Source organism: Triticum urartu, chromosome 4A (genome assembly GCF_056163025.1).
Source record: "Triticum urartu cultivar PI428250 chromosome 4A, HENAU_Tu73, whole genome shotgun sequence".
Lineage (NCBI taxonomy): Eukaryota > Viridiplantae > Streptophyta > Magnoliopsida > Poales > Poaceae > Triticum > Triticum urartu.
Window position 1 is genome coordinate 594,984,507 of NC_141876.1, and position 142,878 is coordinate 595,127,384.

General features: G+C 45.4%; 11 protein-coding genes and 1 pseudogene across 11 annotated transcripts; 10 read left to right on the forward strand and 2 right to left on the reverse strand.

Moving 5' to 3' along the window:
- Positions 1–25,719: 25,719 nt before the first annotated feature.
- LOC125553089 (DPP6 N-terminal domain-like protein) lies at positions 25,720–28,247 on the forward strand. The gene has a single exon (XM_048716847.2). The coding sequence runs from the start codon at positions 25,880–25,882 to the stop codon at positions 27,986–27,988; it is 2,109 nt and encodes a 702-aa protein (XP_048572804.1). The 5' UTR covers positions 25,720–25,879; the 3' UTR covers positions 27,989–28,247.
- A 49-nt stretch (positions 28,248–28,296) lies between these two features.
- Positions 28,297–31,305, reverse strand: LOC125553090 (PRLI-interacting factor). Its single transcript, XM_048716848.2, has 2 exons — positions 30,464–31,305; positions 28,297–29,345 (listed from the first exon to the last, which is right to left on the reverse strand). Exons 1-2 carry the CDS (start codon positions 31,166–31,168, stop codon positions 28,437–28,439), a joined length of 1,614 nt encoding a protein of 537 aa, XP_048572805.2. The 5' UTR covers positions 31,169–31,305; the 3' UTR covers positions 28,297–28,436.
- A 36,273-nt stretch (positions 31,306–67,578) lies between these two features.
- LOC147976989 (uncharacterized) lies at positions 67,579–68,520 on the forward strand. Its single transcript, XM_087521048.1, has one exon. It carries the CDS (start codon positions 67,579–67,581, stop codon positions 68,518–68,520), a length of 942 nt encoding a protein of 313 aa, XP_087377174.1.
- An 851-nt stretch (positions 68,521–69,371) lies between these two features.
- On the forward strand, positions 69,372–70,715 carry LOC147976990 (serine/threonine-protein phosphatase 7 long form homolog; annotated as a pseudogene).
- A 4,496-nt stretch (positions 70,716–75,211) lies between these two features.
- On the forward strand, positions 75,212–76,996 carry LOC147976991 (uncharacterized). The gene is made up of 4 exons (XM_087519128.1): positions 75,212–75,541; positions 76,105–76,219; positions 76,456–76,651; positions 76,850–76,996. Exons 1-4 carry the CDS (start codon positions 75,227–75,229, stop codon positions 76,860–76,862), a joined length of 639 nt encoding a protein of 212 aa, XP_087375254.1. The 5' UTR covers positions 75,212–75,226; the 3' UTR covers positions 76,863–76,996.
- A 133-nt stretch (positions 76,997–77,129) lies between these two features.
- LOC147976992 (ATP-dependent zinc metalloprotease FTSH 4, mitochondrial-like) lies at positions 77,130–79,333 on the forward strand. Its single transcript, XM_087519130.1, has 4 exons — positions 77,130–77,266; positions 77,368–77,493; positions 77,599–78,075; positions 78,168–79,333. The coding sequence occupies exons 1-4, from the start codon at positions 77,195–77,197 to the stop codon at positions 78,927–78,929; spliced, it is 1,437 nt and encodes a 478-aa protein (XP_087375256.1). The 5' UTR covers positions 77,130–77,194; the 3' UTR covers positions 78,930–79,333.
- Positions 79,334–81,193: 1,860 nt separating this feature from the next.
- On the forward strand, positions 81,194–84,351 carry LOC125554948 (ATP-dependent zinc metalloprotease FTSH 5, mitochondrial). The gene is made up of 5 exons (XM_087519125.1): positions 81,194–81,916; positions 82,132–82,284; positions 82,414–82,706; positions 82,803–83,279; positions 83,363–84,351. Exons 1-5 carry the CDS (start codon positions 81,802–81,804, stop codon positions 84,143–84,145), a joined length of 1,821 nt encoding a protein of 606 aa, XP_087375251.1. The 5' UTR covers positions 81,194–81,801; the 3' UTR covers positions 84,146–84,351.
- A 3,455-nt stretch (positions 84,352–87,806) lies between these two features.
- LOC125553088 (ATP-dependent zinc metalloprotease FTSH 5, mitochondrial) lies at positions 87,807–92,115 on the forward strand. The gene is made up of 6 exons (XM_048716846.2): positions 87,807–88,047; positions 88,861–88,945; positions 89,180–89,335; positions 89,460–89,767; positions 89,865–90,341; positions 90,422–92,115. Exons 1-6 carry the CDS (start codon positions 87,829–87,831, stop codon positions 91,703–91,705), a joined length of 2,529 nt encoding a protein of 842 aa, XP_048572803.2. The 5' UTR covers positions 87,807–87,828; the 3' UTR covers positions 91,706–92,115.
- Positions 92,116–92,599: 484 nt separating this feature from the next.
- On the reverse strand, positions 92,600–93,175 carry LOC147976993 (uncharacterized). Its single transcript, XM_087521049.1, has one exon. It carries the CDS (start codon positions 93,173–93,175, stop codon positions 92,600–92,602), a length of 576 nt encoding a protein of 191 aa, XP_087377175.1.
- Positions 93,176–104,548: 11,373 nt separating this feature from the next.
- Positions 104,549–113,930, forward strand: LOC125554949 (ATP-dependent zinc metalloprotease FTSH 5, mitochondrial-like). The gene is made up of 6 exons (XM_087519129.1): positions 104,549–104,590; positions 104,858–104,951; positions 105,138–105,332; positions 105,465–105,805; positions 105,903–106,379; positions 112,915–113,930. Exons 1-6 carry the CDS (start codon positions 104,564–104,566, stop codon positions 113,659–113,661), a joined length of 1,881 nt encoding a protein of 626 aa, XP_087375255.1. The 5' UTR covers positions 104,549–104,563; the 3' UTR covers positions 113,662–113,930.
- A 16,804-nt stretch (positions 113,931–130,734) lies between these two features.
- On the forward strand, positions 130,735–134,391 carry LOC125553099 (ATP-dependent zinc metalloprotease FTSH 5, mitochondrial). Its single transcript, XM_048716863.2, has 7 exons — positions 130,735–130,959; positions 131,077–131,382; positions 131,633–131,720; positions 131,903–132,055; positions 132,139–132,482; positions 132,580–133,056; positions 133,128–134,391. Exons 2-7 carry the CDS (start codon positions 131,350–131,352, stop codon positions 134,064–134,066), a joined length of 2,034 nt encoding a protein of 677 aa, XP_048572820.2. The 5' UTR covers positions 130,735–130,959; positions 131,077–131,349; the 3' UTR covers positions 134,067–134,391.
- Positions 134,392–139,156: 4,765 nt separating this feature from the next.
- On the forward strand, positions 139,157–142,760 carry LOC125554953 (ATP-dependent zinc metalloprotease FTSH 5, mitochondrial-like). The gene is made up of 5 exons (XM_087519124.1): positions 139,157–139,277; positions 140,207–140,381; positions 140,500–140,837; positions 140,943–141,419; positions 141,489–142,760. Exons 2-5 carry the CDS (start codon positions 140,351–140,353, stop codon positions 142,578–142,580), a joined length of 1,938 nt encoding a protein of 645 aa, XP_087375250.1. The 5' UTR covers positions 139,157–139,277; positions 140,207–140,350; the 3' UTR covers positions 142,581–142,760.
- The last annotated feature ends 118 nt before the right edge of the window (positions 142,761–142,878 follow it).

The following is a 142,878-nucleotide window of genomic DNA, read 5'->3' on the forward strand; positions in this document are numbered from 1 at the left end:
TAACACAGGCAAGAATCCTTTCTTTGCTTGATCCATTTTGAACTTCTTCAAAATTTTGTCAAGGTATGTGCTTTGTGAAAGTCCAATTAAGCGTCTTGATCTATCTCGATAGATCTTAATGCCTAATATGTAAGCAGCTTCACCGAGGTCTTTCATTGAAAAACTCTTATTCAAGTATCCCTTTATGCTATCCAGAAATTCTATATCATTTCCGATTAGTAATATCTCATCTACATATAATATCAGAAATGCTACAGAGCTCCCACTCACTTTCTTGTAAATACAGGCTTCTCCAAAAGTCTATACAAAACCAAATGCTTTGATCACACTATCAAAGCATTTATTCCAACTCCGAGAGGCTTGCACCAGTCCATAAATGGATCGCTGGAGCTTGCACACTTTGTTAGCTCCCTTTGGATCGACAAAACCTTCCGGTTGCATCATATACAACTCTACTGCCAGAAATCCATTCAGGAATGCAGTTTTGACATCCATCTGCCAAATTTCATAATCATAAAATGCGGCAATTGCTAACATGATTCGGACAGACTTAAGCATCGCTACGGGTGAGAAGGTCTCATCGTAGTCAATCCCTTGAACTTGTAGAAAACCTTTTGTGACAAGTCGAGCTTTGTAGACAGTAATATTACCGTCAGCGTCAGTCTTCTTCTTGAAGATCCATTTATTCTCAATTGCTTGCTGATCATTGGGCAAGTCAACCAAAGTCCACACTTTGTTCTCATACATGGATCCCATCTCAGATTTCATGGCTTCAAGCCATTTTGCGGAATCTGGGCTCACCATCGCTTCTTCATAGTTCGTAGGTTCATCATGATCTAGTAGCATGACTTCCAGAACAGGATTACCATACCACTCTGGTGCGGATCTTACTCTAGTTGATCTACGAGGTTCGGGAGTAACTTGTTCTGAAGTTTCATGATCATTATCATTAGCTTCCTCACTAATTGGTGTAGGTGTCACAGAAACCGGTTTCTGCGATGTACTACTTTCCAATAAGGGAGCAGGTACAGTTACCTCATCAAGTTCTACTTTCCTCCCACTCACTTCTTTCGAGAGAAACTCCTTCTCTAGAAAAGGATCCATTCTTAGCGACAAATGTCTTGCCTTCGGATCTGTGATAGAAGGTGTACCCAACAGTTTCCTTTGGGTATCCTATGAAGACACATTTCTCCGATTTGGGTTCGAGCTTATCAGGTTGAAGTTTTTTCACATAAGCATCGCAGCCCCCAACTTTCAGAAACGACAACTTTGGTTTCTTGCCAAACCACAGTTCATAAGGCGTCATCTCAACGGATTTGATGGTGCCATATTTAACGTGAATGCGGCCGTCTCTAAAGCATAACCCCAAAACGATAGCGGTAAATCTGTAAGAGACATCATAGATTGCACCATATCAAGTAAAGTACGATTACGACGTTCGGACACACCATTACGCTGTGGTGTTCCGGGTGGCGTGAGTTGCGAAACTATTCCGCATTGTTTCAAATGTAGACCAAACTCGTAACTCAAATATTCTCCTCCACGATTAGATCGTAGAAACTTTATTTTCTTGTTACGATGATTTTCAACTTCACTCTGAAATTCTTTGAACTTTTCAAATGTTTCAGACTTATGTTTCATTAAGTAGATATACCCATATCTACTTAAATCATCTATGAAGGTGAGAAAATAACGATATCCGCCACGAGCTTCAACATTCATTGGACCACATACATCTGTATGTATGATTTCCAACAAATCTGTTGATCTCTCCATAGTACCGGAGAACGGTGTTTTAGTCATCTTGCCCATGAGGCACGGTTCGCAAGTACCAAGTGATTCATAATCAAGTGATTCCAAAAGTCCATCAGTATGGAGTTTCTTCATGCGTTTTATACCGATATGACCTAAACGGCAGTGCCACAAATAAGTTGCACTATCATTATCAACTCTACATCTTTTGGTTTCAACATTATGAATATGTGTATCACTACTATCGAGATTCATCAAAAATAGACCATTCTTCAAGGGTGCATGACCATAAAAGATATTACTCGTATAAATAGAACAACCATTATTCTCTGATTTAAATGAATAACCGTCTCGCATTAAACAAGATCCAGATATAATGTTCATGCTCAACGCTGGCACCAAATAACAATTATTTAGGTCTAATACTAATCCCGATGGTAGATGTAGAGGTAGCGTGCCGACCGCGATCACATCGACTTTGGAACCATTTCCCACGCGCATCGTCACCTCGTCCTTCGCTAGTGTTCGCTTAATCCGTAGTCCCTATTTCGAGTTGCAAATATTAGCAACAGAACCAGTATCAAATACCCAGGTGCTACTGCGAGCTCTAGTAAGGTACACATCAATAACATGTATATCACATATACCTTTGTTCACCTTGCCATCCTTCTTATCCGCCAATTACTTCGGGCAGTTCCGCTTCCAGTGACCAGTCTACTTGCAGTGGAAGCACTCAGTTTCAGGCTTAGGTCCAGATTTGGGTTTCTTTTCTTGAGCAGCAACTTGCTTGCTGTTCTTCTTGAAGTTCCCCTTCTTCTTCCCTTTGCCCTTTTTCTTGAAACCAGTGGTCCTGTTGACCATCAACACTTGATGCTCCTTCTTGATTTCTACCTCTGCAGCTTTCAGCATTGCGAAGAGCTCGGGAATAGTCTTATTCATCCCTTGCATATTATAGTTCATCACGAAGCTCTTGTAGCTAGGTGGCAGTGATTGGAGAATTATGTCAATGATGCAATCATCTGGAAGATTAACTCCCAATTGAATCAAGTGATTATTATACCCAGACATTTTGAGTATATGCTCACTGACAGAACTGTTCTCCTCCATCTTGCAGCTATAGAACTTATTGGAGACTTCATATCTCTCAATCCGGGCATTTGCTTGAAATATTAACTTCAACTCCTGGAACATCTCATATGCTCCATGACGTTCAAAACGTCGTTGAAGTCCCGATTCTAAGCCGTAAAGCATGGCACACTGAACTATCGAGTAGTCATCAGCTTTGCTCTGCCAGACGTTCATAACATCTGGTGTTGCTCCAGCAGCAGGCCTGGCACCCAGCGGTGCTTCCAGGACGTAATTCTTCTATGCAGCAATGAGGATAATCCTCAAGTTATGGACCCAGTCCGTGTAATTGCTGCCATCATCTTTCAACTTTGCTTTCTCAAGGAACGCATTAAAATTCAACGGAACAACAGCACGGGCCATCTATCTTCAATCAAACATAAACAAGCAAGATACTATCAGGTACTAAGTTCATGATAAATTTAAGTTCAGTTAATCATATTACTTAAGAACTCCCACTTAGAAAGACATCCCTCTAATCTTCTAAGTGATTACGTGATCCAAATCAACTAAACCATAACCGATCATCACGTGAAATGGAGTAGTTTTCAATGGTGAACATTGCTATGTTGATCATATCTACTATATGATTCACGCTCGACCTTTCAGTCTCAGTGTTTCGAGGCCATATCTGCATATGCTAGGCTCGTCAAGTTTAACCTGAGTATTCTGCGTGTGCAAAGACTGGCTTGCACCCGTTGTAGATGGACGTAGAGCTTATCACACCCGATCATCACTTGGTGTCTGGGCACGACGAACTTTGGCAACGGTGCATACTCAAGGAGAACACTTCTTGATAATTAGTGAGAGATCATCTTATAATGCTACCGTCAATCAAAGCAAGATAAGATGCATAAAAGATAAGCATCACATGCAATCAATATAAGTGATATGATATGGCCATCATCTTCTTGTACTTGTGATCTCCATCTCCAAAGTACCGTCATGATCACCATCGTCACCGGCATGACACCTTGATCACCATCGTAGCATCGTTGTCGTCTCGCCAATCTTATGCTTCCACGACTATCGCTACCGCTTAGTGATAAAGTAAAGCATTACAGCGCGATTGCATTGCATACAATAAAGCGACAACCATATGGCTCCTGCCAGTTGCCGATAACTCAGTTACAAAACATGATCATCTCATACAATAAAATTTAGCATCATGTCTTGACCATATCACATCACAACATGCCCTGCAAAAACAAGTTAGACGTCATCTACTTTGTTTGTTGCAAGTTTTACGTGGCTGCTACGGGCTTAAGCAAGAACCAATCTTACCTACGTATCAAAACCACAACGATAGTTTGTCAAGTTGGTGTTGTTTTAACCTTCGCAAGGACCGGGCGTAGCCACACTCGGTTCAACTAAAGTTGGAGAAACTGACACCCGCCAGCCACCTATGTGCAAAGCACGTCGGTAGAACCAGTCTCACGTAAGCGTACGCGTAATGTCGGTCCGGGCCGCTTCATCCAACAATACCGCCGAACCAAAGTATGACATGCTGGTAAGCAGTATGACTTATATCGCCCACAACTCACTTGTGTTCTACTCGTGCATATAACATCAACACATAAAACCTAGGCTTGAATGCCACTGTTGGGGAACGTAGTAATTTCAAAAAAAAATCCTACGCACACGCAAGATCATGGTGATGCATAGCAACGAGAGGGGAGAGTGTTGTCCACGTACCCTCATAGACCGAAAGCGGAAGCATTATAAAAACGCGGTTGATGTAGTAATACGCCTTCACGGCCCGACCGATCAAGCACCGAAACTACGGCACCTCCGAGTTCTAGCACACGTTCAGCTTGATGACGATCCCCGGACTCCGATCCAGCAAAGTGTCGGGGAAGAGTTCCGACAGCACGACGGCGTGGTGACGATCTTGATCTTCTACCATTGCAGGGCTTCGCCTAAGCACCGCTACAATATTATCGAGGATTATGGTGGAGGGGGGCACCGCACACGGCTAAGAGATCTCAAGGATCAATTGTTCTGTCTAGAGGTGCCCCCTTGCCCCCGTATATAAAGGAGCAAGGGGGAGGGGTGGCCGGCCATGATGAGGCACGCCAGGGAGGAGTCCTACTCCTACCGGGAGTAGGACTCCCTCCTTTTCCTTGTCCAAGTAGGAGAGGGGGAAGGAAGGGAGAGAGGAGAGGAAGGAAAGGGGGCGCCGCCCCTCGCTCCTTGTCCAATTCGGACTAGGGGGAGAGGGGGCGCGCGGCCTGCCCTGGCCGCCCCTCCTCTTCTCCACTTTAGGCCCATGAGGCCCATTAACCCCCCGGGGGGTTCCGGTAACCCCCAGTACTCCGGTTTTATCCGAAACTTCCCCGGAACACTTCCGGTGTTCGAATATAGCCGTCCAATATATCAATCTTTATGTCTCGACCATTTTGAGACTCCTCGTTATGTCCGTGATCACATCCGGGACTTCGAACTAACTTCGGTACATCAAAACTAATAAACTCATAATATAACTGTCATCGAAACCTTAAGCGTGCGGACCCTACTGGTTCGAGAACAATGTAGACATGACCGAGACACGTCTCCGCTCAGTAACCAATAGCGGAACCTGGATGCTCATATTGGCTCCCACATATTCTACGAAGATCTTTTATCGGTCAGACCGCATAATAACATATGTTGTTCCCTTTGTCATCGGTATGTTACTTGCCCGAGATTCAATCGTCGGTATCTCAATACCTAGTTCAATCTCGTTGCCGTCAAGTCTCTTTACTCGTTCTATAATACATCATCTCACAACTAACTCATTAGTTGCATTGCTTGCAAGGCTTAGGTGATGTGCATTACCGAGAGGGCCCAGAGATACCTCTCCGATAATCGGAGTGACAAATCCTAATCTCGAAATATGTCAACCCAACATGTACCTTTGGAGACACCTGTAGAGCACCTTTATAATCACCCAGTTACGTTGTGACGTTTGGTAGCACACAAAGTGTTCCTCTGGCAAATGGGAGTTGCATAATCTCATAGTCATAGGAACATGTATAAGTTATGAAGAAAGCAATAGCAACATACTAAACAATCGGGTGCTAAGCTAATGGAATGGGTCATGTCAATCACATCATTCTCCTAATAATGTGATCCCGTTAATCAAATGACAACACATGTCTATGGTTAGGAAACATAACCATCTTTGATTAATGAGCTAGTCAAGTAGAGGCATACTAGTGACGTTTAGTTTGTCTATGTATTCACACAAGTATTATGTTTCCGGATAATACAATTCTAGCATGAATAATAAACATTTATCATGATATAAGGAAATAAAATAATAACATTATTATTGCCTCTAGGGCATATTTCCTTCACACACGACTTTGATATTATTACCTCCATATCTCAAAACAATCATCAAGCATCAAATTTCTCTTAGTATTCAAAACACTCATAAGAAAATTTTACTAATCTTGAATACCTAGCATATTAGGATCATTTAAGAAATTTACCATGCTATTTAAGACTCTCAAAATAATCTAAGTGAAGCATGAGAGATCAATAGTTTCTACAAAACAAATCCACCACCGTGATCTAAAAGATATAAGTGAAGTACTAGAGCAAAACTATATAACTCAAAAGATATAAGTGAAGCATATAGAGTATTCTAACAAATTCCAAATCATGTATGGCTCTCTCAAAAGGTGTGTACATCAAGGATGATTGTGGTAAACTAAAAATCAAAGACTCAAATCATACAAGACGCTCCAAGCAAAACACATATCATGTGGTGAATAAAAATATAGCTCCAAGTAAAGTTACCGATAGAAGTAGACGAAAGAGAGGATGCCTTTCAGGGCATCCCCAAGCTTTGTCTTTTAGGTGTCCTTAGGTTATCTTTGGGGTGCCATGGGCATCCCCAAGCTTAGGCTCTCGCCACTCCTTGTTCCATAATCCATCAAATCTTTACCCAAAACTTGAAAACTTCACAACACAAAATTTAAAGTAGAAAATCTCGTGAGCTCTGTTAGCGAAAGAAAACAAAAGACTACTTCAAGATACTGTAATGAACTCATTCTTTATTTATATTGGTGTTAAAACTACTGTATTCCAACTTCTCTATGGTTTATAAACTATTTTACTAGCCATAGATTCATCAAAATAAGCAAACAACACATGAAAAACAGAATCTGTCAAAAACAGAACAGTCTGTAGTAATCTATAGCTAGCGCAAGATCTGGAACCCCAAAAATTCTAAAATAAATTTCTGGACGTTAGGAATTTATCTATTAATCATCTGCAAAAAGAATTAACTAAATAGCACTTTCCAAATAAAAATGGCAGCAATTCTCGTGAGCGCTAAAGTTTCTGTTTTTTACAGCAAGATATCAAGACTTTCCCCAAGTCTTCCCGACGGTTCTACTTGGCACAAACACTAATTAAACACAAAAAACACAACCAAAACAGATTCCAGGTAAATTATTTATTACTAAACAGGAGCAAAAATCAAGGAATAAAAATAAAATTGGGTTGCCTCCCAACAAGCGCTATCGTTTAACGCCCCTAGCTAGGCATAAAAAGCAAGGATAGATCTAAGTATTGCCATCTTTAGTAGGCAATCCATAAGTGGCTCTCATAATATATTCATAAGGTAATTTAATTTTCTTTCTAGGAAAGTGTTCCATGCCTTTCCTTAACGGAAATTGGAATCTAATATTTCCTTCCTTCATATCAATAATTGCACCAATCGTTCTAAGGAAAGGTCTACCAAGAATAATAGGACATGAAGGATTGCAATCTATGTCAAGAACAATAAAATATACGGGCACATAATTTCTATTTGCGACAATAAGAACATCATTGATTCTTCCCATTGGTTTCTTAATAGTGGAATTCGCAAGGGGCAAGTTTAAAGAGCAATCATCAAAATCACGGAAACCTAACAAATCATACAAAGTTTTTGGAATCGTGGAAACACTAGCACCCAAATCACATAAAGCATAGATCTTTAATCTTAATTTTAATAGTTGGTTCCCACTCATCATAAAGTTTTCTAGGGATAGAAACTTCCAACTCAAGTTTTTCTTCATAAGATTGCATCAAGGCATCAACGATATGTTTAGTAAACGCTTTATTTTGACTATAAGCATGAGGAGAATTTAGCACGGATTGCAACAAGGAAATACAATCAATTAAAGAGCAATTTTCATAATTAAATTCCTTGAAATCCAAAATAGTGGGTTTAGCAACATCTAGGGTTTTAATTTTTTTCAATCCCACTTTCATCAAATTTAGCATCAAGATCTAAAAACTCCGAATTTTTGGAACGCCTTCTAGGTAAAGGTGGATCATATTCAGTCCCATCATTATCAAAATTCATATTTCAAAACAAAGATTTTATAGGGGACACATCAATAACATTTAGATCATCATCTTTATTTTCATAGGAACTATAAGAACATGCTCTTATAAAGGCATCTTTCTTAGCACGCATCCTAGCGGTTCTTTTTTTTGCACTCATTAGTGGAAATTCTCATGACTTTGAGAGACTCATTGATATCATGCTTAGGAGGAATGGATCTAAGTTTCAAAGAATCAACATCAAGAGAATTGTAACGTTCCTAGCCAACTCATCAATCTTAAGCAATTTTTCTTCAATCAAAGCATTGAAATTCTTTTGTGAAGTAATAAATTCTTTAATATTAGATTCAAAATCACAGGGCATCTTATTATAATTTCCATAAGAATTTTTGTAGGAATTACCATAATTATTAGAGGGATTACTAGGATAAGGCCTAGGATTAAAATTTCCGCTATACGCGTTGTTACCAAAATTGTTCCTACCAACAAAATTCACATCCATAGATTCATTATTATTCTCAATCAAAGTAGACAAGGTCATATCATTAGGATCAGAAGAAACACTTTTACTAGCAAATAATTTCATAAGTTCATCCATCTTTCCACTCAAAACATTAATTTCTTCTATCGCATGCACCTTTTTATTAGTAGATCTTTCAGTATGCCATTGAGCATAATTAACCATAATATTATCTAGGAGTTTAGTAGCTTCTCCTAAAGTGATTTCCATAAAAGTGCCTCCCGTGGCCGAATCTAAAATATTTCTAGAAGCAAAATTCAATCCGGCATAATATTTTTGTATAATCATCCACAAATTCAAACCATGAGTAGGGCAATTACGTATCATTAATTTCATCCTCTCCCAAGCTTGTGCAACATGTTCATGATCAAGTTGCTTAAAATTCATAATATCGTTTCTAAGGGAGATGATTTTAGCGGGAGGAAAATACTTAGAGATAAAAGCATCTTTGCACTTGTTCCAAGAATCAATACTATTTTTAGGCAAAGACGAAAACCAAGCTTTAGCACGATCTCTAAGCGAAAAAGGAAATAGCTTCAGTTTAACAATATCATTATCCACATCTTTCTTCTTTTGCATATCACACAAATCAACGAAGCTATTTTGATGGGTAGCGGCATCATCACTAGGAAGGACGGAGAACGGATCTTTCATGACAAGATTCAGCAAAGCGGCATTAATTTCACAAGATTCAGCATCGGTAAGAGGAGCAATCGGAGTGCTAATAAAATCATTGTTGTTGGTATTGGTAAAGTCACACAATTTAGTTTTATATTGAGCCAAGACAAGCAAGCAATGCAACACACAAGCAAACAAAAAGCAAGCGGGCAAAAAGAGGCAAATAGAGAAAGAGAGGGAGGATAGAGAGAGGGCGAATAAAATGGCAAGGGTGAAGTGGGGGAGAGGAAAACGAGAGGCAAATGGCAAATAATGTAATGCGGGAGATAAGGGTTGTGATGGTTACTTGGTATGTTGACTTTTGCGTAGACTCCCCGGCAACGGCGCCAGAAATCTTCTTGCTACCTCTTGAGCACTGCGTTGGATTTCCTTCAAGAGGAAAGGATGATGCAGCAAAGTAGCATAAGTATTTCCCTCAGTTTTTGAGAACCAAGGTATCAGTCCAGTAGGAGGCTACGCACGAGTCCCTCGTACCTGCACAAAACAAATAACTCCTCACAACCAACGCGATAAGGGGTTGTCAATCCCTTCACGGTCACTTACGAGTGTGAGATCTGATAGATATGATAAGATAATATGTTTGGTATTTTTATGATAAAGATGCAAAGTAAAATAAAAGCAAAGTAAAAAAGCAAAGGAAATAACTAAGTATTGGAAGATCAATATGATGAATATAGACCCGGGGGCCATAGGTTTCACTAGTGGCTTCTCTCAAGATCATAAGTATTTTACGGTGGGTGAACGAATTATTGTTGAGCAATTGACAGAATTGAGCATAGTTATGAGAATATCTAGGTATGATCATGTTCGGTTATGTTCCCGAAGGTTTCATTCCGTTTGGACTCTGTTTGATATTCCTTTTCTTCGAAACCCTAAAATAGGCAAAAAAACAGCAATTCTGGGCTGGGCCTCCGGTTAATAGGTTAGTCCCAAAAATAATATAAAAGTGGATAATAAAGCCCAATAATGTCCAAAACAGTAGATAATATAGCATGGAGCAATCAAAAATTATAGATACGTTGGAGACGTATCAGTGTCCTTTCCCAGTAATAGTAGGGGCAACAAGGCACGTATTGTATCATTGCCATCAGATACGTTGGAGACGTATCAAGCATCCCCAAGCTTAATTCCTGCTCGTCCTCGAGTAGGTAAATGATAAAAATAGAATTTTTGATGTGGAATGCTACTATGCATAATTTCAATGTAATTCTTCTTAATTGTGGCATGAATATTCAGATCCGAAAGATTCAAGATAAAAGTTTAATATTGACATAGAAATAATAATACTTCAAGCATACTAACTAAGCAATTATGTCTTTTCAAAATAACATGGCCAAAGAAAGTTCATCCCTACAAAATCATATAGTTTAGTCATGCTCCATTTTCGTCACACAAGAATGCTCTCATCATGCACAACCCCGATGGCAAGCCAAGCAATTGTTTCATACTTTAGTAATCTCAAACTTTATAAACCTTCACGCAATACATGAGCGTGAGCCATGGATATAGCACTATGGGTGGAATAGAGTATAATGATGGGGATTATGTGGGGAAGACAAAAAAAGGAGAAAGTCTCACATAAACGAGGCTAATCAATGAGCTATGGAGATGCCCATTGATTGATGTCAATGCAAGGAGTAGGGATTGCCATGCAACGGATGCACTAGAGCTATAAATGTATGAAAGCTCAACAAAAGAAACTAGTGGGTGTGCATCCAACTTGCTTGCTCACGAAGACCTAGGGCACTTGAGGAGGCCCATTGTTGGAATATACAAGCCAAGTTCTATAATGAAAAATTCCCACTAGTATATGAAAGTGACAAAACAAGAGACTCTCTATCACGAAGATCATGTTGCTACTTTGAAGCACAAGTGTGGAAAAAAGGATAGTAGCATTGTCCCTTTTCATTTCTTTTTTTGGGGACAATGCTATATTAAATGATGATCATCACACTTCTATTTATTTACAACTCAACGATTACAACTCGATACTAGAACAAGATATGACTCTATATGAATGCCTCTGGCGGTGTACCGGGATATGCAATGAACCAAGAGTGACATGTATGAAAGAATTATGAATGGTGGCTTTGCCACAAATACTATGTCAACTACATGATCATGCTAAACAATATGACAATGATGAACGTGTCATGATAAACGGGATGGTGGAAAGTTGCATGGCAATATATCTCGGAATGGCTATGGAAATGCCATAATAGGTAGGTATGGTGGCTGTTTTGAGGAAGATATAAGGAGGTTTATGTGTGAAAGAGCGTATCATATCACGGGGTTTGGATGCACCCGCGAAGTTTGCACCAACTCTCAATGTGAGAAAGGGCAATGCACGGTACCGAAGAGGCTAGCAATGATGGAAAGGTGAGAGTGCGTATAATCCATGGACTCAACATTAGTCATAAAGAACTCACATACTTATTGCAAAAATCTACAAGTCGTCAAAAACCAAGCACTACGCGCATGCTCCTAGGGGGATAGATTGGTAGGAAAAGACCATCGCTCGTCCCCGACCGCCACTCATAAGGAGGACACTCAAAGAACACCTCATGTTTCAAATTTGTTACATAACGTTTACCATACGTGCATGCTACGGGACTTGCAAACTTCAACACAAGTATTTCTCAAATTCACAACTACTCAACTAGCACAACTTTTAATATCACTACCTCCATATCTCAAAAAAAATCATCAAGCATCAAACTTCTCTTAGTATTCAAAACACTCATAAGAAAGTTTTTACTAATCTTGAATACCTAGCATATTAGGATTATTTAAGCAAATTACCATGCTATTTAAGAATCTCAAAATAATCTAAGTGAAGCATGAGAGATCAATAGTTTCTATAAAACAAATCCACCACCGTGCTCTAAAAGATATAAGTGAAGTACTAGAGCAAAACTATATAACTCAAAAGATATAAGTGAAGCACATAGAGTATTCTAATAATTTCCGAATCATGTGTGTCTCTCTCAAAAGGTGTGTACAGAAAATATGTTTGTGGTAAACTAAAAAGCAAATACTCAAATCATACAAGACGCTCCAAGCAAAACACATATCATGTGGTGAATAAAAATATAGCTCCAAGTAAAAGTTACCGATGGAAGTAGACGAAAGAGGGGATGCCTTCCGGGGCATCCCCAAGCTTTGGCTTTTTGGTGTCCTTAGATTATCTTGGGGGTGACATGGGAATCCCCAATCTTAGGCTGTTGCCACTCCTTGTCCCATAATCCATCAAATCCTTACCCAAAACATGAAAACTTCACAACACAAAACTTAAAGTAGAAAATCTTGTGAGCTTCGTTAGCGAAAGAAAACAAAACACCACTTCAAGGTACTATAATGAACTCATTATTTATTTATATTGGTGTTAAACCTACTATATTCCAACTTCTCTATGGTTTATAAACTATTTTACTAGCCATAGATTCATCAAAATAAGCAAACAACACACGAAAAACAGAATCTGTCGAAAACAGAACAGTCTGTAGTAATCTGTAGCTAGCGCAAGATCTGGAAGCCCAAAAATTCTAAAATAAATTTCTGGACGTGAGGAACTTATCTATTAATCATCTACAAAAATAATTAACTAAATAGTACTTCCCAAATAAAAATGGCAGCAGTTCTCGTGAGCGCTAAAGTTTGTGTTTTTTACAGCAAGATTAACAAGACTTTCCCCAAGTCTTCCCAACGGTTCTACTTGGCAAAAACACTAATTAAACACAAAAAACACAACCAAAACAGAGGATAGATAAAATATTTATTACTAAACAGGAGCAAAAAGCAAGGAATAAAAATAAAATTGGGTTGCCTCCCAACAAGCGCTATCATTTAACGCCCCTAGCTAGGCATAAAAAGCAAGGATAGATCTAGGTATTGCCATCTTTGGTAGGAAATCCATAAGTAACTCTCATAATAGATTCATAAGGTAATTTAATTTTCTTTCTAGGGAAGTGTTCCATGCCTTTCCTTAACGGAAATTGGAACCTAATATTTCCTTCCTTCATATCAATAATTGCACCAATCGTTCTAAGGAAAGGTCTACCAAGAATAATAGGACATGAAGGATTGCAATCTATGTCAAGAACAATAAAATCTACGGGCACATAGTTCCTATTTTCAACAATAAGAACATCATTAATTCTTACCATAGGTTTCTTAATAGTGGAATCCGCAAGGTGCAAGTTTAAAGAGCAATAATCAAAATCACGAAAACCTAACAAATCACACAAAGTCTTTGGAATCGTGGAAACACTAGCACCCAAATCACACAAAGCATAGCATCCATGATCTTTAATCTTAATTTTAATAGTTGGTTCCCACTCATCATAAAGTTTTCTTGGGATAGAAACTTCCAACTCAAGTTTTTCTTCATAAGATTGCATCAAAGCATCAACGATATGTTTGGTAAAAGCTTTATTTTGACTATAGGCATGGGGAGAATTTAGCACAGATTGCAACAAGGAAATACAATCTATCAAAATAGCAGCTATCATAATTAAATTCCTTGAAATCCAAAATAGTAGGTTCATTAACATCTAGAGTTTTGATCTGTTCAATACCACTTTTATCAAATTTAGCATCAAGATCTAAAAACTCCGAATTTTTGGAACGCCTTCTAGGTAAAGGTGGATCATATTCAGTCCCATCATTATCAAGATTCATATTGCAAAACAAAGATTTAATAGGGGACACATCAATAACTTTTAGATCTTCATCTTTATTTTCATTGTTTTCCGGCTTAGCGGCCATCTTATTAACTAAGGTAGCCTGCTTATCCAAAATTTCAGCTATTAACTTCTCAAGACAAGCAATTTGGGATCTCAAACCATCAAATTCTTTAGACATATCATCGAGCTCTTTATTCATATAACTCATAAAGCCTTTTTCTTCCTTAAGCTCGTTTCTAAAGAAATTATTATGCTCAAATTGTAAGACCATAAAACTCCTAACGTTGCTTTCAATTTCTTCTAACCTTTTAAGGTGAAGGTCACTAAATCGGGGAAGAGCTATCATGACAAGCAAGCAATCCAACACACAAGCAAACGAGGAACGGGCAAAAAAAGAGGCAAATAGGGAAAGAGGGGGAGGATAGAGTGAGAGGGCGAATAAGATGGAAAGGGTGAAGTGGGGAGAGGAAAATGAGAGGCAAATGGCAAATAATGTAATGCGGGAGATAAGGGTTGTGATGGGTACTTGGTATGTTGACTTTTGCGTAGACCTCCCCGGCAACGGCGCCAGAAATCCTTCTTGCTACCTCTTGAGCACTGCGTTGGTTTTCCCTTGAAGAGGAAAGGGTGATGCAGCAAAGTAGCGTAAGTATTTCCCTCAGTTTTTGAGAACCAACGTATCAATCCAGTAGGAGGCTACGCGCGAGTCCCTCGCACCTACACAAAACAAATAAATCCTCGCAACCAACGCGATAAGGGGTTGTCAATCCCTACAAGGTCACTTAAGAGAGTGAGATCTGATAGATATGATAAGATAATATTTTTGGTATTTTTATGATAAAGATGCAAAGTAAAATAAAAGGCAATGAAAATAACTAAGTGTTGGAAGATTAATATGATGGAAGATAGACCCGGGGGGGCATAGGTTTCACTAGTGGCTTCTCTCGAGAGCATAAGTATTCACGGCGGGTAAACAAATTACTGTTGAGCAATTGACAGAATTGAGCATAGTTATGAGAATATCTAGGTATGATCATGTATATAGGCATCACGTCTGAGACAAGTAGACCGACTCCTGCCTGCATCTACTACCATTACTCCACACATCGACCGCTATCCAGCATGCATCTAGAGTATTAAGTTCATAAGAACAGAGTAACGCTTTAAGCAAGATGACATGATGTAGAGGGATAAATTCATGCAATATGATAAAAATCCCATCTTGTTATCCTCGATGGCAACAATACAATACGTGCCTTGCTGCCCCTACTGTCACTGGGAAAGGACACCGCAAGATTGAACCCAAAGCTAAGCAATTCTCCCATTGCAAGAAAGATCAATCTAGTAGGCCAAACCAAACTGATAATTCGAAGAGACTTGCAAAGATAACCAATCATACATAAAAGAATTCACAGAAGATCCAAATATTGTTCATATATAAACTTGATCATAAACCCACAATTCATCGGTCTCAACAAACACACCGCAAAAGAAGATTACATCGAATAGATCTCCACGAGAGAGGGGGAGAACATTTTATTGAGATCCAAAAAGAGAGAAGAAGCCATCTAGCTAATAACTATGGACCCGAAGGTCTGAGGTAAACTACTCACACTTCATCGGAGAGGCTATGGTGTTGATGTAGAAGCCCTCCGTGATCGATGCCCCCTCCGGCGGAGCTCCGAAACAGGCCCCAAGATGGGATCTCGTGGATACAGAAAGTTACGGTGGTGGAATTAGGGTTTTGGCTCCGGCTTTGATCGTTTGGGGGCACGTAGGTATATATAGGAGGAAGGAGTACGTCGGTGGAGCAATAGGGGGCCCACGAGGGTGGAGGGCGCGCCTGGGGGGTAGGCGTGCCCCCTACCTCGTGGCTTCCCTGTTGGTTGCTTGACGTAGGGTCCAAGTCTCCTAGATCATGTTCGTTCCGAAAATCACGTTCCTGAAGGTTTCATTCCGTTTGGACTCCGTTTGATATTCTTTTTCTGCGAAACTCTGAAATAGGCGGAAAAAAACAGCAATTCTGGGCTGGGCCTCCGTTTAATAGGTTAGTCCCAAAAATGATATAAAAGTGAGTAATAAAGCCCAACGATGTCCAAAACAGAAGATAATATAGCATGGAGCAATCAAAAATTATAGATACGCTAGAGACGTATCATCATCGAGGATAAAAAGATGGGGTTTTCATCATATTCTTGAGTTAATTCCTCTACATCATGTCATCTTGCTTAAAGTGTTACTCCGTTCTTTATGAACTTAATACTCTAGATGCATGCTGGATAGAGGTCGACGTGTGGAGTAATAGTAGTAGATGCAGGCAGGAGTCGGTCTACTTGACACGGACGTGATGCCTATATTCATGATCATTGCCTTAGATATCATCATAACCTTGCGCTTTTCAATCAGTTGCTCGGCAGTAATTTGTTCACCCATCATAATATTTTCTATCTTGAGAGAAGCCTCTAGTGAAACCTATGGCCCCTAGGTCTATTTTCCATCATATAAGTTTCCGATCTACAATATTAGTTTCTGTTTTACTTCCTTTGCAATCTTTTACTTTCCGATCTATAAATGAAAAATACCAAAAATATTTACTTTACCGTTCATCTATCCCTATCAGATCTCACTTTTGCAAGTAACCATGCAGGGATTGACAACCCCTTTATCGCGTTGGGTGCAAGTTGTTGTTTGTTTGTGCAGGTATTCGATGACTTGTGCGTTGTCTCCTACTGGATTGATACCTTAGTTCTCAAACTGGGGGAAATACTTACTCTACTTTGTTGCATCACCCTTTCCTCTTCAAGGTGAAAACCAACGCAAGCTCAAGAAGTAGCAGGCGTCGACGATCTAATCCCCACGAACAGGTGGCTCAAGAGGGTGGACCTAGCCTACCTTGTTTAAGGGACGATCTCCGAGGACCGGCCACGAGGAGGGGGCCCGGGAGCCGCTGCGCTTCTACCAGCAGATCAAGGACAACGAGGACCTCGCCATGCTCGTCATCCTTCGCAAGTTCGTGGAGGTGATGAACGAGTGGCTGGTCATCAAGCGGCACCCGCGTGTGGTCAAGCTATCGGTGAACAAGCGGTGCGCGTTTTGGGTGCAGGTCCAGAACTTCCAGGGGCACATGGTGCTTGGCCAGGGCTGGAACTACTTCTGCCGCCGCCATCGGATCATCCCCGGCGACCTCGTCGTTGTGCGCATCTCAGGACTCGCCTTGAAGGTCCAAATCTACAACCACGACTCCTCGGTCATGTGCAGGTTTCGTTGCAGCAAGCACAGCTGCGTTGGTGACATTGAGCATGCAATGTAGTTAACTAAGGTGTTAGCGTTGAACTTGTTATGGTCTGTCGCTAGAACTTATGGTACTTGGTTCTGAACTTGTTAATATTTTGGCCAGGAGTAGCACCCTGGCGTGGAGCAGGGAAGGAGGATGCCCTTGCTGTTAATCTAAGTAGTTTGTTGTCATTTCTGGTGCTTGCTTTATTTGATCTCATTTGGTTGCTTGTTTTGTTTGTTGTCAGTGCTTGCCTCTTTGATCTGTTGTCAGTTGTTCTTGATGTTGTGCTGATCATGTGGTGGTAAGCCACCACATTTGAATGGGGTAAGCAGAACACAAACGTTGTTTGCAACCAAATAGCTGAAGTTTGCATCTGCTCACACCCTAAGCACAAAAACGGCAACCAAACAGCAGGGGGGTAAGTGCCCCTTCATCCAATGCAGGCAACCAAACAGGTTGCATCTGCTGCATATGAAGAACTAGGCTGGCTAGAGATGGACATGCAATGGGGGTACTGTAGCAAACTGCAACCAAACACGCCCTTGGCTAATACTCCTGCAATACCATGTCGCTTCACACAACGTTGTTGAATTGCACAGCTCCATGGCATCTCATCTTTCACACCGGCCATGTCGCATGGCCAGCTCGGCATCTTTCACACCGGCCACGTTGGCTCCAGGACGGATTCACACATCTCATATTGGACGTCGTTGAGGTAGAGAGAGGCCGGACTTTGTTTCAACATTTCATTGTCGCCACCACCTCATCAATGTTGTTGGCGAAACAAAAACCTAAGAAGAAAAAAGAAACAAATAGATGGGTCTCCACTCCTCGTGCCGCCAATGAGGCCGTCGGACGGGGAAGAGGGGGGAGGGGTTGCGATTCGGTGACGTGGGGGAGAGCTCTGGTGACGATAACTAGGGTTTACAAAAATCTACTTTGATGTGAATGATTGTACTCGACGATTCATGAGTCCTTCGTATGGCCTCGGTAGTGTCATGTAGGTAAATCTTATTTGCTGCTTATGCGCCAAAGAATAGATTTTTTTAGGGCCATGCGCAAAAGAGTAGCTTTTTTTTAGGTTTTCACCAAAGAGTAGCTATTTGGCATATAGCTCTCATGGCCTCATCCCGTGGTTCCTATGTGGGCTGGCCCATATAGGACTTTTATTTCACCGGTTCTACAAGGTTCTTTAGTTTTCTGGAATGGTTTCTCTGTGTGCTTTCTTTTCTTTACAAGCAGGTTTCCTGTAAGGTTTTCGGGGTTTTTACTTCTTATTTTTATATTTTCTCGTTTTTTGAAGATGAACTCTCTCATAATTTTTCGAACATTTCGTGTAAATTCCTGAACTTGTTTTCCAATTAATGTCCATTTTCTAAATCTGTGAACTTCTAGAAACTTCATGAACTTTTTAAAAAAAATTCAAATCCATGAACTATGTTGAAATTGATGAATATTTTTTAATCCAACAAAAAAAACAAATTCTGATCACTTTTTGGAAGTTCATGTACTTTTTCAAATTGATGAATATTTTCCAAATTTGTGAACGCTTTTCTTATTGAATTTTTTTACATGAATAATTGTGTTTGATGATTCATGAGTCCTTATGTATGGTGCCTGTAGCGTCATATAGGAAAATCTTTTCGGGCCCCGATCCTATTCCGCACCACGCAGGTTATTCACCAACCCGGTGTACACACCCCTCCGCCCTAAGCCCGTGGCCCATTTACTTTTTCTTTTAAAGTTCAAAACATTAGTGTGTACAACATAAGATTTGAAACCTCAGGTTTAGGCCCACCTACAATAACCAACCAGGAAAGTTTGCATGTTGTGCATACTTCTTTTTTCTTTCTTTGTTATGCGTCCCATGTAAGGCAGGTATCGGATTCTCAAAAAAAAGGCACATAGCGGCCAGTTTTTTTCTTTTTCCTTTTGATTTTTTCTTTACTGATTTTCCGTTCTGTTTTATTTGGCTTTGTCATTTATTTTTCTTGAAATGTGTGAACAATTTAATTTTTGATTTTTTTTGTTTCGAATTCATGAATGTTTCTCAAATTGTGAACTTTTTTCAACCTCGCATTTTTATTTTATTTTGAAATTTAGTTATTTTATTTCAAATCTGTGGACTTCTTCAATTATTCGCTGACTATTTTTAGTGAACTTTTATCAAACGCACGAACATTTTCATTTTTTGCTAACTTTATTAGTGAACATTTTTAAATTTCATGAACTTTTGTTAGATCCATGAATTTTCGGCTTTCCTAACTTTTTTAGTGCATTTTCAGTTTATGAACTTTTTCCAAATTTTGAACTTTTTTAAAATTCTAAAACCTTCTCCAATTTGTAAACTTTTTCAGCTATCGATTTTTTTTCTGAATTTCAGGACCTTCTTCAGTTTTTGCTAAAAAAATTCAAATTTCATGAACTTTTCATAATCTATGAACTTTTTAGGTTTTGCTAGATTTTTTAGTGAATTTTTTAAACTTTGAATTTGTTAAAATTTGGTAACCTTTCTAAAAAAATTAAACTTTTTTCTTTGAACTTTTCCATTTTTCAAAAAAAAAGGGTTCAACGGTCAAGGTAAATTGGTTGACCGATAGAGGGGATGATGGACGACCAATCAAAGCGAGCAACTACCGCGATCGCTACGGCCACAATCCTGTTAGGCATCGCACGTGAGCAGCAGATAATTGTTAGGGCGCTTAAAGCGCCCAACAGGAGCTCTTCTTATTTTCTGCTTATGTGCCAAATAGTAGCTATTTGGTACATAGCTTTGATAGCCTCATTCCATAGTTCCTACGTGGGCTCGCCCATATAGGACTTTTTTTTCTCACCTGTTCAAGAAGGTTCGTCGCTCTTCGGTCTGGTTTATCTGTGTGCTTTCTTTTGTTTTCGGGCAGGCTTCCTATAAGGTTTGTTTTGATTTATGTTTTTCATTTTTTGGTTTTTCTTGTCTGTTTTTTTAACATGAACTCTTTTACAAAACTTTCTATCATTTTTTTGCAAATTATTTAACATATTTTCAAATTTATATACTTTTGCCTAAATCCGTGAAATTTGAAAAAATTGTGAACATGTTTTCCAAATCATGAACTATTTAAAAAATCATAACAGTTTTTAAAATCTGCAAACATTTTTAAAAATTCATTAATACTTTTTGAAAATTCATGTTATTTTATTTATATTCATAAACAAAAATCGAGATTATTTTTAATTCATATTTGAACTAAAACCATGACACTTATTATGGATCAGAAGGAGTAACAGAAAACAAAGAGAAAACAAAACAACACCAATTCTACTGATCTGAGACACAACCATCAGGACCAGTAATTTATTACATTGCTATAATGCATCAACATGCTTGACACTAGAGTCCGGAGCACGACCGCACAAAAGGGGGGCTACAAAAATCACACTCAGTGACAAAAGTAGAAAGCACAACCGCAAAAAGTGTCAGGAGCACAACGGCAGGAAAAAGGGGGAGCTTGAAGGAATCGGCAGTATTTTGGCCAAAAAAGAAGCGAAAACAAACAGTAAGGGAACTACCTACGATAACTGAAAGGGGAGAAAATAAGGAACAAGGTAAAAAGTAATTTAGCTTTTCATAACTTATGCCACCTATCCTTCCTCTCTCATGCTTTTATAGTGAAAAATATTAAAATGCTTTAGAAATAGTGCCATATAGCTAATTACAACACTAAATGTGAAATTAACAATACCCCGGGACCATTTCCAGAACGTTTATAGCATCGTATGACCCAATACCAGCACATCACACAAGCAAATTCTATCGACCATGGCCGGACGAATTAGCATTGCACAAACTCCACAACCTAGTAAAATCACACTCAGTGATAAAAGTAGAAAGCACTTCTACTGCCTGATGCAGATACATGTGTGAAAATATAAGGCTCAATTCGCCCCACTTCCTCCTCTAAAAACAAAATAACAGATAAAACATCACCCACATGGGTGCATTGAACACAAAAAAAAAATCAAATCGGATAGCAAGCTTACAGAATTGATTTGAGATCAGCAAACCATGACCAAGCCACCTCAAATCATGTGCGGATAGGCACACAAAAAAACAGCAAGGAAAAATAGATGTTGAACCACAGCTTAAACAGAGGAGGCGTCGAGGTAGAAAATCACCCAATACTGCACCAGCCCCGTGACGACGAGCGCTGCCACCCCCCCCCCCCCCCCCACCCCCGACGGTTGCTAGTTGATGGCAAGCCGACGGGAGAGCTCCGCCGAACTCATGTCCATAACGTCCTCCCTCTGACCTCCCGTCATTGCCAGACAGAACGCCCCACCCCCCTCCTACTGTCACTATATCGCCCTCCCTCCGACCTCCCATCATTGCCGGTTAGAACGCTCCCCCCCCCCTCCTCCTACCGCCACTTCCCGTCGGCAGCTCGCCACATGCCATGGCCTATGGCCATAAACCCCTGTTGATTCATCGGCGAGATGCCACTTGCTCCACTCGTCTTCCAGTCCCCTCCTCGGCTAAGCAACAGACAAAGAAAGGGTCACCAAACCGCCGACTGAAAATTCGAAAAAAAAAAATCAAAAACCCACCTCACATGGGTCGAAGGGCAGAAAAATTCAAATGGGTGACCCGCAAAACGAAAAACAAAATCAATCACTCAAAAGCGCTGAACTCACGGACGCCACACAAAAACAGATTGAGCTGAATACCAAATGCTGAGATTGTTGCGAATTAGATGGCTACAAAAGGACTTGAAACAAACTAAAAAATAGACGGCCAAAAATTAGGAAAAGTGTATCTTTTAATGTTGTGCGTGAATGATGCAAATCAAATTTTTTCCCTTGATTGGACCTTGTTGCGGAGCTATCTTGCCTAGACATTTATTTTTATTCTTATTGCAAGGGACCTGGACATTTATTTAGACTAAACATTTTGGCTTATTTGTAAACATAGCTTACATGTTTGACACGATCTCAATAATACAGTTTTCCATTCAGTTTAGGAACCATGTAACGATACAACTAAATATTATGATATGATATTTTATTATATAATTTTAACATTGGTTTTGGTAAGTGCAATTTCACTAAATTTGAAATATATATTTATTTGTTAAACAAAGAAAATCTAGATCCGAGAGAGATAAAATGGAAAAATCATAGGTGTTCACAAATTAATTTTGTACCACTTTGATAACTATATATATATATATAGAGAGAGAGAGAGAGGGTGAAGAATAACTATTCCTCACCTAGGGTGACGAATAGCGCGATCCAGGGTGCAGAATAAGCTATTCTTCACCCGAGGTAATGTTACGATCATTTCATAATTAAATTATGTTTCGAATTCAAATAGTTACATTCCTATTGATTCACTACGTAAAATTTGACATAAGAAAATAAAAATATAGGTTGTAAGACAAGAAAATTTGCAGTTTATGTGTATTTTAGACTATATTTTTACGTTTGTAATTTTACATAACATAAAATATTTTTTACGGCGATTATATATTTTCTTACGGTCCCTTTTTGAGTCGGAAATAAGACAAAACTTACAGAACGTAAAATTATGGTGCATTGGTGGTAAAAAGAGAGGGGGGTGAAGAATAACTATTCCTCACCTAGGGTGACGAATAGCGCGACCCTATATATATAATGGTGTTTGCATCTATTACAGTTTTCCTAAATATCATGCCAAAGAGCTACAAAGTTGATCGAGGTTTCTTGAATGCATTCTTGCCTATTTTGTGTAAGTAAAGAAAAGGGATAATTATGTAAGCACCAAATAAAAAAATCAAGAATATGAAAAAAAAATGTCCAGAAACTGTTGCATTGGTGGTTTACTAGTTCTTCCATGGTCAAATTTATCTCCATGTTCTTGGCTTCACCCTCAGCTGGCACCCCGTGCAGACTTTGCACTCACCTGGTTTTTGACAAGTTGCCAAATTATTGAAAAGAGGTAAATAGTTGGTGTGTGAAACCGTGGTGGAGAACCACCATCTCCATTGGATTCATGAATTCAAGGCCAACACACAGGTGAATAAGCTAATGATTGCTGGTCAGACCTACAGAAACATTAATATGAAATTCATATGTACTTTTGTGTATGTGCGTGGGAAGATTGCAGATTTGTAATGACCCGCTTATGTTAAGACACAGTGCTCATTGATTCAACCTATTGGGTGATGTCCAGAGTATGCACCGCACAGTCTATAAAACACATGTCCACGAATAAATCCAAAGTAATTTGTTACCTCTTGAATTTCTGATTCTACAATAAAAGGACTATGTAATATTTTTGTGTGTGGATTTTTTTTCCGATAAATGGTGGATTGTATTGGCTCAAAATGGAGCATCAAGAAGATGAGCTCATTAGATTGCTTTTTTTTTGTGAGGATCATTAGATTGCTTTTGAATGGATAGATGACCCGTTGTAGAGAAAGATAAACATCCAAGGATAGACAGCTTTACCAACGATTTCATTTTATTTTTTTGCAATGCCATATTAATTAGCATTGTTTAGACTAAAACACACTCTGCTTTATTATTGGTACTTTTAACAATGTTAGGGGCGTAGCGAGCTAGCACACACCACAAAATGGAGTGCTCCCTCGCCAGTGCTCCTGCCTTTAGTATGGGCATGCATTTCGGGCTTTAGGACTGGAACTAGAACGGGCTTTTGCCTGCCTGGGGCTCTTACTGCCACAGGGCCTTTGTAGATAGTTTTTGTGTGGCTCTTTTTTGTAAGATGTTTTTTTTTCTAGTAAAAAATGTAGATACATCTAGGGATCGAGCATTCGCCAACTAAATCTTCCAAGCACACATTCACAAAAAAGAATCCGTGAGAGCAACTACTGAGCAGGTACCCCTTTGGGGGCGTACCCAGCGGACAGCGCTGCCACGTGTCTCGTGCTGGCGCACACCCGTGGATACATGTTTGGTTTTTCCTAGGTTTTCTAAAAAGAATGAATTGGTCAGTGAGATTTTGTACATGGTCCACTGATGAAGACTAGTTTTCTAATCTGCTAAATTATGAGACAAGAGAAGTAACCATGGTCAGTGAGGTTATGTATATGCAGACTTAAGTACTACCTCTGTTCCTAAATATAAGTCTTTTTAGACATTTTAAATAGACTACAACATACAGATGCATGTAGACATATTTTAAAGTGTAGATTCCTTTATTTTGCTTTGTATGTAGTCACTTGTTGAAATTTCTAAAAAGACTTATATTTGGAAACGGAAGGAGTAGATGATTTCATGAATGTAGATGCACAGATTAAAAGGATTTTCCCGAAAATATGAGCCAAAATGGCTTGGCAGCAGACTAATTGAATGAGATTGCACGTAGGAGCACATACATTTATAGAACTAATTCAAGTAGAAATATTTCCTGAAAACTTGCTCAAGTCTAATATTTGCTCTCGAGAGTTTTCTTTCTGAGCAGGAATATTCAGGAGATCATTCAAACATGGACCAGGGCAAAGATAAGCAGCTCGCTAGTCATATCAATACAGGAACCTACAGTGAAGAAATCTACCAACCATAGGAAATTCAAGAACAAGGTATTGTGTTCCTTGGTGCAGGATCAACATCTCACACAAGAATCATATACGTAAACCAAAACAACTATAACATGAGCAGCTTGACATCTCCACTCCAATGGGGCGACAGAGCACAAAGAACGTAGCTCCCGGAGGACACGAATCCAGACGCCATGGTACATCCGACCCATAATAAAAGTCTGACTCTTCGACAATGACCTAAGATTGGGACACAAAAGAGCAATGGAACTAGAAATGGTATCCCACCGGATCTTTAGAAATACACGGGGAGATGTTTCAAAAAAAAATACACGGGGAGATTGAGGGAGACGCAAAATGCAACAAGCAACCGCTGAGAACGAATCAAACGACGACATGGGAATATATTACTCCGGGTAAGGAATGTGAGGCAGCTCGGAAGGAATCACTATGGAAGAGCAAAGCCTCTCCTTCTGCCCTGCTCTCTCTTTCTCCGCTGCTACGGCCGCTCCTGGATGAAAAGGAGCAAAGCTGCTAGAGAGGGAGCTCGTAGTTGGGTGGTCTACGAGTCTCGATGTAATTTACATTACTTCTAGTACTACTGTTATTTATACTATCATTATGTTCGATGAATAGATCGAAAGTTTTTTTAAAAGAAAATTGGTTTGTCTTGAATAATCGCGCTCGACAATTTTGCTCCAGAAATATCTACGTTGGGTCGCTATCTTCTCCCGGTGAAAATTATCCTCAGGCTCAGCCAGAAAAAAGAAAATGTCGGGATCATCAGATCGCGCTGCCCACCCCAGACAGCATAGCACGTCTGCTTCATCACGCCGTCAGCCACAGCGGCGACACTTCTGGAAGTGGATGTGGATCTGATGCTCACGCAGCCACACGACCAAACCCAATTTTCTTCTATTATTTCCCGCTGTAAAATCCGCCGGGTTTATCCACTCCCCTTTCCCCGCACGCACGCAGCACCGGCGAGTAATCGCCCGCCATGGCTCGCCGCGCCGACCTCCACCTCGCCGCCCTCCTCCTACTCCTGCTAGCCGCCGCGCCCGCGCTCTCCTCCGCCGCGGCCGGCACCATCGTCTTCACCACGCTCGGCCGCAGCCGCTACGCCTTCGACATCTACGCCCTCCCGCTCGCCCCCTCCCTCTCCCTCCCCGCCTCCCCTTCGACAGAGCTCCGCCTCACCGACGGCGCCTCCGTCAACTACAACGGCAACTTCGCGCCCTCCTCCGACGCGCTGCTCTTCGTCTCCGAGCGCAACGGCTCCCTCAACATCTACCTCTCCCCCGCCCCTCCCTCCTCATCCCGCCGCGAGGCGCTCGAGGTCGGCGATGGGGACTCCTCTCCGCCTGCGGCCCCGACGCCGCTGCTGCCCTGGGACCCCGTCGCGCTGCGGGACCGCCCGGCCCTCACCCGCGACGGCTCCCGCCTCGTCTACGTCTCCACCGCCGTCCCCGCGGCCGCCCCGCGCCGGAGCTGGGCGGCCGTCTACGCCACCCACCTCCCCTCCGGCCGGGCCACCCGGCTCACCCCGCCCGGCCTCGCCGACTTCAGCCCCGCCGTCTCGCCCTCCGGGGACTGGACCGCCGCCGCCTCCCCCGGCGAGGCAGGCTGGGCCGGCGAGGTGCAGGACCTCCGCACCGACGTCTACGTCTTCCGGACCGACGACGGCTCCCGGCGCACGCTGCTCGTCAAAGACGGCGGCTGGCCCTGCTGGGCCGACGACGCCACGCTCTTCTTCCACCGCCGGGACAGCGACGGCTGGTACGGCGTGTACCGCGCCAAGGTCGAGGTCTCCGATGACGGGCTCCTGGCGGCGGCCTCGTCCGTGGAGCGGATCACCCCGCCGGGGTTCCACGCCTTCACGCCCGCCGCGTCGCCCGGGGCGCCGGGGCTCGTCGCGGTGGCCACCAGGCGGCCCGGCTCGGACTACCGGCACATCGAGGTGCTCGACCTGAACGCCGGCGCCGAGAACGCCGCCTACTTCGAGGTGACCAGGCCCGTGGCGCCGCGCGCGCACCACTTCAACCCGTTCGTCTCGCCGGACGGCGCGCGCGTCGGGTACCACCGGTGCCGGGGCAGCGGGAACGGGGACTCGCCGCTGCTGCTGGAGAGCCTCAAGAGCCCGGCGTCGGAATCGCTGTTCAGGATCGACGGGTCGTACCCTTCCTTCTCGCCGGACGGCAAGAGGATCGCCTTCGTCGGGCTGCCGGGGCTGTACGTGGTGAATTCCGACGGCTCCGGTGGTCGCCGTAAGATCCTCTCCGGGAACGCGTTCCCCACGTCGTGGGACTGGAAGAGGAAAGGGGTGATCTACACCAGCATCGGGCCGGACTTCGCGAGCGAGAGCACGGAGGTGGACGTGGTGGCCGTGTCCCTCGGCGATGAGCACGGCGGCGACGGCAGCATCTCTCAGGTTTCCATCAAGAAGCTCACAATCGGAGGCGAGAACAACGCGTTCCCGTCCCCGTCGCCGGACGGCAAGTGGCTGGTGTTCCGGTCGGGGAGGTCCGGGCACAAGAACCTCTACATCATGGACGCGGAGGACGGCGAGGCCGGCGGCATCCGGCGCCTGACGGACGGCCCATGGACCGACACCATGTGCAACTGGTCGCCGGACGGCGAGTGGATCGCCTTCGCCTCCGACCGGCACAACCCGGGGGGCGGCAGCTTCGCCATCCACATGGTGCACCCGAACGGCACCGGGCTGCGGCGGGTGGTGCACAGCGCCGACGGCGGCAGGACGAACCACCCCTGGTTCAGCCCGGACTCCAAGAGCATGGTGTTCACCTCAGACCTCGCCGCCGTGTCCGCGGAGCCCATTTCGAACCCGCACCACTACCAGCCCTACGGCGAGATCTTCACCATCAACATCGACGGCTCGGGGCTCCAGCGGCTCACGCACAACTCGTTTGAGGACGGCACGCCGTCGTGGACGCCGCACTTCCTCGAGCCCCGGGACGTCGGCGAGACGCTGCGAGCCTCCGGGAGCTGCGCATTCCAGGACTGCCACTGGCTCAGCATAGAGGATGATGCCCAGCCTGCAAGTGTTGCCCTTCGCTATGCCCATGGTAGCAACAAGATCGGCTGCTAGAAGGAAGCTGTGTCCTGATGATACCAAGGAGAGCATGTCTGTGCTGTATATATATGTTTGCCCTGCCTGCATTCTGCTTAATAACTACTGTGCCTGTATTTGGTCAGGAATAAGGCCATGAAAAGTGAGGCCATGTTCAGGCAAATATGAACCAAATTGCCATTGGGATATGTATGTACTATATGATGCTATGTCCACTTGTTAATTTGTAGCAAGAGAACTGTGGTTTGAAGCAATTCTACAACAATTCTATTGCTGACTCTGACTGTCAAGTAGCGCATACACTGGGAAGAACAGAGGCAAGATCATAAACAAAAATTCAACTCTACAGGCTAACAAGAATTCATCTTATCTTACAATCATACACACACTACAAACACCGATATAACTCACGCGGACCAAGCAATATCTCATAGGCTTCTGCTGCTCCAGGGGCTCTACCGACGATCTATCTAGCAAATGACCTTCGCCACCATACCTGGAAGGCTCGGCTAAGGTTCGGGCATTCCGCACCCCTAGACGCGAAGCACTGGAACCACTCCTCGAATAGGCTCTGCTGCTCCCGGAGTGGGAGGGTGAGAAGGGCTTGCCCCAGGCTATCCTCCAGCGCTCTCACATCCAGCCCTTTGGAGCACCTTTGAAGCCAGCCGAAATCGGTTAACATCGGCATGAACCATCCCCGGAACAGTTGGCTCCTCAGATCGCTGGGGCACTGCACTTTCCCTTGCCCGAGCGCGATGAACACGCCCGCTGATATCCGGCTCAGCTCGTACCTGAACATCGGTGACGCTTGCTCGTGCATCCTGATGAGATCGTCTTGCCCGGCCCACAGCACGACGAAATTCTCTGCCATATCATTGTTGACCAGGATCTCAAATAGCCAGCTGAGGTTCTCACTTTGCTTGCTCACTCTCTCAATCATGGGTTTATTGTGCCTAATTTTCAGTGCCTGGCCTGTGCCGCATTTCGGATCCAAGTCTTCCTTAAAAAGTTCTACCAGCAAGTTAAGACACGAACAGCAAATCTGGTAGAGGCTCCTTTTGTTTAATCCGGACAAATCCTTTTGATACACTGAGCTTTTGCTTAGAAGACCATTGATCAAAGACTGCATATCTTTTCTTGCACTGTTGTTTGTGCTGCTGGTGACAGATTGGATGAGCTGACCGGTCAGGTCTTCCGAGCTGCTAGACGGTTGTGTTTGCAATCTTGCCAGTACATCTTTTGATAACGCTTCATCGAAAGTGCATCTAGCAAAGAGGTGCTTTAGCTTCTCTTCCTCATTCTCATTCCACGGAACTGCTTCAATGTACTCCAAACATGATCTGATTCCTTTGTCAAACATAATCGAGGAAGCCACCTGTAATTCAAATTTAAAAAAACATTTATCAGACCCGTTGTGAGAAGCTACCAAAACTGTGCTACAACTGCAGACCCAATCCGTAATTGGTATCACTATGTAAAAATGGAGAACACTGGGCAATAGTGTGTTACAAGAGGTTCAATATAAACAGCATGCAGAATAATTAAAAGACCAACCAATGTGTCATGGAATAAAGGCAATTTGTCCAAAGTTAACATAATTTGTCATCATAATATATGCTGCAACCATTCTGTACCAATTTCAGTACCACCAAAATTAACTCTGCTGATGTTTCCATCTTGATCAGAGCCTTTATGTTGTCGTGCTGTCATACTACTATCAATGGGCTGACTTCAGATCCATGACCACACTACCCGCACACACATATTATTGATTTGTCCTCCCATAATTACACTGAATAGATAGGACCACGATAATGGCTGATTAGGTAGACAATGTTCCATGTAGAAGAATCAATTCTTCCATTTAATTCACTAGCCAAGAAGTGAAAGCACTAGCTAACTATGAATTACTTGTTGGTTGGTTTCACACTCCCATCTGTCCAAACCTAGCTTATCTGGATACATTTGTTTGGCGTTGTACGGTCACCACGCGACAACTGAAGCGCCTGCACAGCTAACTTGCGCCCATGGCCTTAAGGTGGCACTTGTATTTCTCAATAAGACATACTGGTCTATGCTTTATGGGCACTATAATCCCAAAGAAGTTGTATGGCTTGCACCAGCAAAATTGTCGGTATAACTCCAAGCATAACAAATGTGGCTTCGCACGAACCGCGTATGACGTAATATCGATGCAATTCCGGTGATTTCGACGCAGAAAGCGAGGTTCAGTTTCCACCGTTACGACAGGCTAAAATCCAATAACATGTGCATCTATCTAGTATAGTTACTAATAGAGTAGTTAAACATGACCATCAATCATCAAGCTCATAAAACTTCAAGGAGGCCAATAAATTTGCACTGTACTAAACCTGCAACGTGCTGTCACCCTCGCACAAACACCATCTGTGCAACCACACGGCCACCACGGTATACCTATCAGAACTGAACTGTACAGCAAATAGTAGGAAAGGATGCGCATCTCATTCTCACCTCGAGGACGGCGATGGCCCGCGAGACGCCGGCCCTGGCGAGCCAGCGCGGCGCGTCGGCCTGGAACATGAGCTCGACGGCGTCCCTGAAGGCGGCGACGTTGTCGACCCCGTCGACCTCGATCCTCCTGGCCCCGGCGGCGGCGTTGGGCTCGGGCGCCATGGCGGCGAAGAAGGCGCTGCTCCCGCAGAGCACGGCGGAGTCGAGGTCCATGACGACGACGCAGCCGCCGTCCCTGCCCCGGAGGCAGAGCCTCAGATCCAGCCCGTCCCCCTGGCCCTCCTCCTCCTCCTCCCGCACCGCGACGAACGGGGCCATCGGCTGCTGCGGCTCCGGGTTGTGTGGTTGCGGCTGTGGGTAGGGCTGGTCGGTGGGGGTGGGGGTCGGGATGGGCGGGTGGGCGTCGGGGTCGATGGGGGAGACGCGGCCCGGGGAGAGGATCCGGCGCGGGTAGTCGATGAGGCCCGCCAGCTTGGAGGAGGGCGAGCCGTGGAAGGAGGAGGGGGATTTCGGCGGCAGCTGCTTCCGCGGGCCCTCGCCGCCGGTGCACACAGATCCTGCTGCTGGTCCTTGCGGCGCGGCGGCGTGGGAGAGGGTGCGGTGGGGGAGGCGGTGGTCGGGGCTGGGCGGGACGCCGGCGAAGGAGCAGCACCAGCCGGCGACGGGGCCGCGGCGGCGGAGGTGGCGGGCGGCGTGCTCCGCCATGCGCAAACGAATGGGATGCGGCGCGGGGGATCTAGGGCTGGGGGGAGAGTGAGGGCGTGGCCACCATTGGGGGTGAGATCGGTATGGAGGTGGGGGAGCAAGGCAAGGCAAGTGTGGTGTGGTGGCCACCGCGGAGGTAGCGGAGGAGAATAATTGCTGCGGTGCGGCGGGGCCGATGGGATGGGATGAGATGGGCCGGGCTGGACTGGGGCCGGCGCCTCGGAATGAACACGAACCTACTACTCCGGCGGTGCGGCGCGGATCCGCTGCGGCCGATGGATGGATGGCCCTGTGGCTGTGGGTGTTGCCTCGCGCCGAGCGGAGGCGTGGCTGGCCTTGTGTGGCGGCGGGACCGGCTGGAGATGGGAGTGGAGTGGCTCTGTGCGTGCTTTCCCGTGCCGTGCGCTTAGCAGAGGGATTTGCCTGTTTTTAGCAGACCACAGGGTTTTTTTTTTACCGGGTAAGCAGAACAGAGGTTACCAACAGGAAAAACACTACAGAGGCCGCGAAAAGGAAAGGATAGTGAAAAGGAGAAAAATATACTGCTGGCCACGGAAGCTGTCCTCCAAGCACATTATGGTCACTCGGACTTCAAAATGCGCTCCTTGTTGGCATTGACGATGAAATAGGTTTATGGGGATGATGGCCTCGATGCACATAATGTAGACCTCACGGAAAAAGGCTTGAGGAAAAGATGGTGCAAATGAGCATAAACCTGATCAAACATGCTTGGAAAGAGATCATGTAGATGAATATAATGCGGCTAAGATTGAAAGCAAAGTGTGATGCGGATTGCACTTGTGGGCTTCTTCAATAATAGTAAAAAGGCTTTCACAATCAAAAGGGTATGTGGATGGGCACACTCGTAGCAACAAGTGCAAAGGTTAAGACATTCACAAATCCTTTCCTTGGCGCATAGATATTTCGAGAGATTGAGGGCGGGCAGACTAGGACATGAACCTCATGAACTTTTCAATGATTACTCAGAAAGAATGGCACATGATGACACCTGGAAGGATGAAAATTATAGAGGGAGGGCAAGATTGCTGACCATGAAAATAATTCATGGTGATGAAGAAGGGCAATACAACCACCTCCGGAATTATGTGAATGAGATCAGGAGGAGCAACCCTAGATCAACTTCTACGTGTTGCTTCATGAGGCAATGAAGTTTACCAAACTATACAGTGTGCCTTGATGCTTGCAAGAGTGGCTTTCTGTTGGGTTTCGTAGTAATTTCAAAAAAATTCCTACTCACACGCAAGATCATGGTGATGTATAGCAACGAGAGGGGGAGAGTGTGATCTACGTACCCTTGTAGATCGACAACGGAAGCGTTAACTTGGTTGATGTAGTCGTACGTCTCCACGGCCCGACCGATCAAGCACCGAAACTACGGCACCTCCGAGTTCTAGCACACGTTCAGCTCGATGACGATCCCCGGACTCCGATCCAGCAAAGTGTCAGGAAAGAGTTCCGTCAGCACGACGGCGTGGTGACGATCTTGATGTTCTACTGTCGCAGGGCTTCGCCTAAGCACCGCTACAATATTATCGAGGACTATGGTGGAAGGGGGCACCGCACACGGCTAAGAATATGATCACGTGGATCAACTTGTGTGTCTAGGGGTGCCCCCTGCCTCCGTATATAAAGGAGCAAGGGGAGGAGGCCGGCCGGCCCTATAGGCGCGCCAAGGAGGAGTCCTCCTCCTAGTAGGAGTAGGACTCCTACTAGGAGGGGGAAGGAAGTGGGGAAGGAGAAGGAAAGGGGGCGCCGCCCCCCCTCTCCTAGTCCAATTCGGACCAGGGGGAGGAGGCGCGCGGCCCACCCTGGTTGCCCTTCTCTTTCTCCACTAAGGCCCATATGGCCCATTACTTCTCCCGGGGGGGTTCCGGTAACCCTCCGGTACTCCGATTTTCTCTGAAATCACCCGGAACACTTCCGGTGTCCGAATATAGCCGTCCAATATATCAATCTTTATGTCTCGACCATTTCGAGACTCCTCGTTATGTCCGTGATCACATCCGGGACTCCGAACTAACTTTGGTACACCAGAACTCATAAACTCATAATATAACTGTCATCGAAACCTTAAGCGTGCGGACCCTACGGGTCCGAGAACAATGTAGACATGACCGAGACACGTCTCCGGTCAATAACCAATAGCGGAACCTGGATGCTCATATTGGCTCTTACATATTCTACGAAGATCTTTATCGGTCAGACCGCATAACAACATACGTTGTTCCCTTTGTCATCGGTATCTTACTTGCCCGAGATTCGATCGTCGGTATCCCATACCTAGTTCAATCTCGTTACCGGCAAGTCTCTTTACTCGTTCCGTAATACATCATCTCGCAACTAACTCATTAGTTGCAATGCTTGCAAGGCTTATGTGATGTGCATTACCGAGAGGGCCCAGAGATACCTCTCCGACAATCGGAGTGACAAATCCTAATCTCGAAATACGCCAACCCAACATGTACCTTTGGAGACACCTGTAGAGCACCTTTATAATCACCCATTTACGTTGTGACGTTTGGTAGCACACAAAGTGTTCCTCCGGCAAACGGGAGTTGCATAATCTCATAGTCATAGGAACATGTATAAGTCATGAAGAAAGCAATAGCAACATACTAAACGATCGGGTGCTAAGCTAATGGAATGGGTCATGTCAATCAGATCATTCACCTAATGATGTGATCCCGTTAATCAAATAACAACTCCTTGTTCATGGTTAGGAAACATAACCATCTTTGATTAACGAGCTAGTCAAGTAGAGGCATACTAGTGACACTCTGTTTGTCTATGTATTCACACATGTATTATGTTTCTGGTTAATACAATTCTAGCATGAATAATAAACATTTATCATGATATAAGGAAATAAATAATAACTTTATTATTGCCTCTAGGGCATATTTCCTTCAGTCTCCCACTTGCACTAGAGTCAATAATCTAGATTACACAGTAATGATTCTAACACCCATGGAGCCTTGGTGCTGATCATGTTTTGCTCGTGGAAGAGGCTTAGTCAACGGGTCTGCAACATTCAGATCCGTATGTATCTTGCAAATCTCTATGTCTCCCACCTGGACTAGATCCCGGATGGAATTGAAGCGTCTCTTGATGTGCTTGGTTCTCTTGTGAAATCTGGATTCCTTTGCCAAGGCAATTGCACCAGTATTGTCACAAAAGATTCTCATTGGACCCGATGCACTAGGTATGACACCTAGATCGGATATGAACTCCTTCATCCAGACTCCTTCATTTGCTGCTTCCGAAGCAGCTATGTACTTCGCTTCACATGTAGATCCCGCTACAACGCTTTGTTTAGAACTGCACCAACTGACAGCTCCACCGTTTAATGTAAACACGTATCCGGTTTGCGATTTAGAATCGTCCGGATCAGTGTCAAAGCTTGCATCAACGTAACCTTTTACGACGAGCTCTTTGTCACCTCCATATATGAGAAACATATCCTTAGTCCTTTTCAGGTATTTCAGGATGTTCTTGACCGCTGTCCAGTGATCCACTCCTGGATCACTTTGGTACCTCCCTGCTAGACATATAGCAAGGCACACGTCAGGTCTGGTACACAGCATTGCATAAATAATAGAGCCTATGGCTGAAGCATAGGGAACACCTTTCATTTTCTCTCCATCTTCTGCAGTGGTCGGGCATTGAGTCTTACTCAATTTCACACCTTGTAACACAGGCAAGAACCCTTTCTTTGCTTGATCCATTTTGAACTTCTTCAAAACTTTGTCAAGGTATGTGCTTTGTGAAAGTCCAATTAAGCGTCTTGATCTATCTCTATAGATCTTAATGCCTAATATGTAAGCAGCTTCACCGAGGTCTTTCATTGAAAAACTCTTATTCAAGTATCCCTTTATGCTATCCAGAAATTCTATATCATTTCCAATTAGTAATATGTCATCCACATATAATATCAGAAATGCTACAGAGCTCCCACTCACTTTCTTGTAAATACAGGCTTCTCCAAAAGTCTGTATAAAACCAAATGCTTTGATCACACTATCAAAGCGTTTATTCCAACTCCGAGAGGCTTGCACCAGTCCATAAATGGATCGCTGGAGCTTGCACACTTTGTTAGCTCCCTTTGGATCGACAAAACCTTCTGGTTGTATCATATACAACTCTTCTTCCAGAAATCCATTCAGGAATGCAGTTTTGACATCCATCTGCCAAATTTCATAATCATAAAATGCGGCAATTGCTAACATGATTCGGACAGACTTAAGCATCGCTACGGGTGAGAAGGTCTCATCGTAGTCAATCCCTTGAACTTGCCGAAAACCTTTTGCGACAAGTCAAGCTTTGTAGACAGTAATATTACCGTCAGCGTCAGTCTTCTTCTTGAAAATCCATTTATTCTCAATTGCTTGCCGATCATCGGGCAAGTCAACCAAAGTCCATACTTTGTTCTCATACATGGATCCCATCTCAGATTTCATGGCTTCAAGCCATTTTGCGCAATCTGGGCTCACCATCGCTTCTTCATAGTTCGTAGGTTCATCATGATCTAGTAGCATGACTTCCAGAACAGGATTACCGTACCACTCTGGCGCGGATCTCACTCTGGTTGATCTACGAGGTTCAGTAGTATCTTGTTCTGAAGTTTCATGATCATCATCATTAGCTTCCTCACTAACTGGTGCAGGTGTCACTGAAACAGTTTTCTGTGATGCACTACTTTCCAATAAGGGAGCAGGTACAGTTACCTCGTCAAGTTCTACTTTCCTCCCACTCACTTCTTTCGAGAGAAACTCCTTCTCCAGAAAGTTTCCGAATTTAGCAACAAAAGTCTTGCCTTCGGATCTGTGATAGAAGGTGTATCCAATAGTTTCCTTTGGATATCCTATGAAGACACATTTCTCCGATTTGGGTTCGAGCTTATCAGGTTGAAGCTTTTTCACATAAGCATCGCAGCCCCAAACTTTCAGAAACAACAACTTTGGTTTCTTGCCAAACCACAGTTCATAAGGCGTCGTCTCAACGGATTTTGATGGTGCCCTATTTAACGTGAATGCGGCCGTCTCTAGAGTGTATCCCCAAAACGATAGCGGTAAATCAGTAAGAGACATCATAGGTCGCACCATATCTAGTAAAGTACGATTACGACGTTCGGACACACCATTACGCTATGGTGTTCCGGGTGGCGTGAGTTGCGAAACTATTCCACAATTTTTCAAATGTACACCAAACTCGTAACTCAAATATTCTCCTCCACGATCAGATCGTAGGAATTTTATTTTCTTGTTACGATGATTTTCTACTTCACTCTGAAATTCTTTAAACTTTTCAAATGTTTCAGACTTGTGTTTCATTAAGTAGATATACCCATATCTGCTTAAGTCATCTGTGAAGGTGAGAAAATAATGATATCCGTCATGAGCCTCAATATTCATCGGACCACATACATCTGTATGTATGATTTTCAACAAATCTGTTGCTCTCTCCATAGTACCGGAGAACGGTGTTTTAGTCATCTTGCCCATGAGGCACGGTTCGCAAGTACCAAGTGATTCATAATCAAGTGGTTCCAAAAGTCCATCAGTATGGAGTTTCTTCATGCGCTTTACACCGATATGACCTAAACGGCAGTGCCACAAATAAGTTGGACTATCATTATCAACTCTGCATCTTTTGGCTTCAACACTATGAATATGTGTGTCACTACTATCGAGATTCAATAAAAATAGACCACTCTTTAAGGGTGCATGACCATAAAAGATATTACTCATATAAATAGAACAACCATTATTCTCAGATTTAAATGAATAACCGTCTCGCATCAAACAAGATCCAGATATAATGTTCATGCTTAACGCTGGCACCAAATAACAATTATTTAGGTCTAATATTAATCCTGAAGGTAGATGTAGAGGTAGCGTGCCGACTGCGATCATATCGACTTTGGAACCGTTTCCCACGCGCATCGCCACCTCGTCCTTAGCCAATATTCGCTTAATCCGTAGTCCCTGTTTCGAGTTGCAAATATTAGCAACAGAACCAGTATCAAATACCCAAGTGCTACTGCGAGCATTAGTAAGGTACACATCAATAACATGTATATCACATATACCTTTGTTCACCTTGCCATCCTTCTTATCCGCCAAATACTTGGGGCAGATCCGCTTCCAGTGACCAGTCTCCTTGCAGTAGAAGCACTCAGTTTCAGGCTTAGGTCCAGGTTTGGGTTTCTTCTCTTGAGTAGCAACTTTCTTGCTGTTCTTTTTGAAGTTCCCCTTCTTCTTCCCTTTGCCCTTTTTCTTGAAACTAGTGGTCTTGTTGACCATCAACACTTGATGCTCCTTCTTGATTTCTACCTCCGCAGCTTTCAGCATTGCGAAGAGCTCAGGAATAGTCTTATTCATCCCTTGCATATTATAGTTCATCACGAAGCTCTTGTAGCTTGGTGGCAGTGATTGGAGAATTCTGTCAATGACGCAATCATCTGGAAGATTAACTCCCAATTGAATCAAGTGATTATTATACCCAGACATTTTGAGTATATGCTCACTGACAGAACTGTTCTCCTCCATCTTGCAGCTATAGAACTTATTGGAGACTTCATATCTCTCAATCCGGGCATTTGCTTGAAATATTAACTTCAACTCCTGGAACATCTCATATGCTCCATGACGTTCAAAACGTCGTTGAAGTCCCGATTCTAAGCCGTAAAGCATGGCACACTGAACTATCGAGTAGTCATCAGCTTTACTCTGCCAGACGTTCATAACATCTGGTGTTGCTCCAGCAGCAGGCCTGGCACCCAGCGGTGCTTCCAGGACGTAATTCTTCTGTGCGGCAATGAGGATAATCCTCAAGTTACGGACCCAGTCCGTGTAATTGCTACCATCATCTTTCAACTTTGCTTTCTCAAGGAATGCATTAAAATTCAACGGAACAACAGCACGAGCCATCTATCTACAATCAAGCATAAATAAGCAAGATACTATCAGGTACTAAGTTTCATGATAAATTTAGGTTCAATTAATTTACTTAAAGAACTCCCACTTAGATAGACATCCCTCTAATCCTCTAAGTGATTACGTGATCCAAATCAACTAAACCATGTCCGATCATCACGTGAGATGGAGTAGTTTCATTGGTGAACATCACTATGTTGATCATATCTACTATATGATTCACGCTTGACCTTTCGGTCTCCGTGTTCCGAGGCCATATCTGTATATGCTTGGCTCATCAAGTATAACCTGAGTATTCCGCGTGTGCAACTGTTTTGCACCCGTTGTATTTGAACGTAGAGCCTATCACACCCGATCATCACGTGGTGTCTCAGCACGAAGAACTTTCGCAACGGTGCATACTCAGGGAGAACACTTCTTGATAATTAGTGAGAGATCATCTTATAATGCTACCGTCAATCAAAGCAAGATAAGATGCATAAAAGATAAACATCACATGCAATCAATATAAGTGATATGATATGGCCATCATCATCTTGTGCTTGTGATCTCCATCTTCGAAGCACCGTCGTGATCACCATCGTCACCGGCGCGACACCTTGATCTCCATCATAGCATCGTTGTCGTCTCGCCAATCTTATGCTTCCACGACTATCGCTACCGCTTAGTGATAAAGTAAAGCATTACAGCGCGATTGCATTGCATACAATAAAGCGACAACCATATGGCTCCTGCCAGTTGCCGATAACTCGGTTACAAAACATGATCATCTCATACAATAAAATTTAGCATCATGTCTTGACCATATCACATCACAACATGCCCTGCAAAAACAAGTTAGACGTCCTCTACTTTTTTGTTGCAAGTTTTACGTGGCTGCTACGGGCTTAAGCAAGAACCAATCTTACCTACGCATCAAAACCACAACGATAGTTTGTCAAGTTGGTGCTGTTTTAACCTTCGCAAGGACTGGGCATAGCCACACTCGGTTCAACTAAAGTTGGAGAAACTGTCACCCGCACGCCACCTATGTGCAAAGCACGTCGGGAGAACCGGTCTCGCGTAAGCGTACGCGTAATGTCGGTCCGGGCCGCTTCGTCCAACAATACCGCCGAACCAAAGTATGACATGCTAGTAAGCAGTATGACTTATATCGCCCACAACTCACTTGTGTTCTACTTGTGCATATAACATCAACATATAAAACCTAGGCTCGGATGCCACTGTAGGGTTTCGTAGTAATTTCAAAAAAAATCCTACTCACACGCAAGATCATGGTGATGTATAGCAACGAGAGGGGGAGAGTGTGATCTACGTACCCTTGTAGATCGACAGCAGAAGCGTTAACTTGGTTGATGTAGTCGTACGTCTCCACGGCCCGACCGATCAAGCACCGAAACTACGACACCTCCGAGTTCTAGCACACGTTCAGCTCGATGATGATCCCCGGACTCCGATCCAGCAAAGTGTCGGGGAAGAGTTCCGTCAGCACGACGACGTGGTGACGATCTTGATGTTCTACTGTCGCAGGGCTTCGCCTAAGCACCGCTACAATATTATCGAGGACTATGGTGGAAGGGGGCACCGCACACGGCTAAGAATATGATCACGTGGATCAACTTGTGTGTCTAGGGGTGCCCCCTGCCCCCGTATATAAAGGAGCAAGGGGAGGAGGCCGGCCGGCCCTATAGGCGCGCCAAGGAGGAGTCCTCCTCCTAGTAGGAGTAGGACTCCTACTAGGAGGGGGAAGGAAGTGGGGAAGGAGAAGGAAAGGGGGCGCCGCCCCCCCTCTCGTAGTCCAATTCGGACCAGGGGGGAGGAGGCGCGCGGCCCACCCTAGCTGCCCTTCTCTTTCTCCACTAAGGCCCATATGGCCCATTACTTCTCCCGGGGGGGTTCCGGTAACCCTCCGGTACTCCGGTTTTCTCTGAAATCACCCAGAACACTTCCGGTGTCCGAATATAGCCGTCCAATATATCAATCTTTATGTCTCGACCATTTCGAGACTCCTCGTTATGTCCGTGATCACATCCGGGACTCCGAACTAACTTCGGTACATCAAAACTCATAAACTTATAATATAACTGTCATCGAAACCTTAAGCGTGCGAACCCTACGGGTTCGAGAACAATGTAGACATGACCGAGACACGTCTCCGGTCAATAACCAATAGCGGAACCTGGATGCTCATATTGGCTCTTACATATTCTACGAAGATCTTTATCGGTCAGACCGCATAACAACATACGTTGTTCCCTTTGTCATCGGTATCTTACTTGCCTGAGATTCGATCGTCGGTATCCCATACCTAGTTCAATCTCGTTACCGGCAAGTCTCTTTACTCGTTCCGTAATACATCATCTCGCAACTAACTCATTAGTTGCAATGCTTGCAAGGCTTATGTGATGTGCATTACCGAGAGGGCCCAGAGATACCTCTCCGACAATCGGAGTGACAAATCCTAATCTCGAAATACGCCAACCCAACATGTACCTTTGGAGACACCTGTAGAGCACCTTTATAATCACCCATTTATGTTGTGACGTTTGGTAGCACACAAAGTGTTCCTCCGGCAAACGGGAGTTGCATAATCTCATAGTCATAGGAACATGTATAAGTCATGAAGAAAGCAATAGCAACATACTAAACGACCGGGTGCTAAGCTAATGGAATGGGTCATGTCAATCAGATCATTCACCTAATGATGTGATCCCGTTAATCAAATAACAACTCCTTGTTCATGGTTAGGAAACATAACCATCTTTGATTAACGAGCTAGTCAAGTAGAGGCATACTAGTGACACTCTGTTTGTCTATGTATTCACACATGTATTATGTTTTCGGTTAATACAATTCTAGCATGAATAATAAACATTTATCATGATATAAGGAAATAAATAATAACTTTATTATTGCCTCTAGGGCATATTTCCTTCACTTTCTTCATGGATGCACGCAAGTGGTCTTCCTAGGTGCTTGTCATATTAACACTACATACAGAGGACGGTTGCTTGCAGCTGTAGGTGTTGACTCAAATGAGTGCATCTTTACTATGGCCTTTGATGTTGTTGAAGTGGAGGACATACCAATTTGGAACTGGTTTCTGGATACACTGAAAAGAAATCTTGGTGTGGCATCATCAGCATGGCACCTTGGACTATAATGTCAGACAACCAAAAGGTAGTTTCGTGTTGTTAATCATGCTCTTGTTCGATGTTTTCATTGCCTAGTTAGTTGTTGTCCTAATTTTTTGTTTGTGTTGCATGTAATGTGCAAGGTCTCATTAATGCAATCAGTGAAGTGTTTCCTGAGTCAGAACAAATGTTCTAGGTCAGACGTGTATATATATGGCAAAACTTCCAACGGCATTTCCAAGGAGATATCAGTAAGAATCAACCATGATATATAGCAAGGAGTAGCACAATGAAGAAGTATGAGCAGAGAATGGAAGAAAATGAAGGGTATTAATGACAATGTTGTGATGCACACAAATGGCTACATGAATTGGACCCAAGCACTTGAGTAAGGGCATTTCAGAGTGATCTCCCAAATTGTGACATACTACTGAACAACATTTCAGAAGTTTTCAACGGGTAACATATTCTTGTCATCTTGTTTTCTACTTGTCGGTAGTTTGCTTGTATTCCAATTAGCTTTGCCGTATCAGTTTTGGTCATTTTGCTATCTTTCTTCAGTTTTGGTCATTTACAATGCCAAAATCCCAATATTTTTGGTCATTTTGCTTAGTACAACCAGTTTCATCATTTAAAATGCCAAAACTCCTACTTTTGTTAATGAAAAATTGAACTGGAATTGGGCCCACGCGTTTGGTTCTATATGATCATTTCTCACATGCAGAAACAGGTTCATGAAGGAAATATGCCCTAGAGGCAATAATAAAGTTATTATTTATTTCCTTATATCATGATAAATGTTTATTATTCATGCTAGAATTGTATTAACCGGAAACATAATACATGTGTGAATACATAGACAAACAGAGTGTCACTAGTATGCCTCTACTTGAATAGCTCGTTAATCAAAGATGGTTATGTTTCCTAACCATGGACAAAGAGTTGTTATTTGATTAACGGGATCACATCATTAGGTGAATGATCTGATTGACATGACCCATTCCATTAGCTTAGCACCCGATCGTTTAGTATGTTGCTATTGCTTTCTTCATGACTTATACATGTTCCTATGACTATGAGATTATGCAACTCCCGTTTGCCGGAGGAACACTTTGTGTGCTAGCAAACGTCACAACGTAACTGGGTGATAATAAAGGTGCTCTACAGGTGTCTCCAAAGGTACATGTTGGGTTGGCGTATTTCGAGATTAGGATTTGTCACTCCGATTGTCGGAGAGGTATCTCTGGGCCCTCTCGGTAATGCACATCACATAAAGCCTTGCAAGCATTGCAACTAATGAGTTAGTTGTGAGATGATGTATTACGGAACGAGTAAAGAGACTTGCCGGTAACAAGATTGAACTAGGTATTGAGATACCGACGATCGAATCTCGGGCAAGTAACATACCGATGACAAAGTGAAAGCACAAGTGCTCCCTAGGTGGTTTTGATAATTGATGACAACATATCTCTTGTTGGACTAACACTTCTATCTAGCATGTTTTAGATAAGTTCAACAATGGAGTGGCATGGACTAAAGGTTGTGGGAACTCCTTCAAGATGCTAAGGATAAAGGATTGGCTAAAGTTTCAAGCTCAAGACTCTTCATTTTACATTTTAGTGATCCAAGATCACATTGAGTCCATAGGAAAAGCCAATACTATCAAGGAGGGATGAGGTGTTGCTTAATGAGCCTCTTGCTTCATGTGCTTAATGATATGCTCCAAAATCCTCAGCTACTTTCCCACTTCCACATATGACCTAAACCCAAAGCCAAACTCGGACCTACCGATTATTCCTATCCGGCGCCACCGAGTTTCACTTGTCACAAGCCACTGCCAAACCCTAGCAATTCGGTTCTACCGATAGGGATCTCGGTCTCACCGAGATGGGATTGCAAACTCTCTGTTACCTATTGCAATATTTTCGGTCCCACCGAGATATGCAATCGGTCCCACCGAGATTGCAATGTAAATTCAGTATTTCCATTTTGTAACTTTTCGGTCTCACCGAAAGAGCAAATCGGTCCCACCGAGTTTGCCTGACCAACTCTCTGGTTAGCTAATTACCAAAATCGGTCTCACCGAGTTTGTGTAATCGGTCTCACCGAGATTACGTTATGCCCAAACCCTAACCATATCGGTCCTACCGAGTTGCATGTCAGTCCCACCGAAAATCTCTAACGGTCACTAGGTTTACCTTTTCGGTCTGACCGAGTTTGTTGATTCGGTCCCACCGAGATTGGAAAACTGTGTGTAACGGTTGGATTTTGTGTGGAGGCTATATATACCCCTCCACCTCCTCTTCATTCGTGGAGAAAGCCATCAGAACACATACACAATTCCAACTCATATGTTTTGAGAGAGAACCACCTACTCATGTGTTGATACCAAGATATTCCTTTCCTACCATATGAATCTTGATCTCTAGCCTTCCCCAAGTTGCTTTCCACTCAAATCTTCTTTCCACAAAATCCAAATCCTATGAGAGAGAGTTGAGTGTTGGGGAGACTATCATTTGAAGCACAAGAGCAAGGAGTTCATTACCTACACACCATTTGTTACTTCTTGGAGAGTGGTGTCTCCTAGATTGGCTAGGTGTTACTTGGGAGCCTCCGACAAGATTGTGGAGTTGAACCAAGGAGTTTGTAAGGGCAAGGAGATCGCCTACTTCGTGAAGATCTACCGCTAGTGAGGCAAGTCCTTCGTGGGCGATGGCCATGATGGGATAGACAAGGTTGCTTCTTCGTGGACCCTTCGTGGGTGGTTGCTTCTTCATGGACCCTTCGTGGGTGGTTGCTTCTTCGTGGACCCTTCTGTTGGGGAACGTAGCATAAATTCAAAATTTTCCTACGTGTCACTAAGATCAATCTATGGAGTCATCTAGCAACGAGGGAGGAGTGGATCTACATACCCTTGTAGATCGCGCGCGGAAGCGTTCAAGAGAATGGGGTTGATGGAGTCGTACTCGTCATGATCCAAATCACCGATAATCCTAGCGCCGAACGGACGGCACCTCCGCGTTCAACACACGTACAGCCCGGTGACGTCTCCCATGCCTTGATCCAGCAAGGAGAGAGGGAGAGGTTGAGGAAGACTCCATCCAGCAGCAGCACAACGGCGTGGTGGTGATGGAGGAGCGTGGCAATCCTGCAGGGCTTCGCCAAGCACCGCGAGATATGAGGAGAAAGATAGGGAGGGCTGCACCAACAGGCAGAGATCAGATCGCGTGTATTGGGCAGCCCCTAGGCCTCATATATATAGGGGAAGGGGAGGAGGGTGCGCCCCCTCTAGGGTTCCCACCCCTAGAGGGGCGGCAGCCCCAAACCCATCTATGGGTGGCGGCCACAAGGGGGGAGGAGAGGGAGGCGCAGGGAGTATGGGCCTTAGGGCCCATCTGCCCTTAGGGTTTGCCCCCTCTCCCCTTCTAGGCGCATGGGCCATGGTGGGAGGCGCCCTAGCCCACCTAGGGACTGGTGCCTTCTGACACTTGGCCCATGTATGCCTCTGGTGCCCATGCCCCCCCCGGTGGACCCCCGGACCCCTCCGGTGGTCCCGGTACATTACCAATAAACCCCGAAACTTTTCCGGTGACCAAAACAGGACTTCCCATATATAAATCTTTACCTCCGGACCATTCTGGAACTCCTCGTGACGTCCGGGATCTCATCCGGGACTCCGAACAACATTCGGTAACCACATACAAACTTCCTTTACAACCCTAGCGTCATCGAACCTTAAGTGTGTAGACCCTACGGGTTCGGGAACCATGCAGACATGACCGAGACGTTCTCCAGTCAATAACCAACAGCGGGATCTGGATACCCATGTTGGCTCCCACATGTTCCACGATGATCTCATCAGATGAACAACGATGTCAAGGACTTAATCAATCCCGTATACAATTCCCTTTGTCTAGCGGTACGATACTTGCCCGAGATTCGATCGTCGGTATCCCGATACCTTGTTCAATCTCATTACCGGCAAGTCTCTTTACTCGTTCCGTAACACATCATCCCGTGATCAACTCCTTGATCACATTGTGCACATTATGATGATGTCCTACCGAGTGGGCCCAGAGATACCTCTCCGTTTACACGGAGTGACAAATCCCAGTCTCGATTCGTGCCAACCCAACAGACACTTTCGGAGATACCTGTAGTGTACCTTTATAGCCACCCAGTTATGTTGTGACGTTTGGCACACCCAAAGCACTCCTACGGTATCCGGGAGTTGCACAATCTCATGGTCTAAGGAAATGATACTTGACATTAGAAAAGCTTTAGCATACGAACTACACGATCTAGTGCTATGCTTAGGATTGGGTCTTGTCCATCACATCATTCTCCTAATGATGTGATCCCGTTATCAATGACATCCAATGTCCATGGTCAGGAAACCGTAACCATCTATTGATCAACGAGCTAGTCAACTAGAGGCTTACTAGGGACATGGTGTTGTCTATGTATCCACACATGTATCTGAGTTTCCTATCAATACAATTCTAGCATGGATAATAAACGATTATCATGAACAAGGAAATATAATAATAACTAATTTATTATTGCCTCTAGGGCATATTTCCAACACCTTCGTGGGTGGAGCCCTTCGTGGACTCGCGCAACCATTACCCTTCGTGGGTGGAGCCCTCCGTGGACTCGCGCAAACATTACCCTTCGTGGGTGGAGCCCTCCGTGGACTCGCGCAACCGTTACCCTTCGTGGGTTGAAGTCTCCATCAACGTGGATGTAGGATAGCACCACCTATCCGAACCACGGGAAAAACATCCGTGTCTCCAATTGCGTTTGAATTCTCCAAACCCTTCCCCTTACATTCTTGCAAGTTGCATGCTTTACATTCCGCTGCTCATATACTCTTTGCATGCTTGCTTGATATGTATTGTGTATGTTGAAATTGTGCCTAAAACTCCACTCAAACCAAAAAGGCCTAAAAATTTGCAACTTTAGCACTAAGTGTCTAATCACCCCCCCCTCTAGACACATCTACTTCTAGATCCTACACAAAGGGAACAACGTATGTTGTTATGCGGTCTGACCGAAAAAGATCTTCGTAGAACATGTAGGAGCCAATATGGGCATCCAGGTCCCGCTATTGGTTATTGACCGGAGACGTGTCTCGGTCATGTCTACATTGTTCTCGAACCCGTAGGGTCCGCACGCTTAAGGTTTCGATGACAGTTATATTATGAGTTTATGAGTTTTGATGGACCGAAGGAGTTCGGAGTCCCGGATGAGATCGGGGACATGACGAGGAGTCTCGAAATGGTCGAGATGTAAAGATCGATATATTGGACGACTATATTCGGACATCGGAAAGGTTCCGAGTGATTCGGGTATTTTTCGGAGTACCGGGGAGTTACGGGAATACGGGGAAGAGTATTGGGCCTTAATGGGCTTTAGTGGGAAGGAGCCAGGAGGTGGCGCGCGCCCCTCCCAAGCCCAGTCCGAATTGGACAAGGTGTTTGGGGCGCGGCCCCCCTCTCCCGGTGGGAGTAGGACTCCCCTTGGCGCGCCCTCCTCCTAGGGCCGGCCTCCTCCTCCCTTGCTCCTTTATATACGGGGGCAGGGGGGCACCCTAGAGACACAAGTTGATCCACGTGATCATATTCTTAGCCGTGTGCGGTGCCCCCTTCCACCATAGTCCTCGATAATATTGTAGCGGTGCTTAGGCGAAGCCCTGCGATGGTAGTACATCAAGATCGTCACCACGCCGTCGTGCTGACGGAACTCTTCCCCGACACTTTGCTGGATCGGAGTCCGGGGATCGTCATCGAGCTGAACGTGTGCTAGAACTCGGAGGTGCTGTAGTTTCGGTGCTTGATCGGTCGGGCCGTGGTGACGTACGACTACATCAACCAAGTTAACGCTTCCGTTGTCGATTTACAAGGGTACGTAGATCACACTCTCCCCCTCTCGTTGCTATGCATCACCATGATCTTGCGTGTGCGTAGGAATTTTTTTGAAATTACTACGTAACCCAACAGTGGCATCCGAGCCCAGGTTTTATATGTTGATGTTATATGCACGAGTAGAACACAAGTGAGTTGTGGGCGATATAAGTCATACTGCTTACCAGCATGTCATACTTTGGTTCGGCGGTATTGTTGGACGAAGCGGCCCGGACCGACATTACGCGTACGCTTACGCGAGACCGGTTCTCCCGACGTGCTTTGCACATAGGTGGCTTGTGGGTGACAGTTTCTCCAACTTTAGTTGAACCGAGTGTGGCTACGCCCGGTCCTTGCGAAGGTTAAAACAACACCAACTTGACAAACTATCGTTGTGGTTTTGATGCGTAGGTAAGATTGGTTCTTGCTTAAGCCCGTAGCAGCCACGTAAAACTTGCAACAAAAAAGTAGAGGACGTCTAACTTGTTTTTGCAGGGCATGTTGTGATGTGATATGGTCAAGACATGATGCTAAATTTTATTGTATGAGATGATCATGTTTTGTAACCGAGTTATCGGCAACTGGCAGGAGCCATATGGTTGTCGCTTTATTGTATGCAATGCAATCGCGCTGTAATGCTTTACTTTATCACTAAGCGGTAGCGATAGTCGTGGAAGCATAAGATTGGCGAGACGACAACGATGCTACGATGGAGATCAAGGTGTCGCGCCGGTGACGATGGTGATCACGACGGTGCTTCGAAGATGGAGATCACAAGCACAAGATGATGATGGCCATATCATATCACTTATATTGATTGCATGTGATGTTTATCTTTTATGCATCTTATCTTGCTTAGATTGACGGTAGCATTATAAGATGATCTCTCACTAATTATCAGGAAGTGTTCTCCCTGAGTATGCACCGTTGCGAAAGTTCTTCGTGCTGAGACACCACGTGATGATCGGGTGTGATAGGCTCTACGTTCAAATACAACGGGTGCAAAACAGTTGCACACGCGGAATACTCAGGTTATACTTGACGAGCCAAGCATATACAGATATGGCCTCGGAACATGGAGACCGAAAGGTCGAGCGTGAATCATATAGTAGATATGATCAACATAGTGATGTTCACCAATGAAACTACTCCATCTCACGTGATGTTCGGACATGGTTTAGTTGATTTAGATCACGTAATCACTTAAAGGATTAGAGGGATGTCTATCTAAGTGGGAGTTCTTAAGTAATATGATTAATTGAACTTAAATTTATCATGAACTTAGTCCTGGTAGTATTTTGCAAATTATGTTGTAGATCAATAGCTCGCGTTGTTGCTTCCCTGTGTTTATTTTGATATGTTCCTAGAGAAAATTGTGTTGAAAGATGTTAGTAGCAATGATGCGGATTGGATCCGTGATCTGAGGTTTATCCTCATTGCTGCACAGAAGAATTATGTCCGTGATGCACCACTAGGTGATGGACCTATTGCAGGAGCAGATGCAGACGTTATGAATGTTTGGCTAGCTCAATATAATGACTACTTGATAGTTTAGTGCACCATGCTTAATGGCTTAGAATCGGGACTTCAAAGACGTTTTGAACGTCATGGAGCATATGAGATGTTCCAGGAGTTGAAGTTAATATTTCAAGCAAATACCCGAGTTGAGAGATATGAAGTCTCCAACAAGTTCTATAGCTAAAAGATGGAGGAGAATCGCTCAACTAGTGAGCATGTGCCCAGATTGTCTGAGTACTACAATCGCTTGAATCAAGTGGGAGTTAATCTTCCAGATAAGATAGTGATTGACAGAATTCTCTAGTCACCATCACCAAGTTAGTAGAACTTCGTGATGAACTATGATATGCAAGGGATAATGGAAACGATTCCCAAGCTCTTCGTAATGCGGAAATTGACGAAGGTAGAAATCGAGAAAAACATCAAGTGTTGATGGTAGACAAGACCACTAGTTTCAAGAAAAGGGCAGAGGGAAGAAGGGGAACTTCAAGAAGAACAGCAAGCAAGTTGCTGCTCAAGTGAAGAAGCCCAAGTCTGGTCCTAAGCCTGAGACTAAGTGTTTCTACTACAAAGGGACTGGTCACTGGAAGCGGAACTACCCCAAGTGATTGGCAGATAAGAAGGATGGCAAAGTGAACATAAGTATATTTGATATACATGTTATTGATGTGTACTTTACTAGTGTTTATAGCAACCCCTCAGTATTTGATACTAGTTCAGTTGCTAAGATTAGTAACTCGAAACGGGAGTTACAGAATAAACAGAGACTAGTTAAGGGTGAAGTGACGATGTGTGTTGGAAGTGGTTCCAAGATTGATATGATCATCATCGCACACTCCCTATAATTTCGGGATTAGTGTTGAACCTGAATAAGTGTTATTTGGTGTTTGCGTTAAGCATGAATATGATTTGATCATGTTTATTGTAATACAGTTATTCATTTAAGTAAGAGAATAAACTGTTGTTCTGTTTACATGAATAAAACCTTATATGGTTACACACCCAATGAAAATAGTTCGTTGGATCTCGATCGTAGTGATACACATAATCATAATATTGAAACCAAAAAGATGCAAAGTTAATAATGATAGTGCAACTTATTTGTAGCACTGCCGTTTAGGTCATATTGGTGTAAAGCGCATGAAGAAACTCCATGCTGATGGGATTTTAGAATCACTTGATTATGAATCACTTGATGCTTGCGAACCATGCCTCATGAGCAAGATGACTAAGACTCCGTTCTCCGGAGCGAGCAACTGACTTATTGGAAATAATACATACTGATGTATGCGGTCCGATGAGTGTTAAGGCTCACGGCAAGTATCGTTATTTTCTGAACTTCACAGATGATTTGAGCAGATATGGGTATATCTACTTGATGAAACATAAGTCTGAAACATTTGAAAAGTTCAAAAAATTTCAGAGTGAAGTAGAAAATCATCGTGACAAGAAAATAAAGTTTCTACGATCTGATCGCGGAGACAAATATTTGAGTTACGAGTTTGGTCTTCAATTAAAACAATGTGGAATAGTTTCACAAACTCATGCCACATGGAACACCACAGCATAATGGTGTGTCCGAACGTCATAACCGTGCTTTATTGGATATAGTGCAATCTATGATGTCTCTTACCGATCTACCACTATTGTTTTGGGGTTATGCATTAGAGACAGCTGCATTCACGTTAAAAGGGCAACATCTAAATCTGTTGAGACGACACTGTATGAACTGTGGTTTGGCAAGAAAACAAAGTTGTTGTTTCTTAAGGTTTGGGGTTGCAATGCTTATATGAAAAAGTTTCATCCTGATAAGCTCAAACCCAAATCGGAAAAGTGTGTCTTCATAGGATACCCAAAAAGTTACTGTTGGGTACACCTTCTATCACAGATCCAAAGGCAAGACATTCGTTGCTAAGAATGGATCCTTTCTAGAGAAGGAGGTTCTCTCGAAAGAAGTGAGTAGGAGGAAAGTAGAACTTGATAAGGTAATTGTACCTTCTCCCTTATTGAAAAGTAGTTCATCACAGAAATCTGTTCCTGTGACTACTACACCAATTAGTGAGGAAGCTAATGATGATGATCATGTAATTTCAGATCAAGTTACTACCGAATCTCGTAGGTAAACCAGAGTGAGATCCGCACCAGAGTGGTACGGTAATCCTGTTCTGGAGGTCATGCTACTTGACCATGACGAACCTACGAACTATGAAGAAGCGATGGTGAGCCCAGATTCCGCAAAATGGCTTGAGGCCATGAAATCTGAGATGGGATCCATGTATGAGAACAAAGTATGGACTTTGGTTGACTTACCCAATGATCGGCAAGCAATTGAGAATAAATGGATCTTCAAGAGGAAGACGGACGCTGATAGTAGTGTTACTATCTACAAAGCTAGAATTGTCGCAAAAGGTTTTCGACAAGTTCAAGGTGTTGACTACGATGAGAGTTTCTCACTCGTATCTATGCTTAAGTCTGTCCGAATCATGTTAGCAATTGCCGCATTTTATGAAATCTGGCAAATGGATAAACAAAACTGCATTCCTTAATAGATTTATTAAAGAAGAGTTGTATATGATACAACCAGAAGGTTTTGTCAATCCTAAAGGTGCTAACAAAATATGCAAGCTCCAGCGATCCATCTATGGGCTGGTGCAAGCATCTCGGAGTTGGAATATACGCTTTGATAAGTTGATCAAAGTATATAGTTTTATACAGACTTGCGATGAAGCCTGTATTTACAAGAAAGTGAGTGGGAGCACTACAACATTTCTGATAAGTATATGTGAATGACATATTGTTGATCGGAAATATTGTAGAATTATTCTGCAAAGCATAAAGGAGTGTTTGAAAGGAATTTTCCAAAGAAAGACCTCGGTGAAGCTGCTGACATATTGAACATCAAGATCTATAGAGATAGATCAAGACGCTTGATAAGTTTTTTTTCAATGAGTACATACCTTGACAAGATTTTGAAGTAGTTCAAAATAGAACAGTCAAAGAAAGAGTTCTTGTCTGTGTTACGAGGTGTGAAATTGAGTAAGACTCAAAACCCGACCACGACAGAAGATAGAGAGAGAATGAAAGTCATTCCCTATGCCTCAGCCATAGGTTCTATAAAGTATGCCATGCTATGTACTAGATCTATTGTATATCCTACACTGATTTTGGCAAGGTAGTACAATAGTGATCTAGGAGTAGATCACTAGACAGCAGTCAAAATTATCCTTAGTGGAATAAGGATATGTTTCTCGATTATGGAGGTGACAAAAAGGTTCGTCGTAAAGGGTTACGTCGATGCAAGTTTTGACACTAATCCAGATGACTCTAAGTCTCAATCTGGATACATATTGAAAGTGGGAGCAATTAGCTAGAGTAGCTCTGTGCAGACCATTGTTGACATAGAAATTTGCAAAATACATACGGATCTGAATGTGGCAGACCCGTTGACTAAACTTCTCTCACAAGCAAAACATGATCACACCTTAGTACTCTTTGGGTGTTAATCGTATAGCGATGTGAACTAGATTACTGAATCTAGTAAACCCTTTGGGTGTTGGTCACATGAAGATGTGAACTAATCACATAAAGATGTGAACTATTAGTGTTAAATCACATGGTGATGTGAACTAGATTATTGACTCTAGTGCAAGTGGGAGACTGAAGGAAATATGCCCTAGAGGCAATAATAAAGTTATTATTTATTTCCTTATATCATGATAAATGTTTATTATTCATGCTAGAATTGTATTAACCGGAAACACAATACATGTGTGAATACATAGACAAACAGAGTGTCACTAGTATGCCTCTACTTGACTAGCTCGTTAATCCAAGATGGTTATGTTTCCTAACCATGGACAAAGAGTTGTTATTTGATTAACGGGATCACATCATTAGGTGAATGATCTGACTGACATGACCCATTCCATTAGCTTAGCACCCGATCATTTAGTATGTTGCTATTGCTTTCTTCATGACTTATACATGTTCCTATGACTATGAGATTATGCAACTCCCGTTTGCCGGAGGAACACTTTATGTGCTACCAAACGTCACAATGTAACTGGGTGATTATAAAGGTGCTCTACAGGTGTCTCCAAAGGTACATGTTGGGTTGGCGTATTTCAAGATTAGGATTTGTCACTCCGATTGTCGGAGAGGTATCTCTGGGCCCTCTCGGTAATGCACATCACATAAAGCCTTGCAAGCATTGCAACTAATGAGTTAGTTGTGAGATGATGTATTACGGAACGAGTAAAGAGACTTGCCGGTAACGAGATTGAACTAGGTATTGAGATACTGACGATCGAATCTCGGGCAAGTAACATACCGATGACAAAGGGAACAACGTATGTTGTTATGCGGTCTGACCGATAAAGATCTTCGTAGAATATGTAGGAGCCAATATGGGCATCTAGGTCCCGCTATTGGTTATTGAACGGAGACGTGTCTCGGTCATGTCTACATTGTTCTCGAACCTGTAGGGTCCGCACGCTTAAAGTATCGATGACAGTTATATTATGAGTTTATGAGTTTTGATGTACCGAAGGAGCTCGGAGTCCCGGATGAGATCGGGGACATGACGTGGAGTCTCGAAATGGTCGAGACGTAAAGATCGATATATTGGACGACTATATTCGGACATCAGAAAGGTTCCGAGTGATTCGGATATTTTTCGGAGTACCGGGGAGTTACGGGAATACGGGGAAGAGTATTGGGCCTTAATGGGCTTTAGTGGGAAGGAGCCAGGAGGTGGTGCGCGCCCCTCCCAAGCCCAGTCCGATTTGGACAAGGGGTTTGGGGCGCGGCCCCCCTCTCCCTTCCTTCTCCACTTCCCTCCTTTCCCCCCTTCTCCTAGTTGGACTAAGAAAGAAGGAGTCCTACTCCCGGTGGGAGTAGGACTCCCCTTGGCGCGCCCTCCTCCTAGGGCCGGCCTCCTCCTCCCTTGCTCCTTTATATACGAGGGCAGGGGGGCACCCTAGAGACACAAGTTGATCCACGTGATCATATTCTTAGCCGTGTGCGGTGCCCCCTTCCACCATAGTCCTCGATAATATTGTAGCGGTGCTTAGGCGAAGCCCTACGACGGTAGTACATCAAGATCGTCACCACGCCGTCATGCTGAAGGAACTCTTCCCCGACACTTTGCTGGATCGGAGTCCGGGGATCCTCATCGAGCTGAACGTGTGCTAGAACTCGGAGGTGCCGTAGTTTCGGTGCTTGATCGGTCGGGCCGTGGTGACGTACGACTACATCAACCAAGTTAACGCTTTCGTTGTTGATTTACAAGGGTACGTAGATCACACTCTTGTTGGAAATATGCCCTAGAGGCAATAATAAATTAGTTATTATTATATTTCCTTGTTCATGATAATCGTTTATTATCCATGCTAGAATTGTATTGATAGGAAACTCAGATACATGTGTGGATACATAGACAACACCATGTCCCTAGTAAGCCTCTAGTTGACTAGCTCATTGATCAATAGATGGTTACGGTTTCCTGACCATGGACATTGGATGTCGTTGATAACGGGATCACATCATTAGGAGAATGATGTGATGGACAAGACCCAATCATAAGCATAGCACTAGATCGTGTAGTTCGTATGCTAAAGCTTTTCTAATGTCAAGTATCATTTCCTTAGACCATGAGATTGTGCAACTCCCGGATACCGTAGGAGTGCTTTGGGTGTGCCAAACGTCACAACGTAACTGGGTGGCTATAAAGGTACACTACGGGTATCTCCGAAAGTGTCTGTTGGGTTGGCACGAATCGAGACTGGGATTTGTCACTCCGTGTGACGGAGAGGTATCTCTGGGCCCACTCGGTAGGACATCATCATAATGTGCACAATGTGACCAAGGAGTTGATCACGGGATGATGTGTTACGGAACGAGTAAAGAGACTTGCCGGTAACGAGATTGAACAAGGTATCGGGATACCGACGATCGAATCTCGGGCAAGTATCGTACCGCTAGACAAAGGGAATTGTATACGGGATTGATCGAATCCTCGACATCGTGGTTCATCCGATGAGATCATCGTGGAACATGTGGGAACCAACATGGGTATCCAGATCCCGCTGTTGGTTATTGACCGGAGAACGTCTCGGTCATGTCTGCATGGTTCCCGAACCCGTAGGGTCTACACACTTAAGGTTCGATGACGCTAGGGTTATAAAGGAAGTTTGTATGTGGTTACCGAATGTTGTTCGGAGTCCCGGATGAGATCCCGGACGTCACGAGGAGTTTCAGAATGGTCCGGAGGTAAAGATTTATATATAGGAAGTCCTATTTCGGCCATCGGGACAAGTTTCGGGGTCATCGGTATTGTACCGGGACCACCGGAAGGGTCCCGGGGGTCCACCGGGTGGGGCCACCTATCCCGGAGGGCCCCATGGGCTGAAGTGGGAAGGGATCCAGCCCAAAGTGGGCTGGGGTGCCACTTTCCCCTAGGGCCCATGCGCCTAGTGTGGGGGAAACCCTAAAGGAAGAGTCCCAGAAGGGGAAGGCACCTCCTAGGTGCCTTGGGGAGGAGGGATTCCTCCCTTGGCCGCCGCCCCCCTAGGAGATTGGATCTCCTAGGGCCGGAGCCCCCCCCCCCTTGGCCCCCCTATATATAGTGGGGGAGATGGAGGACTTCTTACCTTTTGCCTTTGGTGCAGCCCTCCCCTCTCCCAAGTCCTTCTCCTCTCCCGTGGTGCTTGGCGAAGCCCTGCAGGATTGCCACGCTCCTCCACCACCACCACGCCGTTGTGCTGCTGCTGGATGGAGTCTTCCTCAACCTCTCCCTCTCTCCTTGCTGGATCAAGGCATGGGAGACGTCACCGGGCTGTATGTGTGTTGAACGCGGAGGTGCCGTGCGTTCGGCACTTGGTCATCGGTGATTTGGATCACGACGAGTACGACTCCATCAACCCCGTTCATTTGAACGCTTCCGCTTAGCGATCTACAAGGGTATGTAGATGCACTCTCCTTCCCCTCGTTGCTAGTTTCTCCATAGATAGATCTTGGTGACACGTAGGAAAATTTTGAATTTCTGCTACGTTCCCCAACAGTGCCATCATGAGCTAGGTCTATGCGTAGTTTCTATGCACGAGTAGAACACAAAGTAGTTGTGGGCGTTGATTTTGTTCAATATGCTTGCCGTTACTAGTCTTATCTTGATTCGGCGGCATCGTGGGATGAAGCGGCCCGGACCGACCTTACACGTACTCTTATGTGAGACTGATTCCACCGACTGACATGCACTAGTTGCATAAGGTGGCTAGCGGGTGTCTGTCTCTCCCACTTTAGTCGGATCGGATTCGATGAAAAGGGTCCTTATGAAGGGTAAATAGCAATTGGCATATCACGTTGTGGTTTTTTGCGTAGGTAAGAAACGTTCTTGCTAGAAACCCATAGCAGCCACGTAAAACATGCAAACAACAATTAGAGGACGTCTAACTTGTTTTTGCAGGGTATGCTATGTGATGTGATATGGCCAAAGGATGTGATGAATGATATATGTGATGTATGAGATTGATCATGTTCTTGTAATAGGAATCACGACTTGCATGTCGATGAGTATGACAACCGGAAGGAGCCATAGGAGTTGTCTTAATTTATTTATGACCTGCGTGTCAACATAAACGTCATGTAATTACTTTACTTTATTGCTAACCGTTAGCTGTAGTAGTAGAAGTAATAGATGACGTGACAACTTCATGGAGACACGATGATGGAGATCATGATGATGGAGATCATGGTGTCATGCCGGTGACAAGATGATCATGGAGCCCCAAGATGGAGATCAAAGGAGCTATATGATATTGGCCATATCATGTCACTATTATTTGATTGCATGTGATGTTTATCATGTTTATGCATCTTGTTTACTTAGAACGACGGTAGTAAATAAGATGATCCCTCATAATAATTTCAAGAAAGTGTTCCCCCTAACTGTGCACCGTTGCGACAGTTCGTTGTTTCGAAGCACCACGTGATGATCGGGTGTTAGATTCTAACGTTCACATACAACGGGTGTAAGACAGATTTACACACGCGAAACACTTAGGTTGACTTGACGAGCCTAGCATGTGTACAGACATGGCCTCAGAACACAGTAGACCGAAAGGTCGAGCATGATTCGTATGGTAGATACGATCAACATGAAGATGTTCACCAATGTTGACTAGTCCGTCTCACGTGATGATCGGACACGGCTTAGTTGACTCGGATCATGTAATCACTTAGATGACTAGAGGGATGTCTATCTGAGTGGGAGTTCATAAGATGAACTTAATTATCCTGAACATAGTCAAAAGATCTTTGCAAATCATGTCGTAGCTCGCGCTTCAGTTCTACTGTTTAGATATGTTCCTAGAGAAAATTTAGTTGAAAGTTGATAGTAGCAATTATGCGGATTAGGTCCGTAAACCGAGGATTGTCCTCATTGCTTCATAGAAGGCTTATGTCCTTAATGCACCGCTCAGTGTGCTGAACCTCGAACGTCGTCTGTGGATGTTGCGAACATCTGACATACACGTTTTGATAACTACGTGATAGTTCAGTTAAACGGTTTAGAGTTGAGGCACCGAAGACGGTTTTTGAAACGTCACGAAACATATGAGATGTTTCGAGGGCTGAAATTGGAATTTCAGGCTCGTGCCCACGTCAAGAGGTATAAGACCTCCGACGATTTTCTTAGCCTGCAAACTAAGGGAGAAAAGCTCAATTGTTGAGCTTGTGCTCAGATTGTCTGAGTACATCAATCATTTGAATCGAGTGGGAGTTGATCTTCCAGATGAGACAGTGATGTTTCTCCAAAGTCATTGCCACCAAGCTGCTAGAGCTTCGTGATGAACTATAATATATCAGGGACATATATGATGATCCTTGAGATATTCGCGATGTTTGACACCAAAGTAGAAATCAAGAAGGAGCATCAATTGTTGATGGTTGGTGAAACCACTAGTTTCAAGAAGGGCAAGGGAACAAAGGGATACTTCATGAAACGGCAATTCAGTTGCTGCTCTAGTGAAGAAACCCAAGGTTGAACCCAAACCCGAGACTGAGTGCTTCTGTAATAAGGGGAACAGCCACTGGAGCAGAATTACCCTAGATACCTGGTAGATGAGAAGGCTGGCAAGGTCGATAGAAGTATATTGGATATACATTATGTTAATGTGTACTTTACTAGTACTCCTAGTAGCACCAGGGTATTAGATACCGATTCGGTTGCTAAGTGTTAGTAACTCGAAACAAAAGGCTACGGAATAAACGGAGACTAGCTAAAGGTGAGCTGACGATATGTGTTGGAAGTGTTTCCAGGGTTGATATGATCAAGCATCGCACGCTCCCTCTACCATCGAGATTGGTATTAAAACCTAAATAATTGTTATTTGGTGTTTGCGTTGAGCATAGACATGATTGGATTATGTCTATCGCAATACGGTTATTCATTTAAGGAGAATAATGGTTACTCTGTTTATTTGAATAATACCTTCAATGGTCTTGCACCTAAAATGAATGGTTTATTGAATCTCGATCGTAGTGATACACATGTTCATGCCAAAAGATATAAGATAGTAATGATAGTACCACCTACTTGTGGCACTGCCACTTAAGTCATATCGGTATAAAACGCATGAAGAAGCTCCATGTTGATGGATCTTTGGGCTCACTCGTTTTGAAAAGTTTGAGACATGCGAACCATGTCTATTGGTGTATATGCATGAAGAAACTCCATGCAAATGGACCGCTTGGACTCACTTGATCTTGAATCACTTGAGACATGCAAATCATACCACATGGGCAAGATGACTGAAATCCTCGTTTTAGTAAGACGGAACAAGATAGCAACTCGTTGGAAGTAACACATTTTGATGTGTGCAGTCCAATGAGTGCTGAGGCGTATAGTGGATATCGTTATGTTCTTCACAGATGATTTGAGTAGATGTTGAGTATATTTACTTGATGAATCACGAGTCTGAATTATTGAAAGGTTCAAGTAATTTCAGGGTGAAGTTGAAAGATCGTCATGACAAGAGGATAAAATATCTATGATATGCTCATAGAGATGAATATCTGAATTACGAGTTTGGCACAGAATTAAGACATTGTGGAAATCGTTTCACAACTAATACAGCCTGGAAAACCATAGTGTGATGGTGTGTCCGTACATCATAACTGCACCCTATTGGATATGATGCATACCATGATGTCTCTTATCGAATTACCACGATAGTTCATGGGTTAGGCATTAGAGACAACCACATTCACTTTAAATAGGGCACCACGTAATTCCGATGAGATGACACCGTATGAACTATGGTTTAGAGAAACCTAAGCTGTCATTTCTTAAAAGTGTGGGGCTGCGACGCTTATGTGAAAAAGTTTCAGGCTGATAAGCTTGAACCCAAAGCGGATAAATGCATCTTCATAGGACACCCAAAACAGTTGGGTATACCTCCTATCTCAGATCCGAAAGCAATAAGGGATTGTTTCTAGAATCGGGTCCTTTCTCGAGAAAAAGTTTCTCTCGAAGGAATTGAGTGGGAGGATGGTGGAGACTTGATGAGGTTATTGAACCGTCACTTCAACTAGTGTATAGCAGGGCACACAGGAAGTTGTTCCTGTGGCACCTACAACAATTGAAGTGGAAGCTTATGATAGTGATCATGAAACTTCGGATCAAGTCACTCCCAAACCTCATAGGATGACAAGGATGCGTACTACTTCAGAGTGGTACGTAATCCTGTCTTGGAAGTCATGTTGCTAGACAACAATGAACCTACGAGCCATGGAGAAGCGATGGTGGGCCCGGATTCCGATAAATGGCTCGAGGCCATAAAATCCGAGAGAGGATCCATGTATGAAAACAAAGTGTAGACTTTGGCGGAATAGCTCGATGGTCGTAAGGCTGTTGAGTACAGATGGATTTTAAAAGGAAGACGGACAATGATGGTAAGTATCACCATTAAGAAAGCTCGACTTGTCGTTAAGATGTTTCCCGACAAGTTCAAGGAGTTGACTACGATGAGACTTTCTCACTCGTAGTGATGCTAAGAGTCTGTTGGAATTATATTAGCGATTACTGCATTATTTATGAAATCTTGCAGATAGGATGTCAAAACATTGTTTCCTCGAGGTTTTTTTTAGGAAAGGTTGTATGTGATACAAACCGGAAGGTTTTGTCAAATCCTGAAAGATGCTAATAAGTATGCAAAGCTCCAGCAATCCTTCTGGGGACTGGAGTAAGCATCTCGGAGTTGGAATGTATGCTTTTATGATGATCAAAGATTTTGGGTGTATACAAAGTTTATGAGAAACTTGTATTTCCGAAGAAGTGAGTGGGAGCACTATAGAATTTCTGATGAGTATATGTTGTTGACATATTGTTGATCAGAAATGACGTAGAATTTCTGGAAAGCATATAGGGTTATTTGGAAAGTGTTTTCAATGGAAAGCCTGGATTAAGCTGCTTGAGCATTGAGCATCAAGATCTATAAGGATAGATCAAAACGCTTAATGGAACTTTCAAATGAGCACATACCTTGACATGATCTTGAAGGTGTTCAAGATGGATCAGTCAAAGAAGGAGTTCTTGCCTGAGTTGTAAGGTATGAAGTTAAGACTTAAAGCTCGACCATGGCAGAATAGAGAGAAAGGACGAAGGTCGTCCCCTATGCTTAAGACGTAGGCTCTACAGTATGCTATGCTGTGTACCGCACTTGAAGTGTGCCTTGCCATGAGTCAGTCAAGGGGTACAAGAGTGATCCAAGAATGGATCACACGACAGCGGTCAAAGTTATCCTTAGTAACTAGTGGACTAAGGAATTTTCTCGATTATGGAGGTGGTAAAAGAGTTCGTCGTAAAGGGTTACACCGATGAAAACTTTGACACTAATCCAGATTATTCTGAGTAGTAAACTGGATTCGTATAGTAGAACAGTTATTTGGAATAGCTCCAAATAGAACGTGGTAGCTGCATCTAGGAGATGACATAGAGATTTGTAAAGCACACACGGATTTGAAAGGTTCAGACCCGTTGACTATAACCTCTCTCACAAGTATAACATGATCAAACCCAGAACTCATCGAGTGTTAATCACATGGTAAATGTGAACTAGATTATTGACTCTAGTAAACTCTTTGGGTGTTAGTCACATGGGGATGTGACCTTGAGTGTTAATCACATATCGATGTGAACTAGATTATTGACTCCAGTGCAAGTGGGAGACTGTTGGAAATATGCCCTAGAGGCAATAATAAATTAGTTATTATTATATTTCCTTGTTCATGATAATCGTTTATTATCCATGCTAGAATTGTATTGATAGGAAACTCAGATACATGTGTGGATACATAGACAACACCATGTCCCTAGTAAGCCTCTAGTTGACTAGCTCGTTGATCAATAGATGGTTACGGTTTCCTGACCATGGACATTGGATGTCGTTGATAACGGGATCACATCATTAGGAGAATGATGTGATGGACAAGACCCAATCCTAAGCATAGCACTAGATCGTGTAGTTCGTATGCTAAAGCTTTTCTAATGTCAAGTATCATTTCCTTAGACCATGAGATTGTGCAACTCCCGGATACCGTAGGAGTGCTTTGGGTGTGCCAAACGTCACAACGTAACTGGGTGGCTATAAAGGTACACTACGGGTATCTCTGAAAGTGTCTGTTGGGTTGGCACGAATCGAGACTGGGATTTGTCACTCCGTGTGACGGAGAGGTATCTCTGGGCCCACTCGGTAGGACATCATCATAATGTGCACAATGTGACCAATGAGTTGATCACGGGATGATGTGTTACGGAACGAGTAAAGAGACTTGCCGATAACGAGATTGAACAAGGTATCGGGATACCAACGATCGAATCTCGGGCAAGTATCGTACCGCTAGACAAAGGGAATTGTATACGGGATTGATCGAATCCTCGACATCGTGGTTCATCCGATGAGATCATCGTGGAACATGTGGGAACCAACATGGGTATCCAGATCCCGCTGTTGGTTATTGACCGGAGAACGTCTCGGTCATGTCTGCATGGTTCCCGAACCCGTAGGGTCTACACACTTAAGGTTCGATGACGCTAGGGTTATAAAGGAAGTTTGTATGTGGTTACCGAATGTTGTTCGGAGTCCCGGATGAGATCCCGGACGTCATGAGGAGTTCCGGAATGGTCCGGAGGTAAAGATTTATATATAGGAAGTCCTATTTCGGCCATCGGGACAAGTTTCGGGGTCATCGGTATTGTACCGGGACCACCGGAAGGGTCCCGGGGGTCCACCGGGTGGGGCCACCTATCCCGGAGGGCCCCATGGGCTGAAGTGGGAAGGGATCCAGCCCAAAGTGGGCTGGGGCGCCACTTTCCCCTAGGGCCCATGCGCCTAGTGTGGGGGAAACCCTAAAGGAAGAGTCCCAGAAGGGGAAGGCACCTCCTAGGTGCCTTGGGGAGGAGGGATTCCTCCCTTGGCCGCCGCCCCCCTAGGAGATTGGATCTCCTAGGGCCAGCGCCCCCCCCCCTTGGCCCCCCTATATATAGTGGGGGAGATGGAGGACTTCTTACCTTTTGCCTTTGGTGCAGCCCTCCCCTCTCCCAAGTCCTTCTCCTCTCCCGTGGTGCTTGGCGAAGCCCTGCAGGATTGCCACGCTCCTCCACCACCACCACGCCGTTGTGCTGCTGCTGGATGGAGTCTTCCTCAACCTCTCCCTCTCTCCTTGCTGGATCAAGGCATGGGAGATGTCACCGGGCTGTACGTGTGTTGAACGCGGAGGTGCCGTGCGTTCGGCACTTGGTCATCGGTGATTTGGATCACGACGAGTACGACTCCATCAACCCCGTTCATTTGAACGCTTCCGCTTAGCGATCTACAAGGGTATGTAGATGCACTCTCCTTCCCCTCGTTGCTAGTTTCTCCATAGATAGATCTTGGTGACACGTAGGAAAATTTTGAATTTCTGCTACGTTCCCCAACAACTCTCCCCCTCTCGTTGCTATGCATCACCATGATCTTGCGTGTGCGTAGGAATTTTTTTGAAATTACTACGTAACCCAACAGTTCAACCATACAACACTAGCATCAACATTAAATTGCCAAACATAACAGCAGGTTCATACATAGAAGATGCCAGAAACAAGTTCATACAAATAACATAATAGTAGATACAACTGCATTAACTTCAAACTTAACCTAAACAGCAGTACATTCAAAAATACATTATCATCATCAGTAAAATGAACCGATTATCATCCGGACACTCGCATCTAGCACCATCATGAAACTTGCATTACTTCTTCATCATGTAAAACACAACAAAACAACGCCCACGACAAGCACTTGGAACCTACATCTTCATCGTCACCACTAGCTCTCTCCATAGCTTCATGAGTGCAAAAGCTTGTTGCTTTTCCATGCCATTCCCACCTTGTTGATTCCACATGCCCAGCCTAGTACTGTTGCTGGAGACTGCATTCCTTGTGTTATGCTCATGTGCAATATGAAGTTACTCCCTTCTCACCTATGCAGCACCAAGTGCATCCACAACATCATCAGCACTGAGATAGTGCTTGTCAATAAGGTACTCAACATACTCCAATTCCTAGTGCCAGAAATCACAAGTCACATACCAAACAACATACGCAATGGAAAAAATGGCACCTTTCCGGTCTAAAATCACCAAAATCATGAAAATGCACGCTCCAAATCGATGACTAACCCCATGCTTGACGAGTTTATAGAAAATCCAGCCTTCATGCTTCTCCACCATCGACATGTACATCTTCACCTTTTTGCGCCAAACGGGGCACCACAACAGGGGCACCAGCACGGCCCTCTGGCGGACAATGGAGCGGGAGGAGCTAACGGCAGACATTGGCAACAAAAAAGGGAGGTGCTGCCGATGAGAGAATGGGGGTCGTGGATGGCTATTTGAGGGGGAGGGCCAGGGATTGGTTGTGGGCTAGGGATTTCGCTGTTTGTGGGATTTTGCCATTTTACAAATAACACCCCATGCAAAATTTGGTCAAATCGGTGCTGCATGCGTGGACGTCATGGACTAGTCAAACCGGTCTCATCTCAACCAGCTTGGAGGCAAGCGTGAAAGTTTAGTGATTGCCCTCCCTCCCCCTGTCAGTTATCGGGGAAGGTTTACAGGAAGGCCTTTTTGAGACCTCCTATTTGACACTCTTTGCGTCAAAAAAGGAGGGTTGTCGCACGGGACCGTCGTGGGTGGGCTGACTCATTGCACGAACATTGGAGTGGGAACTGTAGTGAACAGATGTATCGTGACTACTCTAGTGTTTTTGAGATGCTGACGTTTTTTGAAACGGTGAGCAATTTATAAAAAAAAATCAGAACAGTTTTGAAATTTTAGAAAAAACTGAAAGCACAAACATTTTTCGAAATTGTAAACACCTTTAAGTTGCGAACCATTTTTGAAAACACGAATGGTTTTTAGAAATTCATTTTTTTGCAATTTCTGAACATATTATTTGAAAAGGCGCAAACATTTTTTGAAAAATGCAGACGGTTTTTGAAAATGCGTTTTTTTAGTTTCCCAAACCTTTTGAGATCCATACATACAATTTTTTGAAAAATGCCAGAAATTTTAAAAATTGAATCGAAACAAATAAAAAGAAAGAACAAAAAACTGAAAAGATGGAGTCCCAGAGTACGTACATTGAATTTTTTGTCCAAAAGGACCCCCTGGCCAACAGAATTGACAAAAAAGACTACCCGTGAATATATTTGACAAAAAGGACCCCCTGGGCCGTGGCGGCAGGCGCGACAGGCGACACATGGCGCCTGCCGCCGCGCCAGGAGGCGGCGGGCCCGGCCGCCACGGCAGGAGGCGGCAGCGCGGGGTATAACGGACCAGCTACAGCGTCAGCAGGCGGGACGGAACGGGGCGGGCCAGGTGGGCCCAGCCGCCGCTGCGGGAGGCGGCCGGCGCTGCTCCTGTCGCCTGCAGGCCGACACAACCTGCTACTCGCGGGCCGAGCGGTGGGCCCGGCCGCCACCAATGCTGGCGGCAGCCTGCTACACGCGCTGATTTCCAGGCGCTGCTGACAGCGGTGATTCCCACGCGCGGGAAAATGCACGCTGATGTTTTCGTTTCTTTCGCCCGGGAATCAATCAGTCCTGCTTTAACTTCTTTATTCGCGATGATTCGCTGCTGTCCGTGAGCGGACGTGACGGCACTACGGGAATCACTCACCCAGCGCTGGCTGTTGCTACGCAATGACACTGCTGAAATACACTCACTCGCTGCGAGTATCCGAGGCTGCGGTAGGTGAGTTTATCATATTGTGTCGACACTACAGGGATCCTCTTCCTTTTATATATGCTTCTGCTCCGTGCGCAAACACACTCTCTGTGACCTCGTTCCTCTCCTTTGCTCTCTAAGTCTCTAAGTACATAGAGAAAGAAAAGCTGAGTAGGCATTTTCACTCGTGATTTAGGGTGATTTAGAGTTGGATTATGAAGATGGTGAAGTTGAAGAAAATTTAAATCAAGGTCAGGTGTATCCATTTTTGTTGGTTTCGTCCGCGTGCATGATGTTTTTGTTCTGCTTGATTAGTTCCTAAGTGTGTATTTTATGTAGTTTTAGGCAATATTTCAGCACTTGGAGGAGGACTCATTTAGAGCTTCAGGAGTAGGATTTGCGTAGCGAAGTGAAATACGAAGTTGAAGATCAAGGTATGAGCTTTGCAATACATGGATTTTTTTGTGCATGCATGATGGTAATTAGTTAGTCTTTTAGCCATTCATTAGCTATGCGATGTTAGTGCTTAGAGGTTAGAAATAATTTCAAACGACAGATACAACATTTATATTATTTTTTTGAGAAGAGTAGGTTGAAGATGTTGTATCAATGTTAGTTGCGTCCATTAGTATTGGCATGCGAGAAGCTCTTAATACGGTAATTAAGAAAAAAAATTGCACTGTAATTGTTCATTGCATGTGGTATGTTATTTCATGTGGTATGTTTATTAATAAGTCCATGGTTAGGAAACCGTAGGTCTACTTTGTTATGTTGCAGTAATCTAAATTTTCTATGTTAAGATTAGGTGCTAATGTACTTAATGATGTATGTAATTAGGTAAAATAATTCATCTTAGTAGCAAACAAGGAGGAGATGACGTGATTGAAGAAATTGTGTTTCCATCTTCGCTGTCCCTTTTGAGGTGATGACCACATAGATGCAAGTGCTATTTTCATACTTTTGATAGCAGAAAGAAAAATCCATGTATAATATTGATGTTCATGTGATAATAGGTTGACTCCGTTCATATAGTACTGGTGACGGAAATTTATTCGAACTATTTGGACTCTTAATTGCATTCGCAAGCACATCCATATTGGAGCTAAGGTATAAAATGACACCGTGATTTTGTTAATATTTTTTATATTGATGTACTGTTGCGAATAATGTGTGCATGCCGCTGCAAATATTATTATTTGTAAATAAATGATTGCTATCGTATGATATTTAAAAATTATATAAAGCCAGAAGAAATTAAATGTTTACTCATATGATATTAAAATGTTATTATCGTACTATTATGTTTAATGGTTGTTTGGATAGCGAGTAATTACCATCGGTTTTACTCTCGTAGACGAGTTTGAGAAAAAAAATATCAAAATTAGTTTTTAGTAATAGTCGTTTTTACTCTTGTAGACGAGTTTGAGAAAAAATATTATCAAAATTAGTTTTTAGTAATAGTCGTTTCTACTCTCGTAGAAGAGTTTGAGAAAAAATATATCTTTAAATACCCGTTAACCAAATATTTGTAAGCAAATGATTCTAGAAACAAACCGAATATTTGTAACAAAAATACGGTTATTATTTTAGTCGTATGATATGTAAATGTTGTCATCGTTACTAAATGTTCAGTTACTAATTATTTGAAATGTAAACGTGTATGTTGGTTAGGTACTATGGAAAATTTAGTAGTGTACTATGGGAACGTCTTACGCGACGGTCCATTCGAGGTGGATGTGTCCTTGTGCGAGTCAACTACAGTTGTGGTGAGAGACATGGTCAACGTGGGTTACGCAGCTGTTAGAAGGTGCATCCGAGCGGTGTTTGGCCCAGTGATGCAGGAAAAAAAATGACAATGGAGGCCTTCGTCGTTGACGGAGGAAATGATGGGACAATTGCCTGTTGGGGTTTGCGGCCTGTCACAGGTGATCGGTCGTGGGGGTCGTACATGAGGTTTGCAAGCAATCCCAATAACTCAATGTATGGTCAGCCGATGGTGTATGTGGAGTTCATTTCAGTCACTGATGTTGCCGGATGCAGTAGCAGGGGTGGTGAGGTCGAGTTGGCCATCACATCAGCCCCTAGCATCGGCCCATCGAAACCGACGGGCGGCCAGCCTGTGTATGACACAGGATATTGGTCGGCGGCCGTTGACATGAGCGAACACGTGGAGGGATTGCCGGAGGCGCTAGATGATGATGATCATTCTTCTGCGTCTTCGGAGTCAAGCGGAGAAGAAGATGTTCCTCCTCAGAGGGCGGTCGCGGCGGCACTGCAACCTGGGTTTTTACAGGATATGAGCATCACCAACGAATTTCACTCTGCTTCTGGCCTAGGAGCGGGAAGCCTGGAGGTTGGGCAAGTTTTCCTAGATAAGAAGTCTGCTTACCAGGCAATGGGTAGCTATGCAATCGGCATCCACCGCCAGCATAGAGTGAAGCAGTCTGATAAAAGAGTTGAAGGTCATATGCATCCACACCGCGAAAGGTTGCCGCGGAAGAGTTCTCGCTAGACTGAAGCCTGGTGTATGTCAGTCATGGCATATCACAAAAATAGTGGAGCATACCTGTGAGCAAACTGGGACTCTTTCAGATCACTGCAACGTGACAGCAAAATTTGTGGCACAGACGATGGAAACAATTGTGCAGGGAAGTCTCAACATTAGTGTTAGGGCTATGCAAAAAGATGCAGAGGATCTAATTGGATTCCCTGTTAGCTACAACAAGGCTAGGCGTGCGAAGGAAAATATATTCAAGAACTTGTATGGTACCTATGAGGAGGCATATTCTTATGCCCCTAGAATGCTTCATCAAATAGCAAGTGCTAATAGGGGGACTCAAGTTTGGCGGAGAGAACGTCCAAACCCAATGAACCCGGGTGAGCTAATCCTGGACCGCTTATTCTGGGCATTCGCCCAGACTATACAAGCCTTCAGGCACTGTCGCCCGGTATTATCTGTTGATGGTACCTTTCTCACTAGAAAGTATAAGGGCACACTATTGGTGGAGATTGCAGCGGATGCAAATAATCAGCTTCTTCCTATTGCATATGCATTGGTCGAGAGCGAGAACAAAGATAGCTGGTTGTGGTTCCTGAGCTGCATGAAGATTGGTGTCGTGAAAGAGCGTAAAGGTGTTTGCATCATTTCTGATCGCAACACTGGATTATTAAGCGCTCTTGAAATAATTAAGGCATCGGAAGAAGAGTGGGGTTGGCCCGATCTAGAGGGAAGGTGGTGCATGAGGCACTTGGCAGCAAACTTTTACTCCAAATTCAAAAACAAGGATTGGTTCAAGTTATTCAAGAGGATGTGCATGCAAAAAACTGAAGCCAAAATGAATGCAATATGGGCAGGTATCAATGGTGAGATCGACCGCGCGGCCTTGCCGCAGAGAGAAGACCGGAGGGGTCGTAGGACGGCCATAAATTTGAGCCAGTGGATCACCGAGAATTGCCCTCATTTGGAGAAGTGGGCGCAGGCTCACGACACCGGGGCTCGGTATGGAATAATGACCAGCAACATGTCAGAGGTGTTCTTAAAGGGGTGCGAGCACTGCCTATCACAGCCCTAATTGAAGAAACTTGGAACCGGACCCTATCATACTTTGCAGACAGGGTCACCGTCGCCAAAGCACAAGTTGAATTGAACAAGCCATGGTCCGAGAAGATGCAAAGACATCTGGACGAGAAAGCAAAGAAGTCCCAAAGTCATGGCTGCAGGAAAGTAGACGCACTTAGGAATAAGTGGGAGGTCAATGTGCGAGCCAAGTACGTTAAGGGTCACCACAGAGGATCAAAAAAGCAAGCTGTCACCCTTGGCTCAACCTCCTGTGAGTGCACTTGTAACAAGCCCAAGCTTGAGGGCTACCCTTGCAGCCATGTGCTCCGGGCGGCTGCTGTTCAAAAAATCAGCGTCGAGACATACATATCGACGTACTTCAACATGTACAATCTGTACAACACTTGGAACGGTGAGTTCTGCGCTTGGGGCATTGATATGAACTACAAAATGTTGTGGCCAGATGGGCCGAAATGGGTTCCGAACACCGACTTGATGAGAACCGCAAAGGGACGACGTCAGTCTAGGCGTCATCGCAATGACATGGACCATAGCCAGATGGGAGAACCAAGGCGATGCCGCGTTTGCAGGTGTCCTGGACATTCACGCAAAGACTGCCCGTATCGAGCCAACAACAACGCATGATGTTGATATATATGTACTCGCCATGTCTATTTATATTTCTACTCGTTATGTGTACTTATATTAAATTTAAATTGATTCTCTTTGTATTATTGTACTCTTGATGTTAACTTCAGATAATTAATGTAAATCGTATCTCTTTGTATTTTTTAAGTTAATTTTGATTTGCATTTGTATTTCTGTCTTCCTCGTAATTTATATTTGTATGTTTGTGTGCAGGTTATGGGTGAAGTGCCAGTGCTTTTGCAGGGGCCCCATGACGCCGGTCACCGTTGCCACCTATTTTTGAAACCAAATACTAAGCATGATTATCGGCCTTTCAGACTTCGAACCATAAAGAAAACATGGCCAATACACAATCAATTCCTTGCTCACCTTGACGCTTATGGACTATAAGGTTTTGCTAGGCTCACATCATGCCACGACCAAGTACGTTCGGACCCATCCCTTTTGACATCCCTCATTGACCGGTGGAGACCTGAAACCCACACCTTTCATTTTCGTTTTGGGGAGCTTGCACCTACACTAAAAGATGTTTCTATGATCACTGCTCTACCAATTAGAGGTGAGCCGGTAGTCTTTCCACGAGTGTCTCCATCTTGGGCATTAGGTATAGCAGCCCGTCTTGGGATGGAAATGCCAGAATCACAACGTTCTGGTAACCCTCGGGGCATCCCACTCGTCTGGCTTCGTGATAACTTTCTTAATTTTTCTAGCTTCGCTAATGAGGAGACGAGAAAAAGACATCTGTTTGCGTATTTGTTGTGGCTCCTCGGGAATCTATTTCCAAATTCACATGGGGACGTTGTTGTCCCTGGTCTCATCTACATTGCAGAGAATATGGTAGATGAACCTTTACCCGAGCAGCCAAAATACAGCTTCGGTTCTGCCATGCTATCTCACACATACAGAGGCTTGTGTGATGCCACGCAAAAAACCTCTTTCGCACAAAAAGCTCCATTACATTGTGTCGCCTATGAGTTTTTACAGTTGTGGTCCTGGGAATACCTCCCTGTAGGACGACCTCGTATAGTACAACCCATATACCCATACGACTTTAGCGAGGGTGCTTGCGCAACTATGGCCACCAGGTGGACAAAGGCACGGAAACGTTGGTCTCCAGATATTGCGAAAAATTGTTACCCTATGTACCACCAACAGTTTGAGATACTTGATGAGGCAGAAGTCACATGGAACCCGTGGACTCAGGACCAGCTAAAAATGGTCTTTGATGCTCGACACTTCACACCAGGCATGTTGACCGATAGTGCATTCTGGCTAACTCGCTGCAACTTATTGTTCCTGTGGTGTGTTGAGCCTTACAACCCAGAGCGTGTAATGAGACAATTCAGTCTCTATCAAGAAATTCCACCACCTTTTCCCAGACGTATCGACGAGGAAACACATAAGTAAGATGTGACATCCCTAAATAGTTAGTGTCCTTTTTAATTTACTAAACTCACACTTTGTTACATAATTTGCAGGCTAACCAATATGGGCAGGGGTTGGAGTTTATACGATTGGAGGGAAGAGAACATTGAATGGGTACACAAGTGGGAAAATGAAGCGCTAGCAGATATAGTGCATCAACTTAGGTATATTTTATGTACATTATTTTTTTACGATGATCATACGATGCGTGAAGATGCTTTGCTTTCATCACAACGGTTTATGTAATTATTTAATTTTGTAGACCGTACGATGGAAGTACAGATCAAGCGTACAAGCAGTGGTACTGCATGAACACACGTGCTAGCCTGGCCAGTCAGCCAGCTAATATACCAACACATCTCACACAAGAGGAGTAGGCGCGGAGACATGTTGAGCTGCATGCAGCTTACTATCGTGACCAGATGGTAATCACTTGTAACTTTTTTAGGTCCATCATTTCATAATCATTTGAACTAAATAACATCCAAATATTGTTCAGCTTGAAAATGTCGATGAAGTAGGGCAGATGGCTACGGATAGCATGCCGGCCCAGGGCCCATATCGCAAGACATTCCAGAAACTTTTGCAACAATTCGTGGCAAAGAAGTTCAGATGCGGTAGAGGTGACGACGTTGTCACTGGAGCATACATGCCGGTAGCGAGGTCAGCCAGACCGAGTGTGGCGCCGTCGTCCAGACCGAGCGAGGCGCGTACGAGCCATGAGCAATGGGGGGAGGATCCGAGTACTAGAACGACATTGCCACGACATGACTCATCTCTGCCACTGCATCGCTCTTCTTCGATGCAGCTTCGTCAGGGGCAGACATCTCAGGACCATGGCACGGGCTTGGATTCGATGCCTGAGCAGTTTCTTTCCCCTAACCCATATGCGTATACAGGATATGATGCATACACCCAAGGTGAGGGATCTCAGCTGTATCTCTCCACGCGAGGGATCCCCATGCCCGAGGAGACTCGTGTACCAGATTTAAACCAGCACAACGTATAATGGCCAGACAGTATAGGAGAGGGATATGCTCAGGTAGTCATGTTTACATTTCAATGCATTTACAATGATATCATATATTATCCTCTAACAGTTTGTTTAAAATGTTTCTATATGCAGGACACACCTGATGTTAATTGGGGCGATGAGAACACCCAACGCGGCGTCAACACAGGCCTCCGGGGAGCATCACATGATCTTGACGACCCGGTTACATCATTAGTTATAGAGTTCTTAGGAGGGGACATTATTGGCCCATCTTTTATCCCCGCGGAGTCACAACCATACGCCTACAATTACGCTTCAGGTTCGCAACAAGGATTCGCGACTCCACCACCTACGCAGGACTCGCAGACACATGAAGCCGAATTGGAGTACGGCCGCGGTCTTCGTGTGACCCGGCCACCTAATCGCTTGTCGCCTTCCAGTCGTAAGGAAAGGCCAGGTGGTCATCGTAAATTAGGGTGATTCATCTATGCACGTGCGCGACCCATTATATCTACATATGTCTGTATCAGACTTTTCGATTTGAACATCTATGTATGCTGAAATAAAAATGCACCAGTCAGGAACAATTTTTCCCACCTATATCTCCCGCCATACTATCCCGCTCCACTCTTTTGCTTATGTTAGGCCGAAATGAATTTTTTTTAAAAATTTGGGCTGATGAATACTGTGCAACCATTGCCCGTCTTAGACATTGAAAAAATATATTTTCAGGCAACGCTTTCCCCTCAATATTTTAGAAGGACTGCAGAAAAGTATCCATTTTTATGGACTGAGGAGAGCGAGGACGAAGATGATATCTTCATGCCGCCGCTTCCGGGTTCTGCATCGTCAAAGGGCAAGAGTTCTGCATCGTCCAAGGGCAAGAGTACTGCATCCTCGAAGGGCAAGAGTTCTTCATCGTCCAAGGGTAAGAGTTCTGCATCCTCGAAGGGCAAGAGTTCAGCATCGACGGAGGATGACGATGATGCCTTCATATAGTTTTTAAGCTATATTCCAGTTGTACCGTTTAATTCAGATGTACTTGCATTATTAGTTTGTACTCTCTTATTGTAAGGCATTATGTTCTATCTTAATTTCATTTTATAGTTGTTGCACGATGTTTGATAATTAGTGGAGGGAAAGAAAATGCCACTACTTTGTTCTAAAACTATATATTTTTTTCATCACGACAAGGTACAACTGAAAATAAGATACAACACGACAAGGTACAACTGAAAATAAGATACAACTACTTTAGCTGTTATTAAAGAATCTATCAAAATACCAACAATATCTATTTGTGATGGTTATAGCATACCGGAGGCTTGTCGTACTCTGAAATAGCTATGGGTGGATCTTCCTCATAATTGGCGCACATGAAAAACTTCATGCCCAACCAATCTGAAAAATCCGTAACCTCCTTCACCTTGCAAAGATCGCCACACCAACACCGCAGGACTGCCATTCCCGAAGGCAAACTTGCATTCTTCATTTTCCTCGGCCTAATGCTTTGATCCGAGCAAGGAAAACTCATACCGACTGAAAAAATGTGTTACACACTTTGCGCGCTGCCGATTTCGAGGATGGCTGGACGAGAGCCTCGGTGTCTCCTTTTATAAGCTCAGACGATAAATGATGGCGAGAAAATTAAGCGGGGATATTTACGATCCCTGTAGTGTCTCCCGTAGCCTCGGATTCCCAGTGCCATCGCATCCGCTGAGGCAAAAGAAGCAAAGGCAGGATTGATTCCCGGGCGAAAGAACCAAAAGCGTTCATATTCCCGCGCGCGTCGGAGTCACAGCCGTCACTGTCGCGCCTCGGAATCAACGCCGTCTGCGCACTGTCGCGCGTGCAGCAGCACAGGACAGGCCGCCTCGGCTGGTGGCGGCGTGGCCCACCTGCTGGGCCCGCGCGCAGCAGGCCTTGTCGGCAGGGTAGCGACAGCGGCAGGGGCGGCCGCCTCATCCGGTGGCGGCCGGGCCCACCTGGCGCGGCCCGTTACGTCGCCGGACTGTGCACTGTGCACACACCGTTATACACCGGGTTGCCGCCTCCTGTTGTGGCGGCCGGGCCCGCCGCCTCATGGCGTGGCGGCAGGTGACACGTGTCGCCTGCCGCGCCTGCCGCCACTTGTGAGGGGGTCTTTTTTGTCTATTTCGTTCGCGGGGGGTTTCTTTTGTCAATTCCAGTGGGCATAGGGTCTCTTTCGACAAAAAATCCGTACATTGCAGCCTGGACGCACGCGTCCCAGAATGCATGGCATCCAGCAGCACGGCGTGGGCGCATCTATCCGAAAGTGTGGGCATGTGCGTGCATCCGAGACAGACAGCTCTTGCGGACTGCGACATTCACGGCGGCGTTGGAAAGTGGCATCCTCCTCCTCGGATGCTCTTGGCGTCTAAAAGCGATTGGAGCTGCGTTCGAGGTGAGGTGGCCACGGCGAGACTAACTCGAGACAGACGCCGGCCGAGCTGTCGAGGAATGTCGTTTCGCTGGCTCCGCTGCCTTTTCTCCTTGGAACATACTGTACATGCCTAGCTCTAGCTGGCTAATGGTGCCGCATGCATGGAGGCACTATGTATTTTATTGGAATGATATATACCACCAAGTTAATTTGTATCTGCTGTAGTTGCCAGCGATTTTTTTTTTTGACGGGAGTATAGGTGCTGGCGATTTAGCTGGGCCGACAATAAGACGCACTGCTTTGATTGAATTTTTTTCTTTTAACTTGCAAAGTCTAAATTCAGGCCAAGGCTTACCACGCACGCACGCACCGTCAACCTAGGTCGAAATTTACCGTGCACTAGCTAGCTCCATCGAGCTAGCCCACCTTGTCGTCCAAGCATGCGGCGCTATTAACTTGGGAAGAGGCTCGATCTCTGTGCACGTCATGCATGCATGCACGTATATATACACAAACACGTAGTCAACGGCCCTCGTCTCAAGTATAAGTCTACTTGAGAAACACACGATGGTAAACACGGCGTAGCATACAGCCACATACACGAGGAAGCTAGAAGGGAAATCAAGCTGCTTCGATCGTGTTCCATCTACAGTACCGTTCCTTCGTTTGAACAACGGTGAAAAAAGCATCGGTCCGATCCAAGAACGTTAACGCGCGCGTCCTCCATGGCAATGGCATGGCGCGCCGCCTTCTCCGCGGCTTGCAAGGTTCGTGTCTCCCCCCTCCTTTTCTTTTCTGTTCTCTTTGTGTTCTTAGCTATGTATACATTTGCGTTCGCCCTTTTTATCACTCGACAATGGCCCGTATCTTTTCTTGTATAGTTTGGAACCTCCGTGTTTGAGAAGAAGGCACGTGAATTTTGTACACACCATGTCACACAGTAAATCATTGTAAATTCAACTAGGGCAGAGTTTTATCAAGTTTATATATAGGAAAAAACAATCAAATAACTATACAATGATAATCACTGTAAAAAAAAGTCTACTTCACCGAATTGTAATAATCAGCAAAAATAACAATTGATTCTTCCCCACAATTCTTCGTCAGCAAAAATAACAATTGATTCTTCCCCACAATTGATTTTGATCGTTGTGGGCTATTGTGCTCGATCTGCCTTCTTCGTCACGAATTCTTTTGTCTTGGTTCATGGCCCGCTTGGAAGGCCCGAAGCCTGTGTAAGGAAAGCGAATGGGCTCCAGGCCGGGCTGGAAAATACTTGTTTCAAGGAAAAAAATAAGTTGGCGACATCCACGACTGCACGCCGACGGCGGGCGCGCCACCGCCGCTCGTCGGCGCGGCGCCCGTTCCCACCCGCGAACTCGTTCCGCACCACCGCAGCGCGTGCTTCTTCGGAGTCCCGGCCGTCGGCCTGGAGTTGCAGTTCTCGTCCCGCTTCCCGGCGTCGTCAGCCGACGGGCGCTTCCACGATGGCGGGATGCTCCTCCGGCCCCAGCCTCTGGCGAAAGGCGCGTCGGGGAGGGAGGCAGACGAGCGCGGGAGAGGGTAGGTAGGTTCGTGTGCGCTTGCAGGAAAATTTCATGGATCCAGTCCTAAAAAGTCGCTAGCTGCGCTCCTGTCGTATCTTGGTCCGCCGGATCTAGGTTGGTAGATGGACGAGTCCGGCATGAATCACTCACTGTGGACAGACGAAATTGCGCCACTGTCGAGGATGATCTTGCTTGTGGCTCATTTGAATATTGAGCATCACTTATTCGCAGGGGAGTTTGGTTGGTTCTCATATGGGATTCAGTAATTTTACTGAGCTCCCAAGCAGAGCTGTGTTTTCGATTCGTCGTGTGTAGACTGTAGAGAGTCTGGCCTGTGTCTTACTGAAGGTTTGTTCAAGTCCTAAAAGAACACGAGGCCTTGCATTGCGATGGATGGCTAGAGTTTGTCGAGGTTGCCAGGAATTCTTGTATGCATGATGCTGATTCTGCAACTGCAAGAGGCAGTGTCTGCATTTCAGAAAACACACTGAAAGATCGATGCTGCTTTACTGGTTGCTAATTTTCTTTATCCCCTTTTGCTCAACTTATTCTTTGTGTGCCTATGTGTGTGTGTCACAGGCTGCAAGGCATCTTGCGAGGCATCGGCCGGCGAATGCGATTTGCAATGAGATTGTGTCAGCGGCCTCTGTTCCTTCTTTGAGGGCACCTGCTGCAAATACAACTACCAGCGCAGGTATATACGGCTGTTTACACCGCATAAATTGCTGCTTTAATCAGTACACCTATGTGGCAACTGGCAACTAAAAGAAGCCCCACTTAATTGTGCCCAATGTACTATTATTCAACTCATAGACAGATGCTCTGTTTTTCTTCTTCTGTGTAAACTCGATCTTATTACGTTATACGCCAAGTTGGTTGCCCTGTCGCCATGGAGGAAGTCAGTTTCTGATTGGTGCTTAATTAATGCAGGTAGTGTGCTTAGAAACCTACTACAGAGGTACCGATCGACCTCTGCTGGGCAGAGGATACGGGGCGTGCACTCTGGCGCCGCTTCTCTTCGTAGCAACATTTCTAGGAGTTATCCAGAAAAGAGTTATACAGAACTTCAGAACGCAGCCCATGTTACATTCCAACACACCTGCTGCAAATACAACTACTGGTGCAGGTATATATCGATATGCTTATGTGGCAACTGCCAAACTAGTAGTAGCATGACTGAATTGTGCCCGAATATCCTGTTTTCAGTTAGAGAGATGCTTTCTTTTTCCTCTTCTTAGTACAACCTAGATCTTACCATATTCTACACCTTACTGGGTGCCTGTTGCCATGGATTAAGTTTCTGCTTGGTGTTTAATTCATGCAGGCAGTGTGCTTAGAAATCTACAACAGAGGTACCGATCAAGTTTTGTTGGTCAGAGGATACGGGGCATTCACTCCGACACCGCTTCTCTTCCTAAAGAGTTTTATAGGGGTGATACAGAAGGAGTCATGCAGAACATCAAAAGGCTAAGTCAAGGTAACCACCTTTTCTTTCGTCACGTTTACTAATTAATTAGGACTAGTATGTTCCTTTTACAGATGAACGACATGCAATTTGGCTTGACAACTTTTGTGTGCACTGATGGATTCTGTTCTCTATGCAGCAGGAATTTCAAATGCAGCAAGGGAGGAAGGACGTGTGCTTGGTACAGCTAGTGCACCCTATTGCATGGTAGAGAAAGGCCTGCTTAAAAAGCAGCTTCTGCGTACCTCTGGAGGCATTGTAGTTGCTGGCTTTGCAGTCTATGCGATTGGTAAACTGGAGGAAGTTCCTAGGGATTCGAGCACGAAACTCAGTGACGTAAAGGGGGATTAAAAAGCAGCTTCTGCGTACCTCTGAAGGTTGGCAAGTTTGAAGGTTTGAAAGAAGTGCCTAGGGATTCGAGCACGAAACTCAGTGACGTAAAGGGGGTCGATGAAGCCAAAGCTGAGCTCGAGGACATAGTTCACTACCTACGAGATCCAAATGTGAGTGCGGCATCGCCATCAACCTGTGTGTGTGCAGGTGTTTTAATTCAATAACTGTTTCTTGGTGCCGACTTGTTAACCTAGTAAGTTTTGTATGCTTTGCAGCGTTTCAACCGCCTTGGTGGCAAGCTTCCAAAGGGTATTTTGCTTGTGGGCCCACCTGGCACAGGGAAGACCATGTTGGCAAGGGCCGTGGCTGGGGAAGCCGGCGTCCCTTTCTTCGCGTGCAGTGGCAGTGCTTTCGAGGAGACTTATGTGGGTGTTGGCGCTAAGAGGGTGAGGGAGCTCTTCGCTGCAGCAAGGAAGCGAGCTCCTTGCATAATATTCATCGATGAACTTGATGCCGTTGGTGGGCGCAGAACTGCAGAAGAGCCATCGTGGTCAAAGCAGACTCTGAACCAGCTGCTTGTTGAGATGGATGGCTTCAAGCAGAATGAAGGGATTATCGTGGTCGCAGCAACCAACCTCGTTGAGTCGCTAGATGACGCCCTTGTCAGGCCTGGGCGTTTCGACCGTCAAGTTCATGTTCCGCTTCCAGATGTTGTGGGTCGGCGGCAGATCCTCGAGGCACACTTGTCAAAGGTATGTAATACAAGGCGTACTTGCTTTTCGCCGTGTCTGATCTCTGATGCGAGGCTTTGACATTTTTCTCCATTATTATTTCTCCCTTGCAGGTGTTGAAAGCCAAGGGTTTGGATTTGATGACTATCGCGAGGGGGACGCCTGGGTTCTCAGGTGCAGACCTCGCAAACCTAGTGAACGACACGGCACTCAAGGCTTCCAGGGAGGGGGCGAATGCTGTTGGGATGGATCACCTCGAGTACGCCAAGGACAGGATCATCATGGGCAGCGAGCGCAAGTCAGTGGTGATGTCTGATCGTTCCAGGAAGATGACGGCGTACCACGAGGGCGGGCATGCCCTTGTTGCTATCCTCACGGACGGCGCCAACCCCGTCCACAAGGCCACCATTGTTCCCAGGGGAAACGCTCTTGGCATGGTGACACAGTTTCCGGGGGAAGATGGCGAGCTCGAACAGTCGAGGAAGCAGATGCTGGCGGCGCTGGATGTTCTCATGGGTGGGCGGGTGGCCGAGGAGCTCATGTTCGGAGAGGCAGGGGTCACCACCGGCCCCTCGTCTGATCTCAGCCAGGCGACTCAGCTGGCGACGGACATGGTCACCAAGTATGGCATGAGCAAGCGGGTCAGCCTTGTTTCCTATGACGATGGTGGCCGCGCGGCGGCCATGAGCGGGTCAATGGCGGCCCTGGTCGATGAGGAGGTCAAGGCATTATTGGACAAGGCTTACAGTAACGCGAGAACGATTCTCACGGCCCACAGCAGGGAGCTCCATGCGCTGGCCAACGCCCTCCTGAAGCACGAAACTCTCTCCGGTGACCAGATCAAGAAGATAGTATCAGCAGGTAGATGGTTTTAACTTTTAACTAGTCTTGTTAAAACCTTCTTCACCTGGCCTAACAGTGGAGAGGTAGAAGTTTTGTTTTCTGATGCTTTTGTTGCATGCACATAGAGTGTAAAGAGCGCCTGTATTTTCTGAATTATGTTTCTCAAGTCTGAAGAGAGTGCTGCCTAAAACAATCAAACCAGAATTTTTTTCTAATCTGAGAGATAAATCTCTAGAATCAGGACGTGGCTTGAATGGCCAGAAAAACTCCATCCAGATCTCTATGGAGTTCCCCTGCATTTCTTCTTCTTCCTGGTTTCTGATCATGCTGAATCCAATGTGCCGCATGTTTGCATTTTGTTTGATTTGCCACAAAACTATATTCAATGCTTGAATGGTTTCAGTACAACGGCAAATAAGAAAGCTTTCAGAATTCAGACTTCCAATTGCATCTAGCTCTACTCTGTCTACCACTAAATTGAAGTACACCCTGATTTTCTCTCCCATGCAACACACATGCATATGTGCTAGCATTCTATGAGGTTCTGAATAAAGTACAAAAAATAATGGCGTGCGCCACACATCAGCTGATTGACCCGTGGATCAAATTGGCCGCTTCCAGAGCCGTTGGATCCCATGTGACAGCTGTCCGATCCACCACAGCCGTTCGCAACATGAGCCATGTTCTCCCACGTGACAGCTGTGTGATCCACCACAGCCGTTCGCAACATGGCTTGTGTCGCGCTCAGGGGGTTTGCGACATAAGCCATGCTTCGCCCAAAGCTTTTTCTACCTTTACAACAACGTGGCCTATGTTGCGACCGAAACAAAGGTCCTCTTGCTTTAGCAAGAGAGTTCGTGTTGCTATTGCGCATGGTGCAACAAGGACCACGTTGCAAACGAGCGTAGGGGTGGTAGGGTTGTTGCGTGCCGCACAATCAAATGCTGGTCCGGCGGTCATGAAGGCTATGCGTGCGCACCCACTTATTTTTGACTGAATGGTGAGCTATGTAAACACGATGAAACTTACGTTCATAGATTCATCATAGGCGCAATTCCTGTGGATGGACGATTAACCGCGTGTGTGTCAAGGAGATCGAGTGCGTGCGTGCGTGCGTGCGCCTTTAATTACCTGGACTCGATGGAGACCGGAGCGAGCGCGCGCAATGGTGCCTACGTATAACGTACGTAAACGATGGAGCTTGTTGGATCCATCATACGTACGGATGCATGGCTCTCCTTCCATGTAGCATACGAGTATACGACACGTGCGTCGCATATGTACACGAGCGCGATGGTGTTCTGGTAGTAACGCACACGACACGTACGTGCGTCACATATATACACGTAGAGTACGTACGGTCGTCGATCAAAGGAAGAAGTAGCTGCGCTAGCTTGATCCATCTCGCCGGCCGACACGCCACCACGTATGCGATCTGCATGCATGGCCACCTTTCGACTCGCCTTCTCCAAGGTCCGTCCTTCGCTTCCTTGTCTTTTCGTAGACCATTGTTTCTTTTGTTTTCCAAGAAGAAGATTTTTGTTTCTTTTTGTTTTGCGAATAAATAATCGCTATTGCAGATAGATAGATAGATAGATAGATAGAGAGCGCAATATGTGTAGTTCTTGGACACGTTGTGTCATACAATTTTATCTTTGTGTTTTCCCATGTCTTCACAAGCTTTTTCAATGATGGCGTCTGCAGTTTCTTCGATCCGATATAATTTGTTTGATCGATCGGTAATATTATACTCCATACGGAATAGAGGAAGTATTAGTTAGTCGGTAAAATTGTACCGATGGACTTGTACTCCCTTCGAAACCGAGGGAGTAATTTAGATTACAACTTTGTCACCGGTTTAATTAAGAGAGTACGAGCTATATACCCTCAAGAATTATGTTATTGCATTCACGTTTGAAAGATGTTTCTAACACTGCCCTTCTTAACTCGAGATGTTTCTAACACTACCTATATTTTTTAGGGAAAGCCATCATGGCGGTTTTATATTTTATATGAAAATAAGGATACATCGTTTGATAAGACGCCCACTAGAAAACATAACTCATATTTTCTTGTTTGTTAAAATCAGCAATCAAATTCTGATTTGAAACAGGGGTGCATTTTGTATTGTTTTTAAATCATGCTGTGCCTTTTATGTATACATATATACAAACGAGTTTCCTTTTTTATATAAATAAGTCATATTCCTAACATTAAAGGGGGAAATAATAATAAATAAAGAAAACGGATATTCGAACACCGACGGACAACTGTTTTTATTTTTCCCTCGCTCCGCCGTCGCTCGCCAATGACGCGTACGACCCACTCGCCGGCGGCGGAGACGACGGCGCGCGCGCGATTCTCCGGCGAAGGGCAGATCCTCCTCCCCGGGATGCTCCGCCCGACGACTCGCCTTCACCGCAGGGCGAGCGCTGCCGCATCGGGTGAGATGGGGGTGGGGGCAGGGATATTTCCTTTTTACCCGGCGCGAGCCCTCCTCGATTTGGCCCGGTGGATCTAGCTTAGACGACCGGTGGCGGTCGCAGGGATCGAAGGACGCCGGCGGCGCTCTTCGCCGAGTTGCCCGCGAGCTATAAATCGCCGCGTCGACAGAGGCTTCTCGTGTTCGTCTTCTTCTCCCCAAACAAACACTTTATTTACAGAAAAAAATATTGTCTTTACAGGTAATTTCTATATAGTGCAGACCCAAAAATCATGTAGAATCCTGTCTTGGGGGAACGGAAGGCCCTGTCCATTCTCCATTGATACCTAAAACTGTTCTTTCATCATACTTGATGCTGAAACTGCAATATTTCTCATTGTTGCCACCGTTGTTAAGTAGTACTGTGGAAACATATTTTGCTAGACTGAATTAATTCTTTACTGAATCCTGCGTGTGTGTGCATGTGTGTATTGCAGGCTGCAAGGCATCTTGCAAAGTATCGACAGGCAAATGTAGTCTGCAAGGAGGTAGTTCCTTCTTTCAGGGCACCTGCTGCAAATGCACCGTCCGGAGCAGGTAAATTCTATGGCTGCTTCTCTCTCTACCGCACACATGAGCTACGGCCTTAATCGGTATAATATACTTATGTGGCAACTGCAAACTAGTGCTATCCTGACCTAATTCAGGTTCAACTACGCAGATTCTAGTTCTTATTATATTCTATATATGCTTCTTTCGTTGACTGTTGCCTTTGAGGAAGTAAGTTTATGCTTTGTGCTTAATCAATGCAGGTACTCTGCTTAGAAATCTACAGCAGAGGTACCGTTCAAGCTTTGCTGGTCAAAGGGCACGGGGCATGCACTCTGGCGCCGCATCTCTTTTTAAACAGATTCATAGCAGCGATACAGAAAGAGCTATGCAGAACTTCCGAAAGCTAAATCGAGGTAGCTACCTTTTCTTTCTGTCACACTTACTCATTAGGACTATTATGTAGTCTTTTATGCCCACATAAATGACATACAATTTGGTTTGACGACTTTTGTGTGCACGGATGGATTCTACTCTCTATACAGGAATTTCAAGTGCGGCAAGGGTGGAAGGACGTGTTCTTGGAACAGCCAGTGCACCCTATTACGTAATAGAGAAAAGCCTACTTAAAAAACAGCTTCTGCGAACCGCCGGAGGCCTTGTAGTTACTGGCGTCGTAATGTGGGCCTTTGAAATGTTGGAGGACATTGATGTTCGTAAGTTTGAAGGTTTGAAAGAAGTGCCTAAGGAGTTGAACACCAAGTTAAGTGATGTAAAGGGGGTCGATGAGGCCAAAGCTGAGCTTGAGAACATAGTTCACTACCTACGAAATCCCAGCGTGAGTGTGGCATCGCCATCAACCTGTGTGCAGGTGTTTTAATCCAATATAATTGTTTCTTGATGCTGATTTGTTAAGGTGATACATGCTTTACAGAGATTCAACCGCCTTGGTGGCAAGCTTCCAAAGGGCATTCTGCTTGTGGGCCCACCTGGCACAGGGAAGACCATGTTGGCAAGGGCGGTGGCTGGGGAAGCCGGCGTCCCTTTCTTCGCGTGCAGTGGCAGTGCTTTCGAGGAGTCTTATGTTGGTGTTGGTGCTAAGAGAGTGAGGGAGCTCTTCCGTGCAGCAAAGAAGCGAGCTCCTTGCATAATATTCATCGATGAACTTGATGCCGTTGGTGGGCGCAGAAACGCAGAAGAACCATCGTGGGCAAAGCAGACTCTGAACCAGCTGCTTGTTGAGATGGATGGCTTCAAGCAGAATGAAGGGATCATTGTGGTCGCAGCAACCAACTTCGCTGAGTCGCTAGATGACGCCCTTGTCAGGCCTGGGCGTTTCGACCGTCAAGTTCATGTTCCGCTTCCAGATGTTGTGGGCCGAAAGCAGATCCTCGAGGCTCACATGTCAAAGGTATGCAACACAAGGCACATTTTTACTTTTCGATGTCTCTGGTGCGAGGCTTTGACCTTTTCTCCATGATTTCTTCCATGCAGGTGCAGAAAGGCATTGGTGTGAATGCGCTGACCATCGCGAGGGGGACGCCTGGGTTCTCGGGTGCAGACCTTGCAAATCTAGTGAATGAAGCCGCTCTCAAGGCTTCCAGGGATGGGGCATATGCTGTTAGGATGGATGACCTTGAGTACGCCAAGGACAAGATCATCATGGGCACTGAGCGCAAGTCGGCGGCGATATCTGATCATTCCAAGAAGATGACCGCGTACCATGAGGGTGGGCACGCCCTCGTTGCTATCCTCACGGACGGTGCTGACTCTGTGTACAAGGCATCCATTTTGCCCAGGGGAAATGCTCTCGGCTTGGTGACGCAGATTCCAGGGGAAGACAGCGAGCTCGAAGTATCGAGGAAGCAAATGCTGGCAAGGCTGGATGTCCTCATGGGAGGGCGGGTGGCCGAGGAGCTTATATATGGAGAAGCCGGGATCACGACTGGTGCCTCATCTGACCTAAACCAGGCGACCCAATTGGCGAAAGACATGGTCACCAAGTATGGCATGAGCAAGCGGGTCGGCCTCGTGACCTACAGCGACGACAACGCCGTTAGCGGCGGTGGCAAGACGATGACCATGAGCGGGCCGACGACGGCCCTGGTTGATGAGGAGGTGAAGGCATTGTTGGACAACGCTTACAACAACGCGAAAACGATTCTCACGAAGCACCGCAAGGAGCACCAAGCGGTAGCGAACGCCCTCCTGGAGCATGGGACTCTCACTGGTGACCAGATCAAGAAACTGGTATTGAAGCGAGGTTTTATGTCTTGACAATTGTCATCAGGATCGGGGAACACCTTCTTCGCCCTGGCAGTGGAGATGCATACATGAAGAAGTGTTGATTTTTTCCTGATACTTCTGTTGCGTGTACACGAAATGTAAAGAGCGATGCGCAGGGTCTGGATTTCCACTGACTTGTGCTTCTCAGGTGTGAAGAGAAACTTGTGCATATTGTGTTCTGAATCAGTGAAACTTGTGCTTTCGATCTTAAACAACATCTGAGATTTACTTCTGCTTTGTCTCTTATTCTCTGCTTTTCTGTAGGTCGCTGCTTTTATCCTCTAAGGTCGGCCCTACACACTTGCCTCTGTTCAGTTCAAACCACAGTGTATGGGGGCCATAATCTGCTTCTAACATGGAGCCCAAAAAAAAAAATGGCAGCTGTACACTCATGTCATGTCATATGCATGGCTCTTCTCTAACAATTGCTCTCATGCTAATTGACAAATGGGACCATCAGAATTGTTTAGTTGTTAGAGGCTGCCTCTAAGATTAGAGGCAACAGTAAGCTTGGAGGCAATAAAAGGATGGCTCACCATGTATAGATGCGGCCTCTATGAGCTTAGAGTCAATCTTAGACCTTGTACAATGCAAGGTGCTTGGAAGAGGTGTTTGGAGAAATAAACTAGGCTTTTCTTAAGCACGGGTGCTTATTTGTACAGGATAGAAGCTTAATCAGGCGTCTTTTTAGTAGAAATAGGCACCGATGCTTCAGAAAAATTCGATTTATTTTTCTAAGCACCTAGTACAGGGCCTTAGAGGTAGCAAACAACTACGCCATGGATGCTCTAACCGTGCGGCTATTACATAGATGCAAAAGTAGCCAAAAAAGATGAGTGCTCACCACGCGGCTTTCCTTTCACAACCTTCTCTCATGAAGGGATCACCTATGTGACTCTCAGCCTTCTCTCTTATACAAATAATTATTTTCTCTCCAATTTGATTATTTAATTCAAAAATTCTGAAATTTTAAAAAATTTCCAAATGTTTTAATATTCAAAAGTTTTTCTTCCCAAATGCGGTGCTCGGGCGGATGACGGTGCTTTATCTCTGACTCGATCTACAGGGCTCCGATCCTCCTTGAAATCATCCGTCACGACGGATTAGATGGAGCTCCATCGTATAATTCCTGGCGGCTCCTTGAGGCAGCGTGATTAGAATTTCCTGCCAGCCGTGAGATTTAATGTAAGTTGTTCGAATTGATTTAAGGGTTCAAAGACGACAAATGTGGCTACCGGGCACATGCACGAAGACTTTATGACTATCACCGACAAGGTTAGGTCAGCTCCAGTATGAGAGTGGCAATAGTGACACGTCAGCGACTCGTTCTGATAGAATGAGTGGTCATTCTTTGGTTCAGGGACGTCGATACAATTTTTATTATGTTTGGTGTGCGCTGTACTTGACGGAACTTCATAATAGATCGGGGACCTTAAAAAAACTTATAGAATCTAAAGTTCAGAAAACGTACATACTCTAGATTTTTCTATTTGCATCTAACTAATCATAAACTAGAAGTCGTTGGTCATATCATATACTTTAGAAATATCTCACGAGTGCATTTAAAGATAAACACACGCAACAAGTGTCACAAAATTAATCTCACAAGATGTGTCATTTAGTCTTTTGTTATTTTCTCGCATTCAAATTTTTTGTTAAAATTTTAAGGTAACACAATGAAAAAAAAACTAATGTGAAATTTTAACGCTCGATTTTGACACAATATATTAGAAAAGGGTGTGATTGTATAAATGAGTTGTAAAAAGGTATATTTAAATTTAGTATAAATAATTATATTTATTTTGACTGTTTGTGGGGCCCAACGCAATTATGACATCTTTCAGTCGTTGGCCGATGAGATATTTATTTTTACTGTTTGGGTGTGAAAAACAATTTTAAGGTTAATGGTGAAACAGAAAATATTGTCGAAGGATAGCTTATATCAAACAAATGGATAAGGAGTCCTTGTTGGTGTGGATGATGTGCGCACATATTGCGGGGATAATTGGAAGGAAAAAATATAATAGTTAATATGGTTAGTTCACCACTCGATTTTTAGATTTGATTATAATGCTTAAAACAAATGATGATTTATTAGACATGAACAAATTATTAATTGATTTTATGCATTTATTTGTAGCATATGTGTTTGGTTAACAACAATGGAAAGGACATCATGAATTTATTTATGTTAGAACATAAATAGTTATGAATTTGAAGTGTTCCCTTCTTGTATAAAAAATTGTAAATGGATTGTTAAGAAACCATCTTACCATATTCTTAATATGAAGCACAGATAGTCCGGATACAAAGAATTGGGGAAGGGGAGAGAGCTATTTTGAGGAATAAAAATAGAAAGGATCAGTGGATTTTAATAGCACCGTACTGGTTTTGATCCTAAAGTCAAAACGTTGGAGCCGCTTAATCAATTCCGACCTATTAAACTATGCAATGTTTTATATAAATATCTCTCTGGCCCCCCTGTAGCATGACGATGGCCCCCCTGGACTGAAATCAGTGGTGGACTGGATTAGGAAGGAGATTAGGAGAAGGGAATTCGGAATTAGCAAGAGCCAGGCGGCAGACTTGTAGTACGGCGTGTTGGCGTCCGGCGTCCGGCATCAGCGGCCTAGGGCTGGGAGGTTGGGAAATTACGATCGCACTTTTTCTTAGGTCAAGCCGTGAAGGGATAGCAGATCGTTGTCTTTTTTTTCTACGTGAAGGATGAAGGAAGCGATCGCTAATCAGGGCGTGCCTGTCGCTAATCCTACCGCAGCTGCTCTTTCGGCTTGCGATCCTGTGCATGTACGTGAAGGCTGAAAGTCCACGCCTTTGACTATTTTTTTTCTAACATGTGCATAGTACCTACACCTAGGTGGGGGCCCCTAGCTTGTGGGGGCCCGGGGCGGCCGCCCCCCCGCCCCCCCTCAGGGCCGCCCCTGGCTATGATGCTACGTCTGTATGCACCATCCATCTTTTGTTGTTGTTGCTATGTGTTTGTATGATGAGATCAATGTAGTTTCGTACAGGGTGCTCGGATAACATGAATTTGAGGGACATGACTTAAGACACACGGATGCATTTGAGGGGTGACCATCCATGTCCGTGAACAAGGCCGGATTAGGTAGTGAATGCTCTAATAAACTACGATCATGGTAGTACTCCTAAGCATGAATGCGAAGTTTTAGAGGCCGAGCTCCAGGGAGCTCGGTATTTTGAAAGCATCAAAAATCATATTCAAAAGTTTCAAAAAAATCTGATTTTTTTCATGAAAACATATATGTATTCCACAAAAACGTGTTAAATTTCGTTTAAAAATATTGTGATTTGCAAGCTGTACAAAAAAAAAATCGGCCCAACAACAGAAATAAAAGGCCCATCTAAAAATGCGTATTTCTCTTTCTCTGTACGCCATGTGTGAAAGTATAATGTCGTGAAATTTTGCACATACTTGGTATACATGTGTAAGTGTGTCCACAAATATTGGCATTTTCGGTCCTAAACATCCCCTAGATTGAGGGGAGGCCCACATTTCCAACCACAATATGCCAAGTCGCCCTGTTTCCTGGTCAACCATAATCCCCCCCTAAAGCCTCCGAATTTTTTATTACCAAAAAGACCTTGACCTTGGTGTCGAGAACCGACAATATTTTTTTGGAACGGAAATCCCACCAATGTCAAGACTCAGGAGCGGGCTCCGCCAGCGGCGGCCGCGCCCGCGACGACCCAGCGCCACCGCCGCCCCGCCCCTCCCTCGCCCGGCCATCTGCGCGGGGCCGACGGCGCGGCGCGTCGATCCGGCGCGCGGGTCGCTGCCCGCGGCCGGCGGCGCGAGCGCGCGGGCGATGAGGGGCGGCGGAGCACTGCTCGCGACGGCCGGCCTCGCTTCACAGGTGCGTGAATCCCGCCTGGAAACCCTCTCCCGAAGCTGCAATCGGTTCTTTTGCCACTCGATTCGAGCCCGCAATCGCGTACGGAGTTCGTCGCTGTCGCCGTCGCCGTTTGCCGTACAGTTGTGTGCGTCCGTCTAGTCTAGCCTACGATTAGCAACAAAATTCGTACTTGGCAGAGAAATGCAGGTCAATTTTTTTATCAGCGGTTCTTTTCTCATCTCCAGCACCGGCAGCACCGAAAATGGCCGGCCGGCTCGCCCTCTCCAGGGAATCCCCCCCCCCCCCCCCCCCCCCCCCCCCTCATTCTTTCTTTGTCCAACCTTTTCATTATTATGATGTTGCTTTTTTCGGTGGGTTCAGTAGCTTGTCCCTGTCCAACGGATGCATTTCCGATGCTGAAACTGCAAATGCAGGGCATTTCAGATCGACGCCACTTGATTTATTTGCCGTCGCCGTTGTCGAATATAGTTATGCTATCCAACCGGCTTAATTTTTATGTGTGTTTGTCACAGGCTGCAAAGAATCTTGACAACTATGCAAAAAAGAAAGAAAGGAAAAAAGCTTGTCCCTGTCCAACTAAACACTACGCCTTTTTTTCATGTATATACACATATATACTTAATTGATGCATTTCCGATGCTGAAACTGCAATTGCAAGGCACTGTTCTGTCCCGCATTTCAGATCGATGCCACTTGATTTATGTGCTGCGGTTGCCGATTTCGAGCCACTTAATTCACGGGTTGCGGTTGGTTGCTGTTGCCGTTGTCGAATATAGTTATGCTATCCGACCGGCCTAATTTTTTGTGTCACAGGCTGCAAAGAATCTTGTAGCTGCGGCCGCGGCACCTTCAGCCCCTGCTTTCTGGGCATCTGCTGCAAATACACCTTCTGGAGCAGGTATGTTATGTGGCTGCTATTCTTCTCTCTCCACCACACACTTGAACTACAAGGCTTGGTTGTTATACTTGATGTGGCAACTGCAAACTAGTGCCAGCCTGACTTAATTGTGCCCAATAACCGGTTTTCAGTTAGGTAGATGACAGTTATTATTACTCTGTATTCCACCGCGCCATTTTGGTTGACTGTTGCTACTGAGGAAGTAAGTTTCTGCTTATTGCTTAACTGATGCAGGTAGCGTGCTTAGGAATCTACATCAGAGGTACTGCTCAAGCTTTGTTGGTCAGAGGGCACGGGGCGTGCACTCTGGCGCTGCCGCTTTTCTTTCTAACGAGATCCATAGGAGTGCCCCAGAAAGAGTTATACATAACTTCAAAACGCTAAATCGAGGTAGCCGCCTTTTCTTTCGCCACGCTTGCTAGTTAGGAGTAGTATCTGCGCTTTTACCCGCAAACGACATGCAATTTGGCTTGACAACTTCTGTGCGCGCGGATGGATTCTATTCTCTATGCAGGAATTTCAAGTGCGGCAAGGGAGGAAGGACGTGTTCTTGGTACTGCTAGTGCACCCCAGTACACAGTAGAGAAGGACCTACTTAAAAAGCAGCTTCTGCGTACCATCTCTGCCCTTACAGTTACTGGCTTTGCCATCTATGGCGTTAAGGTTATGCTTGATAGTGCCATAGACACCAAAGTTAGCAAATTCGATGGTTTGAAAGAAGTATCAGCCACAGATTTAAGCACAAGGTTCAGTGATGTAAAGGGGGTTGATGAAGCCAAAGCTGAGCTCGAAGACATAGTTCACTACCTACGAGATCCCGATGTGAGTGTGGCATTGCCATCAACCTGCGTGCAGGTGTTCTAATTCAACAACTCTTTCTTGATACTGAGTTGTTAACCTAGTTTTACATGCATTGCAGAGTTTCAAACGCCTTGGTGGCAAGCTTCCAAAGGGTGTTTTGCTTGTGGGCCAACCTGGCACAGGGAAGACAATGCTAGCAAGGTCGGTAGCTGGGGAAGCCGGCGTCCCTTTCTTCTCGTGCAGTGGCAGTGATTTCGAAGAGATGTATGTTGGTGTTGGTGCTAGGAGAGTGAGGGAGCTCTTCAGTGCAGCAAAGAAGCGATCTCCTTGCATAGTATTTATCGATGAAATTGATGCAATTGGTGGGCGCAGAGACACTGAAGGTGTACCGTCACAGAGGCCGGCTCTGAACCAGCTGCTTGTTGAGATGGATGGCTTCAAGCAGAATGATGGGATTATTGTGATCGCAGCAACGACCTTGCCGCAGTCACTAGATAGTGCTCTTGTCAGGCCTGGACGTTTTGACTGTCAAGTTCATGTTTCGGTTCCAGATGTTGAGGGCCGCCGACAGATCCTCGAGGCTTACATGTCAAAGGTACATTTATGAGGCTTACTTATTTTTTGCGGTCTCTGATGCGAGGCTTTGATCTTTTCTCCATGAATTCTTTCATTCAGGTGAGTAAATCCAAGGATGTGGATGCGATGACCATCGCAAGGGGGACGCCTGGGTTCTCAGGTGCAGCCCTTGCAAACCTAGTGAACACTGCCGCTCTTAAGGCTTCCAGGGATGGGGCAAATGCTGTTGGGATGGGTCACCTTGAGTACGCCATGGACAGGATCATCATGGGCAGGGAGCGCAAGTCGATGGTGATATCCGATATGTCAAAGAAGAGGACTGCATACCACGAGGCTGGGCACGCCCTTGTTGCTATCCTCACGGACGGTGCTAACACTGTCCACAAGGCCACCATCGTGCCTATGGGAAATGCTCTCGGCAAGGTGACGCAGCTGCCAGGGGAAGACAGCCACCTCACAAGGAAGCAGATGCTGGCGAGGCTCGACGTCGCCATGGGAGGACGGGTGGCCGATGAGCTTATATTTGGAGAAGCAGGGATCACCACTGGTGCCTCATCTGACCTAGGCAAGGCAACTCGATATGCGAAAGACATGGTCGTCAGGTATGGTATGAGCAAGCGGGTCGGCCTTGTTTCCTATGGCAATGACATCAATGCTGCCCGTGGCAAGGCGATGGCCATGAGCGGGCGGACGATAGGTCTGGTTGATGAGGAGGTGAAAGCATTATTGGACAACGCTTACAGGAACGCGAAAAAGATTCTCACGGAGCACAACAAGGAGTTCCATGCGCTAGCAAATGCCCTCCTGGAGCATGAAACTCTCACTGGTGACCAGATCAGGAAACTAGTTTTGACAGGACGACAAGGAGTTGGTCGTAGCAGCAGCCAGCAAAATCAGGGAATGCCTTCTCTCACTGGTGACCAGATCAAGAAACGAGTTTCGACAGGACGACAAGGAGATGGTCGTAGCAACAGCCAGCAAAATCAGGGAACACCTTCTCTCACTGGTGACCAGATCAAGAAACGAGTTTCGACAGGACGACAAGGAGATGATCGTAGCAGCAGCCAGCAAAATCAGGTAACACCACCTCTTGCCGGTGACGAGATCACAAAACTAGTATCACCAGACCAACAAGTAGATGGTGGTAACAATAGCGATCAGGGAACATCTTCTCTCTCTGGGGACGAGAGCACCAAATCAATGTCAACAGAAGAACAAGGAGATGGTCCTAACAGCAGCCAGCATAATCAGGGAGCACCGTCTATCACTGGTGAGGAGGCCACAAAGCTAGTTTTGACAGAACAACAAGCAGATAGTTATAGCGGTAGCCAGCAGGATCAGGGAACACCTTCTGTCACCCGCAACGAGAGCGCCAACCAGTGAGGAGATCAAGAAACGGGTGCTCACGGTGAGAGCGGCGAACCAATGACGAGATCAAGAAACGGGTGTTGACGCAGCAACAAGTAGATGATGCTAACAATGGGTCAGCAGGATGAGGGAACACCTTCTTCGCCCTAGCCGCCAAGACGCTTACAGGAAGGAGTATTCCTTTTGCTGATACTTTCGTTGCATGCAGACTGAATGCAGAGAGCGATGTGTAGGGTCTGGAGTTTTCCCTGACTTGTGTTTCTGAAGGTCGAAGAGAATCCGACGTGTTTTGTACTTTTGCATGATGTGTTGCGAACCAGTAAAACCTCCTGTTATGGGTCTCAAGCATGAATGTACCCCAAGATTTCTATTTCTATTGGAACTGGACATGTGTAAATGCAATGCAATTTCATACGTTTTCACCAGCTGCAAAACAATGCAATTTCATACGTTTTCACCAGCTGCAAAACATCATAAAAATACCATTAGGCGCTTCCGTAAACGCAAAATCCTCTGTTTTCTTTTTTAATTGGTTGCCTTTTTTATACTAAAAATGTCTATCAGTAAGTCAGTTCCCACGAAATCAGCAATCCTATGAGTGAATCTGCCCAGAGACAAGGCAGATTGTAGAGCATATTCAGGAACTTGGTACCATCCAAAACCAGCAGAGTGTGTACTAAGAGCATCTCCAACAGTCGCGCAATGCGCCGCGCGCTAAAAGTCGCGATACAACGCCGGGTTAGCCAGCTTTTATGCGCAGCGGTGCGCTGCCTCCAGCGGCCGCCGCAAATTAAAGCGCGCCCACGCCGCTCCAGCAGGCGCGCTATATTTCAGTTTTTTCTACTACATATTTGGTTTCGTAGATAGTCTCCTACTACATATTTGATTTCGTAGATAGTTCTCCTACTACTACTCGTCCGACTCGGACTCTGTCTCAGTGATGTCCTCCTCCGACGTCGGAGCGTAGGCGTCAAGAAACCGCTCGTCGTCGGAGTTCCAGGAGGACGCATCTCCTAGGGCTTGGTTGTATTTAGCGACCGCCTTCCGCGTTCGCTTGTCCTCGCGATAGTCGGCTCGCTCCTCTCTCCTCTTCGCCCTCCTCTGGGTGAAGAATTGTTCCTCATTGGTGTCTTTAAGGAAGCGATGACTCCACAGCGCCATGGCTTGCTCGTCCATCTCGGCCAGCCTGAGACGATGCTCCCGCTTCCGATGCTTGCGATGATCCTCGTCAGTGAGAAGCCGCGGGAAAGGCGCCAACTCCTGTGCGCGCTCCTGCGTCGCCACGTCGGCGAAGTTCATGTCCTGACGGGACCGTAGGAGGCGCCACGCCTCAGCGTCGTACGCGCGGGTGCCCTCTTGGGCGGTGTCGAAAGTTTCAAGACGGAGCCGCATGCCGCCGCCCGACCGAATCTTGGCGGAGTAGGTGCCGGACGGACGCACGCGGACGCCGCGGTAACCCGTACCTCCCCGGCGCCGAGGCGGCATCGTGGCGCGGTGGTGGCGTGTCGGCGGCAGAGCGCGGTAGGGGGCGATGGAGAGACGGAGAGAGCGGCGGAGGCGCTGCAATTTATAGGCGCGCCGGACGCGGCGCGCCAAATGTAGCGCGCGAGCGGCCGCCTTTTCCCGCGCGCGCGCAATCGTTTCCCGCGCGCGCTAGTTTCGCGCCACCGCTGGAGCGCGCGTAAACGTCCTGCGCACGCTATAAAGCCAATTTACCGCGCGCACGCGTATTTTGGCGCGGCTGTTGGAGATACTCTAACAAATTGAAGATTGGGCGTGTCGGTACCACGGACAATGTTATCTGCAGCTTCAGCTTTATCTGATGTACTGATCTCTAAGACGACTGATCGTGTCGTATACACACATGTATCTAAGGGCCTGTTCGGAATCCACCTGCTCCCTGAAATTTCAGAATCTATGGAGTACCTATATGTGCACTCCACGATTTTAACTCAAACTCCGCCCGCTTCGGGAGCAGCCTCGTGGAGCGGCGGGTCTCCGAACAGGCCTAAAGCTCTTGATTCTCGCTAACAAATCCACCCGATTTCGTCGATTTTTTTATTGTCTTGGATCACATATATAATAAGCAGGACAAGGTATGCAACACAATTTACATTGAATTCTAGTGATGTGATACAGTTGGTATAGCATAACATCTTTAAATCAAGCGAAAATTCAGAAACAAATATGTACCGCACACAGCATGAGTACTAGTAGGAGATTAGCCTACGAGGTTTAATTACAAGGTTCTCAAGCATACACGGCGCTCAACAATGGCGCGAGTAGTGAATCTGATGACTTGTCGGCGGTGCGCAGGCCGGTCGCCATCTTCTCCACCATGGTTGTTATCTTCTTCTTCGTCGTCGTCTCTTCTCGCTGATGTTGCTGCTTGGTGTCGAGAAACGTTACCGGACCTGGCCGGACCTTGTCGGCGTTCAACGAGTGGCACTTTGGTAGGACTAGCCCCAGGTTGAGATTAAGGTTAATAAGATTACTACCGTCGAAGTCGAAGTCGAAGAAGCTTCTTTTGAGCCGGCGGCACCACTCGGCCCTGGCGGCGGCGCGCTGCAGCCTCTGGTGCTCCTTCTCGTCGAAGAAGGTGAGGGTGATCCTCACGGCGAAGTAGTCGTCGCGGACGCATCCCAGGGACTCAGCTCCAGGGCCCCTCCTCTTCGTCTTCGCTGCCTGTCTCGTCCGCCGCCGCCGATATTGCCCCCCAAATGTTGCCGCGTTCCTCTCCGTCGAATAGGCAAAAGGAGGCGGCGTGCATCCACGGCGCGAAGTCCCACAACGCCGAAGCGAGGGCGTGGGCGAACTTCCGTCGCCTGGGCGGATACTCAATCCGGCCCATCCAACGGCTCCGGGTGGCCGACACCGCGTGGTGGGAGGCGAGGCAGGTAGCCGCCGCGCGGAGATACAGTTGTAGCCGCGCGCCTGCCGGAGCTCTGGAAGGAGTACCACCTCCAGCAGACCCTCACCGGGACGCTGATCTACCGCACACTTCACGGCAACGAGCCCCTGCCACGTGAGGACGGCTCCAGCGACAAGGGCACCGAGCTTGTATGAACTATGTTTATGTGGAACTCTAGTGATGTTTATGGCGCGAACTACTAGTTTTAAAATCAAGTTGAATTATGGTGATGTATGGGCGAACTTCCGTCGCCTCAGGTAGAAGTTCGATCGGGCCCTCCAGCGGCTTCAGGCGGCTGAGGCCGCGTGGTGGGAGGCGAGGCATGCAACCGGCATTGGAGATGCAGTAGCGGCCGCGCGTCTGCCGTAGCTCCGGGAGGAGTACCACCTGCACCTGACCCTCTCCGGGACGCTGATCTACCACACGCTTCACAACAACGAGCCCCCACCATGTAGGACCGCTTTGGCGACAAGGGCGACTCCGGCGACTCCGGCTCCGGTGCCGACACGTAGAACCAAGTATGAATTAGAAGTACAACCCCGCGTAGTATGAACTAGTTTAATTTCCGTTTGAACTATGCTTAATTAAGCTTGTATGAACTATGTTTATGTGGAACTCCGGTGAGCTTATGGTGCGAACTACTATAGTTTTAAAATCAAGTTGAATTCCGGTAATGTATGCAGGATCTGTACTGTCTCCGCATTTGTCGTTTCGTAAATTTCTTTTACAGGAGCTCTAGATGAATTTTACAGGCCGGTCGGTTGCGAAATCTCCTAGAGATGCTCTTAAAGGCAGCAAACTACTACACCGTCGATGCTATAACTGTGCGCCTATTACACTAATGCAGATGTAGCCAAAAAAGATGGGGGCTCACCACGCGGCTTTCCTCTCACGACCTTCTCTCATGGAGGGATCACCTATGTGACTCTCAGCCTTCTCTCTTATACAAATAATTATTTCTCTCTCCAATTTGTTTTTTTAATTCAAAATTCTAAAAGTTTGAAATTTTTGGAAGTTGAAATTTTCCAAATGTTTGAATATTCAAAAGTTTTAAATGTATATACTCTAGATGTTTCTATTTGCATCTAACTAATCATAAACTAGAAGCCATTGTCCAGTTATATTATATACATTAGAACTGTCTTACCAGCGCATTTAAGGATAAACACACAAATATATACAATATATTTAGGGAAGTGTCACAAAATTAATCTCACAAGACATGCCATTTAGTCTTTTATTATTTTCTCGTGTTTAAAGTTTTTTGTTAAAATTTTAAGGTAAACACACTGAAAAAGAAACTAATGTGAAATTTTAACGCTTGATTTGACACATTATATTAGCAAAGGCTGTGATTGTAAAATAAGTTGTATAAAGGTATATTTAAATTTAGTATAAATAATTATATTTATTTTGACTATTTGTGGGGTCCAATGCAATTATGACATTTTGAGTCGTTGACCGAGGATCTGAAGCTTGGTGGAGGGTGTGCTAGGCGGCATCTGCCCCAGCTTGCCGTAGCCCCGCACCGCCAAGAGGCATGTCAAGGTCTTGGTTGCTGACGGCGACGACGACGAGCAGCTGGCCATGGCGTTTTTGTACATATGCAATCGGACAAGCGGACCGCCAGGAGGCACGTCAGGGTCTTGGTTGCCGCCGGCGACGAGGAGCGGCTGGCCATGACGTTGGTTGTGCGCGCGTATCGTGATCTGTAATCAAACTAGCTCATCGTGTGAGTTAGGTTGTTGACTAATTTCAGGCACATCGCGGCTGTTTTATAGCATAGCCCATGTATCCGAGTCGAATTTTTTTTTCTACAAGACCCGGGTCGTACGAAGCCGATCATGAGACCCTCTCTCGTGTCCGACGCGTGGCGGTACAACGGTTACGCATCTCAAAGCAGCAGCCGTTTTGATCCCTACCTCCCCATCTGCAAATGGTGATTTAATCTCTAGAACGCCCCCAATTTCAGCCGTTGGAGTGATACTCCCCGGACTGCCCACCACAACGCCGCCAGTGAGCTCCTCGACACCATGCAAACCACCCCAGCTCGGCGCGATCCGTCCCCTTCGATGGCCCAACTCGTTGCACTGCCTCCAACTACTTCCCACCGGCCATGGCGATGTCATGGGCGCCTCCGCATACGCAGGCTGCACGTACCCCTAGCTCCGGCCAAGCTTCTCGCACATCGGTACGTTACTCGCCATCTATGCCCACCCTCCTTAGTTTGGCTTCGCTGGCTGCCCTACTTTACCCTGACGGAAGATGATCAGCAGAACGGTAAAAGAAAGACAGAAGAACCAAAAAACTACGGATGTGGATGCTTCCATCGATCACGATTAAGTGCTTCCTAGAAATGTCCATGAGATATGTTTCACTCAGCGAGACCAAACAATCAGGAACCGAAGTCAAGTAGCTTGGATTGTTGATGCTTTGTTCAGTTTCTTCAAAACTTTCTCCTCAGGTCAAGATAGGATAGTTGATTCAGATTGTGGAGATTTTCTGTTGTATAAATGAATTTGATGTACACTATGAATAAAAGCTCCTGCTATTTGAACATCCTTTTGAAATTTGCAATGTATATTTGTTGTTGTCCACTCTTTTGATAACAATGTTGTGCTGTATGCAGTGTGCTAGTACAATATATCCACCCATTGCCATGGAATTTTGAGTATCCATCCGCTTTTGTTCCACATATTCCAGGAGAATTTAGAAGACTTGCTTAAAGCTCATGAAGATGGCACAACACCGCCGGCTGCTCGTCAATTAGATTTCAGTGAAGGTGCTAGCACATCAAAGTTTCAGCAGCGACGTCCGGGTCGTGCGCTGACGGTTCCTATCTTGTTGTTTCCTTAATGCTAGTTAGCTGGGCATGTCAGCTAAATGGTGTAATTTACTTGGAAGTTATCCTTTTATTCTACAGCTATGTGCTTGTGTTGCCACTGGGATATTGGTGAACATATATTGTCAAAGCTATTGTGTTTGTCTCTTTGGCAAAATTATTTTTTTGTTCATGCCAAATGGTTGCATCAGCTGGTTGCAACATTAAACTGATGCCTTCCTTTTATTCTGTAATTATGCCCATTATATTGGTCATTTTTATTTATCTGAAAGTAATGACTATATGCAATCTAACTTGTAGCACTGAAGAAGTATAGATGTTTCTTCTCAATACAAAGTTATATATTTCAGGATAGATACAAAGTAATGACTATCTGCAGCTTATATTTCTCGCAAAAAATAAATAAATCTTCAGCTTATATTACCCAAGAAGAAGCAAGTTTTTGATAGAGATACACAGGGTTGTACCTAACATCATTGCTATTACAAGAGTGGACAACAACAAATATGCATCAACTATCCTATCTTGACTTTTAGATAAAAATCTGAAGAAAAGTGAACAAATCATCAACTATCCAAACTACTTGACTTGAACAAAGCTCCACAATCTCTCTTCCTTTTGCCGTCATACTGATCGTCTTCCGTCAGTGTCGAGAACAATGTCCGTGTATTTTCCTTTTGCTCCATTGTCAAGGAATGAAAGGATAACTTCAACACAAGCATATCTGACAGAATAAAAGGATGCTCGCGTATATTTCGGGCACAGTACAGACACAAACGCTCATATATATACGCGTATACTCATCCCTATGAACGCACACACGTACACCCTATTCCTACTAGTATAACGCACGTGCGCTGTCATAGGCTTTAAAAAAAATTAAAATGCTACTCACGAAGCTAAAATTACTTAGAACAATCTTCCGTAATTAAACACAAGACGTACTTAATTTGCTGAACCTATACCTAAACAAAGACGTGCAGGGAGGGAGACGAAACGACCCTCCAACACTGTGTTGCTCGAGCGAACAAAGCTATAGTTGAATGGTTAAAAAGACAGTGGTATTTCCAGCTCATCAGGGTAGAAGTCATGGTGCTCGCATTATTCCTGAATTTATTTTAGGATTTCCGGCGATGCGCTTTCAGTGAGAGTAGACATTCTCGTCGACGACGACACCTACAATGACTTCGTAAATCTCAAGATGATATGCGGGCTCAGTCTCTCGAAAATGCTCATAAGGGTAGGGTATGCATGTGTGCGTTCATGGGGTGAGTGTATACACGTATGTATGAGCGATTGTGTCTATACCGTGTTAAAAAAATATTGTGTTGCTCGCGTATATTTCGGACACAATACAGACACAAACGCTCATATATATACGCGTACACTCATCCTATGAACACACACACGTACACCTTATTCCTAGTAGTATAATGCACGTGCGCTGTCACATGCTTTAAGAAAAATTAAGATGCAACTCACGGAGCTAAAATAACTTAGAACAATATTGCCTGAGCTTTCACCTTTTTTTTGACAATCAGATAACACACATCATACTGTCAACCGAATAATATGTTATTGACAACTAAAAAAATAATATGTTTTTAGTTGAAATGAGTTGTGTTTTGTTCGTTCATCTCGGCACGATCCTAGTTCAAAACATCACAAATACAATCCGGCAGGTACTTGACCCAAGTTTTACATGACTTATATTCATATAACCCTCCTTCGCTAGTTGATACGAAAAAGGGTTTCCCCCTGCTTTGTATTACAAAGCAACCATCCGATACAATCAACGATAAGGGCTGGGGCGGAAGCAGCACAAACACGCCCAAAAGAAAGACAAGAGAAAAAAAAAGAAACAAATGCCGATAACGGCGAATCGACAAAAATGACAAAGCGTCGTGACTGCTGCGTCCACCGAAGATCGCCCACCAATCTCCGAGACTCCGAAGTGCCGGTACCCAACAAACACCTTCAAGAAGGGACGCGACGATGACGACGCTGCTACCAAGGGTTTCCCCCGGTACACGGCGAGGAGAGAGGAAGGGTAGCCCCGACGCCCTCCAGGAAGGTCCGGCGGCACCCTCAGGCGCCACCGCGTCGGTGTCGGCCAAGCCAACAAAGATTTCTCCCGATCCCAGCCTCTACCTCAGGCACTTCGGAGCTCGCCACTAGACCGACCATCACCCTGCGCCAACACGAACACGAAGCTTCCCACGCTGTCTCACCACGGCACCGCGAAGATGGTCTGCACAACGAAGAAGAGGAGCCGGGACTAGGGCAACAACACCGTCGGCATACGGGAGGGCCCCACCTCCACCGTCCACGACGGTAGCCGACCGGACCCCATAGGCCCGACCGGGCCCTCAAAGGCCCGGACAGCTACCGGGCCATTCGCTAGTTGATGACCAGCTCCATTAGCCGAGGTCTCACCCATGGCACCCTGAACACCTCCCTTGCCGGCAGCCCATTGCAGCACAAAAACAACCACCCGTGTGTCGCTTTGCTGCATCAACGACGAGCGACGGCCACCGGCGGCCCGTTGTAACACACATTAATCACATGTTTATTAGTTTTGCAGTATCAACAGCGAGCGAGTGATGAGAGCGCATCATCAGCGACCACTCTTTGCAGCACTAAGCCCGACAACACTCCTTCAATAGCAGCAATCAACACTGGTTTGTGGCGCAGATCATCGCCCTTTGTAGCACTAGTGGAGCTCGACAACACTCCTTCAACAACGACAATCAACACTGGTTTGTGGCGCGACAGACCATCGCCAGCAGAGGACGCAGTCTATGGCCACAATGACGAGCGGTGGCCGGCTTTTCATTTTTGCATTAGCGTTGGGATGCCGGTGCTGGTGGAAGGCATGCGATGAGATCTGCAGGATTGCTATGCGGGATCCATGGGATTAGTACGACGAATATGATGGGGTCGCATCCAACGGCTGTGGAGGCAGTTTACGTTTGTGCTCATATTAACCAGGTGACGTCTATCACATACACACACAATCTAAAAATGACAAAAGTAACCAAGCTTCATAATGGGGACATGGCAAGAATTGCCGTCAGCCACACCCTGGACATGACAAAGCCCTACAATACACAAGCAAAATGGGGAGCACGACAAAAATCGGGGGAAATTGCCACCCCCTCCCCCAATGGCCAGGAAATTTCCAAGGCCGTCAAATGCGCCATTTGATTTATCGGCTGGGCCACAAAGCTCGCCACCACAACACCAGAATCCCCGATGAGGTGTTGCGACCCTTCCCTGTCGCGGCGACTACAACCACTGTGAAACCCTCCGGCGGAGAGGTGGAGCCGGAACTGGACGCCGGCGGTGGATGACACTTGAATCCCGATCGATTGTGAAGCAACCCAAACGGTGTGCGAGAGAGAGGAAAAGAATGAGAGCAAATGAAGTGAGTGCAACGAGTGCAGGGTGAGCACAGTGGTCAGTGGACGAAACACAGGGGTTAGTGGCGAATGGGAGGAGCATTCGCTCGAGGCTCTAACCGTACGACTGATCGAGCAGATGGACGATTGAGACACCAGAAGTCAATAAATCCAACGCTAGATTTACATCATTTGGGATTATAAATAATGAGGTGGAAACTACAATACTTTTTGGAACCAAATATCTCAAAGTTTTTTTTAATTTCTTTAAAAATATTTTGAAGTAGAGTTTCTCTCGAAAACCATGGCATTCCATCCCAAAAAACAAACAAAAGAACAAAATATGTGTTCGGTTTGGTCGGCTGCTCCCTGCATCAGTCATTGGAGGAGCGAGCTCCCCAACGGCGGCCACGCCGACGACCCGGCGCCACCACCCCCTGTCCCCCGCCCGGCATCTGTACGGTGCCGAGGCCGCGATGCATGGATCCGTCGGCGCGGGTCCCTGCTCGCAGCCGGTGGAGAGAGCGCGCGCAGCGGCGGAGCACTGCTCGTGACGGCCGGCCTCACAGGTGAGCTCTGCCTCCGGATCCGGCTCCGGTTCATGCCCTCCTTCTCCAGATACGGCGTGTGTTTTCGGATCAAAGCCTGAGTTGCTCGTTGAACCAGTTTGGGTTCAGAGTCGGATCCCGTTCCCGTGCGGATTCTTGCGTGGATCCGGCGTGATTGTGATCTGAGTCCGGCTACAGAGTTCAGGTGTGTGCGTAGCGTAGTACAGTCGGACTAGAGATACAAACACACACGCGATCAATCGACGCAAAAATAAAGGGAAATACTAACGCCCACACGTGTGGGTGCTCACAACACCGTCCAAACACGTTCAGAGCCATTAGATGAAAAAAAGCACGGATCTTGAAGCGTGTCCCAGCCACGTCATCAACTGAGCATGTGGTAGGAAGGACGAACGTGCCGCACGATTGAACGCAGCTCAGTTGCCTCCCATCGCCCGCACAGAGCCCACTTCCCCACCCACAGCCGTATCTCCCCCCCCCCACACACCCACACCCACTCCTCACCACCACATCTCAAATCCCTCATGGTGAGCACGGCGACCAAAGCGAGGGTGACGGTGAGGGGATGATGGGTCGGCGTGGCTCCCCATGGCCGCCGAGGGGACAAGCAGGCGGAGGTCCTCGACTACCTCAACGACGATGAGGAGGTCGCGCCCGTAGAGGAGAGCCTTGTCGTCGGCATGATGGGAGGCCCATGGTGGCTGATGCTGGAGTGGGCGGATCTGAACTCGGCTGATGGAGCACGCCGCCATCGGGGGAGACGACGAGCCCAGCATCGGCGAGCTCGATGGAGGAGCCGCGTCGAGGAAGGAAAGGTGGGAAAGGAGCTCGGAGGAGCCGCTCCGAGATGCGGCGGCTGCTTGGCAGTGCCCGGAGCGACGCGAACTGGCGCGCCGCGCACTGATGCGGACGAGGCCGTCACGGCCTAGCTCGAGCGGCGCCCGGTCACAGGGCCGAGATGCGGTGGCTGTTGGCGGCGCCGAGCGCGACGTGGAAATGCACATCCCACACTGCTGCGAGCGCGCCGCCATGGACCACGACCCTCCCATCCATCTTCAGGGTAACACTCCCTCCCTCCCTGTGTGCATCGACCGATGGATCTCTATTGTTGCTACTGAAATCCTCATGTGGGTTTACTAATTTCTGTAGGATGTTGCTAGATTATTGAACTATGTGATTCGTCTGGTGCCTTTGATTAATTTCGTATAGCACCGAAACTAGTTAGAATCTGCTTGTAGGGTAATGAACGAGAGAGCACCAGGTTTCAGATCTGTGAACTTTTTTGTGGTTTCAGACTTGTGATCTTTTCATGGCAAATTTGATAAAAAAATTCCATGGCAATTTTGTATATGCATTAGCCATTGCAAGTTTTATCTCTGTCCTTGTTCGTAAACAATGGCATTTTGCCACATATGACTTTTTCATGTGATTTGCCATGGCACATTCTTTATCTAAAAACATGGCAAACTTGCCATGGCACCTTATCCATGTTCGAAAACATCGCAAATTTATAGATATTCCAAAAACATGGCAACTTAGTATGTTCAACAACACGGCAAACTTCCCATGGCAACTTTTGCCATGTTCGAAAATGTGTCAAAGTTGTAGATGTTGAAAAAACATTTCAACTTAATATGTTCAACAACACGGCAAACTCGCCATGGCAACTTTTGCCATGTTCGAAAACATGTCAAAGTTGTAGATGTTCAAAAAACATGGCAACTTAGTATGTTCAACAACACGGCAAACTTGCCATGGCAACTTTTGCCATGTTCGAAAACATGTCAAAGTTGTAGATGTTGGCAAGTTTTCCGTGTTCGTAAACATGGCAAAGTTTGTAGATGTTCGAAAACATGGCAAAGTTGTAGATGTTAAAAAAACATGGCAACTTAATATGTTCAACAACATGGCAAACTTGCCATGGCAACTTTGCCATGTTCGAAAACATCACATGTTTATAGATATTAAAAAAACATGGCAACATACTATGTTCAACGACATGGTAAACTTGCCATGGCAACTTTTGCCATGTTCGAAAATGTGTCAAAGTTGTAGATGTTCAAAAAAACATTTCAACTTAATATGTTCAAAAACCATGGCAAAGTTGTAGATGTTCAAAAACATGGCAACTTATTATGTTCAAGAACATTCAAATCTTGCCATGTCAAACTTAAAGGGCATGGCAATTGTTGTTCACGGGGCACGGCAAAAATATTTAATTTCACAAACCAAAAGTGGGATTTTTCTACATTTTCTTTGGAATGGGAACTTTTTACTTTTTTTGACATGTCATTTTTTACTAATTTTTTTGACATGGAAAATTTATTATATAGGGAATGGCAATTTTAATTTTAATACGATGGAAAATTTTACATTTTTCTAGAACATGAATTTTTTTAATATATAGCATGGCAAATATACTTATGTAGCCATGGAAATTTGTACTTTATTCCCATGGCAAAATTACTCTATTTTTGCCATGGCAAATTTTAATCCATTTTTGCCATGGCAAAATTTACTACAGTTTTTCCATGGCAAATTTTACTCTATTTTTGCCATGAAAAATACCACGGCATTTTTAACTTATGAATTTGCCATGGCAATATAATCTTTGTTTGTATGATGGGAGTTTCCATGTCTTGTTTTCTTCTGGGTCATAAAAAAAATCTTTTTCACCAATGGCATTTTTTGCTTTTTATAGGGGCTGGTATTTTATTTTTCATATCGTAGCGAAAACTGGGCTTTTTTTGGTTACCGGGCTCTTTTTTGGTTTGACAGGGAAACGACCTGTATGGCGATCTGGAGGCTGTTCGAGCGCTGGGGAGATCGTACGGAACGAAAACCGTTCGGTCGTTGTCCCTCCAGACCGGACGTGCGGGCAGCCTCCTCCCCTGCCACACGTGAAAATCGTTCGGCCGTTGCCCCTTCAGACCGGACGTGCGGGCAGCCTCCTCCCCTGCCACACGTGTGGCAGTTATCAGGACCCAAAATAAATATTGCGTATCTTCTAGTCTCTATAAAAATAGTAAGATTATTATCATTATCAATCAATAATACGAGGCAAAGAAAAACAGACGGAAGTCGCCAACTTGGAGCAACGGAAACAAATTCCGAGCTCTGAGAGAAAAGTCCTGCCCTGTCCTATCCACCATGGCCGGCCGGCTCGCTCTCTCCAGGGTATGTGTGCTACTTTTTCATCATGATTTCGCTCTGTTCTTGGGTTCAGGAGGTTGTTCCCGTCCAAAGGAACACTAGCTAGTCTTCTTTTTTGTACATGTACGTACATGTTATCTGATGCTCATCGATGCTGAAACTGCAGCTGCAAAGCACTGTCTCTCTGTCCTGTGTTTCAGATCGATGCCACTTATGTTAATGTATGGGTTGCGCTTGCTGTTGCCGTTGTCTATGCCAATGTTAATTTTTTGCTTGTGTTTTGTCTCACAGGCTGCAAAGCATGTTGTGGCTGCGGCGGCGGCGGGGGCGGCGTGTTCAGCTCCTGCCTTCAGGGCACCTGCTACAAATACACATTCTGGAGCAGGTATCTTTATATGGCCGCTTCTCTCTCCACCACACACATGAACTACATCCTTGATCGGTATATATACTTTTGTGGCAACTGCAAACTAGTGCTAGCTTGACTTAAACATGGCTAATAACAATACTATTCTTGTAATTATTCTACATTCTACCACGCCTTTTTGGTTGGTTGTTGCCATCAAGGTAGTAAGTTTCTGCTTGGTTTGGTTCTTAATCAATGCAGGCAGTGTGCTTAGGAATCTACAGCAGAGGTACCTATCAAGCTTTGTTAGTCAGAGGGTACAAGGCGTGCAGTCTGGCGCCGCTTCTCTTTCTAATAAAGGGATTCATAGGAGTGATCCACAAAGAGTTTTACACAACTTCATCAAAATACTAAATCGAGGTAGCCGACTTTTCTTTCGCCATGTTCACGAATTAGGAGTAGGGTGTGCATTTTTAGTTTTTTACACATAAACGACATGCGAATTGGCTTGATAGCTTTTGTGTGCATGGGTGGATTCTGTTCTCTATGCAGGAATTTCAAATGCAGCAAGGGAGGAAGTAAGTGTTCTTAGCACAGGCATTGCGCCGGTGTATGTAGTAGAGAAAGGCCTGCTGAAAAAGCAGCTTCTGCGTACTTGTGGAGGCCTTGTAGTTACTGGCTCTGCAATCTATGGCATTAAGGCTTTGATTGATAGTTATGTTAAGGATATGGCTGAAAATCTCGAAAACACAGAAGTTGGTAAATCTGGTGGTAAATCTGGTGGTTTGAATGAAGTGGCCATGGAGATAAGCACAAAATTCAGTGACGTAAAGGGGGTTGATGAAGCCAAGGCTGAGCTTGAGGACATAGTTCACTACCTACGAGATCCCAAGGTGAGTGTGGCATTGCCATCAACATGTGTGCAGGCGTTCTAATTCAGCAATTCTTTCACGGTGCGGAGTTGTTGACCTTATTTTACATGCTTTGCAGCATTTCACACGCCTTGGTGGCAAGCTTCCAAAGGGTGTTTTGCTTATGGGCCCGCCTGGCACAGGGAAGACCATGTTGGCAAGGGCTGTGGCCGGGGAAGCCGGCGTCCCCTTTTTTCCGTGCAGCGGCAGTGATTTTGAGGAGGTCTATGTAGGTCTTGGGGCTAAGAGAGTGAGGGACCTCTTTCATGCAGCAAAGCAGCTGTCTCCTTGCATAATTTTCATCGATGAAATTGATGGGATTGGTGGCCGCAGACACGCAGGAGGTTCAATGTCGCAGAGGCAGACCCTGAACCAGCTGCTTGTTGAGATGGATGGCTTCAAGCAGAATGACGGGATCATCGTGGTCGCGGCGACCAACTTCCCCGAGTCATTAGATAGCGCCCTTGTCAGGCCTGGGCGTTTTGACCGTCAAGTCAATGTCCCTATTCCAGATGTTGAGGGCCGACGACAGATCCTTGAGGCTTACATGTCAGAAGTGTTGAGTAAATAGGCAATTTCTCGATTAAATTAATTCATGAGTAAATCACTAGCATGGCATTGACTAAATTGATGACGTACTGACTCTGATCTAAACATGCACGTACTAAGCAAACAGTAGACAAATCTACACATACTGCTAGTACTGCTAATATGAAAATAATCAGGAGCGGGATAAACGAGTTATACCCTCCAGTAGGCCACGCAGAGGCCGCGGCTTTGGTGGCAGCAGCGGCGTCCTCGGCGGCCTTCTTGTCGGCTTCAGCTTTCTCGGCGGCGGCACGGTCGGCGTCGGTGGACATGGTGATGATGAAGTCGACGTGGACATAGAGGAAGTAGACGATCGGAAGCGAGCAGTCGCGTAATCGCTGTCCAAAAACCTATTCGCCCCTCACCCCGTACAGGAACCAGAAGGGCGTGGTTTCGGAGACCTGCTCTCCCGTCGACCGTGTACGCGGCGGACGGGATGGAGTCACCGGCGGCAGCAGCAGCAAAGGAACGACGGTGGGCGTGCGCGTGAGCAGATGTGATCTGTTCGTGGCGGCTAGGGTTAGGAGACACCGCATACTTATAGGCGCAGCCGCGTGGAGAGACGTGGGCTCGACCCACGTCCGAGTCCGTGACAGCCCACGATCTGACGTCTCAGATCGATCTGACGTCTCAGATCGTGGCCCAGCTGTCAGAAAACTCTCCGTTAGTGACTGGCAAAAATAAGCGCGTAGGTGTGAACTCGGCTCGGCTCAATCCCGCAACCCGCGGCGCGTCGTGACGAGGAGTGCGCGAGGGCCTCTTCTCTTCTCAAGCTCCAATAGCATGTAGAAGAGAAACCCTTATAAACCACTCCAACTCTCCTTCCACTTCCGGGGTGGGACTAAACTTCCCACCACACCTAGTGCCATATAACCCACATGGGCCCTTAGAGATTTTTCAGAAATTGCAATATGGGCCTAGAGCCCATCTCAGATTTCAGCAATCCCCCACCAGATCTCGAGGGCCCATTGTGTCCTCTGTTCCAATTGCTGTTTCGATATACCAGTGTTTCAGTAAAGACCTGTTAAGGTTGAACTTCACCTAGAACAAGTGGCTACACTCCTTCACAACTGAACAATGGACTATGCCTTGAATTGTCAGTTTGGCTTAAAGAAGTTTCACTACATGTCTTACTAGTACTAGGCTGCCGAAGGCTGACCCCTCGGGTGGAGCATATAAGTCACACTCCTGGCCTATTCATGAGCTTACTAGAGATCACCCCAATCTCATAGACTGTGACCAGCAGTCGGGCTCATATAGGTGTGTTCCTCCAAAGATCGCTCTGTAGGATAGCATCTTGCTTTTATAAGCTTTGGAACACATTGAGACCGTAGTCATCCTACCATACAGTATCGAGAGTATTGCATCTCCAACGGAGTGGGTTAGTATAGTTACTCTCCTCAGTTCACCACTGGCTTGTTTTCCCAGGTCCTAGTTCACGGGATCTCCGATCACATAGGTTGGGTTACCACCATGGCAACTCATGTGGGTCTCATACCCATCTCCCTCGATGCATTATCTATCACAACACGTGATAGCCCTTTTGTAAAGGGATCTGCCAGATTCTTAGCCGTATGGACATAGTCCAACGTTATCACTCCGGAGTTTCTTAATTTTCTGACAGCTTTTAATCTCATTCTTATGTGTTTGGTGGACTTCATGTTGTCCTCTGAACTCTTAACCTTGGTGACGACAGTCTGATTGTCACAGTTCATAAGGATAGCCGGAACCGGTTTATCAACTAATGGCAAGTCCATCAAAAGATCTCGAAGCCATCTCGCTTCAACACCAGATGTGTCTAATGCCGTTAATTCTGCTTCCATTGTCGATCTCGTTAAGATCGTTTGCTTGCAAGACTTCCAGGAAACAGCGCCACCTCCAAGAGTAAACATATACCCAGTTGTGGCCTTCATCTCATCAGCATCAGAGATCCAATTCGCATCACTATACCCTTCAAGTACCGACGGGTATCCGGTATAGTGAAGTCCATAGTTCATAGTACCTTTCAGATAGCGCATAACTCTCTCAACAGCATGCCAATGTACATCACCCGGTTTGGAAACAAACCGGCTCAGTTTGCTCACAGCAAACGCGATGTCAGGCCTCGTTGCGCTCGCTAGGTACATCAGTGAACCAATGATTTGAGAGTATCTCAATTGATCTTTAGCCATGCCTTTGGACTTTCGAATCAATACGCTAGGATCATATGGTGTTTGAGATGGTGTGCAGTCCGAATATCCAAAACGACTCAACACCTTCTCAACGTAATGGGATTGCAGAAGTGTGATCCCACCCTCATTATCTCTCAGTAGCTTGATGTTCAAGATAATATCAGCCACACCAAGGTCTTTCATCTCAAAGTTCTGAGATAGAAACGATTTGACCTCCTCAATGACTTTGAGGTTTGTTCCGAATATCAGTATGTCATCAACATACAAGCACAGTATAACTCCTTCGCCCCCACCATGGCGATAGTATACACATTTGTCAGCCTCATTAACAACGAAACCAACAGATGTCAGAGTTGTATTAAACTTATCATGTCATTGCTTAGGTGCTTGTTTCAGGCCATATAAAGATTTTATCAACCTACACACCTTTCTTTCCTGACCATCTATCACAAAGCCATCAGGCTGTTGCATGTAGATTTCCTCCTTTAGCTCTCCATTTAGAAAAGCCGTCTTAACATCCATCTGATGGACGAGAAGACCATGTGAGGCCGCCAACGAGAGTAATACTCGAATGGTGGTCAGTCTAGCCACAGGTGAATAAGTATCAAAGAAATCTTCCTCTTCTTGCCGGTCATAGCCCTTGGCCACAAGCCTAGCCTTGTACTTTTCAATCGTACCATCGGGCCTAAGCTTCTTTTTGAACACCCACTTACATCCCAGTGGTTTGCAACCATAGGGACGGTCAGTGATCTCCCATGTCCCGTTAGCCATGATGGAATCCATCTCGCTACGGACCGCATCCTTCCAGTAGTCAGCTTCTGGAGAGGCATACGCTTCTGAAATAGAGGTGGGAGTATCATCCACGAGGTACACGAAGAAATCATCACCAAAGGTCTTTGCAGTCCTTTGTCTCTTGCCCCTACCAAGGGTTTCCTCGTCATCCTCCTCAGGATTTTCATCATGTGTTTGTTCATAATATTCCATAGGGATGGCAGGTTCAGGAGTCTCCTCAGATTCCTGTCTAGAAGTGCTTTGCATATCTCTCATAGGAAAAATATCCTCAAAGAATGTAGCATCTTAGACTCCATAATTGTACCGATCTTCTGGTCAGGTACCTCAGATTTCACTACTAGAAATCTATAGCCAATGCTGTTCTTAGCGTAACCCAAATTAATGCAGTCCACGGTCTTATGTCCAAGCTTACGCTTTTTGGGGATCGGCACGTTGACTTTCGCCAAACAGCCCCAAGTGCGCAAGTACGAGAGTGTCGTCCTTCTCTTTGCCCATTTCTCATAGGGAGTGATCTCACTATCCTTTGTCGGAACTTTATTCAGGACATGACATGCCGTCAATATAGCCTCCCCCCACCATGCCTTGGATAAACCCGATGTATCTAACATGGCGTTAACCAAATCAGTTAGAGTATGGTTTTTCCGCTCGGCAACCCCGTTTGACTGGGGTGAATAGGGAGGCGTCCTCTCATGAATAATGCCGTGTTCCGCACAGAAGGAATCAAACTCACTCGAGAAGTACTCTCCACCACGATCTGACCGGACTCGTTTAATTTTCTTTTCAAGTTGATTTTCAACTTCTGCCTTATAGATTTTAAAGTAGTGTAGAGCCTCATCTTTAGTATTTAACAGATACACATAGCAATATCTAGTGGAATCATCTATCAATGTCATGAAGTATCTCTTTCCACCTTTAGTCAACACACCATTCATCTCGCAAAGATCAGAATGTATGAGTTCTAATGGTGCCAGGTGTCTCTCCTCCGCGGCCTTATGAGGCTTGCGAGGTTGCTTAGCTTGCACACATGAAAGGCACTTAGAACCTTTGGCTAAAGTGAAACTCGGGATTAAATCCAACTTGGCTAGCCGCGTCATAACACCAAAACTAATGTGACAAAGACGTGAATGCCAAACTTCAGATTCATTAACATTCGAATGAATATGGTTCACGACTTTATTACAAAAATCTGCGAGGGAAAGGCGGAACATCCCTCCGCTCTCATAACCTTTTCCAACAAAGAGTCCATATTTTGTAACAACTAATTTATTAGACTCGAAAACCAACTTAAACCCTTCTCTACATAGAAGGGAGCCACTAACGAGGTTCTTCTTGATGGCGGGGACATGCTGCACGTTCTTCAGCTGCACGATCCTTCCCGAAGTAAACTTCAGATCGACCGTGCCAACACCATGAACAGAAGCACTCGCGCCATTCCCCATCAATACGGACCCGTGACCTGTGACCTGGTAAGAAGTGAACAATGAAATGTCAGCACACACATGAACACTTGCACCTGTGTCCACCCACCAATCGTTGGGTTGAAACACTGAAAAAACAGTAAATAAATTACTGTACCCAGATGCACCATTCTCATTGTTGCCCACAATCATGTTGACAGACTTGGAGTCCTGTCCTGACTTCTTGTACTTGTTTGGGCACTTGTTGGCCCAATGTTCAACCGAACCATAAGTAAAGCAGCCCTCGTCCTTCTTGTTCTTATTGAAGGTCTTCTTACCCTTCTTCTTAAAGTCGGTATTGTGTTGGACACCGTTCTTTCCCTTGGGCTTGTGGGAGTTGAAGTTCTTCTGGTTCACCATGTTGGCAACAGAAGTCCCTTCGGCCCCTTTTTCGTGCGAGTCTTTTGCCCTCGAATTCTGCTCAACACTCAGATGGCCAATAACATCCTCCACAGAGAATTCACGCCTCTGATGTTTCAGAGTGGTGGCAAAGTTCCTCCAGGAATTAGGGAGCTTAGCGATTATGCAGCCCGCAACAAACTTGCCCGGTAACTCGCACTTGAGAAGCTCAAGTTCCTTAACAATGCATATTATCTCATGAGCCTGCTCCAATACAGGACGGTTTTCAACCATCTTGTAATCGTGGAACTGCTCTATAATATACATCTCGCTCCCTGCATCGGCGGCCCCGAATTTAGATTCGAGCGCCTCCCACAAGTCCTTGGCGACATGCACATGTAAATATGCGTCGACCAGTTTATCTCCGATCACGCTAAGAACTGCTCCGAGAAACACAACGGTAGCCTCCTTGAACGCCTTCTCCTGTTCAGGAGCAATCGTTCCCGTGGAGACACCGATGACCCAGAACACGTTCATAGCCGTGAGCCATAACGTGGTCTTAGTCTGCCAACGCTTGAAGTATGTACCGGTAAACTTATCCGGTTTCAGTGCAGCGGCAAAGCCACTTGCCGAGAAATTCCTACACATAATAGGTTTTTGAATTGTTGAGTAAATAGGCAATTTCTTGATTAAATTAATCCATGAGTAAATCACTAGCATGGCATTGACTAAGTTGATGACGTACTGACTCTGATCTAAACATGCACGTACTAAGCAAACAGTAGACAAATCTACACATACTGCTAGTACTGCTAATATGAAAATAATCAGGAGCGGGATAAACGAGTTATACCCTCCAGTAGGCCACGCAGAGGCCGTGGCTTTGGTGGCAGCAGCGGCGTCCTCGGCGGCCTTCTTGTCAGCTTTAGCTTTCTCGGCGGCGGCACGGTCGGCGTCGGTGGACATGATGATGATGAAGGCGACGCGGACGTAGAGGAAGTAGACGATCGGAAGCGAGCAGTCGCGTAATCGCTGCCCAAAAACCTATTCGCCCCTCACCCCGTACAGGAACCAGAAGGGCGTGGTTTCGGAGACCTGCTCTCCCGTCGACCGTGTACGCGGCGGACGGGATGGAGTCACCGGCGGCAGCAGCAGCAAAGGAACGACGGTGGGCGTGCGCGTGAGCAGATGTGATCTGTTCGTGGTGGCTAGGGTTAGGAGACACCGCATACTTATAGGCGCAGCCGCGTGGAGAGACGTGGGCTCGACCCACGTCCGAGTCCGTGACAGCCCACGATCTGACGTCTCAGATCGTGGCCCAGCTGTCAGAAAACTCTCCGTTAGTGACTGGCAAAAATAAGCGCGTAGGTGTGATCTCGGCTCGGCTCAATCCCGCAACCCGCGGCGCGGCGCGTCGTGACGAGGCGAGGCGAGGCGTGGCGTGGCGAGGCGGGCGGCGGAGGAGGAGTGCGCGAGGGCCTCTTCTCTTCTCAAGCTCCAATAGCATGTAGAAGAGAAACCCTTATAAACCACTCCAACTCTCCTTCCACTTCCGGGGTGGGACTAAACTTCCCACCACACCTAGTGCCATATAACCCACATGGGCCCTTAGAGATTTTTCAGAAATTGCAATATGGGCCTAGAGCCCATCTCAGATTTCAGCAAAAAGTACATATATAAGGCTTATTTTTCGCGCTCTCTGATGCAAAGCTTTGACCTTAACTCCATGAATTCTTCCATGCAGGTGTCTACAGGCAAGGGTGTGGATGCAATGACCATTGCGAGGGGAATGCCTGGGTTTTCAGGTGCAGACCTTGCAAGCCTAGTGAACGATGCCGCTCTCAAGGCTTCCATGGATGGGGCAAATGCTGTTGGGACTGATCACTTCGAGTACGCCAAGGACAAGATCCTCATGGGCAGCGAGCGCAAGTCGTTGGTGGTATCTGAACAATCCAGGAAGAAGACTGCGTACCACAAGGGTGGGCACGCCCTTGTTGCTATCCTCACAGACGGTGCTGAACCTGTCCACAAGGTCACCATTGCGCCCAGAGGAAATACTCTTGGCATGGTGGCGCAGCTGCTGGGGGAAGACAGTGAGCTGGAACTCTCCAAGAAGCAGTTGCTGGCGATGCTGGATGTGTGCATGGGAGGGCGAGTGGCTGAGGAGCTTATATTTGGAGAGGCCGGGATCACCACTGGTGTCTCATCTGACCTAAGCAAGGCGACTCAATTGGCGAAAGCCATGGTCACCAGGTATGGTATGAGCAACCGGGTCGGCTTTGTTTCGTACGGCAATGACGGTGATGGTGGCACTGGCGTGACAACGGCCCTGGTTGATGAGGAGATAAAAGCATTATTGGATAACGCTTACCGGAACGCAAAATCGATTCTCACGGAGCACAACAAGGAGCTCCATGCGCTAGCAAATGCCCTCCTGGAGCATGAAACTCGCACTGGTGACCAGATCAAGGAACTAGTTTCGACACACTAGTAGAAAACAGGTCTTTGGTTCAGGCCGGGTCAGCCCATTAGTCCCGGTTCAGTCCAGAACCGGGACCAATGTGGGCATTGATCCCGGTTCGTGAGCCCAGGGGGCCGGCCGGGCCACATGGGCCATTGGTCCTGGTTCATCTGGACCTTTTGGTCCCGGTTGGTGGGATGAACCGGGACCAATGGGCCTCGCTCCTGGCCCACCACCATTGGTCCCGGTTGGTGGCTTGAACCGGGACCAAAGGCTCCCCTTTAGTCCCGGCTCATGTCACCAACCGGGACCAATGAGGTGCCTATATATACCCCTCGCTCGCGAGCAGAGCACCCCAATGCTCTGTTTTTCTCTGGCCGAGGGGGAGAGGGCTTTGTGGTGCTCTAGCTCACCTCCTATGCACACAAGGTGTTCGATGGAATGCCCGAGCCACACTACTTAAGCTTTCTCCTCTCCAAGCTCGACCTCCAAGTTCCATTTTCCATAATATTTGTCTAGATTTAGCGGTCCGTCACGCCCCATCCCTGTCTTCACCGCCGTCGATCACCCATGCCGAGCTCATCGCCGGCACCACCGTGGTGAGCCTCTTGTTCTTATCTTCTTTCTGAAAGGAAAAATATTCTTACTTGTATGTTTACATAGATACTTGTATTATTTTCTTACTTTTATTATTGCATCTTATATAGTGCGATGGTTTTGGTATCCGCCCCCGTCGGCCCTCGTCCTGTCTATGATTCGGATGTGGTATATATATTATCTTTATAACTATTGGTTCATTTATTATTTATGAAAATTATGCCGACCAACGTGACATAAATTTTATTTATGTAGGATGTATGTGAATTGGAAATGCCAACCGACCCTATTGTCGAGAGGTTAAATTTAGTTGAAGAAGAAAACAATTTGTTGAAGGAAAAAATAAAAAAAATTGAGGAGGAGAAGATGATATTGGAGTTGCATGTTGCGGATGTCGTCGATGATCACAAGATCAAGATGGATGCAATGCGCTTGAAGATTAGAAAGATTAGAAAATATGCCATTCATACCGAGGCTTGGTATCATTATGCCGTTGGATCAATTGTTACCTTAGTTGCGATTATGATCGCATTTGTTTTCGCATTGAAATGTTTTACATAGTTTCAATGTATGGTTTAATTAATTAAATGCTCTGGAGAGCTATATGTTGTTAGATGATAACTATGTATGCACTTTGGTTTTAATGTGATGATGAACTTCTATTAATTTGGACACTTAATTATATATAATGCACGCAGATAAACCGGCAATGGATGTACGGTGACAGACACACCTGCGAGTACATTAAGGGCGTGCATGAGTTTCTCGATGCGGCTGAGGCAAACAAGCAGAATGGTTTTATGTGTTGTCCATGCACTGAATGTGGGAATACGAGGTCTTACTCTAACCGGAAAATCCTTCACTCCCACCTGCTTTATAAGGGTTTCATGCCACACTATAATGTTTGGACGAGGCACGGAGAAATAGGGGTTATGATGGAAGACGGCAAAGAAGAAGAGTACGATGACAACTATGTGCCCCCTGAATACGGTGATGCTGCAACGGGGGGAGCTGGTGAAGATCAAGAGGAACCAGACGATGTGCCCAATGATGCTGCAACGGGTGAAGCTGCTGAAGATCAAGAGGAACCAGACGATGTGCCCGATGATGATGTTCTCCGCCGGGTCATTGTCGATGCAAGCGCAATGCGAAAGTCAAAAGGAGAAGCTGAAGTTCGATCGCATGTTAGAGGATCACAAAAAAGGGTTATACCCCAATTGCGAAGATGGCAACACAAAGCTCGGTACCGTACTGGAATTGCTGCAGTGGAAGGCAGAGAATGCTGTGGCTGACAAAGGATTTGAGAAGCTACTGAAAATATTGAAGAAGAAGCTTCCAAAGGATAACGAATTGCCCGACAGTACATACGCAGCAAAGAAGGTCGTATGCCCTCTAGGATTGGAGGTGGAGAAGATACATGCATGCCCTAATGACTGCATCCTCTACCGTGGTGCATACAAGGATCTGAACGCATGCCCGGTATGCGGTGCATTGCGGTATAAGATCAGACGAGATGACCCTGGTGATGTTGACGGCGAGCCCCCTAGGAAGAGGGTTCCTGTGAAGTTGATGTGGTATGCTCCTATAATACCACGGTTGAAATGTCTGTTCAGAAACGAAGAGCATGCCAAGTTGATGCGATGGCACAGTGAGAACCGAAAGAAAGATGGGAAGTTGAGAGTACCTGCTGACGGGTCGCAGTGGAGAAAAATCGAGAGAAAGTACTGGGATGAGTTTGTAAAGGACCCAAGGAATGTATGGTTTGCTTTAAGCGCGGATGGCATTAATCCTTTCGGGGAGCAGAGCAGCAATCACAGCACCTGGCCCATGACTCTATGTATGTATAACCTTCCTCCTTGGATGTGCATGAAGCGGAAGTTCATTATGATGCCAGTTCTCATCCAAGGCCCTAAGCAACCCGGCAACAAAATTGATGTGTACCTGAGGCCATTAGTTGAAGAACTTTTACAGTTGTGGAATGGAAATGGTGTACGTACGTGGGATGAGCACAGACAGGAGGAATTTAACCTTAAGGCGTTGCTGTTCATGACCATCAACGATTGGCCCGCTCTCAGTAACCTTTCAGGATAGACAAACAAAGGATACCACGCATGCATGCACTGTTTAGATGACACTGAAAGTATATACCTGGACAAATGCAGGAAGAATGTGTACCTGGGCCATCGTCGATTTCTTCCGACCAACCATCAATGTCGAAAGAAAGGCAAGCATTTCAAAGGCGAGGCAGATCACCGGAAGAAGCCCGCCATGCGCACCGGTGATCATGTGCTTACTATGGTCAATGATTTACACTACGTAATCTTTGAAAAGGGTCCCGGTGGACTAGCTATTCCGAATGACGCTGAGGGACACGCACCCATGTGGAAGAAGAAATCTATATTTTGGGACCTACCCTACTAGAAAGACCTAGAGGTCCGCTCCTCAATCGACGTGATGCACGTGACGAAGAACCTTTGCGTGAACCTGCTAGGCTTCTTGGGCGTGTATGGAAAGACAAAAGATACACCTGAGGCACGGGAGGACCTGCAACGTTTGCACGAAAAAGATGACATGCCTCCGAAGCAGTATAAAGGTCCTGCCAGCTACGCTCTTACGAAAGAAGAGAAAGAAATCTTCTTTGAATGCCTGCTCAGTATGAAGGTCACGACTGGCTTCTCGTCGAATATAAAGAGAATAATAAATATGCCAAAGAAAAAGTTTCAGAACCTAAAGTCTCATGACTGCCACGTGATTATGACGCAACTGCTTCCGGTTGCATTGAGGGGGCTTCTACCGGAAAATGTCCGATTACCCATTGTGAAGCTATGTGCATTCCTCAATGCAATCTCTCAAAAGGTGATTGATCCAGAAATCGTACCAAGGCTAAGGAGTGATGTGGCGCAATGTCTTGTCAGTTTCGAGCTGGTGTTTCCACCATCCTTCTTCAATATCATGACGCATGTCCTAGTTCATCTAGTCGACGAGATTGTCATCCTGGGGCCCGTATTTCTACACAATATGTTCCCCTTTGAGATGTTCATGGGAGTCCTAAAGAAATATGTCCGTAACCGCGCTAGGACAGAAGGAAGCATCTTCATGGGCCATCAAACAGAGGATGTTATCGGGTTTTGTGTTGACTTCATTCCTGGCCTTAAGAAGATAGGTCTCCCTAAATCGCGGTATGAGGGGAGACTGACTGGAAAAGGCACTCTTGGAAGAGACTCAATAATATGCAGGGACGGATATTCTTGGTCTCAAGCACACTACACAGTTCTACAGAACTCTACCTTGATGACCCCGTATGTCGATGAACACAAGAACAGTCTGCGCTCCAAACACCCGGAGCAGTGCGAGGACTGGATTACATGTGAACACATCAGGACTTTCAGCAGTTGGTTGGAAACACGTCTCAGAGGTGACAACACTATTTGTGATGAGTTGTACTTGTTGTCCAGGGGACCATCTTTGACTGTATTGACTTACAAAGGATACGAGATAAATGGGAATACATTTTACACGATCGCCCAAGATCAAAAGAGCACCAACCAAAACAGCGGTGTCCGCTTTGATGCAGCAACCGAGAGCGGAAAGGACACATATTATGGTTACATAGTGGACATATGGGAACTTGACTACGGACCTGATTTTAAGGTCCCTTTGTTTAAGTGCAAATGGGTCAATCTGTTAGGCGGCGGGGTACAGGTAGACCCACAGTACGGAATGATAACAGTGGATCTGAAAAATCTTGGGTACACTGACGAACCGTTCGTCCTAGCCAATGATGTGGCACAGGTTATCTATGTGAAGGACATGTCTACCAAACCGAGAAAAAGAAAAGATAAGGAAGCGAATACATCATACGATGAGTCAAAGCGCCACATAGTTCTTTCAGGAAAAAGGGACATCCTGGGAGTGGACGGCAAGACAGACATGTATGAAGATTATGAAAAGTTTCATGAAATTCCTCCCTTCAATGTCAAGGCTGACCCAAGCATCCTGATAAACAATGAAGATTATCCATGGTTACGGCGCAATAAGCAAATGACACAAGCGAAGAAAAAGTGAAGACTTTTTCCCACAACTATTATGATGATACCATGCCAACTTTGTAACACACGAACATGCTACCATTGTCCGTTTTGTATATGCACATGCTATGTGGGTGAAATTATGATACCATGCCAACTTTCAACTTTTTCAGAGTTCATTTGAAATGCTTTCATGTCTTATGGTTCGGCCCTCGTAATACCATGACCATTAGTCCCTGACCCATGCCAACTTTCAACTTTCAACTTTCTAAAAAAAGAGAAGAAGAGAAGAAGAAGAAAAAAAGAGGAGAAGAAAGATTTCTTCTTCCTCCTCTTCTTTTTTTTCTTCTTCTTCCTCTTTATTTTATCAGGAACGAGGGTCGTCGAGGGTCAGGGTCGCCGAGCGGTAGAGGAAACCCTAAATAGAAAGTATCGTCGGTGTGAGATACATGTGGCCGTCAGTGTCGGACACTACATCCACGTCCCACAAGTGACCCACAAGTGGCGCGGGCTTCGACGCCCACGTCACTTGTGGGACGTGGATGTAGTGTCCGACACCAACGGCCACATGTATCTCACACCCACGATACTTGCTATTTAGGGTTTCCTCTACCGCTCGGTGACCCTCAACGACCCTCGTTCCCGATAAAAAAAAGAGGAAGAAGAAGAAAAAAAGAGGAGAAGAAAGAATAGAGGAGTTCTTACTCCTCTATTCTTTCTTCTACTCTTTTCTTCTTCCTCCTCTTTTTTTTATCCTTGAAGCGTTGTCAAGGCCACCCCAAACCCTAGAGAAGTAGCGTCGAGGCCACCCCAAGCCCTAGAGAAGCAGCGTCGAGGCCACTAATTAATATTAGTTCTACGTTTGCCACTAATATATCCATCTGTCATGTTTGAATAATAATTGCCATGTTGTCAATATTTGTAGAAACTATGGGCACCTCCCAAGACGAAGTACAAGAAGAGTTGTTGGGGGACACAATCGCACGAGGAAGTGATGCCGTCTGCTCGTTGTTTCTCAACGACACCGATGGTCTGGAAGCAGCTGGCTATGATTATGATGGCTCCGGTGACCTAATGCCGGTGCAAGAAGGAGACCGTGAGGACGGCTCCGGTGACCCAATGCCGGTGCAAGAAGGAGACCGTGATGACGTCTCCGGTGACCGAACCGAGTCCGGCCAGGTATATATATATTAGTTAAGCTTCTGCTGACTAGCTAATTGATGCATTCATTGTTTTGGTATGTACACATATTAATTAAGTCTTTGTTCTTTTTTCTAGCCCTCCGGATCGAGCACAACTTCGGTAAAGAGACAAGGCCCGAAGAAAAAGTTGAGCTCGGATGAAAAGTTTGAGATCATAGCAATCGCGCCCGACGGCCAACCGATTGAACCCCTCCGGACAAAGAGCACATTTGTTGCTCAGTGCGGGGTTTTGGTTAGGGACAAGATCCCGATCATCATCCAACAATGGTTTAAGCCGGCTATAGAAGACCCTGAGGTGTCTTATGTCAATGATATGCAGGAAAATGATCTTTGGACTGAGCTGAAGTCAAACCCTACCGCCAGAGGATAATCCAGAGAAGCCAGTTAAAGAGCAATTAATCAAGTCTTTTGCTCTTAAGAGGATGGCAGAACTATTCAGGAGGTGGAAGAAAGATCTGAATAAGTTTGTCAAAAATAATGAGACACCAGAATTCAAGGGCAGATATGAGAAGATCAGAGATCACTGGCCCGCATTTGTGGCCCACAAGACATCGGAAAAGAGTAAGAAGATGTCGGCGACAAACAAGCAAAATGCTGCGAAGAAAAAGCATTACCATCGCACGGGGTCAGGTGGCTACCTCGTAGCCTGGCCTAAGTGGGCCAAGACTGAGAATGATCTGGTTGATAAAGGGATCGAACCAGAGACAATTAACTGGCCAGACCGTTGCCGGACTTGGTTCTTCGGGGCTGGCGGAACCTTGGACCCTGTAACAGGGAAGTGCATTTGGACGAACGATCAAATGGACATACCAGTCAGGAAGCTTTAGCATTATATCGAAGCAGCGCAGCAAGGGACGTTCTTTCCAAACAGAGAGAACGACGAGCGCAAAATTGGCCTCGGGAATCCTGAGCACCCTGGACAGACACGAGGCACGCCAGGCTCCATTTCGTGGAAGGTTGGGTTTCCGGACGCAGGCGGTTACAAATCCCATGAGAGGAGGAAAAAAGTGCAGCAGACCAAATGCAGGCGCTGCAAGCAAGGGTATAAGCGATAGAGGAACGAGAAGCAAATCGCAGCAAACGTACTGCCGAAGCTTCCCCCGAAGCTACCCCGCCATCTCAGCGGAGAAGCAGCGTGGCTTCCACCAAGCTGCTTCAGCTGGAGCATGCCTTGACGGCTCCTACCAGCTATCCCGTGGATGCTATCACAGAGTCTCAAAATTGCCACCTTATGACGCAATGGATGAATTTGAAGGTCAAGGCGGCTGTTGGCTCTGTTTATCCTATTGAACCCGGCGCAACTTTTCACTGCCGGCCGATTCCAGAAGGATATGCTAGGGTGATGGTGGATGAAATAACGGAGGGATTTGAGGACCTCCAGCTTGACCACCCTACCGGTGAAGGGGAGACTAGGCTGGGGTCTGCTCTGAAGACTCCATGCCTATGGCGGAAGGAGCTCATCAACCTTCCGAACTGGGCGCCTCCGCCTCCTCCTCCTCCTCCTCCGGCAAGTTAGGGCACTCCGCCTCCTCCTCCGGCGAGTCAGGGCACTCCGCCTCCTCCACCGCCTCCTCCTCCGGCGAGTGACGATCAGGGCACTTGACCGGCTCCTTCTCCAGCACGTGGCGGCACTCTGCCTCCTTCTCCGCCTGCGCCGACGCGCCCGAGCAGCCAGCCTCCTCCTTCTCCGCCTCGTCAGCAAGGGCGGAAGAGACCTGCCGCCACTCCGGCTGTTCCGGCGCGTCGTAGTCCTTCTCCTCTGCCTCGTAAGCAAGTAAAGAAGACAACCGCTCCGTCTGCTCTGCCGGCGTCTAACAGTACAGCCAGAGGCGGGAGGAAATACAGATTTGGTCCTTCTCTGAAGACTCTAGAGAAATTACCATACGAGAGGACCCCGGAGGAGAACGCCGAGATCGCACGAGAAGAAGTGAGGAACTACTTTGAAGGGGTGAAAGCAAAGAAACATCCACCTCCGGAGGAGAAGGTAGATCCGGTGAAAGCGAAGCGCACTCTGGCTGCCCTGACAAAACCACCCAAGTCTCCGCCGAAAGGAAACTATGAGCGCATTATTGGAAAGGAATTTGCCGAAGCGGAGCGGTCGGGAAGTACTGTCAGTGATTAAAGGCTGAAAGAACGACGAGCTGGGAAACAAATTGCCCATCTCAGCGAACAAACGAAGCAATCGTGCCCCCCGCTCAAGGTGCCTAGCGACAACGTCGCTAATGATCCGAGGATGGTGCCCGGTTATAGCAATCTTGGCGATTACCTGCCCGACGATGTACATTATGATTTCATGGAGGTGCAGATACAAAGATACGAGTACGGGAAGCCTCTCGTCAAAGATGAAAGATCTCTATCAACGATGATGCGAAGATTGCATGATTGGTACTTGAAAATCTGCAGAGACTCTGGGGGGAGGAGTACTTTGTATGTGAAAGTTAAAAAGGAGCATGACCTCGTTGGAATTGAACTGTTGCCTGTTCCATTCGAGGAGTTCTTTCAGTTTTTCAATCAATTGGCCCTCGATAAAACAACGGTCGCCTGCTACTGTCTGTCATTAAGTCTCTCTATATAGCTCAGCTCTTTCATTGCATGTATTTATAATCATCCTCAATATATTATGCAGATTGAAGATCGCCGAATTGAAGAAAAGACAAGTTGGTGATATTGGGTTCATTAACACATATCTCATAGATGCAACTCAGGTTAAATTTCATGCCGCAGATACCGAGACCAACTTGCTACGATCGTTGGTAATAAATGAAAAAAAAGATATAATACTCTTTCCTTACAACTTCAAGTGAGTGTTACTGTCTTGTGCATATTCGGTTTCCCTTATATATTAGTCAAGGTTATAGTAATGTAATTGATGAGTTATGCATGCGTGTGCAGTTACCACTATATTCTCCTAGAGATTAAGCTTGAGCAGGGACTAGTAACCGTCTTAGACTCAAGACGAAAAGATCCCCAGGACTATGCAGACATGACTCAAATGCTCGAGAAGTAAGTTAAATCGATCATTATCCACCATATCAGCAACTTTGTTCATTTACTGATATATCAAGTAATTGTTTTCTTTGTCTGGCAGGGTTTGAAAAAAATTCTCCAAAAAAGCTCCAGGACTCCCGAAAAAGCTGCAATTTAGACACCTGAAAGTAAGTACTATAGTAGCATGTTCCGTGCATCTCCTATTGATTCAAGCGCTAATTTCATCAATACCATTTGGCATTCTTGCTTATCAGTTTGATTGACCTCTATTTCTTGTAAAGTGGTTGTGGCAGGAACAAGGGAATGATTTATGTGGATACTACGTTTGCGAGTCTATCCGCCACACAACCTGTGAGCGGGGCTACACTGACGAACAATATGAAGTACGTAAATAACAACATTCACAATTTTATTTTATTATCATCATTTGTGTTGAGTTTCATTCATTCATATATATATTGACCCCCTTCTTCAAATTAGATGTTTCAGAAGCGGGATGAACTCCTAGCACCAGCTCGCATGCGAGCAATTCAAGAGGAATTGGCGGCATTCTTTCTTGACCACGTGATCGCTGAAGACGGAGAATACTATGTGGAGCATGAGTCCGTATGATTATATTTGTAAGAGATAATTATTGTATATATGTAGCCGGTAGTGTCAGATAGATATACGAGAACTTGTTGTTCGACCAATCTTTCGGAGAAGGAGAGGTGGTCGATATCACTTCTCTCTATATGCATATATGTTCATGACGATCTTCTGTTTTCTTCGTTTGCTTACTAGCTAGCTACCGTGTCTAGTCCTCTCTATACGTATGTATAGTACGTAGCGTCGACCAAGCACGGACATAAGAGAGGACACTTCTCTCTATTAATTATAGCTAGCTAACACAATATATGAAACACCTAAATTAATCCCCCAACCCCCCTCCCCCCTTTCAAAAAAAACAAAAACCCCAGCCACAGAAATGCTGACGCGTGGATGCCTATTGGTCCCGGTTGGTGCCACCAACCGGGACCAAAGGGTCTCCTGCCTGGGCTCCGCGCACAGACCACGTGGAGGCCCATCAGTCCCGGTTCTGGATTGAACCGGGACTAAAGGGACAGGGCATTTGTAACGCCCCGGACACACCCACCGGTGGTCGTTACTCTGGCGGGATCTAGACTGGCCCCACAGATCAATACTAGTCTTTTCTGCGCACTTTGTCCTCACTCGTGCGCACCCGGAAGCAACTTCCCGGTCGGTCACCCATCCTGACACTACTCCAAGCTGAGCACGCTTAACTTCGGAGTTCTGTCTGAATGGGCTTCCGGAAAAGAAGGAATTCCTTATTGATATGAGTAGTCTATCATCCCTAATAAGCCAGGCTATTACAGTATTAGTACCGACTCTTTAGTCCCGGTTCAGGAACCGGGATAAAAGGCCTTTACGAACCGGGACAACAGGCCCTTTTTCTACCGGTGACAGAACGGCAAGCAGATGGTCATAACAATAGCCAGCAAGATCATCAGGTAACACCTTCTCTCACCGGTAACGAGGTCGCCAAACTAGTATCGACAGAAGAACAAGCAGATGGTCATAATAACAATAGCAAGCAAGATCACGAAACGCCTTCTTCGCCCTAGTCCGTGGAGACGCTTACAGGAAGAAGTATTTTCTTTTCCTGCTATGTTTGTTGCGCATTCACGTGAAATGTACAGAGCGACATATATGGTTTGGATTTTCCTTTGACCTTTGTTTCGTAAGTCTGAAGAGAATGCGACGTGTTTTGTGCTTTTGCATACCGTGTTCTGTTCTGGGTCACAGCTCTCAAGCATGTACCCCATGATTTTTTATTGGAACTGAATAGGGCGCAAAGATGTGCAAATGCAATTTCATACATTTTTCCCCAGCTGCAAAAAATAGTAAAAAAATCACCATTAAGTGTTTCCCTCAACTTATCATGCGTGTCAGTGTTTAACTGTAAGTCTATAACCTATTATTATCTGCCTGTACAAAGAAACAACAATGCAAGATATGAGCTTGTCTCTGATACTTTGTTTTCTTTTTTTCATTTGGTTGCCGTTGATTCTAAATGTCAATCGATAAGATTGCAAGTCCATATTACTCCCCTGAACTTTGGTCGGGGTTGAAGCATCGATCAAAACGTGTTCAAAACATGTGTTTGGTCAAGGGTTTAACCGGCCCTCTCGACCGATTCGTTTGAGAAGGACTTTGTGCAATAGCCCTGTTGACCTGATCATTCTCACCATGTGGGGAATCCACAACAACTTTCTGCAACTTGTTTTCTTTGGCGCATATAAATGAAAGGAAATATGAAGTGAGTCTTATTAACATACTTGCATTCTCTCTGAAATTCAAGATAACTATATGGTGCCTCCAGCCCTACTATATGCTTACCAACAAATATTTGGTTGAAATAGAACACCTTATATATATAGCAGAACAAACGAAAGTGCCCTTCTGAGCTCGAGCACAAGTCAGCTCAGATGAACAGTACAATCAAAAAAAAAATTGCATGTTTTTTAAGAAAAAAACTTTGAATTTTTTTGAGGTAAACTTCAACAGATGTTCTAAATGTTTGCAAATATTCATCATGAGATCACATTCGTGGAAGGCGTGGCAAAAAAATTAGTGCTCCAAAATGCTTTCGAAAGTAGCATTTTCGGAGCATCGATTTTGTTTCACGCCTTCCACGAATATGATCTCATGATGAAAATTTGCAAGCACTTAGAAACTTGTCAAAGTTTACCAAAAAAATCATAATTTTTAAATTTTTAAATTTTTTATTTTATTTTACTGTTCATCCGAGCTCATTTGAGCTCGAGCTCAGATACTCCGCATCCCAGAACAGCCATACTTTCAGATATATGATAGTATATCCCATAATGAAATAATGTGCTTCCTTATTTTAAAGGTTTTTTTGTTATCTAAATTTATTGGTATACATTACCATTCACAGGTGTCTTATGGCGTTAGTGTTTCTTCGGCTGAATGCTCAACTTTGATTGTACCATCAGCTTAAATTCATACCCTATTGCAATTGAGAATGTACTCTCTCCGTCCTTAAACATAACTCTTTTTTAGATTACAATATGAACTGCATACGGAGTAAAATGAGTGAATCTACACTTTAAAATATGTTTATATACATCCATATGTAGTTTATATTAGAATATTTAAAAAGACTTATATTTAGAAACGAATAGAGTAGTTCTCATGCATGCTATTCCCTGGTATGTACAAGTCCAATGACAAAAAAGGGCACGGAAGTGTTTCTGTCCATGATGCATTCTTTTAATTACACAAATATGGAGATACTTACAATATTATTTTTCTTACTTTTTATATTGTTTGAACATTCAAATAGGCCTATATCTATATTCATTTTCATGAGTTTCACTGTTTATCATTTCATAAATTTTTCTATATACTAATATAAATTCCCGCATACTGATCTCCCATCAGATCTCTTTCAAGAAAAACTCATCTCCTGCCGTCAGCGCCGCCGCCGGTCCATCCCATCTCCGATGGCCTCTAGGGCATGGAGGGGCGGAGGATCTTGGCCCCCCACCGGGGGGAGGGACTCTGTTCTCGTTCTTGTTAGACTCAGCGTCTTGGTTGGGGCTATGTGGCAGCGGCGACGTCCCTTAGTAGGAATAATGTCTCTTACGTTCTATCCCCGTCTCAATGGTGCGTCTAGTATCGTCGGAGGGCGTGTGGAGGTTTGTCTCCGTCGGATCTTCCGGGATTCGGTCGGTGTTGGTCCTCGGTGGATCTATTTGGATCCGAACTTCGTTCGTCTTTATTTAGGTGTTTATAGGTTTGATCCTTCTGATACACGACTTTCTTCATCGGCGATGGTTGCTACTCTGGTGCGCCGGTCCTATAGGGGCTTAGGACGATGACTTCCCGACTGTCTGCTACAACAAATTTGCCTGGCTCCGGTAAGGGAGGGGCGATGACGGCGGCACACCTTCGGCTCGCTCCAGTGCTTGTAGTCGTCGCTAGGTGGTTCATGAACATGGTTATAATTTTTATTACCTCTGTCGTTTTTTGTACTGCAATTATTGAAGATGAATAGATTGAAAGGTTTTCGCAAAAAAATATGAATTCCTGCAAATCGCGTGGGGTATCATCTAGTATTAATTATCAATGAACCCTCTGATTTAGCACAGAAGGTGGCCCAAGAATTGGATCCATGTGAAGCAGCCCTAGGCCCAGGCACCACAGGCCCAAAGCAAGCACATGGCTCAAACTCTGCATCGTAATGTGGATCGGCAGCCCACTCGACCACAGCGAGCAACCGGTTCAAACACTGTTTTTTTCTTTCACCAGTTTTCTGGTTTATTTTGGTTTTTTATTTTTCTTTATTTGTTTTACGTTTATTTTTATTTTTATTTTATGTTCCTTTTTAAAAACCGTTTTCCTTTTTCTTTTTCGAGTTTATTTTTCTATTCAAACTTGTTTGAAAATTTCAAATATTGCTTAGAATTTAAATTTTTCTAAGATAAATATAACAATGGCAATAATGGATCTTTTCCTCAACTTCAGGGGTACCTTTCATCAATACTGAGGATATTGCTTATCGTTAGCGTTCGGTCAACTAGGGATTAGAGATTAATCAAAAATTGGCCGATTAATTGATTTTATCGGTCGATTATTAATTTGCCATTTGTTTGCAAATCACAGGTTTCTAGTACTAAAATATGCCATATTCAACAAAAAAAATATTGGATAGTGATAACCCACAAGTATAGGAGATCACAACAGTTTTCGATAAGTAAGAGTGTCGAACCCAACGAGGAGCTAAAGGCAGAACAAATATTCCCTCAAGTTCTATCGACCATCGATACAACTCTACGCACGGTTGATGTTCGCTTTACCTAGAACAAGTATGAAACTAGAAGTACTTTATAGGTGTTGTTGGATAGGTTTGCAAGATAATAAAGATTACGTAAATAAAAGTTAGGGGCTGTTGTAAGTAAAAAAACAATAAAGTAAATATAGCGAGTGTGGAAAAATGATGGTAGGAGTTGCGAAATTGCCCCTAAGCAATTGACTACTTTACTAGACTGATAGCAAGTATTATGTGGGAGTGGCCACTGCTAGCATGTCATCCCTGACTTGAAATTCTATGCACTTATGATTGGAACTATTAGCAAGCATCCGCAACTACTAACGTTCATTAAGGTAAAACCCAACCATAACATTAATATATATTGGTCCCTCTTCAATCCCGTATGCATCAATTTCTATGCTAGGTTGAAGCTTCTGTCACTCTTGCCCTCCAATACATAGTCCTATCAACATACAACTAACCCTATGGTGTGATCCACGCGCGCGCTCATATGATGGGCACCAAAGGACAGCAACATAACCACAAGCAAATTAAATCAATCATAGCAATTCATCAACCACAGATAGGACAACGAAAATCTACTCAGACATCATAGGATGGCAACACATCATTGGATAATAAATATGAAGCATAAAGCATCATGTTCAAGTAGAGGGTACAACGGGTTGCGGGAGAGTGGACCGCTGTAGATAGAGGGGAGAAGGTGATGGAGATGTTGGTGAAGATGACGGAGGTGTTGCAGTAGATCGCGGTGATGATGATGATGGCCACGGCAGCGTTCCGGCGCCACCGGAAGAGAAGTGGAGAGGGGGGCCCTTCGTCTTCTTCTTCCTTGACCTCCTCCCTAGATGGGAGAAGGGTTTCCCCTCTGGTCCTTGGCCTCCATGGCATGGGAGGGCGAGAGCCCCTCCGAGATTGGATTTGTCTCTCTGTCTCTCTCTCTGTTTCTGCGTTCTGTCCTGCTGCCATTTCACCGTTTCGGGTATATATGGAGATCCGTAACTTTGATTGGATCGAAACCATCGCCGTGATTTTTTTCCCGAAAATTAGCTTTCTTGCGGCCGAAGAAGGGCATCAACCGCCTTACGGGTGGCCTACGAGGGTCAGGGGCGCCCCCCTGCCTCGTGGCCACCTCGGGCACCGTCTCGCGTGGATTTTTCTTCTAGAATTTTCCAAATATTCCAAAAATAAGCTCCGTCCGTTTTTATCCCGTTTGAATTCCCTTTGATAGATATTCTGCAAAACATAAAACATGCAACAGACAGGAACTGACACTGGGCACTGAATCAATATGTAATCCTAAAAATAGTATAAAAAGTTGCCAAAAGTATATGAAAAATTGTAGAATATTGACATGGAACAATAAAAAATTGTAGATACGATGGAGACATATCAGATAGAAGTGTTACCTTGAGATTACATGGCTTTGAATCCTTGTACAATGACAAACAAAATAGGGCAACAACACACATTACATAACAAGGTCCAAAAAATACAAATAAACTTAAAACTTACACACATAGTGGTAAGAATAAGATCGGTTTATCGGTAGATTCCCAATAAATCGCTTGTTCGAGTGATAAATCGACCCAAATGATAAACAACGATGACATGATATAATCTTATCGGTCAGCCCCCGAGGAGTGATAAATCGGATGATAAATCGTTGAACATGGCTTTGTATGGACGGGCCAGTTTTTTTCGAAGCTCAATAACAAAAACGAAGTGATTATTACTTTAAACAAGCATGCGCCAAAAAATAGTACCAACTAGGGCCCAATTCTTTTGAGCAGATTATGGAGAATCTTGGTCTCGAAAATCCCGAGCGAAAAGAACTCGATTGAACTTCCAAAATCTCAATCGGATTCTCCAGAATCCTAGTGCAATCTCAAAATCCCAAAATACCTGGTTTCTCTCACAATCTCTGGATTCTGACAAGTCCCACCAAAGAAAACGTTTCGAAGTATAGTTGTACCCCTATTGTATTACGTATTTACGGTCAAAATGCCACCCCGCAGTCCAGCCCAGGACCCCGAAACGAGCGGACGCACCCGACCGCTCGCTTGTCTCCCAGTTCCCGCACCGCATCGGGGCAGCGGAGCTTCAAGCCGCCCCGCCCCCGCCGTCCAGGCCACCCCCGCCCCCGCCGGCCAGCCCGCCCCCGCCCTCGCCGGCCAGCCTCCCTTGCCCGGTCCGCCCCGCCCTCCCCGCCCGGCAGTTCGCCCCGCCCCGCCAGCTTCGCGGCAGCGGCTAGGGTTGCCGCGCCGCCGCCGGCCAGGCCACGCCACCCCCGCCCCCGCCGGCCAGCTTCCCTCCTCAGCTCCTCCTCGCCCCTCAGTCCGCCCTGGCCCTCAGCCCCGTCCCTCAAAGTTCGATGCCGACGCTCATGATGAGCCCTCCTTTTTTGCATCTCTCTATTTCTTCATGCTTGAATAATGCTTGAATTGATGCTAGCTATTGTTGATAGATAAAATAGGTAGATGGATTGATGCTTGAGTTTGTTAGATGGATGGATGGATTGATGCTTAAATTTTTTTGATGCTTGTTGATGTCAATGCTAATGTGATAATGTTGAATTATAATGTTAGATGGAGAAAGTAAAAGAACCTGGTATGCTCCAGAAGCTGCCAAGTTCCGGTATTAGATGCTTAAATTTTATCAGAAATATGTTGAATTATAATGTTAGATGCTTAAGTTTGATATTAGAATGCGGTGGCTTATGATTACAGGCACATCCAGAAGCTGCCAAGTTTCGGTATGCTCCACTAGCGGAGAAGGAAAAAATGTCAGAGATTTTTGATACAAATTGTGTCACAAATGAGCATGCGAGGGTGCCAACTCCCTCGTATCCATGATAACAAGTTACGTGATCAACATTTTGAGATTATTCATATTTTTAGTTTATGGACTTTCTGCAATGAATTTTTTTAAATCGATTGTAATATTTAGCACTTTTATGACATTCTTAAATCACTTTTATGACATTTCATCAAACAAATTCTGTCTAAGGGTAGTACAGACAATCAACACACAACAACTTCTAGAATCTCAAACTACAATCTTTGAAAAGAACTCGACAACAGATTTTGGGAGAAGCAGATTCTGGGAGAATTTTCCAGAATCCTGATTCTGTAGAATCTTGCCTGAAAAGAACTGGGCCTAGGAATCGGATAGTAAAAAAAATCTTAAAATCAAAAATAATAATATAAGTGAAGGTATTTAAAAAATCGAAGAAACACACAGGTATAAATATAGATATAGATCTAATGAGATGGACCTACAATATTTATGTGACTGGAATTGTTTTCATAGAAAAACGTCAATGCCGGAGTGCCCCGCACTTGACGCGTGACACTTATCAATTGAGTATTTTTTGGAGCCAAATATCTCAAAGGTTTTTTATTCTTAAAAGTATTTTAAAGTGGACTCTGAAAAGTCATGGCATTCTAAAAGATGCGTTCTGTTTGGTCGGCTGCTCCCCGGAGCGAGCTCCCCAACGGCGGTCACGCCGACGACGCAGCGCCACCACCCCCCTGTCCCTAGCCCGGCCGCCAGGGCCGCGATGCATCGATGCGGCGCGCGGGTCCCTGCTCGCAGCCGGCGGAGAGAGCGCGCGGAGCACTGCTCGTGACGGCCGGCCTCACAGTCGCAGGTGAGCTCCGCCACCAGATCCGGCTCCGGCTCCGGTCCATGCCCTTCTTCCCCAGATACGGCGGCGCGTGTTTCCGAACCAAATCCTCAGTTACCCGTTGAACCGGTTTGGGTGTAGAGTCGGATCCGGGCGATTCGAATGTGCGGATTCTTTGCGTGGATCAGGCGTGATTCGAACTCTCTCCTCAAGCTGCAATCGATTCGAGTCCGGCTACGGAGTTCGTTGTCGTTGCCGTTGCCGTGCAGGTTTGTGCGTAGAATGTTGCGCGTCTACCACTTAGTCTCGAGGGATTAACAGCAGCAATACGAGGCAGGCAAAAACACGCACACTTCGAGCCTTCTCTTCTCATATCTCCGGCAGCACGTCCTGCTCTGTCCTGTCCTGTCCACCATGACCATGGCCGGCCGGCTCGCGTTCTCCAGGGTATTTCTTCATCTGTCTTCCTATCTGATTCCCCTGTGCTGCCATTTCGTTATGATTTCGCTCTGTTCTTTGGGTTCAGGAGGCTGTTCCTCTGTCCAACGGAATACATGTTAACTGATGCTGAAACTGCAGCTGCAAGGCAGTGCCTGTCCTGCGTTTCGGATCGATGCCACTCGTGTTAATTCATGGGTTGCGATTGCCGTTGCCGTTGTTTACGCCGTGTTAATTTCTGCGTGTATTTGTCTCGCAGGCTGCCAAGCATGTTGTGGTTGTGGCTGGGGCGACGCGTTCATTTCCTCCCTTCAGGGCACCTGCTGCAAATGCACCTTCTGGAGCAGGTATCTTATATGGCAGCTATGCTTCTTTTTTCACCACACACATGAACTACAGCCTTGATCGGTATCCTTTTGTGGACCTGCCACTAGTCTTATTACTCTGCATTCGACCATGCCTTTTTTGGTTGGTTGTTGCCACTGAGGTTGTAAGTTTCTGCTTGTGGTTTGGTGCTCAACCAATGCAGGCAGTCTGCTTAGGAATATACAGCAGAGGTACCTATCAAGCTTTGTTGGTCAGAGGGTACGGTGCGTGCACTATGGCGTCGCTTCTCTTTCTAAAGAGAATCATAGAACTGATCCAGAAAGAGTTATGCAGAATTTCAAAATGCTAAATAGAGGTAACTGCCTTTTCATATGTCACGGTTACTAATTTAGGAGTAGGATGAGCTTTTTACCCACATCTTTTCTGTTCTCTATGCAGGAATTTCAGGTGCAGCAAGGGAGGAAGGACATGTTCTCAGTACAGCCAGTGCGCCCTTTTATTTAGTAGATAAAGACCTACTTAAAAGGCAGCTTCTGCGTACCTTTGGAGGCCTCGTAGTCTCTGGCTTTACAATCTATGGCGTTAAGGTTTTGATTGACAGTTACGTTAAGGCTGTCAAAGATAGTTACACGAAGTTTGTGGCTGTAAGTGTCGACAACACAGAACTTGACGACACGGAAGAAGATGCCACGGATTTAAGCACAAAATTCAATGATGTAAAGGGGGTTGACGAAGCCAAAGCTGAACTCGAGGACATAGTTTACTACCTACGAGATCCCGACGTGAGTGTGGTATTACCATCGACCTGCGTGCAGGCGTTTCAATCCAACAATTATTTCTCGGTGCCGAGTTGTTGATCTAGTTTTACATTCTTTGCAGCATTTCACACGCCTTGGTGGCAAGCTTCCGAAGGGTGTTTTACTTATAGGCCCACCCGGCACAGGGAAGACCATGTTGGCAAGGGCTATGGCTGGGGAAGCTGGCGTCCCTTTCTTTGCGTGTAGCGGCAGTGATTTCGAGGAGGTGTATGTAGGTCTTGGGGCTAAGAGAGTGCGGGAGATCTTTGATTCAGCAAAGCAGCTGTCTCCTTGCATAATATTCATCGATGAAATTGATGCGATTGGTGGGCGCAGACACGCAGGAGGTTCGACGTTGGCAAGTCAGACCCTGAACCAGCTGCTTTCTGAGATGGATGGTTTCGAGCAGAATGACGGGATAATTGTGGTTGCAGCAACCAACTTCCCCGAGTCATTAGACAGCGCCCTTGTCAGGCCTGGGCGTTTTGACCGTCAAGTCATTGTCCCTATTCCAGATGTTGAGGGCCGACGGCAGATCCTTGAGGCTTACATGTCAAAGGTATGTATATAAGGCTTATTTTTTGCAGCCTCTGATGCGAGGCTTTGACCTCCATGAATTCTTCCATGCAGGTGTCTACAGCCAAGGGTGTGGATGTGATGACCATCGCGAGGGGGACGCCTGGGTTCTCAGGTGCACACCTTGCAAGCCTAGTGAACGATGCCGCCCTCAAAGCTTCCATGGATGGAGCAAATGCTGTTGGGATGGATCACTTTGAGTACGCCAAGGACAGGATCATGATGGGCAGTGAGCGCAAGTCGATGGTGATATCTGATCAATACAGGAAGATGATCGCATACCATGAGGGTGGGCATGCCCTTGTTGCTATCCTCACGGACGATGCCGACCCTGTTCACAAGGCCACCATTATGCCTAGGGGATATACTCTTGGCATGGTGGCGCAGCTACCGGGGGAAGACAGCGAGCTCGAAGTCTCGAGGAAGCAGATGCTGGCGAATTTAGATGTCTGCATGGGAGGGCGGGTGGCCCAGGAGCTTATATTTGGAGAAGCAGGGGTTGGCACAGGTGCCTTGTCTGATCTTAGACAGGCAACTCAGCTGGCGACAAAGATGGTTACCAGGTATGGAATGAGCAAGCGGGTCGGCCTTGTTACCTATAGCAATGACGACGATGTTGGCGGTGGCAAGACGAAGAACATGAGCGGACGAACGTCAGAACTGGTTGATGAGGAGGTGAAAGCACTGTTGGACAACGCTTACAAGAATGCCAAAACGCTTCTCACGAAGCACAACAAGGAGCTCCATGCGCTGGCAAATGCCCTCCTGGAGCATGAAACTCTCAGTGTTGACGCGATCAAGAAACTAGTTTCGACAGCACGACAAGGGGATTGTCCTAGCAGTAGCCAGCAAAATCAGGGAACACCTCCTTGTGACGAGATCTCGAAACTAGTATCGACTGAACAACAAGAAGATGGTCATAACAATAGCAAACAGGATCAGGTAACACCTTCTCCCACTGGTAACGAGTTCAAGGAATCAGCAGGTAGATGATCCTAACAATGGTCAGCAGAATCAGGGAACACCCTCTCCACCCTAGCCTTGGAGACACTTATACAGGAAGAAATATTTCTTTGCCTGATAGATACTACAGAGCAATTCGTATTTTCATCTGGCATTTGTTTCTCAAGTCTGAAGAGAATGCGACGTGTTTTGTACTTCTGCATACTGTGTTCTGAACCAGCAAAACCTCCAGTCTTGTGCATCAAACATGAATGTGCCCCAAGATTTCTATTCAGCAGTGTGTAAATACAATTTAATACATTTCCCCCCAGCTGCAAAACATAATAAAAATACCATAGGTCCTTTGATAAACGTATCATGTGTGCCAGTGTTTAACTGTAAATCTGTAACCTATTGTCTGCATGTGCAAAGAAACAATGCAAGACATGATGAGCTAGTCTCTGATCATCTGTGCAAGTAACATAATAAGTCGGGAAGGAATGCACATTTGTAATCATGCAAATTATCATATATAATATGATCATGTAGTTATAATTCACCACATAACACCATATGGATCACAGTCATGTTAAGCATGTGAGAGGACATGCTACATATCGCTACAAACCCCTAGCCTAGAGATGAACTACTCACATCATCACGGGAGCAATAAGGGTTGATGTTGATGATAGAGGCGACAATTCCTTCCTCCGATAGAGTAGCGGAGTAGCGGAATATGACTTCAAATTGGATCACTATGGAACAAGGCGGCAGAATAACAATATGTGGTAAATATGTCAATTTTTTTTGAGGTATTTATGAGCCAGGGGCGAGAACCTAGGTGAGGTGATGCATCCAGGCCCCACACACCCAGCCCTAGGGCATGCCGCCATGGCGTGTGGGCCATGCGCCGCCGAGGTGGCCTCCTGGTGCAAGACTTCTTTTGAGGCGGCCTGTTTTCAAATTTCATTTTTTATTTTTATTTTATTTTTTCTCCTTTAAATAATTTGGTACTTCAAAAAAGTTCCAGAAATTTGAAAAGATAATTTTCAAATAAAATGTTCAACAAATTATAAAATATTTTTGAATTCAGTTTGTATCTTTTGTAAGTATGTTCACATATTCTAAAAATGTTCGCGATTTTTAAAACAAATGTTTGGGAAATCAAAATAAGCTCATGATTTTAATAAAAAGTTAGTGTATTAAAAAATGTTAAGTAAATTGAACAAAATGTTTGCCTAAATGTTATCGGTGATGCAGCAAAATGTTGTCATAGCGTTTGGAGAATTTTTTTCTGTTGCAATGTACGGGCCCTTCTGGTAGTAATAATAATAATAATAATAATAATAATAATAATAATAATAATAATAATAATAATAATAATAATAATAATAATAATAATAATAATAATAAGGGGTTACTGCTTCTGGCAGTATGTCACCAAAATTTCCTGCAAAACTGCAAAAAATTATCCACCAATGCCACCTATATTGGCCCTGTTTGGTTCAGCTTTTATCGCCAGATTCCCCTGCCGCGCAGCAGAATATGAACCAAAGGGCGAACCCAGCAGAATCCGATTCCAGAAATCCGCTGCCAAAATCTAAACCAAAAACGGAAGCAGCCCAGGACGTGCTTTCCAAAATCTGATTCCACTGCGGGCCAAAATCTGAAAAGGCTGTATCAGTTGGTTTGCCAAATGACCTACATCTTTTTCAAATCAGATTTTTCACAACTGTTTTTTCGCAGCAGATTTTTCACAGCTGCTTTTAAAAATCCACAGCCGAACCAAACAGGGCCATTAACTGATAAAAAACGTTCCAGACAGGTGAACCCCTGCCTGGGCCGGTCCATGCAGTAGAAACCTTTTATACTGCGCTCTGCGCGCTGGGAGAAGACATAACACGTCTGTTTGGGCTGGCCCATGTCCGGGCGTCCTGCTTTTATATTTCGTTTTTTATTTTCCATTTTTTCTTTTCCATCTTAGGCCTCCTTTGGTTCATAGGATAGGAAAATTATAGGAATAGGAAAGTCATAGGAAATGAGATGACATGCATCTCAAATCCTATGAGTAGGAATAGGAAAGAAGATTTCCTTTGTTTCACATCATATGATTTTTTTCATTAAGTCTAGGCTAATGTTTATTTTCCTATGAAATGTAAATGATAGGAAGAATTCCTTTATAGGAATAGGATTCCATTCCTACAAATCAAAGAGCTTCATAGGAATTTTTCCTACAAAAATCCTACCCTATGAAATTCATACAAAATTCCTATAAACCAAAGAAGGCCTTAGTTTTTTCTACTTTAAATAATTTGAAACTTCAAACAGTTCAAAAAATAAAATAATGTGAATTTCGAAATAAGAGGTTTAATAATTCATTAATGTTTGTGGATTCAGAAAATGTTCGCATGTTTACAAAATGTTTGCAATTAAAAAAATGTTCGGAAAATCAAAGAATATTCACAATTATTGAAAAAAGTTTATGTATTAAAAAATATTAAAGAATTTAAACAAAATTTTGCCAATTGAAAAAATGTTCATGAATTATAAAATATCCTAAAAATTCAAAAAATATCTGTGAATTATAAAATAGTTTATTGATTCATAAAATGTTCATTAAATCAAAAAATGTTTTTCAATTTCAAAAATTGTTTCACCAATTTCCAAAAATATGTTCGTCAATTCTAGAAAAGTGCGCCTATTCAAGAAATGTTCACAATTTTAGAAAATGTTCATGTATTAAAAATATATTTGAAAATAGTGTAAAGTGTTAATGTATTCAAAAAATGTTCATGATTTTAGAAAATGTTCAAAAATCTGTAAAAGTGTTCACAAATGTGAAATATGTTCACGATTTCACATATGTTCACGAGTTTAACAAAATGTTCATGAGTTTCAAAAATTGTTCGCGATTTCATGAAAACGAGGGTGATAATGTATCTTGGTGGTGCAATAAAAATGTGGTCATGACCATTGGAGATTATGATTTTTTTTCTTCCGTTGCAACGCACAGAGCGTTTAGTAGTCGACCTAAGTTTTGAAATAAAATAGTTCAAACTTGAATTCAACTCGACATATGTTCTAGTTGTCCCCTTTAACTGCCCACAAATGCTTAATCAGATCTTCCTTACACTGCTCATGAGTTGCTCAACAGTGAATTTATTGATTCATTTGGACAAATTCATCAAATGTGGCCGGATTCTGATGTAGAAGTTGCATAGGATTAACCATGTTCTCAAATTTTGGACCTGTGGCAGCATCGTCACCCTCATCCTCCATGATCATGTTGTGCACGATCACACAACATGTTATCACCACCAACAAGGCCTCCGGATCCCATTATTTAGCAGGTCCACGAACAACTACAAAATTCGGAGCACTCCAAATGCTCTTCACACCCTTTCGAGTTCATTCTTGTCTCTAGGCAAAGTAAACTCTTTTTCTGACAAACTAGCTCAGTGATTATCTTGATGAAGGTCGCCCACAAAAGATAGATGTTGTCAATCGGATAGTAGTCCATGTTATAGTTGACCATTGACAATATAGTTGTACGGAGGAGCTTGTCCTTCAGTCAACGTAGCAAACAAGGGAGACAGATGCAACACATTGGTGTCAATGTGAGACCCGTGCATGCCAAAAAAAAGTGTGTCAAATACAGAAGTCCCGCGATGCAACTTCTTCAAGAATGATGGTAAGCTTCTTAACATGGGCCTGATGTTCCCCTTGTAGAGCTTCTGAGCAGTTCTTCCATCTCCAGTGCATGCAATCAAGGACCAAGCATACCTGGCCACCCTCTTGCTTCGGACATTACCATAGCCTTTCGGTATCTGCGACAGTTGGCTTTCTCAAGTACTAAGGTCCAAACATCTCGACCACCGCAGTAGCAAACCTCACCATGGCGTCTCCGCATGTGCTCTCAGACATCCGGAGTACTCGACCCCCGAATCTGCTGCGATACCATAGGCTAGCATCCGCAATGCAACCGTGCACTTCTGATAACCGAAGAATCCAATTCTTCCTATAACATCCTTCTTCAAGATGAAGTATTCATCGTAGGACCGGACGCCATGGAGGCGATCAAACACAATTTTCCGCATCCAAAAGTGTCGGTGAAATTGTCTGTGAATAGGTCATCGGGGGCAAAGTAGTCGTCCATGAGCGTCAAATTCCCTGTGCCTTGTTCTAATTCAGCACTCGATTGATGACCCTTTAACTTGAGAAGATGATCTTCTGCACGCTCCAAATCCATTGCTTCAAAGAAGGGAGAACATTTGTCAAAATTTTAGTACAACCATTTCACCAAACACTTGCCGGGCATGGTGACCCCCACTGACGGCAACCGCATGGAGCGAATAGTACTTGCGCAGCGGACGAACGTGAGGTGTGGAACGAAGACGTAGGCAAAGCGGTGTGGCGATCAGGTGAAGTGGCGGAGGTTAATGAGGTTTGTCAAGGGCTTGGCGGGCGACTGGGGTGGTAGAACGGCGACGTCAGCCAGGAAGGAAGTGGATGCAGAGAAGGGGGAAGGGATGGAGACGCGGGGTCAGGGTGTGGCTTTGGGTGTGCCATGGGTGTCGGAGTCCTGCGTAGCGGGGGCCCGGACTCCTGCAAAGCCCCCCTATTATTTTTTCGATTTGTGGGAAAATGGATGAGCAGACGGGTACACGGACCGATATGAGACGTCACTGGATGGCAAATTGTGTCCGGACAGTTCTGTCCGAATGTTTGCAGGCTATTTGAGTGTCTGCTTTGAAGATGCCCTTAGGTGTCCTACTTTGTAATCTTCCACTTCAGATCAAACTTGTTTTTCAATGTTATTATGTTATAAAGCGGACATTGCTAACGAAGCTCCGGCTCCATGGAACCTGAATCTTGATTAAGAAGACCAACTTTTAAGTTTCAAAAAGTTGCGGATTTTTTGTACATATGTATATAGGAATGCATACGGTATATGTTTGTAAAGTTTCTTGATTAGTATAAAGTTCATGAATCCCTGTGTGTGTAGATCATATTAAAAGCGTGTTTTATCATGAACACATGAAGCACACATCCCCATGTAGTACATGTGCATTTTCTTTAAATGATGACTTAAAAAAAGTTGGTTTTCCATTTTTTGCAAAAAATTCATGGCAGTGGCAGGAGCGACCTCCCCCATATGCACGGTGCCGAGGATGCGATGCATCGTCCCGGCGCGCGGGTCCCCGCTCGCAGCCGGCGGAGTGAGCGCGCGGGCGATGGGGACGGCCGGCCTCACACTCACAGGTGAGCTCCGGCTCATCTCCTCTGCTTTCCGATCATCAAAGCCATAGTTGTCCGTCGAAATCGATTTGGGGTGGGTTGAGAGTTAGATTTCTCGCGCTCCTCTCCATTACTTTGGTAGATTGATGAACCCGGTTGGAAACTTTCTCGCCTGAGGCTGTCTTTAATCGATCCGACGGGTCCTGATACAGAGCTGGGTTGGGTGCCGTCGCCGTGCAGGTCTGTGCGGCCGGCGTAGTAGAGCCGGACACATCCATGCAGTTAAATACTGCGCCTATGTTATCATAGAGAAAAAAACAGACCTGAAATCGCCGAGCAACACAAACAAATTTCGAGCGATTCTTCTCGCCATCTCCAGCAGGGTATGTATCGGATTACTGATTTCGAGCACCTACGGAAAATCCTTACAGGATTAGGTGGAGGATTAGGAGAAAATCAGGGGGCTTTGGTCGCTTAGAAGTTAGATCTCGCTCTGTCTTTACATCATGATATGATGATTTCGCTTTATTCGCTGGGTTCAGGAGGTTGTTCCTGTCCAAAGGAACACAAATCTGTTCTTTTTTACATGTTATAACTTGATGCTTATCCATGCTGAAATTGCAACTGCAAGTCACCGTCTGCCAGTGTTTCAGATTATGGGCATGGGCTGCGGATTCAATTTCGAGCCACTTAAATTAGGGTTGTGATTGCTGTTGCCGTTGTTGAATACAGTTACACTGTCCGACCGGGTTAATTTTTATGTGTCGCAGGTTGCAAAGAATTTTGTAGCTGCGGCGGCGGCGGGGGCGCCTTCAGTTCCTGCTTTCAGGGCCCCTGCTGCAGATACACCGTCTGGAGCAGGTATCTTACATGACTGCTGTGATTCTCTCTCCACCACACACATGAACTACGGCCGAGGTAGTAAGTTTCTGCTTGCTCCTTAATCAATGCAGGTAGCGTGCTTAGAAATCTACAGCCGAGGTGCCGGTCAAGCTTTGTTGGCGGGTGTGCACTTTGGCGCCGCTTCTTCTTTCCAGGGAGATTCATAGGAGCTTCTTCTTTCCAGGGAGACTCATAGGAGTGATCCAGAAACAGTTATGCAGAACTTCATCAAATGGCTACATCAAGGTAGCCGCCTTTTCTTTCGCCACGTTTACTAGCTAGGAGTAGGTTGAGCTTTTACCCGTAAATGACGGTTGGCTTGACAACTTTTGTGCGCACGGATGGATTCTTATTCTCTATGCAGGAATTTCAATTTCAAGTGCACCAAGGGTGGAAGGGCCTGCCCTTGGTACATCTAGTGCACCCTACTACATAATAGACAAAGGCTTATTTCAGAAGCACCTTCTGCGTACCTGTCGAGGCGTTATAGTTGCTGCCTTTACAATCTATGGCATCAAGGTCTTGATTACCAGTTTCGCTAAGGCCGTGGCAGAGAGTTCCGACGACACAGAATTTGGTACCAAATTCGATGGTTCGAAAGAGGTGGCTACGGATTTAGGCACAAAATTCAGTGATGTCAAGGGGGTTGACGAAGCCAAAGCTGACCTTGAGGACATAGTTCACTACCTACGAGATCCTGACGTGAGTATGGCATTACTACCATCGACCATCGACCTGCGGGCTAGGTGTTTTCATTCAACAATTCTTTCTTGATGCCGAGTTGACCTAGATTTACATGCTTTGCAGAGTTTCACTCGCCTTGGTGGCAAGCTTCCAAAGGGTCTTTTGCTTGTGGGCCCACCCGGCACAGGGAAGACCATGTTGGCAAGAGCTGTGGCCGGGGAAGCCGGCGTCCCCTTCTTCGCGTGCAGTGGCAGTGATTTCGACGAGGTGTATGTGGGCACTGGGGCTAAGAGAGTGCGGGAGCTCTTTTGTGCAGCAAAGAAGCGATCTCCTTGCATAATATTCATCGATGAGATCGATGCTGTTGCTGGGCGCAGAAACGCATTAGACCCGTCGTGGACGAGGCAGACCATGAACCAGCTGCTTTCTGAGATGGACGGCTTCAAGCAGAATGACGGGATCATCGTGATCGCAACGACCAACTGCCCAGAGTCGCTAGACCAAGCCATTGTCAGGCCTGGGCGTCTTGATCGTCAAGTCCATGTTCCTACTCTAGATGTTGAGGGCCGACGACAGATTCTTGAGGCTTACATGTCAAAGGTAGCTTACTTATTTTTCGCGGTAACGATGTCAGGCTTTCACCCTTTCTCAATGAATTCTTCTATGCAGGTGTGTAAAGCTGAGGGTGTGGATGTGATGACCATTGCGAGGGGGACGCCTGGGTTCTCAGGTGCAGAGCTTGCAAACCTAGTGAATGACGCCACTCTCAAGGCTTCCAGGGATGGCGCAGATGCTGTTGGGATGGATCACCTCGAGTACGCCAAGGACAGGATCATCATGGGCAGCGAGCGCAAGTCAGCAGTGATATCTGATCATTCCAGGAAGATGACTGCCTACCATGAGGGAGGGCACGCCCTTGTTTCTATCCTCACGGACGGCGCTAACCCTGTCCACAAGGCCACAATTATGCCAAGGGGAAATGCTCTCGGCATGGTGACACAACTGCCAGGGGAAGACAGCGAGCTGGAACTCTCGAGGAAGCAGATGCTGGCAAGGCTGGATGTCCTCATGGGAGGGCGGGTGGCCGAGGATCTTATATTTGGAGAAACCGGGATCACAACTGGTGCCTCATCTGACCTGAGCAAGGCGACTAAATTGGCAAAAGACATGGTCACCAGATATGGTATGAGCAAGCGGGTCGGCCTTGTTTCTTATGGCAACGACCGTGATGGTGGCGATGGCAAAACGACGGCCCTGGTTGCCGAAGAGGTGAAAGCATTATTGGACAACGCTCACAAGAATGCAAAAGCGATTCTCATGGAGCACAACAAGGAGTTTCATGCGCTAGCAAATGCCCTCCTGAAGCATGGAACTCTCACTGGTGAAGATATGGTGAAACTAGTATTGACAGGACAAGAACCAGATGATCTTAGCATTAGCCAGCAGAATCAGGAAACACCTTCACTCACTGTTGCTGAGATCACAAATCTAGTGTCGACAGAAGAACAAGTGGATGATCTTAACAATTGTCAGCAGGACCAGGGAAAATCTTCTCTCACTGGTGACAAGAGCACCAAACCAGTATCGACAGAAGAACAAGGAGATGGAATTCTCACCGGCAACGAGATCACGGAACCGGTGTCGACAGACCAACAAGTAGGTGATGCTAACAATGGTGAGCAGGTACAGGGAAGCACCTTCTTCGCCCTAGGCGTGAAGGCGCTTCCAAGAGTACTTCCGTTCCTGATACTTCTGTTGTAAGCACACGAAATGTAAAGAGTAATCGATGTGTACGTTCTGGATTTCTCCAGCTAGTGTTTCTCAAGTCTGACTATAATGGGACGTGTTTTAATTTGTAGTTTTACATACTGTGTTCTGAACATGTAAAACCTCTTGTTTCGGGTCTAAAGCATGAATGTGCCCCAATATTTCTATCGGAAATGCAATAGTGTTGCTGTGAATGGGCAAAGATATCTAAATGCAATCTCATACATTTTTCCCCAGCCGCAAAACATTATAGAAAATACCATTAGGCGCTTCCATAAATGTATCATGTGCG

Coding starts and splice junctions, on each gene's coding strand:
- LOC125553088 (XM_048716846.2), top strand. CDS start 87,829: ATGTCAAGACTCAGGAGCGGGCTCCGCCAGCGGCGGCCGCGCCCGCGA. Junction 88,048..88,860: donor CGGCCGGCCTCGCTTCACAG/GTGCGTGAATCC, acceptor TTTGTGTCACAG/GCTGCAAAGAATCTTGTAGC. Junction 90,342..90,421: donor TCGAGGCTTACATGTCAAAG/GTACATTTATGA, acceptor TCTTTCATTCAG/GTGAGTAAATCCAAGGATGT.
- LOC147976991 (XM_087519128.1), top strand. CDS start 75,227: ATGGGCTCCAGGCCGGGCTGGAAAATACTTGTTTCAAGGAAAAAAATA. Junction 75,542..76,104: donor GCAGACGAGCGCGGGAGAGG/GTAGGTAGGTTC, acceptor TGTGTGTCACAG/GCTGCAAGGCATCTTGCGAG. Junction 76,220..76,455: donor AAATACAACTACCAGCGCAG/GTATATACGGCT, acceptor TAATTAATGCAG/GTAGTGTGCTTAGAAACCTA.
- LOC147976992 (XM_087519130.1), top strand. CDS start 77,195: ATGGTAGAGAAAGGCCTGCTTAAAAAGCAGCTTCTGCGTACCTCTGGA. Junction 77,267..77,367: donor TTGTAGTTGCTGGCTTTGCA/GTCTATGCGATT, acceptor GTACCTCTGAAG/GTTGGCAAGTTTGAAGGTTT. Junction 78,076..78,167: donor TCGAGGCACACTTGTCAAAG/GTATGTAATACA, acceptor TCTCCCTTGCAG/GTGTTGAAAGCCAAGGGTTT.
- LOC125553090 (XM_048716848.2), bottom strand. CDS start 31,168: ATGGCGGAGCACGCCGCCCGCCACCTCCGCCGCCGCGGCCCCGTCGCC. Junction 29,346..30,463: donor GGGCCATCGCCGTCCTCGAG/GTGAGAATGAGA, acceptor TTTGAATTACAG/GTGGCTTCCTCGATTATGTT.
- LOC147976989 (XM_087521048.1), top strand. CDS start 67,579: ATGGAAACAATTGTGCAGGGAAGTCTCAACATTAGTGTTAGGGCTATG.
- LOC125554949 (XM_087519129.1), top strand. CDS start 104,564: ATGGCCGGCCGGCTCGCTCTCTCCAGG. Junction 104,952..105,137: donor AAATACACATTCTGGAGCAG/GTATCTTTATAT, acceptor CCATCAAGGTAG/TAAGTTTCTGCTTGGTTTGG. Junction 106,380..112,914: donor TTGAGGCTTACATGTCAGAA/GTGTTGAGTAAA, acceptor TCTTCCATGCAG/GTGTCTACAGGCAAGGGTGT.
- LOC147976993 (XM_087521049.1), bottom strand. CDS start 93,175: ATGCCGCCTCGGCGCCGGGGAGGTACGGGTTACCGCGGCGTCCGCGTG.
- LOC125554953 (XM_087519124.1), top strand. CDS start 140,351: ATGCAGAACTTCATCAAATGGCTACATCAAG. Junction 140,382..140,499: donor CATCAAATGGCTACATCAAG/GTAGCCGCCTTT, acceptor TTCTCTATGCAG/GAATTTCAATTTCAAGTGCA. Junction 140,838..140,942: donor ACTACCTACGAGATCCTGAC/GTGAGTATGGCA, acceptor CATGCTTTGCAG/AGTTTCACTCGCCTTGGTGG.
- LOC125554948 (XM_087519125.1), top strand. CDS start 81,802: ATGTGTGTATTGCAGGCTGCAAGGCATCTTGCAAAGTATCGACAGGCA. Junction 81,917..82,131: donor AAATGCACCGTCCGGAGCAG/GTAAATTCTATG, acceptor TAATCAATGCAG/GTACTCTGCTTAGAAATCTA. Junction 83,280..83,362: donor TCGAGGCTCACATGTCAAAG/GTATGCAACACA, acceptor TCTTCCATGCAG/GTGCAGAAAGGCATTGGTGT.
- LOC125553089 (XM_048716847.2), top strand. CDS start 25,880: ATGGCTCGCCGCGCCGACCTCCACCTCGCCGCCCTCCTCCTACTCCTG.
- LOC125553099 (XM_048716863.2), top strand. CDS start 131,350: ATGACCATGGCCGGCCGGCTCGCGTTCTCCAGG. Junction 132,056..132,138: donor TTTCAAAATGCTAAATAGAG/GTAACTGCCTTT, acceptor TTCTCTATGCAG/GAATTTCAGGTGCAGCAAGG. Junction 133,057..133,127: donor TTGAGGCTTACATGTCAAAG/GTATGTATATAA, acceptor TCTTCCATGCAG/GTGTCTACAGCCAAGGGTGT.